At 57.2% G+C, this 140,180-nt stretch overlaps 3 protein-coding genes across 7 annotated transcripts in view; 1 reads left to right on the top strand and 2 right to left on the bottom strand.

Moving 5' to 3' along the window:
• The window catches only part of CDH15 (cadherin 15), a 19,673-nt gene extending 19,608 nt beyond the window's left edge, over window positions 1-65 (top strand). For both annotated transcript variants that reach the window (XM_032853760.1, XM_032853758.1), the window contains one exon: window positions 1-65. This exon is cut by the window's left edge and continues 416 nt beyond it. The gene's annotated coding sequence lies outside the window, so the exon portion shown is untranslated.
• A 364-nt stretch (window positions 66-429) lies between these two features.
• On the bottom strand, window positions 430-4,843 carry SLC22A31 (solute carrier family 22 member 31). Its single transcript, XM_032854596.1, has 9 exons — window positions 4,466-4,843; window positions 3,051-3,154; window positions 2,780-2,934; window positions 2,345-2,513; window positions 2,014-2,159; window positions 1,813-1,927; window positions 1,477-1,691; window positions 1,064-1,175; window positions 430-730 (listed from the first exon to the last, which is right to left on the bottom strand). Exons 1-9 carry the CDS (start codon window positions 4,841-4,843, stop codon window positions 430-432), a joined length of 1,695 nt encoding a protein of 564 aa, XP_032710487.1.
• A 14,528-nt stretch (window positions 4,844-19,371) lies between these two features.
• On the bottom strand, window positions 19,372-131,403 carry ANKRD11 (ankyrin repeat domain 11). Of its 4 annotated transcripts, none has more exons than XM_032853755.1 (13): window positions 131,335-131,403; window positions 51,319-51,462; window positions 45,820-45,958; window positions 36,461-36,631; window positions 36,110-36,313; window positions 34,831-34,973; window positions 32,499-32,646; window positions 25,736-32,199; window positions 24,228-24,326; window positions 23,998-24,141; window positions 22,294-22,386; window positions 22,023-22,097; window positions 19,372-20,342 (listed from the first exon to the last, which is right to left on the bottom strand). In XM_032853755.1, the coding sequence occupies exons 2-13, from the start codon at window positions 51,403-51,405 to the stop codon at window positions 20,157-20,159; spliced, it is 7,953 nt and encodes a 2,650-aa protein (XP_032709646.1). In that variant the 5' UTR covers window positions 51,406-51,462; window positions 131,335-131,403; the 3' UTR covers window positions 19,372-20,156. The 4 variants fall into 4 exon arrangements, with proteins under 4 accessions (XP_032709646.1, XP_032709645.1, XP_032709647.1 ...); XM_032853754.1 differs by having other exon boundaries at window positions 51,319-51,465; window positions 131,335-131,402; XM_032853756.1 differs by lacking the exon at window positions 22,023-22,097 and having other exon boundaries at window positions 25,736-32,196; window positions 51,319-51,465; window positions 131,335-131,402.
• Window positions 131,404-140,180: the final 8,777 nt, after the last annotated feature.

Raw genomic sequence — 140,180 nt, 5'->3', positions numbered from 1 at the left:
CACGGCCCCACAGTCGGGAGCGCCGGATCAGATGGGAAAGGAGGGCCCCTCCCTGGGGAGAACCAGATGACCCTGTTCTCAGTCGCCCCCACTTATGCGGACCTCATCTTCGTGTGAAAGGAAGCAGCCCTCCCTCCCCAGAATTAAAAACGTGCTCTTCTCTCCATCGGGGGCCGTGCAGTGACCCACAGAGTCCAGCCCCCCAGCCCACACCCCCCAACTGTCTGCCACACGGGGCTGTCCCCCAGGGCGTGGGGCTGGCGGGAGTGAGCTGCACGGAGCAGGTGGCCCGGGGCCGCGGGAAGGAGCAGCGAGGACGCCAAGCTCCACGGTGCCGCCTTTATCCTCCACATGGGGGGGGGGGTGCTGAGCAACGGGGGCTCCAGGGGGTGGGGGGCTCCGCCCTGGGTCACGGCCGCCCGAGGGGGCTCAGCTCTCCTGGGCCAGCGGCTGCCCCGCCGGGCAGGGGATGGGCGGCAGCAGCGGCAGGCGGGTCGGGCCCGGGCGGCGGAGGGGGGCGCGGCACAGGCGGTCGGCGTCCCGCAGCGACACGGGCAGCGCGCGGCCGCGGCTCTCGGGCAGCAGCAGCACAAGCAGCAGGGCCAGGACCGCGAAGGAGGCGAACACCACGTGGTGCAGGAAGAAGCCGCGCCGGCCCGGCAGGTCGGCCAGGGGTGCGGCCGCCTGGCCCAGGAAGCCGGCCCCCAGCACGAGGCCCAGCCCGGCCCCCCTGCGGGAGAGAGTGTGCGCATTGGGGGGTGCCCGGGGGACGGGGCAGGGGCACAGTGTGGCGGCCCCGGGAAAACCAGACTCAGAAGTGTTTGTGGAACAGGGTCTCCTCCCCGTCCTGGAACAAGTTTTGTTCTTTTCATCAGGGAAGGAGAACCTGGCTGTTCCCTGGGATTCTGTCCTCTCTGGGGGCTGCCTCAAGTCTGCCCCCCAGCTCCACTCCCTTCTGTGACCAGGGTCCCCTGTGCCCCTGGGGAAGGGCCGGTGTGAAGCCAGGGCAGCGGGCGGGTCGCCGGGCCAGGCTCGGTCTGGGAAGGGAGGGGAGCAGCCGCACCTGATCACCGTGGGGAGGACCTCTGCGGCGAGGAGCGCGCTGACAGCCGACGCGGCCTGGGAGGCCAGGAGGCCCAGGGCAGAGAGGGACAGCAGGGTCCATTCTGGCAGGTCTGGGGAAGAGGAGAAGGCTCCCACATTGCCCACGGGGCCTGGCCTCCAGCCTCACCATGACACGTGCCCTGTGCCTGGTGGCCGGTGTCAGGACTTCCCAGCCGCCCCTACTTGAACCAGACCCGTATATCGAGCCCCTTCCCATGGGATCCTTTGGGTGTTGGTTTGGGTACACGGCGGGGATGTGAGTGGAGTAAACGGCACAGCGTCACCCCAGCACCTGTGCCTCTCTCGTGGGCCCAGGAGAGGGCCGATCCCAGCACCCCACGGCAGTCAGACCCTCAGCCTCTGCACACTCACACTGGGTCCCAGCTAGGAGCAGCAGGGACGCCAAGCCCATGGCCAGGGTGCCCAGCAAGAGGACTGGGCGTCGTCCCCAGCGGTCCCCCGTCAGCAGCAGGAACACGCTGGCTCCTGCTTCCAGGCCAGCGCCCAGGAAGTAGCGCTGGTAGAAGGTGGGCTCCCTCGGGGTCAGGCTGCGCAGGAAGCTGGCTCGGATGCCCCCGCAGATCAGCCTGGGAGGGAGGAAGGAAGGGCGGAGCTAAGGCACGACCGGCCTGGGGACTCTGGTGGCCAAGACCCAGCCTGGGAGGAGGCTCCGGGACTGCTGGCCCGCCCACGCCCTCTCCTCCTCACGAACTGAAGCCCAGGATGAGTCCGTTCCTCCAGGCGACGCAGGTGTGCCGGAGTTCCAGCACGGAGTGGTACCGGGGCTGGGCGCCCCCTGCACCCAGCATATCCAGTTCTGTGCCTCCGGGGACAGGAGGGGGCACACGTGAGAGGCTGACCCTTCTCCTCCCTTCTCCCGCACCTCCCTTCTCCTGGCTGGTGCGTTACCCGTAGCCAGGGAGCTCTCCTCCTCCGAGCTGTCCTCGGGGTCCACGCCCCCGACTTCCGCAAAGTGCCCCAGGATCTTCCCAGCTCGGGCTGGCTGTCCCGTGGCCAGCAGCCAGCGGGGAGACTCCGGGAACAGCGATGGGAACCTGCAGGGTCGGGTGAGGTTGCCCACGGGTCCTCTCTGGAGGGTTGGCCAAGGCCAACGCCCATGCCCAGGACCCAGGGGTCATGCCACGGCTTCCTGGGTCATTGTCCCATTCCCACATGCGTGGAGGGAAACGACACACGTGGTCTCGACCGCCGTTCTGGAACTATCTACCCCCACACTTACCCCCAGAACAGGAGCAAGAGCCCCGTGACCAGGGCGCTCAGCCCCTGCAGAAGGCGCCAGTCCTGCACGAGCAGGGCCAGGCCAGGCAGCAGCAGGGTGCCCAGCACCGAGAAGAGGCCACCCACCACGGAGAATGCCAGGCGGTGAGGGGGGTCACACAGCTCCAGACCTGAGCAGAAACAGCCGGAGACCAAGGCATCCTGGGACGGCTGCTCTGTCCGGGGCTGAGGGGCACCAGTCATGGACTCCTCCAGCCCCCAGCCCTTCCCGCCACCAGCAGAGCTCACAGAACAGACGGCACCTCTCCCGCCTTCACAGGAAGGGCCCTCAGTGCGGGTGTCACAGGGGCCTCCCCAGCCCCCGGACTTGGCCCTGCAGCTGAGTGGCCGGCCTTGCCCGACGGGGTGCCCCCCAGAAGCACCCCACGGTACTCACGAGCCACATACAGGGCCAGGCCAAAGCCCGCCAAGGACCCCCCATGAAGCAGCCTCAGAGCCACCAGCGCAGGAAAGCTGGCAGCCAGGGCCTCACTGGCCCCCAGGCCTGTGGCCAGCACCAGGGAGGCCACAAACACAGCCCGACGTCCATACCTGGGGCGCGACAGGGAACACGCGTGGCTGAGGGTCAAACGGCTTGGGGCCCTAGCTAGACCCTCCAGGGCATGAGGGGAGGACGGCTAGGGTAGAGGAAAAGGCCAGCTCCTCACCGGTCACAGCCTGCACCAAGGAGGACACAGCCCAGCAGCCAACCCAGGCAGTGGCTCATCTGCTCCAGGGGCACCTTCCAGCCGTCCTCACACACGAGGTTCCACTACGGGGAACACCAGTCACCTGTGGGCTGGCCAGGCCCACCCTCCCCCGAACTGGAGCTCCCGGAGGGTCAGGCTGCCAAGGGCTCCAACTCCTCTCTGGAGATGGGGGAAACTGAGGCACAGAGCGGGCGAGTGACTTGCTCAGGGCCACAAAGCACACTCTCCTGACTCTGGTAGTCCTCCGCTGAGATCTCAACAATTCCTGGTCTGAAGCCCCAGAGGGCAAGGACAGGGGTCCTCGGGACACCCACCTGGAGCCCCACGTCTGTTTTTCTCTGGGCGGGTCCCACTCACCTCTCCGCAGCCTCAGGGGACTCTTCACGGGTCCGAGCTTCCCACCGCGGGGCCGCCCGCGCCCTCACTTGCCCCCTGACCTGCTCATCTCAAGAGTGACTCCGGGAACAGGCTGGAGGGCTGGGCTCACACGCTTTTCCTGGCAAGGGCCCTTGACCTAGGTCTCACCCTTCCGCGCCTCTCCTCCCAGGTGTCCGCGCCTGGTCCCCAGACCTAACATACCACTTTGAGTCACACTACATCCGAGTTTCTAGTTTAAAAACCAAACGTTCACGGAAGCTGGTGGGGCGCTGACTGGTCTGTGTCCCAACAGAAGGGCAGGTGCGACGGGAACACAGCGGGCAGAGGAGGAGAAGCCCGGGCGGTTTCAGGACTCCAGGCAGGGATGTGGCAACCCTGTCCCAGTTTCCGCACTGGGGCCAATCCTCCCAGGAACAGAGGGCAGTGGGACAGAGGCCGGGAGGGAAGTCCAGCTGGGCAGGTCCCAGCCCGAGGGACGGAGGCGAGGGAGACGGACCTGGGAGGTCCCAGCCGCCCCCTCCCCATCTCTTCCCAGAGACCCCTGAAGTGGCCTGCCCCCCCCCCCCGGTCCAGCTGGCCCCCGCGGGGGCGGAGTGGGGGAGGCTTGCTGCGCTGCGGGCCGCCGGGACTCAAAGCCTCCTGTCTCGGGGACTCAATTTCGACACCTCCACGGCCCCAAGCCACAGCTCGCTCCGTTCGTTGGCCCCGCAGCGCCACGCACCGCGGACCCCCTGGCCGCTCTGCGCTCCTACCGTCCACCGAACGCCTCTTCCTCCAGGCCGCCCGCCCACACTGGCACGCTTCGGGCAGCAGGTGCCGCCAGTAGGCCTGGCCCCTGCCTTCCGGGGCCCCTGCGGCACCGTCTACCCCAACTAGGAGCCCCGCGAACAGCCCCAGCAGGACGCGGGCAGGAGACAGGGGGACGGAGAAGGTGCGGGCAGGGCGGGGCGGGAAGGGGGGAGGGGGAGGCGGGGCGCCGCGGGCCGGGGGCGCACCTCAGTGACCGGGCTCTGCAGCAGGCCGGCGGCGGGCAGCGCGTAGTGCCAGCCGCGCGTGCAGGGCCGCGTGCCGTTGGGGCGGGCGCGGGCCGCGGGCTCGGGGTAGCGCAGCAGCAGGCAGGGGCTCGGGGCGCGCGCCGGGCCCAGGCGGGGCACGCTGGCGTCCAGCAGCGCGGGCCCGCGGAGGGCGCGCAGCGCGGGGGGCAGCAGCGCGGGGTCCGGCCGGCAGTGGTGCGGAGGCAGCGCGGTGAGCAGCGGCCCCGAGCCCAGCGCCAGCCCCAGCGCCACGCACGGCAGCCACGAGGCGGCGGCCAGCAGGCGCCGGGCCCGGCCGAAGCCCCCGGCCGCGCGCAGAGCCCGCGCCTCCGCCTCCATCAGCGGCTCTGCGCGCGGCCGCGCGGGGCCCCGGGGCCTAGGGAGGAAGGGGCGGGGCCTGGGAGCGGGAACCGGGAGGGGCGCCGCCCCCTCGCCCCCGCCGCGGGGATTGCGGAGGCGCGGCGGCGGCACGTGGAGGCCGGGAGGGGCCATGGGGCGTGGCCGGCGGGGCGTCCTCGCTCGGGGGCGTGGTCGAAGGGCGTGGCCGACGGGGCGCGCGTGCGGGGGCCGGGTCGGGGGCGTGGCCGGCAGGGCGTCCTCGTGCAGGGGCGTGGTCGACAGGAGGGGCGCGCTGCGGGGGCGTGGTCTGAGGCATGGGGGGCGGGGCGTCCGCGTGCGGGGACACAGTCGACGGGGCGTTCGTGCGGGGGCGTGGCCGAAGGGAGGGGCCAGCGGGGGTGTGGCCGGGGGCGTGGCCGGCAGGAGGGGCACTCGGGCCCAGGGGCGTGGTCGGAGGCGTGGCGGCGCGGCGTCCTCGCGCGGGGCGTGGCCGGCGGGGCCGTCGGGGCGCTCAGGAGCACGCGGCGGCCGGACGGTGCTGCTGGCGGGGGCGCCGCTGCCCCCGGAGCTGGAATGTGGCCGCAGCGGTGCGCGGCGCGGGCCCGGCCGGCGTCTTCCTCCGCAGGCCTCAGGTGAGCGGCGCGGGCGGTCGGCGCGGGGCTACGGCTGGGGGACGCGCGGGCTGTTGACGTTCGCGGGACGCCTGGGCTGCGGGGACGCGCTGGGCCCCGCGAGCGGACCGGGCCGAGCGCTCCCCACGGCGGGGTGTGCCCCGGACCCTGCGGGCGCGCGGGAGCGTCCGGGAGCCCGTGGCGTCGCCGCCGTCCCAGGCCCGCAGGTAGCGGCGTCCGGCCCCCGGCGGCTCCCGGCGCGGCCCGTCTCCGAGCGAGCGGCCGGCGGGTCCGCGGAAGAGCCGCTGCGCTCCCTGCGCCGTCCCGGCCGGTCCTGGCCACGGTGCGCGCGGGGCCCCGGCCTGCCCGGCGCGGATGCGCGCGGCCGTCCCGGGCTCGACGTCCCCCCGCAGTCCTGTCGCCAGCCGGGACCGACACCACCGCCGTCCGCTCCGGCCTCCGCCGAGCGCTTCAGGGCGTCGGTGCCGGGACTCGGGGTTGGTCCGGCTCCGGTTCATTGTTGCGGGCGTCTGGCCTCGTTGTTTCGCCCGTGGACACTCGCACGGTCGCGACCAGGGCTTGAAAGCCGCGTCCTCGCCGCTGAGTCGTGCTCGCCGCTGCGGGGACTCCGGTCGCGCGGAGTCCGGGTCGCAGGCCGGCCCGGCGTCTGTTCTCGGGCCGCACGCGCGCTCCGAGACCCGACTTACCAGACAGACGGACATCAAGTCGGCGGAGAGGCCGGCCGCGGGGCTCGACTCGGGACCCCGGGACCTGAGCCGGAGGCAGCCGCTTCCCCGGCCGAGCCCCCGCGCCGCTGCGCCGTAGGCTCTCGAGGGCCGCGGCCGCCCCGCAAGTCCTTCGGCTCCGTCTCTGCCACGGCGGGCCGCGCTCCTGGGGGTCCCTGGCGAGTCCGTGGGAACTTGACGGTCACTTTTTCTGGGTTTGCCCAAGGCGCTGAGGCGTTGGTGGGGCCGGCGTTGAAGCGAAGCGCCGAGGGCGTGTTCGGAAGCGCGCGAATCCCCCAGCCGTGGGCAGAGTCTCTCCGCGGACCGGGGGCTTCCATTTCTCCCCGAAAGTTCTCCGGCTTGGGGGTGCGCGCGCCGGGCACTTCCTGAGCGAATTTATTTCTAACGTATTTTATTCTTTTGATGCTAGTGTGTGTTCAGACTGCTCAGTGCTAGCATGTAGAAATAGCGATTTTTAGGGCACCGACCTTGTATGTTACAGGTTTGCTGAACTTCTCGTTTTCTTAAGGAGGCTCCATGCCAGCGCGGAGCGGAGTGCCGGGCCCGAACTTGGGACCCGAGTTCAAGACCTGAGCCGAAACCAAGAGTCAGATGTTTAACGGAGCTACCCCAGGCCCTCTTGAATGTCGTTAGTATCTCTGATGTTGTGTGTGTTTGTGGAGTTTTTAAGGATTTTCTACATATCATATGTTACCTACAATTACAGATACTTTTATTTCTTTTTCTGCCTAATTGCTCCAGCTGGGACTTCCAGCGGGCTACAACGGAAGTGGTGAAAACGGGCAGCCTTGTCTTGTTCCTGATTTTACAAGGAGAGCTTTCTGTGACACCACGAGGATGATACTAGCTTTGGGTTTTTCCAGTATCATTTTGAGTTATTTTCTTTCCATTTCTAATTTCGATGTTTTTATCATGAAATGAAATGATTTTGAATTTTTCCTTTTCTTCTATTAATGGGGTATATCGCATTAATTGATTTTTGTATGTTGAGCCATCCTTGTATTCCTCGGATAAATCCCACATCATGATGTCTAATTTTTTAAAAATAATTTATTTATTTGACAGCGAGAGAGGGAACACAAGCAGGGGGCGTGGGAGAGGGAGAAGCAGGCTTCCCTCAGAGCAGGGAGCCGGAAGCAGGACCTGATCCCAGGACCCTGGGATCATGACCTGAGCCGAAGGCAGAGTCTTTAACCCGCTGAGCCACCCAGGCGCCCCTAATTATTTTAATATGTTGCTGGATTCTATTCCATAGTATTTTCTTGAGAATATTTGTATCTGTATTCTTAAGATACTGATTTATCATTTTTTCCCCTGGTGATGTCTTTGTCTGACTTTGTTGTCAGGGTTATGGTGGCCTCACAGAATGAGTCCTAGGGTGTCCCTTCCTTTTGTTTGGGAGAGGTTGGGGTGGATTGGTGCTAATTCTTTAACATTTGGTAGGGTTTACCCACAAAGCCATCTGGTCCTGGGCTTTCCTTTTGTGGGATGTTGTTGATTACTCATTTAGTCTCTTATTACAGGGCATGTTTGGATTTTCTGTTGCTTCTTGGGTCAGTTTCAGTAATTTGTGTGTTCCTAGGAATGTGTCCATTTCACAGGATTTCTAATATGGTTGCATTTAATTTTTCATTGTATTTTCTTATCTTTTTGTATTTCTGTAACATCCAGTAATGTTTTCGTATTCACTTTCAATTTTGTTTCTTTAAAGATTTTATGTATTTATTTGACAGAGACAGAGATCGCAAGCAGGCAGAGAGGCAGGCAGAGAGAGAGGAGGAAGCAGGCTCCCCGAGGAGCAGAGAGCCCAATGCGGGGCTCGATCCCAGGACCCTGAGATCCTGACCTGAGCCGAAGGCAGAGGCTTTAACCCACTGAGCCACCCAGGCGCCCCTCACTTCCAATTTTGGTAATTTGAGTCTTGTTTTTTCTCAGCCTATATAAAGAATTATCCAACCAACTTGTTTTGTTGGTTCTCTTTCTATTTTTCATTTTATTTATCTCCAGTGTTAAACTTAAAAATAAAACTAACAGTTACTTTACCAGCAAAAATGGCTTTATTCTGGAATAAAGGCAAATCCGGGAACAAAGCAGAGGCGGCCTTTCCACGGGGGAAAGGAGGGGTTGGAGGGGCTGTTGAGAACTCAGAGTCCGTTGGAGTAAACGGCAGCTGGAAGCGTAGGGCCCCTCATTGGCTGAGCTACTGCTGGACAAGGGGGCGGCCTCCTTTCCTCTGCGGGGTGGTAGAGCGGTGGCCCCGTGCAGGGACGCGTCTCCTCCAGCGCCGGTGGGGCCCGTGCTGGGTGCGACGCGCCCCCTGGAGGTGGGCCGCCCCTCACTGATCCCCTCGTCTCTCTTCTCAGCTCTGCTGGCTTTGGGTTTAGTTTGCTCTTTTTTTCTTGTCCCTGAAGGTGTGAAGTTAGGTTACGGGTCTCTTCTATGCAGGAGGCATTTATAGATCTGAATCTCACCCACAAGGCCTTTGTTGCATCTTGCAACTGTTTTTCTAGTCTTCGAGTATTTTTACAACTTCTCTTGTGGCTTCTTTGGCTCCTGGGTTGTTTCAGAACGCGGTCTTTAACCTGCGTGTGTTTGGAATTTTCCAGGGCTCCGGATCTCCAGCTCCCTTCCATTGCAGGTGGAGAAGACCTGTATTACCCCAGTCTTTTTAAGCTCACGGGGGCTTATGTTCGGTGTGACCGGGGGTCTGTCCCTGAGAAGTTCCATGTGCACTTGAGAAGATGTTGGTTTGGCGGGTGTGGGGGGCATGTCCTGTGGGCTCCTGCCGGCGCCGCCTCCTTCACACATTGCCGTCTGGTTGCTCGGTCCGTATGGAAATGGGGAGCCCCCCTGCCGCCATTGTCGTGGTGCTGTCCGTGTCTCTCCTCCGCTCTGCTGGGTTTGGGGCCATCTGTTTTGGGGGTTCTGCTGTTCAGTGTTTATATGGCTGTAATTTTTCCATTTCCTTGACAGACTGGACTTCCAAGATTAATATAAATGTCTTCCTTAGATTCTTGTGACCATTTTTAAATTATATTCTATTTTGTCCGATGCTTGTAAGACCACCCCGTTCTCTTCTGGATTGACTTCTACCACTTGCTTGTTCTCAGTCTTCGATGTTTGTTGTTGTTGCTCAGCTCCTTCATTACTGTCTTTGTCTGTAGTTGATTTTTAAAATGTACCATCTCGGGGCGCCTGGGGGGCGGGTCACGGTCCCTCCTGAGATCGAGCCCCATGTTGGGCCCCTGCTCAGCGGGAAGTCTGCTTCTCCCTCTGTCTCTGCCCCTCCCCCTTGCTCATACGCACTCTCGCTCTTGCTCTCCCTCAAATAAATAAATAAAACATACTGTCTTAGTTCCCTTTTTCTTTCTCTTTCTGTAAGTTCCTAGTTGTTCATTAGTGGTTACCTCGGGGCTTGCAGTCAACACCTTATGACAGTCCGGGCTGCACTTGGAACACACTGGTATGAACAATACCCACTGTTTCCAGAAGCATCCAAACACTCACCCCACGTGTGTCTGTGTCCTTGCGTTGTTATGGTACAGTGTATGTCTGCATCTTCGGGACCCCCGGACACACATTGTAACGATTTTGTGCATTTGCCTATTAAGTACTATAGGAAAAGAGGAGCTGAAACCCCACAGAATGGGGCACCTGGCTGGCTCAGTCAGTTGACTGACTCTTTTTTTTTTTTTAAGATTTTATTTATTTATTTGACAGAGACATACCGAGAGAGGGAACACAAGCAAGGGGAGTGGGAGAGGGAGAAGCAGGCTTCCTGCAGCCCGATGCAGGGCTGTCCCGGGACCCTGAGATCATGAGCTGAGACAAAGGCAGAGGCTTAACTACTGAGCCACCCAGGCGCCCCAGCATGTCTGACTCTTGATTTGGGCTCAGGTCACGATCTCAGGGTTGTGGGATTGAGCCCTGCATTGGGCAGAGAAGCCTTCTTGGGATCATCTCTCTCTCCCTTTGCCTGCCCCCTCTCTCCATCTCTGAAAAATTAATAAACAGTAATTTCCCTTTATGAATGAGATGCATTTTCCTGTCCTTTGCTTTTTTATAATTGTTTTTTTGATTTTTATTTATTTTACTTGGCAGAAAGAGTGAGTGAGAGAGAGAGAGCACGAGCAGGGGGAGGTACAGAGGGAAAAGCAGGTTCCCCACTGAGCAGGAGCCTAATGTGGGGCTTGATCCCAGGACCCCGGGATCATGACCTAAGCCAAAGGCGGATGCTTCACCAACTGAGCCCCCAGGCGTCCCTGTTTTATAGTTTGTTGAGAAGTAGCTTTTTTGAGTATTATGCTGTGTTAACTCTGGAAATCATATTTACTCATTTTTGAAGGATTGCTCAGTTTTGTTTTGTTTTGCTTTGTTTTAAGAGAGAGATTGACAGCATGTGCAGGGGAAGGAGGGGCAGAGAGGGAGGGAGGGAGAGGATATTGGGCAGGTTCCATGCTCAGTGATGGAGCCTGACCCAGGGCTCAGTCTCATGACCCTGAGATCATGACCTGAGCCAAAATCAAGAGTCAGACATTGACCTGACTGAGCCCCGCGGGAGCCCTAACGGGCTGCTAATCTCGAGGGCTGGGTTTATGCATCTGTGACTGCCAAGTGATTTCTGCCAAGTGTATGTTCCTGGTTTTTGTTTTTTGTTTTAGTTTTAAGATTTTGTTATTTGTCGGCGAGAGAGAGAGAACGCGTGAGCACAAGCAGGGGGAGCAGCAGAGGGGGAAGCAGGCTCCCCGCTGAGCAGAGAGCCCGATGCTGGGCTCGGCCCCGGGCTCCCGGGATCGTGACCTGAGCCAAAGGCGGACGCTTCACCGACCGAGCCCCCCGGGCGCCCAGATATAGCCCTTGTTTTGTGCAGCGCTGCCGTGTCTGTGACTCTGTGGTCAGCCTGACGCGGACCTCCTCGCACGTCACCACCGCCCCCCCCCCCCCGGCCCAGCGTGTGCAGCGGGAACGTGGCACCGACAGAAAACAGACACTAGCTCCTCCGTCCCGGGAGCCCCCTCAGCCCGTGGAGGGTTGAACTGTGACCACTGTCCCTTTTCTGGCCTTTATGTGACCCCAAACGGCGGTGAGCCATCAGACGCAGGACCCGTGCCTGGAGCTCAGGGTCCTCGCCGCGCCCCGTTCTCTCGCAAGCTCCGTGGGGACGAGGGCGCCGCCCGGAGCCGGGGACGCAGCAGGTGCTGTCGTGCGGGGGACGGACGGGGCCTCATCTGTGCCGAGCGCGCGTCTTGACCGTGGGGTCCGGAACAGCTGCTCCGGGCGGCTTCCCAGCTCGGAGTTAGCTGGGAGCTGGGGAAGGGCTCCTGGCACTTCCGAGGAGGTCTCTGCAGTGTCCTCCGTCCGCCCTGGTACCAAACTCTGGTCGCTTGTTTCTGTGCTAAGTGTTCCTGTTGGTTACAGGTTTGTCACTTAGAGCCCGGGCTTCCGGAACCTGATTCTGCTTTGGTTGGCTTTGCTGAATCATTGCCTCACGGGGTGCTGGGCTCTGGGGGTTTTCTCCAGCGTATTTGTGACGTCGCACTGGTGTCACTTGCAGAAGCGCGTTCCCAGGCACTTGGACCGGGTCGCGCTCCCACCGTAAGTGTGCCGGAGCCGCAGCCCGCACACGCTCATCCCGCACACGCTCGTCCGTTCTCGGCGCGGTCGGGGCAGCCGACTTTCAGGCCCGCCGTGTGGGAGGAAGGGGCGGCCTCCCGTCGCTCCGGTTTGCTCCCGCAGGGCAGCGCGCCGTGAGGTGCACTGGGTGTGTCTGCGTCGGTCTCACATGCAGTGGCGCTGGGGACGATGGCAGGGACGTTTCAGCAGGCAGAGATGGTGCCTAGAGACGCAGACCCGCAGGCTTCGTTCCCAGGAATGCGGTGGCTGCGCTGTGCGGGCTGCGTGGGCCAGTCCAGTGCTGGACGGACACGGTGAGGATGGGGCCCTCACCTTCCTCCTGGCCTCAGGGACTAAACACTGTCTTTCACCATTAAGTATGATGTTAGCTGTAGGTTTTTCATGGCTGCTGTTTTTTGGGTGGGGAGAGAGAGGCAGGCTCCCCGCTGAGCAGGGAGCCCGACGTGGGACTCGATTCCAGGACCCTGAGGTCATGACCTGAGCCAAAGGCAGACGCCCAACCCACTGAGCCCCCCAGACGCCCCTAAGTTGCTGCATGTTTGGTATGAAAGTTCTTACTGAAAATTCTTCATTATTCTTTTAACAACCAGAAAATCTTTAGTGATGTCACTTCTCTTATTCCTGATACTGGTAATTTGTGTCCTTACCCTTTTTTTTTTTTCCCTGAATAGTCTGGCTAGGGATGCCTGGGTGCCTCAGTCAGTTAATTGTCTGCTTTTGGCTCGGGTCGTGATCTCAGGGTCCTGGGATTGAGTCCCGCGTCGGGCTCCCTGCTCAGTGGGGAGCCGGCTTCCCCCTCCCTCTCCCTGTGGCTCCCCCTGCTCGTGCTCTATGGTGTGCTCTCTCTCTGGCAAATACATAAAATCTTAAAAAAAAAAAAAAGAGTTGAGTTGTCTGGCTAGAGGGTTTTTTTCTCAGGGTTTTTTTTTTTGTTTTGTTTTTGGTGAGATGTATCCGTTTTATCGCCCTCGTCCAAGGCCAGGCTTTGGGGCTCCCATCTGACTGCTTCCTTGACCCAAGGCCTTTGAAGGAGGGTATTGTCTAGTTCCCAAATATTTGGAGATTTTAAAAGATCTTTCTGTTACTGATTCGTAATTCAATTCCATTGCAGATTAGAATGGATCTTGCGTGACGCGCATCTTCTGAGCTGGTGGCGATGTGTGTCCTGTACCGTGGCCAGTGCTCTCCGTGCTTGAGCGCGGCGCGTCTGGAGCGTCCATCGTGGGGGGTGCTCTGTGCGGTCAGTGAGGCCGGTTTGGTGGACGGTGTTGTTTGAATTTACTATGTCCTTGCTGATTTTCTGCCTACTTATTCTATTGAAGAGAGAAGTGTTCCAAGTTTTTAAAATTATGGATTTCTCTCTTCCTCTTTGCAATTTTATCAGTTTTTGCTTCTTTTTATATTATGTTAACATTAACATAACCTAAAATGTATCATCGTAAACACTCGGAAGGGGTGAGCTCCGTGGTGTGTTGGTGAGCTGTGCCATTCGGTGTGGACTGGGGGCCGGCACTGCAGCCCCTCGCTGTGTTCGGGGTGCCAGGCATGTGTGCAGGTCCTGCTCTGGGTGGCCGAGCTCAGGGGGTGCAGGGCTCTGCAGAGAAAGCCGCTCCTGGTCTCAGAAGGCACCCCTCCCACACGCTCCTCTTGTTAAGCTCAAGTTTTTCCTATTGCGTTACTTCAGCTTATACACGTATATATTACTTATTTATTTGAGAGAGAGAGAGAGCATGAGCAGGGGGCAGGGAGAGGGAGCAGTAGACGCCCCGCCGAGCACGGAGAAAGGCACGGGGCTCGATCTCATGTCCCCGGCATCGTGACCTGTGGCGAAATCAAGAGTCAGACGCTTCAACTGAGCCACCCAGGTGTGTCCCCCAAAATATTTTCTAATTTCCCTTGTAATTTCTTGACTATTGAAGAGTGTGGTGCTTAATTTCCACATATTTTTTAGTTTTCTAGATTCCCCGGTATTGATTTCTGATGTCCTCCCATCGTGGCTGGAGGACATCCGTAGTATTATCTCGGTCTCTGCACTTACCGAGCCTTGATGTGTGGCCGCACGCATTGGTCTTTCCTGGAAGCTACCCCGTGGCCACTTAGATGCACACGCTGCTCGCCGCGGTGTTGCGTGCTGGCCGGAGGCCGAGCGGGCGTGCGGTGTTGCGTCTTTGGTCCCCTTGTCGACCTCCCGCTTGCTTGTTCTGTCCGTCTGCAGAGGGACGCGCCGAGGGCTCCGGGCGCCACTGGGAACCGTCCAGTTCTTTCCGGTCTGCCGGCCGCTGCTCGGTCTCACGCAGGCGGCATATCATTGAATCCGAGTTTTAAAAAACTAAATTCTGCTGGTCTCCCGGTCTCTCCTCTTTTTTTTTTTTTTTAACATTTTATTTATTTATTTGACAGACAGAGACCACAAGCAGGCAGAGAGGCAGGCAGAGAGAGAGGGGGAAGCAGGCTCCCTGCTGAGCAGAGAGCCCGACGCGGGGCTCGATCCGGGGACCCTGGGATCGTGACCTGAGCCGAAGGTAGCGGCTTAACGACTGAGCCCCCCAGGCACCCTGTATTTAAAGTGCTGCTTATTTGACCATATCTTGGAGTTGCTGGAAAGAACAGGTTGATGGGGGATGACAGTACATGTACTAAGTACAAGCACCCGGCTAGGGGGAGTCGGAAGGGGGTGGCAGTGACTCACCACAGCTCCGCTGTACGCCTGCCCTGCGCTGCAGACCGCACACCCGTCCGGTCTTTACACCCCAGGAGCCTCAGCCGTTGTGTAATCACCGCGTCAGCCGTCCTCTCGGCGGGACGGAAGGGTCGCACACAGAAACCGTGTTTATATGATCTTTTGTTTCTGTAGTCACGGGTGAAAAGCAGCGTTTTTACTTCTTCACGTGGATTCAAATTACCATTCAGTGTTTCCTAAGGGAGCCTGAGGGACACTTTTCACGGTTTCTGAAGTGCGGCTGTGCTAGCGGTCAATTCTGGGAACGTCCTAATTTCTCCATCCTTGAGGGCGTCCGCTCTGGTCACCGAAGTCCCGGCGGCCGGTCTCTTCCCGCCGGCACGTGGGACACGGCGGCCACCGCCCTCGGCCCCGGCTCCGCTCACCGTTCAGTCCCGCCGAGGCCCTGCGCCCTCCGCCGAGCTCCGGCTGCCCGCAGGCCCCTCGCTCGCGGGCTCTGAGTCTGTCCTGCAGTTTGAGCTTCATGGATGTACACTCGGATTTCTCAGCAAATGTGGGTAATTCGGGCCATCGTTATTCCAGATACTCTCTGCCCCTTTCTCTCCTGGGCACTCGCACTGCACACGTGGTGGTGCACTTGGTAGCGTCCAGCGGGTCTCTGAAGCGGTTCATTTTCCTTCTTTTCTGCTCGTCACCTCTGGCCGTCTCGTTGCCGCGTCTTCCGGTCAGAACTCAGAATCCGCCGCTGCACCTTCCACGGCGCGATTTCCATTCTCCCTGCAGAGTAATTTCTCCACTTGCTAATATTCTTTATTTGGTGAGACACCATTCTTTTACTGTCCTATTAATTCTTCATAGTTTCTTCTTAAAACATTTTGAGAGAGAGCACGAGAGCACAGGCAGGGGAGTGGGAGGTAGAGGGAGGGGGAGAAGCAGGCTCCCCGCTGAGCAGGGAGCCCAGTGCAGAACTGGATCCCAGGACCCGGGGATCATGACCTGAGCGGAAGGCAGATGCTTCACTGAGCCCCCCAGGCCGTCCCAGACATAGTTGCATCTAGTTCTTTGAACACGATTTATCAAAGTGGACTTTAAGTTGTAGGTTTAACCTCTGGGCTTCCTCAAAAACAGTATTTTTTTTTTTTTCTTGATTTGGGGTCAAACTTTGTTTCTTTGCGTATCTCCTCAGTTTCTGTTCACAAGTAGACTTTTAAAATAATATAATGGTGATTCTGGAAATCAGTTCCCCATTCTCCAGATTTTATTGGTTGGTTGGTTGCAGCTGCTGCTGTATTTAGTGACTTTCCTGAACCAATTCTGCAAAGTCTCAATTCTCTGTTGTGTGTAGGCAGTTGACATCTTTGTGCTGTTAGCTTGCTGCTAAGCCAGTGACTGGACAGATTTCCTTAAAAGCTTTAATCCACTAGGATTTCCACACCCCAGAGGCTCTTCAGTGCTCTGGCCAGTCACAGCTCTGCATTAGCCTTCATTTCCTGTTTCCAAAGGCCTCTACATCAGAGCCTTTATATGTGTACCCATGGACACCTCATTCCCCAGATCTAGTCAGTTTTGTGGCCAGGCTCTTGTTTGCTCTCAGGGGTTTCAATCCCCTCAGGCAGCTGTAATATTAAACAGTTGTCACTGATTGTTTTCAACAAACCCTCTGGGGGTAAAGGTCTTTTCCCAGTGAATGAATTTCAAGTCAGGTCAAGTAAGTCCCAGGAATGGGGCTTTTCTGGGGAAGCTGCCATACAGGTCAAACGGTGACAGTGTCCTGGAGATGGGAGGACACCTGAGGAGACCCTCACTCAGGCTGTTTCCCGTGACGGCTGCTGGGTTGCCGGTCTTCAAGACTAACATGAGAGAGAGAGAGGAATGGAAATATGGAAAGTTAAAATGACACACAACTCACTACAGAGATTCGGCTGTTTTTTTTTCCTGGAATAATCACTCCTTGGATTGTCACAAGACTTGGTTAATTTCCAAAGTTCTGGATAATCTTGACATTGACAGCTCTCCCCCCACCCCATGTTCTTATTGCTGATACAGAGATTTTTGAAGGTTTTTACTTTGCTATTCTGGAATTTCTGCATTTTCCATTAAATGAATCTCCATTTCTCTGAGGCTCTCATCTGTGATAGAAACATTGTCTTTACCAGGACTACTTTGACTTGGTGGTTTTCTGCCTGTTCTAATTTTGGGGGGATTTTGATTGGGAGGTAAATAGCTCAGATTGCCATTTTAACTTGGTATCTGGCATCCTATTTTCTAAAATATGTCCTTGAATATCATCCTGAGTTCCACAGGGAAATGCAGAAAATTCTTTCAATGTTTTTAGATTGTGAAATGTAACAAAAAGGTGCCAAAACCACATTTACGACTTGTTAAGTTATCACAGAGTCGACCACATAGTCAATACCAAGGTCGGGAAACAGAGTATCACCAGAAGCCCCTGGAACGCTCACGTGCTCCCCCAAGTGACTGACCGCTCACATGGCAGTTTTTTTAATTTTACGTAAACCCAGCGGTACCACACAAACCATGCATGTGACAGGACTGTGTTCCTCTCCGTTGTTCTATCTAAGCAGCTCCCCGCGGGCGTGGTTCGCCCCCCACCCGCCCCTGGAACATCCGGCAAGGCTCAGAGGTGCGGCTGTCACAGCTTGGGAGGGCGCTGCTGGCCACAGCGGGTGGAGGCCACGCATGCGGCTGAACACCTGTTGTTCAGGAAAAAGGACGCGGCAGACTGCTCTGACCAAACAGAAGGAGTACGAGGTTGAGAAGCCCTGCTACGTATATGGCAATTATCTTTTATTTTTCCTTTTCCTTATTACAAATAATTCAGGTGCATTGATGTTTGTAAGCGATGTACCCGTAAGCATGGGCTCTCTTGGTTCTGTGCCCGGAAGCGTGGCTGTAGGGTGCAAGCCGCTCACTACCCGCTGGGGGAGGAAGTAGCCCGAAGCCCCAGCCGTGGTGTGTGACGCACACACCCTGAGCTCCCGTGCTGACCCTCAGCTTCTCATCCTGGTTCCCAGAAATGGGAACCTGAGCCCCTTCTTTCCACCGTCCTGGGTGCAAGTCCCCCACATAAAGAAAACATGGGGGCAGTCCCCGTGCCTCTTCCCTCTGTCGGGAGGAGGGACGCTGGCTGTCGGGGCCTGCCTGCCCAGATACCCACGTGCCAGCTTGATTCACGTGAAGGAACCCTCTTTTCCTGCCAAGGCCACCAGCTGTCACACAGCCTCAGGTGTCCGTCCACTCACTATTTGGGGACCAGGCCCCCTCTACAGCCAGCCTGTCCTGCCATCGTACGACGGAACCGGACACCGCGAGGTCGCTGGGTGCGGCCCCCTTCCAAAGGCTCGAGCATCGCGGTACAGCGGGGAGCTCTGAGCCTCCACGGCTCGAGCCTATGGGGCCACCGCCAGCACCACGCAGTTGAGAGGCCTGGGGCCCCGGCCGTCCCCAACCGCCACGCCTGGCCCATGGAGGCAGCTCCCCAGCCCCAGTGCACATGCGCAGCCGGCGAGTCCGGGGAGTCTGGGACCTCTGCCCCCGGGGCTGAAGCTGGTGACGGCAAGACTCTCTGTGCGAGTCAGCGCGGTGTTCGGGGCTTAGAAAAGACACAGGGCTTAAGAGATGGGTTATTGAGGGGCGCCCGGGGGGCTCCGTCGGGGCAGCATCTGCCTTCAGCGCGTGTCGTGATCCCAGGGCCCAGGGATCAAGTCCTGTGTGGGGCTCCCTGCTTCTCCCTCTGCTCTGGCTTCCTCACTCTCAAAAAATCTTAAAAGATGGGTTACAGAGATGACCGCTCCATGATTTGAAAAATAACTAATTTATGCCCAGAGCGCTGGAGCTTTGCTGCCCTCTCCACCCTTCCCCTGCAAGCACCCGGGCAGGCACCAGCCTGGAGGGAATGTGCACCGAGGGGAGGAGAGACCGGGCTCCTCCGGGGTGGGGTGCCGTGTGGACTTGGGAGCCCGGCCCAGCTCCCCGCGGTGCCCCACACTGGAGGAGCCCGAGGACACAGGTCATTGTGCAGTTGCTGCTGCGTGGGGAGGTACAGGACACAGGAGGGTGAGGGGTTCCAGAACGTGAGTGAGGTGGGGGTCAACCCCAAACCCTGATGCTTGGGTCTCTGTCTCCGCACACCTGTCCCCAGTGCCCAGCATGTTTGGGGGTGGGGTGGGGGCGGCAGCGACTGTGTGAGCCAGGATTGGATGAGGCAAAGGCAGTCTCTGGGAAGGAGTCCCTTTGTTCAGAAGGTGGCCCCAGGCCAGCCCCGTCCCACCCCCGTAGGGCCTCCTCTGAGAGGAGCACAGGAGTCGCGCTCTGCTTTGTGAAATGGGGCTCACATCTCCCATTCTGGCCTTCCGAGCTAGTGCTGGCTAGCACTGGGGCTCTCCCAGTGGGGACCCCGCATCAGCAGTGGCCTCGCTGGGAGATCTGCCAGCCCCACGTGGAAACTTGGGGGGGGGGGGGGCGCTCCCGTTCTGGGTGCAGAGGACCAGGCAGGGGTCTCTTCAAGGCCACACAGCCCAGGATCTACTTCCCCAGTCGTGAGTGACCCTCGTTTCCTTCCTACTCCCGCCAGGCCCTGGGGGGCAGCCAGTTAGAGGTATCCTGTTGGGCCTCTCTCTGTCCTCCTGTGCCCCCTGCCCTGGTCTTGGTGCACAGGGACTCACCCAGCTCCCCCCTCCCTGGTGAGCTGTGCTGCTTGGTGGGGCGTGCAGGCAAGGAGGGAAAATCAGTGTTCCAAAATGAAAAGCTACTAATTGGGTAGGACAACAGTTGAAGACGCAGAGCGACCCCTCAGCTCAGTCCTGTGTGACGGCCCCTCCGGGAGAGGGTCCTGTCGTGTACAAAGAGCATTTAATTAATTTATTTATTTCTTTACACGTAACTGAAGTGATGTTACAGTACAGGAGGTATTTACAACTGTGCAGTATGTGTCGCAAAATAAATTATCTAGAAGGCAGCAAAGTACGTTGTGAGTGTGTATAAAACTGTACAGCGCTTCCGGGTACACTTTTTATATGATTATTGGCTCTGTAGTGTTTCAAGTTATGTTCTCAGAAAGAGAAACAAAATGCCCAAGATTAAAGGAAAAAATATACAAACCACGTGGATTTGACTCCCATTAAAAACACAACCCGAGTCCTGGCTCTGCGTCCGTGTCCGGTCCGGGCGGGCGGCGCGGCTGGGCCTTGCCCCCGCACGGCGTCCCAGCCCGGCCGAGGCCCGCGGCGGCAGGACAGCAGCCGGCCCGCGCTCTCCCTGCCCTCCGGCATGGAGGGCGCGGTGTCTGAGGCATGGACGCCTTCATTTTCTTTTAGTTGATCAGAATGGAGCAAGAAATTTTAAAAAATACACTCGGTTCTGCACCACCCGAAATGCCCGTGCAGCCGGCGGGAGGGCAGAGCCCCGGGCCACCGAGTCCGCGTCTGCGTCCCCGAGGTCTCCTCGGCCTCCCGCCGTCTCTGGTTTAAAAGAGCCTCGCTCCGGGGGGCCAAGTGCTGGGTCTCTCCCCGGGCGTCCCCACCTGAGGGACCAGGTCTCCCTCCACTGGCTGGAGGGGGCAGCAGTGCCGGGCAGATGCGTGTGGCCCTCGCCTGTGTCCTGTGCGGCCGTCCCGCGGTGTGTCAGGCTGGCAGAAGCACGAAGTCATCGTTGACGTCGACCATGGGCACGTAGAAGGAGGGCACCTCGTTCACACACAGGGACTTGTGCCCGGCGGGGTCCAGCTCCTGGACCTTCAGCTGCCACTCCATCCTCTGCACGGCGTTGAGGGCCGCGGCTTCGTGCTGCTGCCGCATCAGGAGACACGTCTGCGTGGGGGACACAGCAGGTGAGGGGAGCAGAGGCACGAGCCCGGTACCGCAACCCCCACAACCAGCCGCACAAGCGAGGCCGGCTCCCGGGGCCTAGTCCCCACCGAGGGTCACCTGAGCGCCCCCGGTGCCCGTGCAGCCGGGCGGCACTGCTGACCGCATGGGCATCTGTCCCCGTCCCCGCGGTGCCCCAACCCCTGGTTTCACAGCAGCTTTGAATTAAAAGTGACGGCTGCTGTTTGCTATTTTCATTTTACAATCATTTAGGGCTGGTGATCTCCGTTTCACCTGCAATGCAAATTATGCCTTTCTGGAAAAAAACTTTCTAAGTAGGCTCCGTGCTGGGTGTGGGGCCACGGATGTGGGGCTTGAACTCAAGACCCCAAGATCAGAAGTCGCATGCTCTACCCACCGAGCCAGACCGGCGCCAAAAATCACACCTAGGGTCGGAGGTGTTTCGTAGCGCAGCACCCTAGTATGCGGCCCTAAATGAGGGTGGTGGTCCCGGGCACCGGGACACGGTGTGCTGTGTGCGGCAGACAGGAGGGGAGAGCTGGAAGGGCAACTTTGAGGGGGTCACCGAGGGGGGAACGGGGCAGGAGGTGGCAGGAAGGGACCCGGTGTCAGGCGCGGTGTGTGAGCAGAGGGTGTGTGCGCACACGGGCAGGCCACCGCCTCATGGCCCGACTCGATCCGCAGACGTGCACAGAAGCACAGCAGGTGGGCGTCCGTGTCGGATCTGCCTTAAAATGACGCTGTTTCGAGTGTGCTGCGGGGATCGGGGTGCAAACCCTCCCCCATCCGGAGTCTTCTGGAAGCAAACCACCCTGGGCTGTGGCGTGGCGGCCACGGCTCCAAGCGCACTCGGTGTACTTCCTTCCTTCCTTTTCAAAACACCGTATCTGAGAACACGGCACACGAGCGGGGTGAGGGCAGAGGGCAGAGGGACCCCCAAGGTGACTCCCTGCTGCGGCAGGAGCCCGATGAGGGGCTCCGTCCCGTGACCCCGAGACCACGACCTGAGCTGAAACCAAGAGTCAGACGCTCAACTGACTGAGCCCTCCAGGCGGGCCTCCGTCCTTTCTCTAATCGCCCTTTTCTTACTGGTCTGGGAAGGTCACTGTGCGTGACGGGCGTGAGACTCGTGTGCTGACACGCACTGTCTCCCTGTCACGTAGTCAAGACGACTTTCTCTCGTTACAGGAAAGCCTGCCCTGCGCGGCCCCCGGCCTGGCTGGCGTGACTGTGGAGCTTCCCTAGGACGGGCCCGGGGCCAGGGACGCTGCACGGGCCCCTCCTCTCTGCTCTGGGCGTCCTGTCTGCACCGCGGCAGCACCCCGCGAGGGCCGTGATGTGGGGGGGGTGGGGGGAGCCCGCGGGTAAGGCCGGCATCCGGAAAACACGGTCTTCCTCTCGCCACACGCACCCCCACCCCCAGCCCCGGCGCTCTAGTGACAAGAGCGGGCACGGCCCTCTGGGCCCTGCCTCCCGGAGCTCCCCGGGGTGGCGCTGACCCTTGAGGCAACTGTAACCGGCCTGCGGCTGTGCGGCCGGCGACCCTAGCGCCTGCGGGTGCGGACGTGCTTCTTACTTGCTAATCTGTCTCTATCTCCCACCCATCCTCTGCCTGCTGCACTGGGCACGTCCAGAGCAGTGGTGCTGGGTGTGAGCTGTGACCTTTGAGGAGGGCTCAAGGTGGGGTCCCACAGAGGTCTGACCGCCAGCTGGTGACAGGAGCTGCTCCCCGCACACCTGGACAGGAGGGAAGACACTCTAAGGAGGCAACATGGGGGCGGGGAGACCTCGGCTCCCTCAAAGTCTCCGCTGGGTGCGGAGGGCCTGACACTGCCGCTTCCAGACAGGGGACCCAGCAGCAGCCCCCGCCCCCGCCCCAGACACCTGCCGGGACGCCCAGCCCAGGCGCAGCTCGGGGGCACAGGGCCCTCACCTTCATGCGGTCGTACTTGTCGTCCACGTCCTGCAGCCACGAGATGAACTGGCGGGCGTTGAAGCGGTCACGCACGGACTTGTTCTCGTCGCCCTGAAGAAGAGCGCAGATGTGGACGCCGTGGCGGTCAGAGCCGGGCGGACGCCTCCCGCGCCGTGAGAGCCGCAGCCTCGCCCCGCGGTCCCCAGGCGCCACCGTGTTCCGGGCCGGACCAGCAGGACCCTCCCTGCGCATCCCCCTCCGCCCGACCCCGGGAGGCGGCTGCAAGGGCCCGGCTGTGCGTGTGGGCGCCATGGCCCTTGGGGACCACACGGAGGCGCCCGTCAAGCCAGAAGAGGCCTTTGTTTCCATTTCTTCCGTTGTAACTTTCTGTGAAAAGGACCGTGAGAGGCCGGAGGTGGCTTTGCGCAGCAGACCGTACCAGCTTAACGTCCCTGTCCTCACACACCGCAGCACCTGTGGCCAAGGACAGGCCCACAGCAGGTAAGCCCTGGGCCAGAGGGGCAGCCGAGGGCACTCTCACGGGCGCCCGCGATCCGGCTCTCCTGCGTGGCCGTCAGTCGTACGAGTCTCTCCCCTCGGCCCCACGTGTGGCCCCCGGGGAGCTGGCCGCAGGCCCCACACCGGACACACGGAGGGCGGAGGCTGCAGCTGAGGCCTTCCCTCCCGCTGTGCAGCAGCTCAGCAAGTCCCCAGATGGTGGCTTTTGAGATGCAAAAGGTCCCTGAAGTAGTCCTCTGTTCGTTTTAGGGTTCACAGACCACTGTCCTGCTTCAGACAGCAGGTTAATGGGGAAACTTAATTTTTTTCAATTTTAAGTAGGCTTCGTGCCTAATGTGGGGTTCAGACTCACGACCCTGATGGGACAGGCTGCACAAACCCGGCAAGTTTTTAAGATCGATTCCTAAAGATCGTATGTAAGTGCACGGAAAATCCTTATCAAAAGAAATCCCCGAAACCACTTCTGTCCGCACAGCCAACCTGGAACGCTGCTCGTGAGCCTGGGGCTGCCACGGGAGCTCAGGCTGGCCTGCGGGGCACAGGAGGGTCCCCAGGGGGCAGCAGGCCCACACTCTGGGTGGTTTCCAGAAAGTCACAGTGGTTGTCAGAGAGAGAATCGACTGCGGAGCAAACCCCTGACAGAGTCTGGCCCCAGGCCCAAGTGCAGCAGGGGCCAGAGCAGGGACACCAGAGTCCACGGACAGGCCACCAGTGGGAGGTACCAGTAGCTGAGGCCCCTGAAAGTTACAGGCACTCCAGACATCCCGGGGTGGGGTGAGGGGGCGCGTCCCATGTCCACAGCACGGGAAGGAAGGCAGGGCCAGGGTGCCACCGCGACGGAAGCACAGCCATGGGGGGATGGCTGTGCGCTCGACCCCTCCTGGCCCTTAGCTGTGGCGCCCCAGCTTCTGGCAGGGCCTGCCCTAGGCCAGTCCCTGGCTGCAGCGGCTGGCAAGGGAGGGGGGTGGGGGACACGACTCATCCTGATTACGTTTGTTTTCCAGGACAATTCGAGGGATGACAGACACTCACGGATGCCCAGCGCAGTGACCGGAGGCCCGTGGGGACCCGCCCAGGACGTGCTGCCATCCGCTCGCTCCCGTCCACCTGGGGCCGCCTCCGTCTGTGCAGCGCGGGCGCGTCCACCCGCTGCCTGTGCTGCGGGCCGGCCCGTCTCGGGCAGCGGGCCGCGTGCGCACCCACCTGGCTCTCCAGCGGCATGTTGTAGACCTCCGAGTCCAGCAGCATGGTGCAGGCGCTGAACGGCACCGCTTGGTTCGCGATGGTCCTCGCCGCCCGGCAGTGAACCCGCAGGATCTCCTGCTCGCAGGAGACAATGAGCTTTTCCTGCGGGAGAGGAACGGAGTGAGGCAGGCCTCCGGGGGGCCAGACGCGCCCCAGCCCGAGGCCCCGCGCCCACAGCCCCCTCTTACCCGCTCGATGCTGTGCTGCAGACGCAGCTTTCCCCGCACGGTCTCCTGCTGCTTGAACAGCTCCTTAAGGGGCTCCGCCAGGGAAGGAGGGGGCGCAATCTGCAATCATGGGGGGGCAGGGGTTGGTGGGGCTGTGAGCCCGCCCCAGGAACGCCCGCCCTCCCCGGGTGGCCTGGGTGCCCCGCAGAGCCGTGACGGGAAGGGAACTGACTGTCTCCGGGAAAGGAAGGTGCGAGACCCAGCGGGAGGCCAGCAGAACTTACACAAACCCGTGACCCCAAACTCTCCATGATGTTTCATGGTATTCTATTTTGAAAACTAAAATTTAAACAAAAGAGGCAACGAAGCCGTCTCACTGAACACAGACCTCAAGCCAGATTTTTTTCAGGATCTAACGTCCCAGACGAGACCGAGCAGCTCATCCTCCCCACCCCAGGACCTACAGGGCAAGGCCGCTTCGGTCTCCTGCCCAGGGCAGCCTGAGATCAGGGAGAGCCAGGCTGAGACATCCTGCTGGGCTCAAAGCTAGCTGCCCTCACCCACGGGCCAAGTGCTGCCTTGGGCCACGTGGGGGAGGGGTGGCTCAGACACGGGGCCTTCACTGCCTCGCCCCTGCAGCAGGACGCTCAGAGCCAGAGTCCTCCGTCAGAAAACACCAGAGGTCAGTCCCGGGGGACAGCCAGCTCAGACACCGACTTTCAGAGCACACGCATCCAACGTGACCCCCACCCCCACCACGGGAGAGCGGCCCCCGAGACTGGTGATGTAGGCTGTGTGCCTGGGCCTTCCCTAGGAGGGCCTCATGGTATAAAACAGAAGTTCTGGCTTTTCTTCAAAGTGCGATTGTTTCCCCCCTCCCCAAAAAAGGCAGCAAGTCACCTGCCCGTGGTACAGATAGGCTATACCTGGGGAGCAGGCCAGGCCGGCTGTGAGTGAGCAAAGGAAGGCTGAGGTCTGGCTCTGCTGCGCTGGCAGGAGGCAGAACCCACCAGGGGAAGAGTGTGCACCAGGAGAAGCAGGGAGGAGCTAGATGTGTGCCTAAGGCCCCAGTGTGGACTCAAGGGGGCTGGGAAGGGGTGTCCATGGCAGGGCTGGGAAGGTCACATCTGCACAGACACAGGGTCACTAGGTGCCAACGGGGATGATCGGGTGGCCGAGGGAACGGAGGAGACGAAAGCGACCAGAGGCTCTGGGTGCAGAGCCCACAGGTGGGGCTGGGGGCCTAGGGACAGGCCCTGCGGGCGAAGGAGCCCGTGAGCCCCACGAGGGGTGCAGCTGCAGGCGGTCTCGGGCCAGAGGCTAAGGGGAACGGAGGCTGCAGGTCAGCAATGTGGGGCCACCGGGAAGCAGGAAGCCATGGGCCGCGTGGGTGCGCCTGGCGTGGGCGGGGGGGGGGGGGGGGGGGGAGGACGAAGGGCGCTCCCAGAGCCTGGGGTCCTGGCTGTCCCGAGGCGAAGGGCTGCGCCCCGCCCCCCCTTGGTGGCCGGCCACCGCAAGGCGGTACTCACCACGGGGATGTGCAGCTTGCTCAGCGGCTTGCCGTCCAGCAGGTAGGAGCCCGTGTAGGTGACGTACTCGGCGTAGCACTGCGGGGCCTGGGGGCTGATGTAGCACAGGATCTTGCGCTTCTCCTCGATCTTCTTCCTGATCTGCAGGTACTCGAAGTACGGGTTGGACCGGTCACTGTGGTAGGGCTCGATGGCATCCAGCTTGATGGCGTCCACGATGGCGGCTAGCGTCTGCTGGATCACCTCCCGCGTCTGCCGCGTGGACGTGTGTAGCTGCTGTTGCAGCTGCTGGCTGGAGCGCTGGAAGCGGCGCTTGCGGGGGTGCTGGGCCTGCGGGTCCTCCTCCTCGCAGCAGCGGCCCTTGGCACGGGGCGCGGGCGCCGGCTCCTTCTCCGAGGGCGGCGAGCTCTGCTTGTTCTGGTTGGCCAGCATCTGGGCCCGGTTCCGGGTCATGCGCTGGGGGATCTCCTCCACTTTGGGGGCCTTTGGGGCTTCGGCCGCGGGTTTGGGTTCTGGCTCCGTCGCGTCCAGCTGGACGCCACCCAGAGGTCCATCGAGGCTGGCACCGTCAAGGGGGCCAGCCCCGTCCGCCGCTAGCGCCTGGGCCGAGCCGTCCCCGGGGGCGTCAGGCAGAGTGTGGGACGCGGCCGGTGGATCTGGGCCCTCGGCCTCCCCCTCTCCGCTCCCCAGGGGCTGCTGCTCCTCGGGGGGCGCCGCTGCGGGCCCCAGGCTGGAATCGGAGTCCTCGGGGACCCTCGCCTCTGACTCGGGCCCCCCTTCCACTGCAGCTTCCAACGTGGCATCTGGCTTGGGCTCCTCGGGGGGCTCAGGCTCCGGCTCGGTGGGGAGCCGGGGGTCCCCCTGGTCAGGAGGCAGCACAGGCTGGTCCTCAGCAGCTGCCACAGGGCCATCCCCGCCACTCGGGACCCCAGGGAGCCCCGGGGGGGTCTCTACCGGAGGAGCGAGGGCAGTCTCCTCTATAGGTTCTGTTTCAACATCAGAAACGTCTTTCGCTTGAAGAGGGGGAAGCTCTGGCAGCGAGAAGGGCCCCAGATCGAGGTCCTCCTCCGCGCTGGGGAAGCCGTCAGGCCAGGGCACTGGCTCCACCTGGCCAAGGGCCGACAGATCATGCCCATTTTCCAAGAAGTTACTTTCCATGGGCCCCAGAGCCTCCACCGGAGTCACGGTGGTCAAACACGCCGGCTCTGGGGCCATGTCCGGGGGCGCTTCCGGCAGTGGCTTGCAGTTGGTGAAGAAGGGCTCCAGCCTGGAGGCGGGGGCAAAGGCCGCTGGCTCTTCTGGGGCAGAGATGGCGGCCGGGACCGCCTCTGCTGTGTCACCCTTGGCGCCCTCAAGTCCAGGCTCGGTGGCCGACAGAGGGTACGAGTCAGGGGAGCCCGGGTAAGGGGGTTCTGTGGCCCCAAAGGGCCCCGCAGCAGCAGAGTGGACGGCCTCACTGGGGCAGAAATGCTGCGGGGACTCAGGGAGTTGCTGGGGGGACTTAAGCAGGAGGTCCGGCCCCACAGGCCAGCTGACGGGGTTCTCAGGGGTGCCCCCCATCAGGCTGCAGGAGAGACCCTGCTCCGAGGCCGCTGGGTGCGCCCACTCGACGGGCTCCTCCGTGATGACCGTGCTGAAGGGCCCCTCGTCCAGCGGCTCCAGGTAGCTGGGCTCCGGGGGGATGATGGCAGCAGTGGCCTGCTGGGCCTCAGTGGCGTCCAGAGGGACGCCCAAGTCAGGGGGAAGAGCTCCCTCCATGGATGGGGCCAACAGCTCATCTCGGTGTGCAGGGGGGGACTTTGCTTGTAAACCAGAGAAGGCACCCTCTGGGGAGGGGGTGACGGTGACCACGGCCGCAGGCGGGCAGTGCAGGGCGTCCGCTTTGGGGGAGGGGATGCCATAGTCCGGGGAATAATACCCCGGAGACAAGCAGGCGAACTTCTCGGCAGGACCTGGGGGCCCAGGAGCCTTGTCCTCCAGGTGCTGCCCTGGTGAGTCATACGTGGGCGCGGTGGGGACACTCTGCTGTCGGAACAGCTTGTCCCCGGCGCTGAACTCTTCCTCGGGGGTCCTCCTGATATCGACAGAGACTGAACGATAAAGGCTTGTGCACAATGGCCTCGTAGGCGTCTGGCTCACGGCCTCCGAAATCCCACTCGCGGCCACAGAGAACCTGTCGAAGAAGGAGGGGGAGCAGGCGCTGGCGGACGTGCTGGACACGGGCTGGGGGTCTGCGCAGTCAAAGATGAGGTCAGAGTAGTCATCAGCGCTGCAGGACGGCGTCCTGGGCGTGTGCATGGCCTCCTCGTAGCTGGGGCACGACACCACGGACGCGGGTGTGGGCACCCCGGTGGGCCGGCCCTGGTCAGGCCGGGGAGAAGCGGGCAGGACCTCTTTCATGTGCGGCCCCGCCAACCAGTCCCTCGTGTCCACGGCTGGTCCCGGGTGGGGCTTGTTCTCGGTGGCCGGTGGGGCAGGAGCTGAGTCCTTGGGCTTCCTGTCCCTCAGAGCGGGGTCCGGCGCCAGAGGCTTCTTGGGAAGGGCGTCCAGACTCTTCTTGCGCGCATCCTCCGCGGGCTTTGCCCTCTCCTTGAGCTTCGGGTCCCCAGACCGGTGCCGCATCTTCTCCATCTGCTTCATCCGCTCCTTGTGCCGCTTGTGGCGCTCCTCAACCTCCAGGTCCTTCTGGGACAGCATGCGCTCGAAGCTGGTCATCATCAGGTCACCGTCCCCCAGAAGCTTCTCTCTGGGCCGGGCGTCTCTCCTGCCCGGGTCTCTGGACACTGGCAGCTTCTCGTTTCCATTGCTGACCTTCGCCGGGTCACCCTTCTCCTTCTCGGCGTTTTCCCGGAATTTCTCCTTCAGTTTGGTCTCACTGAGTTTCAGACTCTCCTCCCGGCACTTGTCTCTGAGCGGGTTTGGGGGGTTGTCCTTGTCTCTGGCCACAGGCTTCTGCTCGTCCTTGTGGTGCCGCAGGAGCCCGTCCCCGTGCCTGTCCCGGTGCTTGTCCCTGTCGTCCCTCCACTTCTCCCTGTGCTTCTCCCTCCTCCGCCTCTCCTTGAGGGCGCTGGCGGCGCTGGACCCGTAGGGCTTCAGCTCTTTCTCTACTTTTTTGGAGATTTCTCTCTCAGAATCGTTCTTATCTTTCTTCTCAGCGGAGAAGAGCTCGATGGCTTTATCTAACCCGTCCTCTGCGTCGGCGTCTGAGAAGTCCTTGTCGTACTGGCTGGGGTCCTTCCTGCCGCCAGAGTCCTTGTAATCATCACTCTTTTCTCTCTTTTCGGACTTGTCTTTCTTGACTCTCTCTCGATCGTGGCTTTTCTTGGACGAGGATGAAGAGTGTCTGTGCCTCTCTTTCTCCTTGACCTTCTCCTCTGGGGGCTCCGTGAAGGACACCTCCAGGAGGGCGCTGAGGCCCGGCTCCTGCCCGCGGTCCGTGAAGCTGTCCGAGGACACCTCGCTGGCCTTGTCATTGGAGTCCTCCCTGTAGGCGTGCAGGGCCTCCTCCTCCAGCTTCTCCAGCAGGCTCTTCTCGGCCTCCGCGCTCCTCGACGCTTTCCTGTCTCGGCAGTGCTCCCTGTCCGGCCTCTCCCGGTGCCGGTTCTTGGCCTTGTCCTCAGCAGGCGGCTTCCTCTCCACCTTCTCCGGGGGCTTCTGTTTGTTTTTCTTCTCCTGAGTGGACTCAACGGACGTCCGGTCTTTCCTGTCCTTGTACTTTTCGGCAGAGTCCTTATCCTTCTTGTCTTTGTGCTTCTCAAGAACTTTCTCCTTCTTGTCTTTGCCGCCTTCTGGGACTCCCTTCTCCTTTTTCTTCTCTCGGAGCTCCCGGTCCTTCTGCTTCTCCGAGTGCTGCCGGTCGGCGGAGTGCTTCCGGGGCCGGTCAGTGTCTGGGGCGCCGTCGGCCCGTGGCGCATCCCCGGCCTCCCCGAGTCGGAGCCCGCTGGCCGCGTACGCGTCCTTCTCGTCCTCGCTCTCGTCGGTGAAGATGTCTGCGATGTACCAGCTCTTCTCCTTCCCCTTCTTCTCGTCCTTCTTCTCGGGGAAGTCCTCGGAGAGAAGCCCAGGGAAAGTCTTCTCCCTTTTCTCTTTCACTTGGTCCAGAGACGCTTTCCTCTCCTTGTCCTTGCTGTGTGTATCTTTATGCTTCTCCTTGGTCTCTTTTTTCTCTTTAAAACATTTATCAAATTCCTTGTCCTTCTGACATTTCTCAAGGATAGATTTTTCGCTTTTATCTTTGTCACTGGACTTGTCTTTGTATTTCTCTAATTTCACTTTGTCCTTCTTCTCCTTCTCTCTGGCGGGGTGGAGCCTCTCCCAGGGCTCCAGGCCCTTCCCGAAGTCGCAGTCGGGCCTGTCCTTGAAGCTGGCCTCGCCGCCCAGCTCCTTCAGCTCCTCCCGGTACGCCTCCTCGGGCTTGGCCCTGCTGTCCTTCCGCTCCTTGGTGCTCTCGAGGAGGTCCTTCCTGTCCCGTCCGCCCTCAGCGGACTCCCTCCTCTTCTTGTCAGGGAGGCAGCTGGGGACGCCTTTGTGCTTCTCCATCTGCTCCTTCCTCCTCTCGCAGCTCTTGTCCAGACAGTCCCTGTCCTTCTTCCGGAAGAAAGCGTCTCTGTCGCTCCGCTTGTCCCCATAGTCTCGCTTCTCGCGGCCCTTGTTTTCCCGCTTCTTGTCCTTGCTGTCCTCTTTCACGGTCTCCAGGATCAGTCTGGCCACAGGGTCACTCTTCACATCCCTGTAGTCCGTCACTGGAGAATCCCAGCTGTCGTCCCCTTTGAAATCGAAGGACGAGTCAGACAGCTCAGAAAACCACCTGTCCTGCTGGTCGTCAGAAAGGCTGAACTTGGTGTCTTCGTTCTCCAGAAACTGACTTTTGTTACAGTATTCGTCGAAAGCGGACGAGTCTTCCTTATAAACCTTTTCTTTTTTGAGTTTTTCTTTCTCTTCTTTGAAAGTCTTCTCCTTCTCCTTTGAAAGTCTGTCTTCTTTAAAATCATTCTTCTTCTCTAATTTTGAGGGCCTGTCTTTGGACTTTTTCTTCCTTTCCTCCTTGTACAGCCTCAGCTTTTCCTCCTTAGGAGACTTCTCCTTCACTAACTTCTCCTTTTCAGCTTTACTCAGACGGTCCTTTTCTTCTCGGAAAGACCTGCTCATGTCTTTGATTCTCTTCAGGGACTTTTCATCCTTGGAAACCTTGACCACCTCCTCTTTAAAGAGCCATTCCTTCTCCTCAGACTTCATTTTGCCAAGTCTCTCCTCCTTCTTGAAGTGGTCCCTGTCGTGCTTCAAGGCTTTCAACTTGTTGTCGCCGGAAACGTCGTTGTCCAGAAGTATGGCCTTCTCGGACCTCTGCTTGGAGTCCTCATACTCGTAGGTGAAGCTTTTCAGCTTGAGTTCCTGACTGACCGAGCACAGCCCTTTCTCTTTGTTTTTGTGTTTGTGTTTCGTTTTGTGTTTCTTGACGACCTTCCCCTCCTTGTCCAGCTTGGGGACGGCGCCGTCCGCGCTGACATGGAAGGAATTCTTCTTCTCAGACAGGCTGCCCTGCAGGCCACTCCTCCTCCTGTGCTCCTGCTTCTTCCGCACGGGCTTGAGCGACTCCACGCTGGAGCCCTCAGAGGAGCAGTCAGACTCGCTCGTCAGTCTCGTCCTTGTGGAGTCTGATAAGGAGCTGACCTCCGACCAGGCCGGCGAGGAGACGGTTTTCCAATTGTCCGTCCGCCAGTGCTTGGTGTGAGGGTCCGCGTGGCTGGGGTTATGCTTCTGGGCAGCGGAGCTCCCGTGGGACGAGGTGGAGGAGGCGGACAGAGAGCTGAACAGGGCCGGGTCCTTCAGCACCAGCGGGGACTCCTTGAGGCAGCCGGAGCTCCCCACCGAGTCCCCATCGTCCTCGCCGCTGTCCGAGGACTCGCTGTCTGACTCTGACGAACAAAACTTGTCATTTCTCTTCCCAAATCGCACTTCTTTGCCTTTTGTCTCTTTCTTTCGCTTCTTTTTCACTTTATTTTTTTCCTTCTGCTGCTTGGAATTGGAGGGTTCCCGTGTCTTGTTACCGGGCAGTATCGTGTGTGCCGAGAGTCTCAGCTTCTCTCCTGTCCCCACAGTGACACCGACGTCCTCCTCGTCCGATGTGTCTGACAAGATGCGATGAGCCGCCTTCTTTGGTGCAATTGTGTTATTTTTAGTGTAACTTTTCACTTCCATTTTGGGTATAGAAATAAAACTGTTTGTTTTAGTTTCTTTTCTGTAATCCTTTTTCAGTAAATGTTTGTCATCCACGGGAGGGACTCTGTCCTGCTCGTCATCCTCGTCAAACTCGTACTCGTCCTTGACGGGGGTCACAGTCTTCTGGGGCTCTGGGTTCTTAGCCTTGTGCTTCAGGCCCTTCTCAAACTCAGAGTCCGTGTTATTGCCGTCCACCGAGCTGGAGGGTGCGAACGACGGGGCGTCTTCCTCCTCCGAGCTCTCTGCTGGGAACAGGAGGGAGCGTCAGGGGGAGACTCACAGCAACCACGCAGGACACGTGCGGGGCGGGCGCGGTGCGGATGAGGCCCGGCTGCCCCTGGCGGGGGGAAGGGAGGAGCAGCCCTTCGTCTGAGTAAAATCGGAGGCCGGCCGCAGGCGGGAGGCAACCAGAGAGAGGTCTGTGTGAAGGCCGGGCTGGCACGTTAAGGCGTAAGGCCCACCGTGCCCGCCGCAGCCACGCAGGGAGGCCCGCGCCCCGAGCCCCCACCCTAGCCAGCACACAGCGCGGCGCCCAGCCACTGACCGGTCGAGCTCTCCTCGCTGGAGGTGTAGGTCCCCTTGCCCAACAGGAGATTGACCATGGTCGGGGAGTTGGCCACCTTTAGTGGCGTCTCGCCTTTCCGGTTGCTTTGCTGAGGGTTCCCTCCATACCGTAACAACAGCTTCACCACCTACAAAACAGCGACAGGCACGTGAGGGAGCTTCCTGAGGCACAGGAGGGTGCTACCACGCCCGTCTTTGTAAAACCGTAGCCCATTCCGACAGCCACCTCCACCGCAGCCCCCCGAGGACCAGAAGCCGGAGCCACACGGCACGGCCCGGTGGGCTCTCTGGACCCGAGCCTCTCCCACAGGAAGGAGCCCAGTGGCGTCCCACCCCCTTCCGAGCTCTCCGCCACAGGGAACAGATCCCAGCACCCGCGGGCGGCCTCCTCCCTCTCCACGGAGTCCCCATGTCCCCCAGTCGCCTCACATGCGCACTCCCCTCCCACCACGGATGAGCTGCCATCCGGCAGGGTTCGGTGGACGTGGAAGGGTTCTAGAATTTGGGGGGATGGGGAGGGCGGGGGGCTGACAGAAGAGAGGAAACAAAGACTAAGCTTCTATAAGCAGGTTTATTTTGCGCTTTCGTTTATTTTAGGAAGCAAGATCACCTCCTCCCTGCTCAGTCTCACATGGTCAGGGTGCTCCTGCGCCAGCAGACACGAGCGTGACACTGTGGCGGCTGTCTCTCTACAGAGCTACACGGGACTCAACGGTCTACACCCAGCGGCTGTGCCTCCCGTGTCCAGGCGGCCTGTTCCCTGGACTCAAGTGCAAATCCTGAATCCAGTCCCAGCTCTGGCCAGAGAACGCAGCGTGGGAAGAACCTTTAATGAGGAAAGCCTTGTGCCTCACACACCGGTTCTCGCTTAGGACACCGTGGCCTCCGCTGCCGGGGACCCAGCAGCCTGCTCTGGCAATCACTACACCCTCCAAGTCTGAAACCAACCTCGATGACCCTGCAGGCCCGTGGTGGTGGCCTCTTCCTTTCCATGAGCATCAGGCCCCCTGCAGTGCTGGGACTCTGGTCCCGTGACCCAGCTGTCTGCCCGTGGAGGGCTGCCCCTACTGCTGCAGGCCACCGCATCCCTCGACCCCTTCTGCTAAGACCAACAACACAGGGCAAGCTGCCCTCATGCTCTCCTCCCTCCTGCCTCTGCTGGTAACTCTGAGCCGGGTGGGAAAGGGTTTCTGCTACTCCAAACCTGTAGGCCACAGTGCCCCCATGGATAATCCCAGGCCACCACTTCCTGATCCTTTGCTCAACCCCACCTGTGGGGTCCCCGTCCTGTGTGAGGTCCCAGGACCTGGGCAGGGATCTGTCTGGGGGCCACGACCCTGTATCCCTCCCCACACTTCCGTTTTATTCCGTGGGAGAGTTTCACAGTAATAATTACTGAAGAACAGAGACTCACCGGGCACCCGCCCCCTTTCCTCCCCACTCTGTTGACTACCAGCTCATCGGCAGCCTCCCGTCACCCCTACCCTCGCCCCAGCCCCCAGGCCCCTGCCCTGGCTATTGTGGGTAGATCCCAGGCATTTCATAAGCTTCCTCAATACATTCCTCTAACAGGACCCTTAAAAAAAAAACCCACAATGCCTTTATCTCACCTAAAAAGTGAGCTATGATCCCTACCATCAAGAACATGACCCACGTCTGGATTTCTCCAAGTTGCTGGGGGCGTCTTGTCATTCGGAGCCCCTCCCCCCACCGTGGTAACTTATCACCTTCCAACCACTCGTCACACGCTCGGTGCTGCTAGTCCCCCTGGCATATGCCAGAGCGACCGGGCAGGAAAGCTATGAGGGGGCTGGAGAGGTGCGTTCTGGTCTATGGGCGCTGTTCTCGCCACGGCCGGGGCCTCTTCACGATGGTCTGGCAGTGACCGCAGCAAGAGCCTCGCCATCTCTGTGCGTCTCCTGCTTCAGGCCTGGAGACACCTGTCTCCCCAAGGGGGCCGAGTCCTCTCGGGGAGACTCTGCACCTGGGCGCTCATTGCTCCCACACTGGTTGCAACGGTCCGCCGTTCACTGGCTACACCCCTCAGTGCTGCATCACTGCGAACACCCCAGGGGCAGGGACAGGGACCAGGACGGGGCAGGCAGCAGCCCAGAGCCCCCGCCCCGCGGGCCTGGTCATTGACCTGCTAATGCCCAGCCACACCCATGTGGCCACAGTAAGGCCCCATCCACAGGCAACAAGGGGGGGCAGGGGCTACCCAGGTGCTGACCCAGGACCAGCAGAGTGGGCTGGGGGGCAGGGGTGCGGGATGGTGGAGACCATGGGACAGGGGCGTGCGGGGAGGGGCCCACCTTGTAGTGCCCATTGTTGGCCGCATCGTGCAGGGGCGTGTCGTCATCCAGGCCCTTGGTGTTGACCTCCGCCCCCGCGGCCAGCAGCTGTTTGGCGACGTCGTAGTAGCCGCGGTTACACGCCTCGTGCAGCGCCGTCCAGCCTGGAAACAGACACTTAGGACCTATGTCATTTAATCCTCACGGACACAGCTCCCGTGCCGCGGGCGCACCCTCCAGGGGCCCTGCCGGTGCTGGCACCCCAGACGGGAGGCTGCGGGGCTCAGGAAGCCCTTTACTGGGGCATCTTGTCTGTTGTGTGATGAGGGGCCCGCCGGTCCTGGAGACGACCCCCTTGCAGGGTCTGCCGCGGCAGGGGGCCGGTGAGCACAGCCTCGGCCCGACGCAGCCAGCAACACAGGAAGACGACCCAGGGAAGGCCAAGCAGGCTCGGTGCGGACACGGAGCCTGTTGCCACCGCTGCGGGCTTGGGAGCAGCTTGGGAGCGCGCCCCTGCTGATGCATGCGGCTCAGGCCACGCAGGAAGCTCTCCCCTGGCGGCCGCTCTGGCTGGAGCCTCCAAAGGTCACCAGGAAGCACGGCCTCCAATGGCAGTGTGCAAACACGGACACAAAGTGCAGTACTTTGGGAAATTCTGATCTAGGAAAACTGCTTTTCTAAAAAAGGTGCTAAATTAAGGGTGGGTCAGACCACGATCCACTAAGGCAGCGGGAAAAATCTAGACGGCGTGTCACGAAGACTGCTCAGCTCGCCTACGTCGCTCTGCACGCAGAGCGGACAGGGCTGGGACCTGCGGCCGCCACAGCGAGCACCACGCGGCACCAGGATCCCACGCACACACAGGGGCCACCTGGACGCAGGCACAGGCCCTTCAGGGAAATCAAGTGCAGCTGTCCTCGGCCAGGGGGTGGGGGGCGGGGGGCGGCGCGAAGCCGCATGGCCGACCTCAGGGACAGGGCAGGCTCAGGGAGGGGCAGCTTCTGCCCACCTCTGCCAGAAGCAGACCCCTCGCCCACAGCATGGTGGTAGGGACACACTCCTCAACTCTCATTAAAACCACGAAAACTAAGAAAATGATCTTATTTTGAAATATTCCCCGAAGGATGGGTTCTTCCTTCTCAGAAATGGCAAATTATACTGGCCTGAGAGTGGGACCTCTATCCCCCGCCCCCGCCGACCCCCAGGCCCAGGCTGCACCCTCGGAGACCTGTAGGTTGCTGGCTCGGCCCGAGGGCTCCCTGGAGGTGCGGGCGCAGCCTCCCGTCCTGCGAGTGCTCACCTGCGAAGTCCTTGACGTTGACGTCCGCACCCTCGCCGATGAGCTCCTTGATGCGCCGGGCGTCCCCGCGGATGGCCGCGCGATGCAGCCGCGTCTCTCCACGCTCATTTCGCTTGTTCACTTTGTCTTTGGTTTTTGAGGCAGAGTTAGGCGTCCCCTTCTGACACACGGTCGACTGGGAGGGGTGCTTTGGTGTTGTGTCTACTGCAGGCCAAGGACAGGACGAGCGGGGGCGTCAGCAGGGGGTGGCCCCATCACAGAAGCCGCTAGGACTGGGGCCGTTTCCTCGCGGGAAGGGGGACGCCCCCGCACAGGCGCCCGTCCCCAGGACTACCCCAGCCTGGGGCTCACCTGGGCTGTTGGCGGACTCCTCGGCAGTCATCTGCATGAGGAGAGCCACCTGCTGGCGCTCGGAGAGGGGGTAGCCGGCTCGAATCCCGGACAGCCCCATGCCAAACAGCAGTCCGGCCTTCCGGGTGACGGGCTCCTTCTTGATCCTCTTCCGCTCAGGACCCTGCTTCTCTGGAGGCGGTGGAGACAGGGGAGATTTCATGCCGCCCCGTCCTCAGAACCCGAGCCTCCCCTGGCGCCACGGAGCCCCTGCCTCCCACCGCGCAGCTCACAGGGAACGGGCAAGAGCAGAGGGGCAGCTCCGTGCCGCCCGGCGTCACCTCCGGCGGGAACAGAGACCTTTCGACACCGCGTGATCGGCCGCCAAAGCCTCTCCACCTCGGCCCCCACCGACCGTCCGCTGCGCTCAGGTGCCTCCCCACACAGCCCGCCGCGCGCCAGGCGGTGGGACGGCCCCTCACCGGTGTCCCGGTCCACACAGGACAGGTGTCCGTCCATTAACTACGTGTGCACACTGCGATGCCTCCTTCCCCGTCCCGCCTCCACACAGTGCAGGTATAAACGGCAAACACAGTTCAGAAATACATAAACAGAGCGAGGCCGACTCGTGAGTACTGTACCTTTCTTCTTGCTTCTAGGGACCTCCATTTCAGGCCATGGCCCTTCGAGGAGCGAACCAGCCTTGCAGTACCACGACATGGACTGAGCTGGAGGCATCTAAAGGCATCAACACAGAGCACTAACCAGATACGATGGAACAGCTCGGCCGTTCCGTGTCCGCCTCCTCAGGGCGTGCACATCCTCGGCGGTCTGACCCGCGACAAAGCACCCTGCCGACCCTGAGCACGAGCACGGGGTGCTGCTGCTTCCAGAAGAGGCAGGGGTGGGGGAGAGAACACACACCCCCGAACTCCACGAGCCAGGAGCCAACGCTGCCCCTCCTGCCGGGAATTAGGGATCACCGGAAGCCTCGACCCTCCCCACACTGCCCTGCGTGTGCTGGGGGTGGGGGTGGGGAGCCTTGGCAGGGAACTGGGGTGGTCAGGGGGCGTTCTAGGTCACGGGGTGCAAACTGCAGCCAGGGAAGAAGGGTCACCATGGGAGACTCGGGTCCCTAACACTTCTCTGGGGGGAGGGGGATTTCCTCCTGCTTTCCACTCAGCGCATCGGAGAGCGGGCTGGCTGGCTGGGTCTGTCTTTGGGAGAGACGGGCCAGACAGACTCCCGTCCGCTTGCCCGCCCCACCCCAGGACAGCACCCCCAGCCCCACAGATGCGGCACTGTACGTCTTCCGTAGCTGCTCTTTCCTGAGAAAGCCGTGCTGTGCTGGAGCGTGGCTCCCCGGGCACCACAGGCCACGACCAGCAAGTCAGCTTCCAACCCGCTCACCAGCCATAGTCCAAGAGAGGCAGTAAATTCCAGAACATTCCTCCTTGTGACCACAGACCCCACTCACGCCCACCGTCCCATTCCACCTGCACACCAGCAGAGGCAGGGCGAGCCCCTGCTCACTAGGAGCCCGGCCCCAGGCCCTCCTAGGCTCCCAAGCAGTTACACTGCACTTCCGCAGTGACTCGGGGCCACAGAGCCCAAGTCGGGCACTCGGTTTTAAAGCTCTCTCATGGCTGAGCACGCCGCGGACCACCTCTGGGTGCACCCCACCTCTCTGCCACCTTCTCTGCTTCTCTCTCTGCCACGCGCAGCTCCTTGACATGTTCCCGTGTACAAACACAGACAGAAACAGGACCCTCAACCTAGCACGTCTGCGCCGGCTGGCGGCTCCAGGACGCGTTGTAGGACGGCCCTGCCGATGCAGGGTCTCCAGCGCAGGGCTCTGGGTGCTAGAACGCTCCCACACTCTGCAGTCTGGACCCAGTTTCCACCCAGCCTCCCGGGACCACCAGAGCCTCTCAGGCCCCTGCCAAAGGAGCCCCCCGCTGAGCAGACATAGTTCAGGCTGCTGCTGCCTCCCCCCAGGGGAGTGGACGCAGAAGGCCACAGGCAAGAGGAAGAAGGAATGTGGAGCTCAGAGACACGCGCGGGACTGAGGGTTCCTGGTCACGGGGGCGGTGGACAGAGCCAGAGGCCCAGCCCTGCTCTCTCCTGCAGTGAGCCCAGAGAGGGGCGAGGCAGGGTCTGGCAGATACACGTGATAATACAGGTTTAGCTCCCTTCCAAGCTAGAGAGGCAAGAGACGCACTTCCCTTGAGTGGCAGCTGAAAGCCACTGGCCTTTTGCCCAAAGGGCTTCTGCAGTAACAGACTGTGCCCCACACCGCAGAGCAGGACACGACAGCACCAGGCCCACAAGGTCACGTGTAGCATGTGGAGACACAGCGTGCAGGGGGGCCCTGGGCCCCAGTGGGCCTCCCTGCCTCCATGGCCAGGAGCCCTAGACAACGCTGGAAAATGCTTAGGGACAAGGCAGGCAATGACACCCCCTCCTGGTGGGAGGGGCCTAACAGCCCACGTTCCCACACAACTCTCCCAGAGCGGAAGTGGGACATCGTATGTAACCCCATCTTGCAAAAGGCCCGTGTCTTGCCGGTGACGCGCGGTTCTCCAGCAGCACCTGCCGCCCCGAGCATCCAGAGGGCCGGAGTCCAGCCATGAGTGGCTTCACCTGAGGGAGCCCAGGGAGCCGGCCCAGAGGAAGCAGACTTCTGGCCAGAGGAGCCAAGCAGCACGGGGCCAGTCCTGCCTGCCCCTCTTGACAGCTGCTACACTGCTGTGCCTGTGACGCGGGGTCCACAGGAGGGGGGGGTGGTGCACAACCTGTCTCACTGCCCACCCCCGCCCCCGCGAGGCGGCGCCCCTGCAGAGCAGAGGAGCAGCCATGACCCACAGCGACCTCTCCAAATAAGGCCCTCCAGCATCTGCTCGTTTGTGTTTCTAATGTCCAACTGGAAGCCAAGGAGAATGAAGGCCATCTCCCAGTCGCAGAGCAGACACTGTTTGGCCAAGGTCCACAGCGGGGACGTGCTTCTAGGTGCCGCAAGGGCTCAGCAGAGGCCCAGAGAAGGCAGCCCAGATATCACTCAGGAAGCGAAGGGCCCACCGTCCCAGAGACTGGAGCGGGGCCACATTGTCCTGTGGAGTCGCTCCCTTCCGGTCTGTCCAGTCCGTCTCCCTCATCCCGGCCATGTTCCCGGTGTTCAGACTGTGGCTGGTGGAGGGGCGACGGTTTCACAGAAGCCTGGACAGTCCCCCTGGGCCATCGTCAGGGCAACACGCAGACAGGGCACTGCTGTGCATGTCTACGGTGTGAACTCGTGGTGGTCTGTGGCGCTGGTGCTACACCACGTCACCCTTCTCGGGAGCAGCCCCCGAGCTGACAAATGCAGGGGACCCCACCCTCCGCAGCCGGTCCCAGCAGTGACCCCCTTTCCCAGCGGGCCTTCTGGACACAGCACCACAGCTGCAGGGCTGCAGTGGGGCCTTTCCCAGGGTGGGGTTCTGAGGGACCTTGTTTTCCAGACTCCGCGTCCTGCCACCACGCTTCTCGGATGTCTGGCGACAGGCAGCTTTCCTCCCTGGAACCAGGCAGGAATGCCGCCAGGCCTCTGGCCTCCACGGCCACCTCAGCACCCGCCGTCCCTACCATCCCGTCACCACGCATGCCATGTGTGTACCCACCTGTGTTCTGCCTACAACAAACCGCACCTCCACGCTCGAGGGTTTGCACAAACGCCAAGGGCTCTGCCTTCCCAGGACCACCCGGCTGCCTTCTCGTGACACCCCAAGTCTCTTTCCCGCGTCCTGTCTTTTGCTCTTTCTCTTCTGCAGTCCAGGCAATTTCCATGGTTTTAACTACCAACCCACAAATTCTTCCTCCTGGCCTACGTAATGAGTTACACACATCATCTGTCCACTGGAGCTTTCGTTGGTAATTTTTGTTTCCGTTTACCCCATTTTACCTATTTTAAAGACCCATGTGGTAGTCTCCAGCAGCACCTCGTTCCCTGCCAGTGCTTTCAGCTTCTCCTTTACTGCACCTGCTGGTTCATGCTCTCTATGCAGCACCCACACGCGAAGTCCCTGGGGCTGGCTCCCCTCCTTGTGCTCTGTGGTTCTGACCCGGCACTCGTGCTTGTCTGAACCCTGGGGTCCAGAAACCACATGGAAGCCCATCTCTCCAGAGAGGACTGGCTTTTGCTCTGATCTGGGACTGGATGGAGGGAGAGGTGTCCCCAGCAGCACAGGGCGGCCCACGCCCTGGTCCCAGCCCTGCAGAGGGGAGGCTGGTGTTTGTCTCTGGGGACACCCCTCAAAGCCCCTCGCCCGATCTGGGATGGGGTCTTCTCCCTGCCCGAGGTGTCCCAAGTGTCGCGCTCGTGGACATGTCCACTGTGGCCCCGACAGACCCGCAGTGGTCCAACGCCCACTGTTCCTGACCCCTGAGGACTCAGCGCACTCAGGAACCCCATCTCTGACTTCCGGGCTGTTGTAGCTGACGGCTCTTCCAGGACAGTCCACCAAGCTGCCCAAAAGGGAAATCTGCAAGCCCTACATCCCACCCTAACTCTGCATCAGCACTGCTGGGACCGCACGGCCCACGAGAGCATCTGGGGGCCCGGCTGTAGAATGGCAGCACTAACTGAGACATCAGGCAGTGCTCAGGGACATCTGATGACAGGCAGGGCACCGGGGGCACACCCCCGTCAGGAGCAAGCCTTCCACACCAGACGCGAGGCCCGACACGAAGAGTCCACGAAGAACCACTTCCAGTGGGACAGTCCACATGCCGGAGGCGATCCACACCAGGCCAGGAGCTGCAAGGGGCTTGTTTCTGTCCCAAGTCTCACACTCGGTTCTCCAAGCACAGCAAGACCAGGATCCAAGCTCCCACACAACCTGTGTGGGCCCTGTGACGTTCAGGCTGCACTTGTGACTGGCTCTTCCCTCCTTCAAAAGTCACCACGACTGATCGCGCAGTGAAGACAGAGGACCTTCAGGCGGGGAGCTGGGGTTCCTCTGACATCTGCCTTCTCCTCCCAGGCCGCAGCTGGGTGGCTCTACAGCTGCGTTTTTTCTTCTCTGGGGCGGGCGACCACAGCCCCAATCCCGCAGGTGCTGCTGAGTTCCGTGAGGGCTGCGTGGCCGTGAGGAGGGAGCCAGGGTGTGAGGAAGTGATGCCGGCATGAAAGGCCCACACGACCCAGCTGCCCAACCACTGTCCCCCTTTCATGGCACCAAAGCACAGTGAGAACTTTTAAAAACAGAATGAGGGGCGCCTGGGTGGCTCAGTTGGTTGAGCGGCTGCCTTCAGCTCAGGTCATGGTCCCAGCGTCCTGGGGTCAAGTCCCACATCGGGCTCCTTGCTCAGTGGGAAGCCTGCTTCTCCCTCTCTCTGCCTGCCTGTGCTCACTCTCTCTGACAAATAAATAAATAAAAATCTTAAAAAAAATAAATAAAATGAAATAAACCATATCCCAACCTGCACGGTTGTATGAACACGCCATCAATCCTGCCAGTCCTGGGACCGTCTACACGAACCTCTGACCGCCCCTCACTGCCTGCCTCTGACCCTGGGAGACCAGCAGGTGGAGTGGCCACACTGCCATCCAGGCTCCTCTGGGGGGGCTCTCGAAAAACCACAGCCAGCTTCCCCGAAGGCGGCCCGTGTGCGCTTCCCCATGTCGAGTGTGCTCTGCGCCCTGTCCGTAATCGGTCATGGTCCGGGGAGTCCTCCCTGAGAGTCACAGAACCCAGGGTGGTGCTGAGGGCCCAGGTCACCTATGCTGTGTGGACAGCAGGGGCCCCGAGAACAGCCACAATCCCGCAGATTCCCTCCTACTCCGCACGTGGGGGACACGGGGAATTTAGGTAGAAAGAGACTTCCTTGGCCGGTCCACGCTCCCCTCTGTGTACCGGAAGAAACTGCTCCAGTTTAGGGAGGACAATGACGGAGAAACGGAGTCACTGTGGGTGGCGTGTGCCCTTTCCAGCCAGAGGCTCCCACCGCAGCGGCACTCCCTGGCGGCACGGGCAGTGACCGCAGAATAAGCAAGTGAGTAGAGAAGCCCTTCCCCATCAGGCACATGTCCCTCGGGCGCGCAGCAGCACAGGGGTCCCAGTTCCCTGGAGCCGCGCAGACACGGGCGGCGGAGCCGCAATTTGTCCTCAAACGTGAGACGGCCCGATCCAGTCTTGCAGAACAAGGATGACCGGCATTTCAGCAAGCACACGACTGTCCCCGAACCCCTAAGACGGAGTGGACGAGTGGTTTACACGTCCGCACTGCTAGTAAATACCCAGATGCAGGACGCCAGCCTCTTCCTCTTCAGATAAAACCAAAGTAAGAAAAACCCAGTTTCTCATGACCCCAAAGAAACCTTCAGTAGTGAGACCGGCAGCTGCGAGCTCCTGACGCCTCTGACAGGGCAGCGCTCTGAAGCGGGAGCCCCGTGGCCTTGGGGACAGGCAGCGCCCACCCTGGTGGCTCGGGCAGCGAGAGGCACAGCTCTTGCCAGAGTAAGGGGCGGAGACCGTACCCGAGCGGGAGGCTCACGAAGGAGCCTACCACGGGCAGGTGCGCACGGAAACCACCTAAAAGTTGCCTCACAGACTTGTTCAAGAGTCGAGAGAAAATTTAAACATAAAGAAGTAGAATCTGAAGTGCGGCCGTCACGTCACTCTCCTCCTCACGGGTGGGCAGCGCGGCACGTGCCAGGGACGCCCGTGGCGGGCGTGGGGCCGCGGGGCCTGAGGCCACCTGCCCGGGAGCCGCCTCCCCCAGCAGCCCCGGGAAGAGCCTACCGGGGGCTCGGGGCTCGTTTCTCCCAGACTGACCAGATGCCGCAAGCACACGCCACCCGCCGGCCGCAGCAGGCCGTGCTCGGAGGTGCGCAGGGGCTGGAGCTTCTGGAAGGACGAGCTGTCCAGGACGCCACGCGGGCAGCCAGAGGGACAAACCGCCTGTGGGAGACCGGCGTCCCCGGCCGGGATGCAGACCGGGGCCAGCTCTCACCACAGACCAGCCGTGCTGTTGGCAAGCCGCCGCCAGGCCTGACGAAGCACCGTGGACGGAGGGCACCTCCTGGGGGTCGGGGACAACGTTCTCAGGCAGCTCGGCGGTCCCGGGCAGAGGATCGGCAGCCTCCTCCCACCCGGGGGGCACAGCTGAGGAAAGCCACTACTGGCCACACAGAACCCCGGGTTCTGGAGCCTTGTGCCGCGTTCCCCTCTCCGCGAGCACAGGGCTGCATCTGCCAGCAGAGGGCGCCGGAGGGACGCGGCAGGAGCGGGGGCGGGGGCGGCCGCGCACCCTGGAGTGGGCAGCTCAGGGCCCGCCGCAGAGCCAGCACCCGCACAGGTGTTCTGCTCCCCGACCCCGCAGGCCCAGCCACGGGCCCCAGCAGCCCCCCTCCCGGTGCCGCATGTGACACACGGAGAGTCCTGCACGACACGCCCAGGGGGGAACACACAGCTGTGCTGGAGCAGACCCACGGGTGCACACTCCGCCCCCAAATGCTGGTGACAGCATCAGGGCAAGCACCGTGCACGCGTGCAGACGTCTGCAACAATCCTGGCCTGGAGACTTCGTGCTCAAACCGAACCTCACTTTCTTCCTACCCCACGACACTCCCTCCCTGCGCTCACCCAGACCCACGACTTGCAGGCAAGGGTGCCCCGGACAACCGTGCGGGTCCAGGTGAGCCACCTGGCAGCCCCCAGCTGAAACGCTGGCCATCAAGAGATGGACGCTTTAAGGCCTGCAGGAAACACGAACCCAAGAAGGCAACATGACAACGGACTGCGCATCACAAAGAAATCCCGACCAACCAAAGCAGAGTGGGCCGCTGCCCTGCCCCAGAGTAGGCTCCGCTGGAAGGAGAAGCCCCACCACGGTCTCCTGAACTCACAGCAAGGCTGCTGGGGAATTTACAGGAACGTCCCAGAGGCCGGACAGCAAACTTAGACCCCCGCCATCCAGAGAGCTCGTGACCAAGCCGCGGTACCAGGCCCCTGCAACCAGAACGGCTAGAGGCACAGAAAACAGGAGGGAGGGTTTCCAGGCCAGTCTGATTTCCTGCGGACCTAAAGCCCGACTCCCAGAATCTCTGCGGGGCCCTCCGTTCCGGCAGGAGCCTGGCGTCCACGTGCACCCACAGGCTCCCCTACTTGCTCACCCACCCCTTTCTGTCCCCACTGTGCCAGCACAGCCACAGCAGCCGTGGGCTCGGTCACACCCCTGTCAAGGGTCCCTGGGGGCCATGACACCATCGTATGCTAGCTAGCAGAACCGAACGCGTTTTTCTGGCTTTTAACTAACCAGACGTGTGCGCGCGGAGCCCACAGAGGGCGCTGGGGGAGGGACGTGCGGCCTCAGGAATAAAAGCCACGGCACACGTTTCCGGGCTGTTCCCTCGGCCATTTCTCCTGATTTTCACACATGCTCACCTAGTGTCAGTCCCTGTCACTGTCCTGCTACCTGACACGGACCCTCGTGCGCAGGAAGCCCCCCACCCCCCATCCTGGCAGGGCCTCCGCTCCTTGTCCTACGGCTACAAGCACGGTGTGGCGGGTTCGCCCCAGGTTCCGTGGCTCCCTGGGCATTCTGTGCTCCTCTTGCCCCTGCCCGTGACCCTGGGAGACCAGCAGGCCAGGAAGCGCCCTGGGCACCAGGCTCAAGAAGGAGAGACGGTCTGGGCTGGTAGGAGAAAGGCCGGGTTCCTGCCTAGCCCGAGGAGCTGCTCGACACGGCATCAACTCGAAAGTGCACGTGCCAAGCATCACTAGCCCCTGCACACACGCGCACGCTCACGGCCCTGCTCTGCACCCCCAGACCCCAGCGGCAGAAAACAGCACAGGCCCCCGCTCACTCGGTGAGTTCCCTCTGGCCTTTACTTCGAACACCCGGATTTAACTTGTGTGCTTTTGCAGCCCTAAGGGAAAACATGCTCATCCTGCAGCGCAAGATGTCCAGGGGACTCAACAGAGCACAGGGGGCCTGGGAACCAGGGGAGAGGAGCCCACACTCATGCCTACACCTGGGCACACACCGGGAGCCCCGCTGCGTGTCCTGGGGGCGCGGCCGTCTCAGGGGAGCTCTCTGTGAACCTCTCCTATCAGCACTGGTCACCCTGAATATCAACAACAGAGAAGATGCTCTCAGACCTCACTCCGGACCTGCCAGGCCTCCAGCAGGACTCTCCCAAGAGTCCTGGTGCAAGGCTGACAGGTGCAGAGAGGCTGAGGAGTGGGGCACCTGTCCTGGGGGAACCACCCAGGCAGGGTCCAGGGTCAGGAGATGCCTGAGGGAGGGGCCGTCAAGGACACTTTCTGTGGAAGAGAAAAGTCTGGGAGGTGGCGATGGCCTGGGGTGGTCAGGAGGGAGAAAGGGGGTGGCACCTGTACCTGTGTCCGAGTCCTTCTGCTCTCCATTGGCGCCCACGGTGAAGGGCAGCTTCCGTTTGGTCGCTCGCTCCCTCACCTCCTTCCCTCCATCACCGCGGTCCAGCTTTGGGGTCTTGGTCAGAGAAACTTTATCTTTATCCTAGAAAAGAAAACGGTGCTTTCAGACATCGTTCCCAAACCGAGCTCTCGGAATCCTCACACTTACTGTGATTGCGTTCCACACGCCGGGAAAAGCCCGTGTCTTACTCGGGCAGGGAGAAGCGCCTCCCACCCACCAGGCTCCCACGAGCACACAAGCCCCTCTACTTTTCTCCGGCCCCACATACAGCCCCCCTTCTCATCCCGAAACCCCAGTGTTCCCAGGAGTAACAAGCGAGGAGAGACGCAAGTTGTCTCCAACACGGCGTTCCAGGGAAGGATTAAATAACGAGGAAAACAAGAGCTGGCCTTAAAAAGGGAATGCTGGGGGCGCCTGGGTGGCTCAGTGGGTTAAAGCCTCTGCCTTCGGCTCAGGTCATGATCTCAGGGTCCTGGGATCGAGCCCCGCATCGGGCTCTCTGCTCTGCGGGGAGCCTGCTTCCTCCTCTCTCTCTCTCTGCCTGCCTCTCTGCCTACTTGTGATTTCTGTCAAATAAATAAATAAAATCTTAAAAAAAAAAAAAAAAGGGGGAGTGCTGGCAGGGGGAGGTCTGTTTTCCACCATGACCTCCTCTATGAATGGAAGGAGCTCAATGCCCCTCACGGGCCTGGGCCCCCCCGAGATCTCTCCCTTCTGGGATGGGGCCTCCTCCTTCCCCAAACGACATCATCACATGCCAGTGACACTGTGGGGCTGTTCTGGGGACAGACCCTGCAGGCCCAACCCCTGACGCAGGAGGCTGGGTGGAGCCATCACTCCCTTCCTAGTCTTGTCTCAGGGCTGGTCCCTCCTACAGGGTGAGGATCGAGAGGCCGGAACCCCAGCCCCATCCTGACCAGCATGCTGACCAAGGCGGACTGCGCCCAGCCCTGTGCCTGCCTCGCTGCCACCAAGTGCAGAACGGGAGCAGGTGCCAGAATGAGGGAGGGGCTCAGGGCACATTGAGCAACAGGCCGCTTGCTGACCAGTGCTGTCCACACAAGCAGGGAGGGCCCCTATGGGGATGGACGTGCACAGAGCCTGGGAGGCCAAGGGTGGGGCGGCCCCAGCCTCAAATGATGAAGGACCCAGCGCTGAGCGGAGGCAGGAGCCCCTGGTGTGCTCCACGCCCTGGACCCTGCAGCCCTGGCTGACAACACATCCTGGGTGGGGGCTGCTCAGTGGAGACGGCCCAGTTCTAACCATCCCCCGGCTCCATGCACTGCAAGCTCCCAGCCTCCCTGTCCGCCCGCGCCATAGCACGGGGCTCTGGGCGGCACACAATGAGCCCCACACGGGAGAACACACACAGCCTGCCCCACGGGCAGAAGGGACAGCATCCCCGCCAGGGGCTTGCCGTCTGTGCTCCTCCTCCCGAGAGCTGTCAGCGAACACGCAACAGTCACAGCCACACCCCCGCACACCCCACACCCCCCGCCCAGCAGCCTAGGCCCTCGGGCTGCTCCTGGGAGGAGACACCTGCCAGCACTCACAGAGCACGGCCACAATCCCCATCCTCATGGTCCCAATGGTCTCCCAGCTTCAACAGCCAGCCACGGTATCCGCCAGCTGCGGGAGCGGACAGGAGACACCCTCAAACGACCAGGGAGATTTCCGCCAGAACACGCGGCCAGCTCCAAGGGCACCTGGCGTGAGCCGCGGCAACACTGCTGGAAGACGGAGCCACACAGAGGCTGGCAGCACCCCGGCTCCAGGGACGGCCTCCGGCCGGGACCAGCACCAGGCCACCCCAGCCCTGACAGAAGGACAGAGCCCCGCAGCACAAGCCCAAGCAGCCAGCAACACCTGCCACCGAGCACACTCCCAGCGCCCGGCTACAGGCTTCTGTGAGAGAAGGAACGCGTGTTCAGAAACCAACATGACCCACCACATGAGGAAAATAAAGGCAAGAAAATCACACGATCACCCAATAGTTGCCTAAAACCTGTGACAAAATTCCCTACTGACCCTGACAAGAGCTCTGGGCACACAGGGGCACGAGGCCCCCTCCAGCAGACCAAGAGCCCCCGTGGCTGACAGCTGACGGGGTCCCCAAAGAGCTGCGTCCCCACAGCTATGGGAGAACAAACCGGGTTTTCAAGGGAGCGGAGGATGAGCCCGCCCTTCCCAAAGGCAACAGCCACGTCATCAGCCACGTCATCAACCACGTGCGGGAGACGTTCTGCATCAAGATCGTCCAAATTACACCCAGGAGGGGAGACCAGCGCTCCCACCAGAGCAGCCAAAACCAGAGACTGATGGCGTCGAGCGCGGACGAGAAGGGCACAGAGCAGGCAGAAGCGTGAGCTCTGACACCGGCGCAGCTCGCCACCGGCACTCCGGCTCCCGAGAGTAAACCAGGACCCTCACTACTGCCCACCCGAAGTCCAGCCCCGTCGCCAACGGAAAGTTCCATGCACAGGGTCAGAAAGGTGCCGGGACACCAGCTCGCCGAGCGTCCCCCGGAGCAGACAGGACCGGCGCGCTCAGCCGCAGGGAGACACAGGAACCAGACTGGGCTCGACCCCTCTCCCCCCTTTCCCCAGAGCAGGAACACAGCACTCACCCTAACAGCTTAGGGGTACATACGTGAAAAATAAACCATTCGGATTAGTAAGTGCATCGGAAGTCACTGGTTACAGAAAAGTAGCTGATTTCTAGAGACAACCAGGACATGGCGCTCAAGCATCACTTCAGTTACTATCAAAAGACACCAAACACGCAGGAATGACTCTAGCAGAAGACGTCGACCTGCGGCCCGCACACAATGACGAAACGCTGCTGAGAGAAAACGGAGACGAACAAAAGGAGGAGCGTCCCCGTCCCTGGGTCAGACCCGACCAAACCGCAGACAGGATGGTCTCTGCAGACTCCGCTTCCCGCCCCGGGTCCCATCAAAACGCCCCAGGCCTCCTGTGGAACCCAACCAGCTCGCTTCAGAACCTGCGTGGAAGCTCAAAGGACTGAAATGAGCAGGACCACGTGGAGGGGCCACACACACGTGGACCAGAAAATGGCCACAGTCGCCGAGGCCACCCCAGGCCAAGGGCCAAAGGTTCAGACCAAAGAGCGGAGGCTGCAGCCCCACCTGCCTCGGGACAAAGGCTCGGCGCTGACACGGTGTGTGGTGGGGGGGGGGGGGGACCCTGTTCAGTAAGTGACAGGGACCGTGTGAAGGTCCACGGGGAAGAAAATACACACGGACCCAGCCGTAAAGGGCAAACACTGACGGGAGCCCAGCCCGCAAGCAGCACGCCGCCACCACACCCAAGGGGCCGAAGGTCAGCTGCACCAGCTGTGTGACAAGGACACAGGCCAGCCTCCACACTCTCGGGGACAAACTGCTGGCCCGTCTGCCAGCGGGTGCGTGTCACGCCCCCAGGGGGAGCTGCCCAAACGTCCCTCGGCAGAGGAATGCACACGGTGGGGCGGCCGCCGCCGCACAAAGAGCCTGCAAAGGGGACAGTGATAGTCAACAGGGAGCCCCTGTGGAACCCCAGCAGGGTGGCCCCACTGTGGTGACGACGTCAGGAGGGGCCATAAGGAGGCCTCCCAAGGCGGTGATCGTTCTGCGAACTCTGATCCGGGTGGGGTTTGCCCTAGTGTTAAACAATGAGTTAAAGTCTCTGCCTTCGGCTCAGGTCATGATCTCAAGGTCCTGGGATCGAGCCCCGCGTCGGGCTCTCTGCTCAGCGGGGAGCCTGCTTCCCCCCCTCTCTGCCTGCCTCTCTGCCTGCTTGTGATCTGTCAAATAAATAAATAAAATCTTAAAAAAACAACAACAATGAACTATGAGATAAGACCCATTTCACTGGAGAGTTGACCATCCTGGAGTCTCAGCTCCTCACGTGCCAGCCGTGCAGGGAAAACCCAGACCTGCGACAGAGCCAGGAGGGGGTCGGGGCGGCGCAGCAGCTCGGACGGGGCTCTCGGCAGACCGGGGCTGGGCTGGGGCAAGGCCGTTCACTCGAGGTGGCTGCTGAGCTCTGCTCACTAGCAAAACGGGCCGGGACAGAGGCCCCCAAGACGTCCCTCCTGGGGGGCACAGGCTGAGAGAGAGCTACCTCACTTGAGAAGGAAGCAGAGCAGACGCACACGGCTCCCGCGGCAAACGTGCCCGCACGGCCCACGCTGCCCTCGACAGCCAGTCCCGTGCGGGCACAACCCCGCTCAGAGAGGAGACAGCAGCTCCCAGCCACACGGCGCGGGCCCGAGGTCAGAAGGTGGCCCCTCCAAGGCAGGCGCTGGGCTCTGGGGGCCTTTTCCGCGCAGCTTGCATGGGCGGAGAACTGAGCTGGGAGCACGGTGGTCTGGAGGCCCAGCTGCCTGCCCACTCGAGGGAGCTGGTCTGGAGGCAGAGAAGGCAGCGTGGACAGGGACACATGGGGACTCCAACCCCAGGAAAACCCACACTCGGAGCTGGGCACCATGATGACCAACGACGCTCGGCCGTTTTGTGTGAAAGCGTCCCAAGGTAAGAGTTACTGGGCTGACCCAGGGCACATCTGTCCCCAGCGGCTCCCGCCCCTCGTGGGCACACGAGCACACGGTCATCCCAAGCCACAGCCGGAAGCCCCCCACCCCAGGCCTCCCAGACCCGCAAGCTACTCCCGCACAAGCTCACACCAAAATGCAGCCTCAGCCTGCCCACAGCTCCAAGTGGGGCCTCCTACCTGCTCCCGCACAAGGCACGGGGTGCTGGGGGACAGGGCAAGTGGGACAGAATGCGTGGCCACAGATGCCCACGCACCAGAGCCTCTGCAGCCTACTCACTGTGACGAGCACACACAGGCCGACCTTCACGACCTGCCCCCGTCTCCCCTCAACCTGATGGAGGGCCCGGCTCTACTCACTCATCCCCTCCTACGCCCCAACCGGGGTGTCAGCAGAAAAAGCAGATGCACTGACACGGAGCTTCCGTTCACACAGGTCACAGCATGGGTGGCCTGCCACGCAGGCGTCCCGGGGGACAGGGATACCTCAAGAGTGAAGGGCGGTGCCCCCCCACGCACAGCTCACCTCCCACCACGAGCACGAGGCGCTCCTGTTCTGACCGCAGACGTGCGCACGGCCAGGGACAGCGCACAAGGGCACCCCAGCGTCCTGGTCGGGACGCAGCAAAGACGACCTCACTGAAACCACGACAGACATCTGCGGCCCCAGACCAGAAACGTGGGCCCACACCGACGCTGTCGGCAACCTGCACGTAACCCTAATGACAGCCTCACTCGGGCTCCCGAATAGCGAGCACGTCCTTAAGAAAAAGGTCTTCGGCCCAGACCTGGCCTGGATCACTGTCGCTGCAGACGGACGTCGACAAGGACGGGGACGACCAGAGGCCAGCGGTGGCGAGCCAGTGAGGGAGGGCAGCTGGGCGTTACCTTTCTCCCCGTCTGCTTCTCCACCATGTCGCTGCTGAGGGAGCAGTCTTCGTGCTGCGGTGTCCGTGAACACCCGCCCTTGGGCATCGTTCTCCTTCCTCACCTGGTCTTCATTTATGCGGCCGTCGCCTCGTCATCGACCGTCTGCTTCAAACGAGAGGACACACAGGGTCGGTCAGGACCAATCCACACAAAGCCCAGGCAACCTCAAATTCACGCCCCGGAATGGACCGGGTGCCGCCCTCCGCTCTGACAGGGCTGTGCTGCCCGCGGGACGGTGCCAGGAAGGGTCCTCAGGGTGGAGAGCTTGGCCCTGCGCCTGCAGGTCCCCTCAGCCCGCTCCACGGGCAGGGTCACACCCCAGGGGCAGTACTCACAACCGCCACCCTCTAGGCCATGGCCTTACCCCCACTCACCACCTGCACCCCTGGGAAGCAGCTGCCTCCCCGCACGGCCCCCAGACAGAAGGTCAGGATGAGAACCACGCAGACCCAATTCCCCAACTTCTCCCAAATAAAATGAGGGGGAAGCGGCCACGAGCTGCCCCTGAGGGAGTCCTCCCAGTCCCGCCAGATGTCCAGGCAACTCGGGTGCCGTGATCTGTGCCCACTGAGCCAGACCCTACACAGGGACCTGAGGCCCGGCGGCTGTATTTCCCAGGAAATGCCAGGGCATAGGCTGCCTTATTTCTGTATTTTATGATGTTCTGACGTGTTTAAAAACAAAAACAAAAAAACCTTGCTGCCTGGGGAGAGACGGCCCCTCCCAGAGCCCTTTCTTAGAGACAGCAAACCTTCCCTACACAAAACCGCCAGCCAACCCTTCACCTGACACACACAGGCCAGCCACCAGGCAACCAGAGGCCCTAAGGGCCTACAGCATTATTCCGACCGGCCAGTCCGGAGCTGTCCACCCTCCCGCCGGCCTGCTCTCCCGGCAGAAACCCCGGCAAAGACCGCCTGGCCACGCTGGGGCCTTCCCTGGTGGCCCTGGGTGAGCTCCCTATGAGACCTGAGAGGAGAGTCCACCAGTGGCCACGCTGACCTGACCTGACCTGACCTTGGCCACACGGACCTTCCGGAACGCGGCCTCCCGCTTGCTCCACGGTCTTCCCAAAAGCCACTGTCTTCCCTTTTTATACTTTTTGTGCTTTTAAAAATATTTTACTTATTTACTGAGAGGGAGAAAGCGCGCGAGCGACGTGAAGGGCGGAGGGAGCAGCCGAGCGGGGGCCCGACGTGGGGCTCAGTGCCCGGACCCCGGGGTCAGGACCCGCGAGTCCAAGGCAGACGCTTCACCCACGGAGCCACCAGGTGCCCCCACTTTTAAATGTTCACCCTCAGGGTCAGAAAACATCGTACACAAACCGCCGCACCTCCCGTGACACACCTCTGCGCTTCGCTGTCTGGATAAGAAGTTTCTGGGACTAAGTCACCAAGGGGCCGGCCCCGCATCTGCACGGGGTGCGGCTTCCGAACGGCGACCTTCACGCACCGCGGACACGGAGCTCTCCCCGGTCTCGCCGGCTCCCTGCGCGCCCTGAACCGCCCTTTCCCACGTCCTCCTGAGACCTCGTTCTTCCACGTTAACTGATAAAATCTCACAAAGCACCCTCTTGATACTTAACTGACCTGAGAAGACACCTCGGTTTACTTCAGGAGGAGGGACCAGGCTGACCAACTTGGTTCACTTCCTGACACCTCCCCCGCCCCCTACACAAAGGAGGGGGACCCGGAGGTGCCATCCACACGCTCCCGGGGAGGAAGCTGAAAACACTTCCTGCCTCGGCTTGCCACGTGAACGCGTCCTCCCTCTCCAACTCCCCAGCCCAGAGCACTGAGCCTGCCGGGCTCAGGGGCACGTGCTGCGACTCCTTGGCCATGACTCAGGAGAAGCCCCCGACGGCCTGCTCTCCCGACGGGAAATCAAACAGAGCCATCGTGGCATGTCCAGCCCTCCTGCTCGTGAATGCGAAACGCCCGGGCCAGCACGTGGCCGCACTCCGATCTCCCAGCCCACTCTGTCGTGGCTACGCCAAGAGACAGGCAGAGACGGCCACCGCGTTCCTTCAACAAGGGATTTCACCGCGTGTCCCTGAAATGGCTCTGGGACGTGGTCTCTCCGTTCGAAGTAGAGTTCTGAGACCCCTAAGCTGGAAGGCCTCCCCCTCCTTCCACCTGCCTCCGCGGGAAGGGCCGGAGCTGCAGAGCGGGACGCGGAGAACACAGTCCAGCCCCGCGACAAGGACCCCAGCCTCCACGGTCAGACTCTCTCTCAGAACGGCCAGAGGCGGCACAAGGCACGAGGAAGGAGTGACGTTAATTCTGAGCCTGGTCCCCCGGCATCTTCCATGTCCACGCGCCCTGGGCCCGGGCAGACGCCCAGCATCACGGGGAAGACCTGTGCCCAGCATTCAGAGAGAGCGTCTGGGACGTTCAGGGCGACTCACAGAGAGCCGCCTGGAGGCCTTCCACGACGGCCCTCCAGGGCGCACCCCCAGCTCTGTGAGGACCTTGCAAACCATTAAGTACGACACCGGTGCTGCCTGTGAGTGGTTCTCAGTGTCAGCGTTGAAGTCAAACCACCGAGGCCTTGGGTGCCAGTCTCCGTGCCAAGTCCCTCAGAGCCGGGCCGTGACACACGCCTCTGCCAGCAGACACCTGCCTGTCATGTTCTGTCCGTGTCCAAAATAAAACTGCTATCGTCTCACCAGCAAAACTGGCTTCCTTCTGAATAGCAGAGAACGGTAACCCAGGACTGACAAGCCAGCCCCAGACCACAGGCAATTCCAGGGCACGGAGCGGAGGAGGCTCTTGGAGCAGAAAGCGGGGGGCTGCTGTTAACTAAGTCTACCGGGGTGAACGTGGGAGCCAGAAGCATGGTGGCTTCTCAGTGGCTGGACGGCTGCTGGGGGAGGAGGAAACATTCTTTCCTCCTGCTGGGATAGTAAAACAGTCTCCTCCTCTTAGATCTGCAACGGACAGCCAGTGCTGGGCACAGGAGCTGCCCCGGCTCGCCCTGCCTCTCTGCACCACCGTAAATGAGATTTCCCTTTACTAATTTTCACATTTCATTTTGTGAACAACCAGCTAATTCCACGCGACCTGTCGCAGGGCGAGGGTGGCCCCAAGCCTCACTGCGGTGGTTCGAGGGACATTCTGTGCCAGCCACCGGCCCAGCATGCCATGCCCTGTGCCCACCCGGGAGCCTCAGGGCCCCGCCCCATCCCTCCACCAGGGGCTGGGGACACTACTAGCGATCGGGTTAGGAAGGTCATCCCAAATGTTCCGTTTCCTTTTCCCTAAGACGTTTTCCTTCGGCCCACATGCACGATGACAGCTGAGACCACCGAGGCCACCTCAGTGCCCCCTTGGTTGCAAACACCTCAGTAATTCCCAACCGGTCTGGAGCACGAGGATGACCACGATGGCCATGGTTCCCTCAGGGCCTGGGCCACCCAGCATTCCAGACTCATTTCATCAGGGGCAGTCAGCGAGACAGCTTCACGAAGGCTTTCCGCTCTATGGCTCAGAGTCGCCAATGATGTGTTCCAATTGGTTTTCCTGGCAAGCTGGACGCGTTGGGTCAACCGTCCTATGTCTCGCAAGACCCGCCTGGCAAGCTGCGGGACCAAGGGGACTGATGTCCTCCGTGACAAACTAGCTGAGGACGGGTCTCAAATGCACCTTCATCTTCCATCTACCTGGTCTCCCCAACCCCTCACAGGCTGTCCAGTCTAGAGCTGCACGGCATCCCCCCCACCCCTCCGCATCCAGCCAGCCTCTCTCTCTCGGCTCAGAGAAATGGTCATGCCGGCAAAGGGAAGGACGTGGGTGCAGAGAAAAGTCCCAGAAGCTCTCGTCACCACCCATGACTGGCACGAGGCTGGGCAGAACTACGGGTCAGGGGCCAGGCTCACCCCTTCTTCCAGGGGTCCTCTAGGAGGGCAGAGGCTGCCAGGGTACCACAGGCTCCCTGCTCACTGCTGGGCACTCACTTTTCAACCCACGAAGAGGCTGGGACCCCCCCCAACAGAGGCATCACAGTGGAGACCATCTCTGTGGCTGGGGCGGGGGTCCTCTCTTCTAACAAGTTCCAAGGCCACCTCAACCTGGGCTCTGGGGCTGTCTGACCAAACAACCAAGCCTCAGGCCCCAGAGGCAAGCTGGCCATCCCTGCTCAGGCACACCGTCACTGTGATCTGAGTCCCCTCACTCCCGGTGTCATAAAACGCCCTCCCTAAACACAGGGGCGCTCTAGTCCACGTCCAAAATAAGCACACTCCGGGGTACACGCAGACCCGTCCTCGGCACCAAAGTGGCAGGGCGTGGGGATGTCGGCAGGGCCGCGTGAATTCGGATGAAGGGAGCGAGGCTGGTCCAAGGCCGCCCAACCGCTGACCAGTCCCTGCACAGGATGGGCTCCTGGATGCAGGCCCTCTCCCGCACCTCCAAACCGAAAGGCAGCAGCTCCAGCTTCGCAAGCTGCTGGGAGGCACAGAGACCACTCAGGAGAGCAGGCAGGAACGCGTGGAGTTGGACGAGTCCCCTGACAAGAGCCCCCGGCCCCGCCTGACACCAAAGTCCAACGCCTCGACGGCTGGCTCTGGGAGTCTGTCACTGATCTGGCAGCCACGTGTCAGAGCCCGGCCTCCTGGTCTGGACAGGAAGCAGCTGCTGTCCGCCCGGGGCCACGCACGGCTGGGGAAGGTCATGCAGCTCTGCACCTGTCCTCATCACAGGGGCCCACAGCCCACGGGGAGCACCACGTGCTGTCTGACGGGCAGGGTCTCTCTCCTGCTCGCCCTGGGACCCTGTGCTGTGGGCGCCGACAGAGTCCGTTCAGAGGGGCGGGCAGGACAGCCACCACAGGAGCTCCCTCTCCAAACAAGGACGATGACCATGTCCCTCCCAAAGGCGCCTCGAGCAGTGTTCATGCTGAGCACAGCCACCGGAGTCCACAAGCACACACGGCTTACCCTAAGCCGACCCCAAACACCATACCCACACCGTCTTTTCTCTGCCAAACACAGAATCATACTGCAAGTCTCGCCACGGGTAGGAAACACAGGCTCCCTCCAGGACCGAACCTGATACAAGAGGGGAACCAATCCTACTGTAACACCGACAGTCGAGCAAAATCCTGGGGCTCAGCCTTATCCCTCCTTCTCAAGGGCTAAGCTAACAGCAAGAAACTGTGGGAGACCAGAAGGCATGTGTAGTGGCTGCATGTGGGTCAGAGCTGGAGATCGGCGTGGACAAAGCCACAGCCCGTGCAAGTTCACACAAGCCCTGGGGGGCCCATGTCCAGAGGACCAGGAGGGCTCGGCCCAGTCAGGCCAGGAGAGCAGCTCTTGTGGGGAAGGCGCAGTGGCCCCGAACTCAGGGTCACCAGCCCAGGCTGCTCCACGCAGGCAACACACACCAGCAATCAAGGAAGGCCCACCAGCACCCAGGACACTGTGTCCAACTCAGCAGCAAGCCCAGGAAGGAGAGAGGAAGCCTGAAAAGATGACCCCGTGACCAAACTCACACACGGGAGGGAGTCCTGAGAGCTCCCAGCACATTAAGAACCCCTCCCTGGGGCTCCTGGGTGGCTCAGTCGTTAAGCATCTGCCTTCGGTTCAGGTCATGATCCCAGGGGCCTGGGATCATACTCCGCATGGGGCTCTCCGTTAGGCAGGGAGCCTGCTTCTCCCTCTCCCACTCCCCCTGCTTGTGTGCCCTCCCTCTCTCACTGGGTCTCCGTCAAATAAATAAATAAAATCTTAAAAAAAAAAATGCTCTTTAACCAACTCAGAGACACATCGCAAAACAAAGAGAAACAAGGACTTAGAGGCAATCCTCATTTTAGGAGTACAGAAAAATTCATGGAGAGAGAATAAAAGAGTTAAAACTCTCAAAATGAGAGAAAAGGCTAAGAACTGGAGAACCAATACAAAAAGCTCATGTCCTGCAAAGGCAAAGGCACTACCAAAGGGGTAACAGAAGCAAACAGCCTGGGACACAACTCTTCCCACAGGAGGACTGTGACTGCCGGCAAACCGCCAGCGCCCATGCGACCTCCCATCACCACACCTCCAGAGGCGCACCTGAGGGGACAGGAGCGTGGGGCAGCGCTCAGGACAGCGCCACAGTCCTCGGCAAAGGAGTGGGCGGGACTCGGAGAGCGGTGCCCTGCATTCTCAGAGGGCCAGACAGCACTGGGGCGCAGGTCCAGAAACTCAAAACACCGAATTCAGCCACAATGCCAGCCAGGGCAAGGGCACAGTGAAGACCGCCTCAAGCCCGCAGAAAAGCCAAGCTACCACCTCCTCCTTCCGCAGAGGAGGGCGGGAGCTTACAGGAGTCACAAAATACAGCCCAAAGCCAAAACCAGCCCTCTTCCCACTTCGGTAACAACTGAGAGAGAAGAAGGAGTTTCTGATTTTATTTTATTGTTTTTTAAAAATTTTATTTTTAAGTAATTTCTACACCCAATGTGGGGCTTGAACTCACAGGATCAACTCAGAGTTGGCTGCTCTGGACCAAGCCCACAAGGCACCCTGGGTCTCGTATTTTATACCTTTGGGGGACAAAGCAATTCAAGACTAGCATTTGTGACATATGAAAGTCGCATGGAATGAAAATCTCCATGTCCACAAATAAAGTTTAACCAGACACGGCCACGTGTTTGCTACTGGCCCCCCACCACGGTGCAGTGGCTGTGCTGTCTGCAGGCTCTGAGGGAGCCCAAACCCCTTCTGGGGGCTTGCGAGGCCAAGACTGTTTTCATGACAACCTGCCCTTCCTATGGGACCGGTGAGGGACATACCCATACTCACACAACCCCAGAGACACGACCCTGCAGCACCCGCCAACTGTCCTGGAGCCAGAAGCAACAATTCGGAATCTTACTAAATTGCAAACCTTGAGGCCCCGTCCTTCTGTACTCTGACAAGACTCAAGGGTGTGTGGCAGGCAGTGAGAACTCCCAGGAAAGCCTCTGGGCCTGGCCGGCTGACCCGGCTGCATTTTCACAGAACACAGGTTCAACCTGAAAGACTCGCAGACAAACCGGTATTATTACTCAAACCGTTATTATTACTAAGAACTGGGTATCCAGTTCTCTTCTCAAAAATCAACGAACTGGAAAATCAACAGTAGCTGTGGTCAGTAACAAAATTTGAGCTCCCAAGTGCAACCTGAGCTCAGGAAAACTTGCATCCATGTCCATGAGCTCAACAGCACCCCAGCACCTGAAGACATTGTAACGGGGCTGCCGGTAACTTCAAAAGGCAGGCACATCAAGTGGGCTCCACCGCGGGGCTTACACAACCCCGTGAGCTGATGTCAAGAGTCTGATGCTTAACCAAAGAAGGCTCCCATGCCCCTCAAAAATTAGAAATTCTTCATATAAACATGTTAGTATTAGGAGGATCTGCATGAATCAACATTTTCCAAACAACCAATACAGGACACCCGCCAGGGAAGACCCACTAAGGGACAGGACATAGCCACTGACCCGCAGTGCCAATGCTGTAGTGGCTTTCCAGATCCCCTGAGAAGGTACCCAAACATGTCTCTTTTCACACCACATGCCTGTGAGAGGCTGGACTACTTCTGCACCTAAAAAAAACAAAAAACAAACACACCCAAAAACCAGCAGCAGAAAGCCAGATGGAGTGCAGACATGGAGTGGTACCCAGCTTGCAAACCGAGAAAACAGTGCCACTTCTCACTACGTTTGATTTCTTTTGTAAAATAGTTACTCTCCAGTAAAAACTTATATGTATATGTACTACTTCACTATTCTTTACAAGTTTTTTAAGTACTCTCTACCCCCAATGGTGGGGCTCAAACTCACAACCCCAAGATCAAGAGTCACATTTGCTCCAACTGAGCCCGCCAGGCGCCCTGTACTACTTTATCTTCTAAAGTGAATTAAATATCAAACTATTTTCTCAGTTCCACCTTCAAAGGCAACATGTGAGTATACGAACATGAGAGCTGCAGCCCACAGAACGGAAACCACGTGGGGGCCTTACTAACCCTTCAGTGTTGTAAGAGTCGGCCCAGCCAGCTTGGGGGCCCCATGGAAGCACAAGGGCACAGAGAACCCTGCAGGGAGAGGACCTGCTGCAGAGGAAGGACACCCAAACCAGGAGAGACCGACAAGAATCCAGAGACCAGCGTCTGAGCAGAAGGCCAAACTGTCCTAAGGAAAAGAAGTGGAAAGATGTCTAAAAACAGAAAGAACGCATGCAAATAAATAAGCTTAAAAGGAAAGAACCTCAGATTACATAAACAGATATTAATAAGCAAAATTAAATAAAGTCAAGGTCCAATAGCTGAAGAAACAGTGTTCGACCAGCAGAGCCCACGGCGCACACGGACCAGGAGCTTGGAGCTGCCGCAGGGCAGGGCAAGGCTGACAGCTCAGTCCCACGGTGGTGAGGGGACACCTGGACATCTGTATGGACAAATGTGACAACTTCCAAACTTACACAGAAGTCAATTCTGGACAGATAACAGATAACAGATCTCAAGCGCAAGAGGCCCAACCACACTGGACAATAGCACAGAAAAACACCATCACACCTCCGTCAGGGTGAAGAAAGACCTTTTAACCAGAAACATTAACCATAAAGGTAACATCTGAAAATTCTGACACATTGAAAGTAACAAGTTTGTCTATTTTTTAAAGACTTTATTTATTTATTTGACAGACAGAGATCACAAGTAGGCAGAGAGGCAGGCGGAGAGAGAGGGGGAAGCAGGTTCCCCGCTGAGCAGAGAGCCCGATGTGGGGCTCGATCCCAGGACCCTGAGATCATGACCTGAGCGGAGGGCAGAGGCTTAACCCACTGAGCCACCCAGGTGCTCCTTGTCTATTTTTTTTTTTTTTTTTTACCTGAGAGAAAGAGAGAGCCAGGCAGAGGTAGAGAGAGAGCACAAGGGGGAGCAGCAGGGAGAGGGACAAGCAGACTCCCTGCTGAGCAGGGAGCCCAACGCAGGGTTCAATCCCAGCATGTGGGATCATGACACTTAACCGACTGAGCCACCCAGGTATTCCAAGATTTGTCTATTAAAGGTCCCCTTCCCACAAGGAAAAGAGGGTATTTTCTATGCATGTAACAGACAAAAGCTTTTGGTTTTTTTTTTTTAAGATTTTATTGTATTATTTATTTGACAGAGAGAGATCACAAGCAGGCAGAGAGGCAGGCAGAGAGAGAGGGGGAAGCAGGCTCCCCGCTGAGCAGAGAGCCCGATGTGGGGAGCTCGATCCCAGGACCCTGAGATCACGACCCGAGCCAAAGGCAGAGGCTTTGACCCACTGAGCCACCCAGGCGCCCCGACAAAAGCTTTTAACCAGAATATATAAAAAGCTCCTACAAATCATTAAGAAAAAGACAAAATATCCAAAACAAAAAATGGACACAAGACTTAAGGCACCTCACGGAAGAGAAAATGTAAAAGGCCAGTAAGTAGGTAACTTACCAACTGCTGTAACCATCCAAACACTGTAAACAAAATCAAAATACGGTATCCAGCACCGACGAAGACAGAGCAGAGGGAAGGAGTCCATTCGGACGGGAGTGTGGGCCGCGCACATCCCGCACACACGCACGAGCACGCGCCCCACAGCCGCGTGTCTGAGGCCGCGCTGGCACGGCGCAGCGCACGCCAGGGACGACGCAGACATGACCTGAACGACGTTGAGAAAAACACTCTCTGTCCCCAAAGGCAGACCGCCGCTCTGGGGCTCCGAGCGCGCTCAGAAGCGAGCTGTGGTCGCCGGCGGAGCCCGGGGCCGAAGGCTGGACTCAGGGGCGAAGTGAAGCGCGGACGTTTGTGCTTGGTGGGCGAACTGTACCGGGCCGCCGGGCGGACCCCGTCAGTGGAGCGTCTGCTTTGGGCTCAGGTCATGACCCCAGGGTCCTGCGACGGAGCCCCACATCAGGCCGCCCGCTAGGGTGGAGCGTGCCTCTCCCGCTCCCGCTCCCTCTACCCCCACCCCCACTCATGCTGGCCGGCATGCAGGTGCATGCGATCGCTTGCTCGCTCGCTCTCAAATAAATAAATAATGATCTTTGTTTTCCAAAAAGTGAGTTGTCCATTTTTACTCTGTGGACAGGGCGCATCATGTTACATTTCACAATAAATAAAGTCCAAGAGGCCGGTATGTTTAAAACGTGGTATGAATAAGGCCCTGGGGCAGGCATTATCGACTGGGCACCGGACGGCATTCCAGACCGGCCTCCCTTCACATGACCCAGGTCCCCAGGAAGGGACAGTGTAGTTACACAGACCTTAGAGGGCAGCATCTCCAAGCTTCCCTAACCTATGCACAAAGTCCAGCCCAAGACACTAATGACAGAACAGAAGGGAAAGCGAAATCTCGAGACCTGAATTCAAGGCAAACACACAGCTCTCCGCTAAGGGGTGAAGAGGGACGAGAAAACAGCAGGAAGCACACCGTCCTCTGTAGAGGGGCGAGGGCAGAGACTGACGTGACAAGAGGACAGCCATGTGGGCTGCTCAACCGCGCGACAGGCGGGAACGGCAGACTGGAGGACGGGAGAGGCCAGAGCGTCGTGTGGGCTGATCTGCGTGGAGGTGACCAGTGAGGGAACAAACAGCAGCAAACACATCGGAAAGAGGGCCAGACACTCTCGTGCATTCCCACTGGGAAGGCACAAGGTGGCCCCGGAGGACGGGACTGGGCTCACCTTGCAGAGTCAAGCATGTGTCGCCCTACAAGCCCCATGGCTGGAGCTGTCCTGAAATGCAGCACCGCCCAGAGACACAAACCTACATGCCAGGAGGCTGCTTGAAGCATGTGGCAGATCTACACCACGGAGCAGGACAAAGTGGGGGCAAGGGTTCTATCGCTCTGGGCCGGGCTCCCCAGTAGCGCCAGCTGTAGACGCAGGTGTGCTCGCGGTAATGAACACAGAACACACGAGGCCGGTTCGACCCTGAAAACCAGCACACAGTAACAGGCTAAAGGAGAGAATCGCAAATCAAACTGAAACAGAAAAAGTACTTCACAAAACTCGGTACTCCTGAGGACAACGTGCAGCACGACAGCAGCACAGGGGAGCAGCCCGACGAGGTCACACACATCCACAGGAGCGCGGTGAACGTCGTTCCTAACTGAGGAAAACTGAACGCTTTCTCCCCAGGATCAGGAACGAGGCCAGGACGTCCCCTCCCTCCGCCGCTTCGCGACAGCACAGCTAAGCACTGGCCTGCGCAGTAAGGCAAGAAAAATTAAAAGCATACAAATTGGAAAAGGAAGAAATAAAACACTCTTTTTGATGATAACATGACTGTCTATCTAGAAAACAGCAAGGAGGGGCGCCTGGGTGGCTCAGTGGGTTAAGCCTCTGCCTTCAGCTCAGGTCATGGTCTCAGGGTCCTGGGATCCAGCCCCGCATCGGGCTCTCTGCTCAGCAGGAAGCCTGTTCCTCCTCTCTTTCTCCGCCTGCCTCTCTGCCTACTAGTGATCTCGGTCTGTCAAATAAATAAATAAAATCTTTAAAAGAAAAAAAAAAAGAAAACAGCAAGGAATCTGTAAAAACTCCTAGAAATAATGAGTTCAGGAAGGCTGCAGAATTCCAGATCAACACACGGACCCTCCAACAACAGGGGTCTGAAGTGCACAGGCCCATTTACATGCAGAGTTTGGGGATGAATACAGCGCAGTCTTGCAAATGTATTTTCTCTTCCTTATGATTTTCTTAGTAACATTTTCTTTTCTCCAGCTTACCTTATGGTAAGAATATGTAGTATGTGAGGGGCGCCTGCGTGGCTCAGTCAGTTAAGCATCTGCCTTCAGCTCAGGTCCTAGGATCTGGCTGTGTGTGGGGCTCCCTGCTCAACGGGAAGCCTGCTTCTCCCTCTGACCCTCCCCCAGCTTGTGCTCTCTCTTCCTCTCCCTTGCTCCCTCTCTCAAATCTTAAAACAAAAAACCAAAACAAAACAAAAAACCAAAATAAAACAAACCACATACACATATGCACATACACAAAATATGTGTAACATTCAACCTATGTGTTAATCAAATGTTTATGTTACTGGTATGGCTTCTGGTCAACAGCAGAGTTCTGAAGGACTCAAAATTATACCCAGATTTTCCAATGTGTGGGGGCTGGTGCACCTCACGCTCCCGTCGTTCAAAGGCCAACTGCATTTCTACGAACTGGCGATGACTACGTGGAAACATGATACAGTCTACAAAAGCCCGAAATAAAAATGAAAAACTCAGGTATAAATCTAAAACAGAAAAACTATGAAAACCTATGAAAATCTTTAGGGCAGATAAGTAACAGGAGAAAATCTTTAGGGCGAGGCAAAAGTTTTTATTTTTACTTCCTTTAAGAATTTATCTGTAAGTGGGACGCCTGGGTGGCTCAGTTGGTTAAGCGGCTGCCTTCGGCTCAGGTCATGATCCCAGCGTCCTGGGATCGAGTCCCACATCGGGCTCCTTGCTCGGCAGGGAGCCTGCTTCTCCCTCTGCCTCTGTCTGCCTGTGCTCGCTCGCTCTCTCTCTCCCTCTGTCTCTGACATAAAAAAAAAAAAAAAAAAAAGAATTTATCTGTAAGTAATCTCTACATCCACTGTGGGGCTCGAACCTACAACGTCAAGATCAGGAGTCACAAGCTCCACTGACTGAGCCAGAGAGGCACCCCCAGGGACAGAGTTTTACACAGGACCTCAGCAGCACCTGCGATATACGGGAAGTGATACAGGGCATCGCCACGAGATTACAGCCTTTGCCTGGGAAGACCCAGGTCCCAAGGGAGAAGACGCCTGCGAAGCATCAGACAGGGGCTCCCTTACTAGTAAAGCACAGTCCGAACAGCAAACATCCAACAGTCCCATCAGAGAACGGCCACAGGACAGGAGCACTGAACCGTGGCTCTGGGGCCGCAGCAGGTGCGGACAGAGATCACCCAGCAGGGCGTTTCTGGAACACACGTTGTCCAGAGAGTGACGCAACGCCCACCATCTCCCGAAGGAAGTGGTTCGGTAACCATGTTTCTGGGGGTGTGCGGAGGGCATGTGTGCACAGCAGAGACACAGACTGTTCTTCTCTCGAAAGGAAGCTGTCAGGACATTTCAGACACACTGGCCGAGCTGGTTAAGGACCCTGGGTTTGTGGTCAGATGCGTCGACGCTTCTCCGTCTATAAACTAAGGAAAGAAAACCTTCTCCTATTAAGAGGTTAGAGCAGCATCTGCGGCGGGTTTGGGGCTTCATCGATGCTCCTTAACCACCCGTCATCGGGCGGGAGGCACCAGGAGGTGTGTTCCCAGGGGCAGAAGCGTGGAGGCTGGGGAAGCTGGACTCCACCCGCCTCTGATCCTACACACTCCCCTGGTGTCTCCCCTCGTCCTCATGTCACTGCCCTGAAGCATCAAGTCCCACCTGCTCGGAGGCGGGCCAGGAGCCACAAGTGCTGCAGGCTGATGCCACGGCCCCCCTGGTCAGGTGCTCAGCAGGCTGTGGGGTCCTCGGAGACGCGACCAGGGTGGGCAGCTGGGACCTGGCCTGGGAGTATGGAGCGGTGGGCACAACCGCAATGATGAGTGTGCAGAGGCCTCCAAAGCCACACCACGCCCACAACAACTGTGCAAACCCTGCCAAGAGCCCAGATGTTCCCCACTAGAGAATGGATGGACCACGGTGGCGCCAAGATGTGGATAAAGCCCCTGGAGCCTGCGAGTTGGCAGGGGACAACTGCCTTCACCCGGGTGGTCATGAAGGCGCAAATAAGAAGGGGCCCTTCCTCATGCACACAGAAAGTGGGTGCCGCCTCCCATATCACTGCTGGCCTGCGAGGTCTCTGCCCCCCTCAGTTCTGGTGAGCCTGGCTCGCCAGCGAGGCCCTGCACCCGGCACCCAGTGTCCCAGCCCCCGGTACCCCACCTGCCACATCACTCCGTGAGGCAGAACAGTAGGTGACACCGCCACAGGATGCAGCCCTGCCCAAGAGCCCCCTGGCCCTCCACGCTGGCCCATGTCCCCCCTTCTCGCACGTGTTTTCTCTCATGCCAGCGAAGGGTGTTTCCGAGTCTCCCCAGGCCTCGCTCCAGAGGCTGGAGGTGAAGACAGCACACGTAGAGGTATTGTTGGGACAAAGCTGTGGGGCAGGCTTCAGTCTGCCCGGATTTTTTTTTAAAGACTTTATCTATTTGACAGAGAGACAGCGAGAGAGGAAACACAAGCAGGGGGAGTGAGGGAGGGAGAAGCAGGCTTCCCGCCGAGCAGGGAGCCCCACGCAGGGCCCAGACCCTGGGAGCACAACCCGAGCTGAAGGCTGATGCTTGACGACGGAGCACCTCAGGCCGGTCTTTGATACGAAGGACGGCTGACATCACAGCAGACCACCACCACACACGCCCTGAAGACCGGACCGCCAGGCCTGCATGGAAAGTGCTAGCGCCGCCCACACTCCCTCGTACTTCCCTGTAGGGTTCGGGCAATAACCGCTGTTCTCTCCCGAACGGGCTGCAGACTGGAGGCGCCGCAGAGAAAGGGGAGCGAAGCCGCCTGCCGGAGCAGGTCCTCCTGGGGGCGTGGCTGACGGGTCCCGGCACTCGGCCGCCCGGGGGGTTCTTGCACGTCCCCGGCTCTGCCAGGACAAGCTGACTCTGGGCGACAAGCCAAGAGAGAGAGGACAGCGCATTTCGCAGGCGTGCGCCATTCCAGAGAGAAAGGGGCCCTTCCCACCAGCAGGAGGGGCAAACGGCAGAGCCTCCGGGAGGAAGACAGCCTGCACTTACGGCAGCGTCCCGGGGACGGCCCAGCGGGACACGCACCCGCACAGCGTCCCGCCCATCACACGCAGAGCGTGAGCGGACGAGTGCAGCAACGGAGGTGCCGTGTGTGCCCCCTCCCTGGCTTGGCCTCGGCTGGGTGCGCACACACGGGCAGCTCTGAGCGTGGGTGCCTTCCGGAACCCCGGGAGTCCGAGCGTCCTGTCTCCCAGCCCTGCGCCCCCATCCCACGTGGTGTCCACGTTCCTACCCCAGCCCTGCGGCAGAGAGGAACAGGCAGTCGGGTTACACATCCACGGGACACCGCCGAGGGTCTGCAGAAAGGGTGCCACATGCATGGCCTCACCAGGAGCACACAGGGGTGCACCCCCACCTGTGCCAAAATTACTCGCACAACGACAAGATGGTTAACCCCAGCCCACAGGGCGCACACCACCGTGCTGGTGCTCATGGCTGCCTGATCATGTATGTCTCTTCCCATCTGAGCACCTATGCCCCCCGGGAACCCTCCACTCTGCGCCACCCCATGTGCCTTCACTCTCTGGACCCCCTCAGGAGAGCCACAAACACACTCAGAGCCGCGCTGGCAGAGCGGGGGAGAGGACAGTCCTGCCGACCCAAGCTCGCTGTTACACAGAAGACGCACGAAATGCAGCCATCAGGCGTCCCCCCTCACTCCACCACAGGACACACGTGTGGACCACACCCCACTGCACACCTGTTCCCTGGGGGCCTTCATGTCCATCTGTCCATGCCAAACACCACAGAAGCTATTCACCCTGTCCACGTGGTGTGACCCTCTCTCGGTGCCACAGGGCAATGTTCCCCGGGACACACCCAAACCGGGACAGCTGTCCGCCCCGAGGGAACAGAGCAGTGCAGACTCCCGGCAAACCAGAGCGCCCGTCTGAAGAGGACCTGTCTGTGTCAGAAACACCGCACTCACGACGCACTCTACTTTTCTAAAACAGAAGGCCTTTTGCAAAAAAAAAAAAAAAAAGGCTACCTTTACCACCCCCCAACCCTAAATCATCTTTGCTTTCCTACATTAGATGACTGGCCGGGCTGAGTAACAATCTTCCTCCTTTAACTACAAGGTCTGCCAAGGGGAGGCCTGCAGCACGAGCCTAATTAATGACAACGACGTCTCCCAGAAAGAAACCTGGAACCGTGAAGCCACCTCCTTTCCCCTCCAAGCCCACCCATCTGTCTCATCAGCCTTGGGGATGTCAAAACCAGGCGGCCCCGCAATGCCCGCCAGCCCCAGGGTTTCAGCTCCGTGCGCCCAGGAGGACGCTCCAGGGGCAGTCTCCCAACACCAGAAGCGCACGGTTCCACCGAGGAACACAGTCTGCAGACCTGCCGTACTTCCCACCCAGTTCTCACGGTGAGAAGAGGGCGCAACCCGGTCTGCCTTCGTGGAACCAGGTAGCTGCGAACACCGTGACGCCTCCACACGTGCCTGGCGCCAGCTCCCTGGGACAGGGCTGGGCAGGAACATGGCCCCACACTCGGGGCGCACAGACACGGGCAGGCTGGAGGGCCACAGACGCTGCCTCCCGTGTGCCAGCGCGGCTGCTGGGGTGGCCAAGGCCCGCTTCGTCCCACACTCCCTCGGGAACACGGCTCGGAGGCTCCCGGGCTCTCCCCGCCTTCCCTGGAGGCCGCTGGCATACCCAGCCCAGGATGACCCCACAGAAACCCCACTGGCTCCCGGGCTCCTGCCCGGGACCCAGCTCCTCCCCAGCCTGGGACTGCCGACCTCTGCAAAACCAAGTAAAAAGCTTCAGGGTGCGGGGCCCTAGGCTGGCTCAGTGGCTAAGGCACCCAACTCTTGATCTCAGGGTCGCGTGTTCAGGCCCCACGTTGGGCAGAGAGCCTACCTGAAAAGTAAGTATTTTTAAAAAATTTATGGGTGAGACAGTGAAGTGCCCAGAAAAAGTAAGTTTTTTGTTTTGTTTTCTTAAGACTGCATCAGCGGAGAGAGTATGTTTAAAACACATCTACCCAAAAGTCCTACTCTCTGTAAATGGGAGCAGAGCAGCTACATGCTGAACAGCCCACCAGCGGCCAACACCAATGTCCACGCCCGTCAGCGGGCGACAACTTGATGTGAGGTGAAACACGCCCACGGGGATGAGCCCGAGAGATGTGCTGAGGGAAGGAACCCAGACACACATGACAGACACCCCGGTGCTCCCTTCAGTGTCACTCTGTTGACATGAAGGCCCTGATCAGGCGACACCCGGCCCCACGGAGGGGCACTGGCTGCAAAGGGGCTCAGGGTGCTCACAGGGCGCTGGGCCTGGTCTGACCCTTACAGGTGCACACACACACTCAAACTATACACCTCAAACCTGTGTCTCTTATTCATGCCCAGATGTAAAAGGAGAAAAAAAAATTGACATTCACCTCCAGAAAGCATCACTAGGGTGATGAGTTGTAGCACCCACCCCAAAAAACATGTCCACACAGAACCTATAATGGGCCTATGTATGTGGAACTAAATTAAGGATCTCAAGACGTGCCTTACTGGATTGTGTGCACAGACCCTAAACCCAAAAACTAGTGTCCCCAGAACAGAAGGGAGAAGGGAACTAGGAAAGGTGGCCATGAGAAGACAGGGGTGCTGGGGAGGCCGGGGAGGGCTCCGCCTGGGACCGATTTCGGGGGTGCGGCCCTGCCAGGACGACCTTCCAGACACCGGCCCCCATAGCTGCATGAGCCCACTGAGTGTCTGCCGTCTAAGCAACCCTAGAGAATGAACACAACATTGACGTGAGACAGAGAAACTCAGATGCTCCTAGGACCACCCGTGTGCTCCCTGAAGCCACAAGAAACCGCCCACCATCACCCACCCCCGCGCGCCGTGTCCGCAGGCCCCAGCAGCACGCAGCTCACACCGCAGGCTGGCAGGGACAGCATGAGGCTTCCCGTCCCGCTCAGTGGGACCCCTCGGACCACCAGGATTATCTCCACCTGGTGGAGGGGCCTCAGGACTGGTCACAGGCCGCTTCACTTAACCACGTCCACGCACTCTGAATGTGACTGCTCCGTTGCCTGGGAACGTTCGCCACAGAAAGCAGGACTTGTCTGTTACAGACTGAAAACTGTCTGTTTTGTCCAAGGCATGAGGCTGGTGAGCACTCGCTGTCCCTCACTGGAAAAGGCCAGCCAGGAGGGGACCTGGTCTGGGCTCGTGCAGCCAGGCTCACCCGCAATGACGCTCACACTCCTGGTCTAGACCATCTTCCCTGGCGGAGTGGGCCAGCCCGAGAGCTAGGGACAGGGACATCTGTGAAGGGCTGTACAAGTCCCTAGAGGACAGCTGTGACACTGCCTCTTAGGGAGCAAAGCCTGGAAAACTCACAACCTGGCCACTGAAGGACAAGACTGCCAGCCCCTGGGCTGGGCAAAGGCGCCTCCCAGGACACTCTGAAGGGCAGGACACGCGGGAGTGCGGGACAGACACCCATTTCCGCGCAAGTGCTCGAAGGCCCTGGGAAAGAAAGGCAAAGAAGAGAGGTTGATGGAGAAGACCGGCTACAAAGTAGTACGTTCACAGTTTTGGTAAAAATGTAATATAATATAATATAGAAGATAACTTCTCAGGCACCTGGGTGGCTCAGGGGGTTAAGCCTCTGCCCTCGTCTCAGGTCGTGATCTTGGGGTCCTGGGATCGAGCCCCGCATCGGGCTCTCTGCTCAGCGGGGAGCCTGCTTCCCCCTCTCTCTGCCTGCCTCTCTGCCTACTTGTGATCTCTGTCTGTCAAATAAATAAATAAAAATCCTTAAAAAAAAAAAAAGGAATAATAATAAGAAAAAGATAACTTCTCCATGAGACGAGACCCCAGAAGCTACTAACACTGGCCGTCCAGGTAGCAGGGACACATTCTGCAGAAAGTGTTCCCTGTTTGTGTTTCTGCTTTTCCACCCTGCCTGCTGCTGCTTCTAGAATCTGACTACAGGAAAAGACAGACTGAACTTCAATGTCCATTAACAATAGCTTATTCAAGGATCATTTTACATTTTACTAATCATTTCACCTATGTGATCTGGACAAAGACCTCTGAGTTTTGTCACTGCGGATCCCTTCCACAGATGAAAAGCAGGAAATCCACACAGCGGGAAAGGAGAGGAGGCAAGACCACGGCCACGCAGACACGCTCCAGGGCCACCGGGCTGAGCCCAACAGTCCACAAGAATAAAAGGGAAAGTTTTGCTATTAGATATTAATTAGACTATTAGATAAAAACCACATGATCAAAAAGCCTTGGACACAACCAAAAGAACACAATGTGTCTGAGAGGGCTTTAAGGCTTACACACACCAATTCAAGAAAAAAGCCACGAGGAAAGTGAAAATAGCAACGCAGCGCACGGGGCGGGCCGCGGAACCGGGCACGGCCGGGTCACACCGCAGCCCGAGTCCCCAGCACCGGGCGTGACCTGCACGTGTCCAGTGTAGAAGGCAAAACAGCTCTTTCTCAAATGATCCCAGGAACTCAGATTCCCTAAATCTGTTCAAAAGATGTTATTATATTTTAGGAATTCCTCCTAAGAGTATTTTCAAACCTCATCACTTTACAGTAAGGTAACAAGGGCTACGATTTCCACTGAAATGTCCCAAGCATCCGGAAGAGCATGAGAAATAACGCAACAAACACCCATGTGTCCACCGTCTGCTCATTCTGCATTGTTGGCTTTGAATTTTTTTAATACAAACATGCCACGCGCACACTGAAGCCCCTTCCGTAACCCCTGGTGCCCTCAACCCTCGTCCTCCCGCCGGTCGGGCGCGGGTGCTCATCGCCCGCTCACGTCCATGTGAACCAACACACACGGGACACCGTGTTTCCACAGCGAGCGCAGCGCGGACCCTCCCACCCCAGGCCCGGCCAGGTTACGCCTGGGCCATCCGGTTTGCTCTGGCGAGACGCGCACCTCCACTCCCACCCGAGCAGCCGCCTCCTCCCAGAGACACCCGCCCGCCCGCTCACCCTGCCGTGAACACTCCTCCACACACTTTACACACCTAAGAATGCCCTTGAATGTTTACAGCCAGAAATGGAACTGCAAGAAACGAATGGAAAATGCCTTCAAAAGTGTGAGGAAACGACAGAGTCATTCACAAACCTACCCTCTTTTGCTTGTAAAATTATCAAGAATCTGGGTTGGGAAAGAGGAAAGTGGACTCTGCGCGTAGGAGACCCTTGAGGAACAAGGCCGTCAATAATCAACTTTCACTTAAAGAGAAACTGTCAAGTCAACTGGGAACGCGAGGCTCTCCCTGGGGAGGCATCTCAGACACAGCACAGCGACTGCGGAGTCCAGAGAGCTCCGAAACCCCAGAAGGCACGTGAGCAACGTGCGACACATGCTCCTTCCTCAAGAAGGACCCAGAGCATCTGCCCAACTCCTAGAGTCCACGACCCTGTAAGGCCCGGACCGTTGGGTTTTTCTTCCTCAAAGCGGACAGCAACGTGGCAGGTATTAGCAGCCAAACGAAGCAGCAGAAGGACAGTCTACTTCCCAAATCCAACTTCCAAGTGACCAAAAATTTAGCAACTTACACAGAGGAACGTACTTACATTACAAGTAACTTCAGATTTCTTTAATCCAAAACAAATCACAAACCCTAACCCAAGTCATAAGACTAATGCTGTTTATATGCTGTGTTTTCTAAATTTGTGACTTCCCCTGAGAAATGTCTAAAGCCAAGTTCACAGTCCTGTTTCATGGGGAACGAGGGGAAGACCAACCACAGACCGGAAGGTCAGCTGCACCGACTAGATTAGAGATGAGGGGCAAGACCCGAAAACAAGGCTGTCCTGTTTCTCTGCACAGTGAATCCATCTCAGGGCTGCGTGTGTAGGTCACTAGGTAAGCAACTGGGCAATCAAAGCACAAGGGGACAGACAACCTAAACTGGACAGGGCAGCCGGCAAACTCCCCAAGCACACCAACAGTGCCCTTGTGCACACGGACCCCACCACGTGTCCCCACCTTCCAGAAAGACTGTGTGGGTGCGACTGAGGCGCGTCACCTTAGCAACAGCTCCAAACATATGTGCTCCCGCACCAGCTGATTTCTGAAAGCTGGAAATAGAGGACAATGGCATAAAAATTCCACATTAAGGCAAGGACCATCCACCCCTGCCCTCTCAACCCTTCCCAAACCTTGAATCCCACGGATAACACTGCGTAATTCCGCACATGCCAAGGTGCTTTTAGTCCCCGAGTATGTGGAACACTGAATAATTATGTACACACAGAGGGGAAAGTAAAGCCCTTAGACTAATGATCTCTGCGCAAACCACACGGACATGAAGTGCGGCCACAAGACAGCTATCTGTGGCCCAGGACTCGGGGCCCAGAGCAGCCCCAGCCCCAGCAGGGATTCCTGGGCCTGGCTGAACCCAGGTCTCCTCCAGGCTCTCCTCCCCCACAGCCTACCCGCCCCCCAAAGTTCCTGCGACAAACCAGGAAGTCACGGCAGAACAGGAGAAAGGGGTGGCAAGCCTACAGCTGAGGGAAATCAGCCCGGGAGAGGCTCCTGGGTTAGGGTTCAGAGCCCATTTCCATCTCAGTTTGGAAAACACAGTCCATTTCATCTTGGGGGAAGCAAGCATAGAATTTCCTGGAGATTTTAAGATCTTGGAATTCAACCATTCCGTCTAGGATAAACCCGGAGTGTAAACAGGTGTGCCCGGGACCAGGCCTGTGGATGGAGAGCCAGGAGCCACACACACAGAGTGAGTGTGTGTGTCCAGCCAGGGCTGCACAGAGAAAACAGCTTAGTTTCGTGTCCACTTCGTTCAGGTCACTGACACCTGTCCCATCTCTTTCCGTCTCTCTCCGGCTGGTGACGTGCTCAAGAATACTATGCTTTCTCCTTCTTCCCTTTCTACTGCGTTTTTAAAGCATCGGACAGAAAACTAGAAAACAAATCCTTATACACAGACTGACATTTTTCAGAGAAAAAAACCAAACTAGGTATTTCAGGCTGCAAAAAGCCCCTGGGAGCTGTACAGATCCCCTTCTCAGCACAGCCACCACCGAAACTAGACGCTCAGCATTCCACGGAAACACACAACCGCGCGTTAAAAACAAGACATTGAAATGTTCTCAGGGACATTTTTACAGAATAATCAAACTTTTATTGACTGAGAACTGAAAACAACCGTCTTCCTGCAGAGGTCAACCCCCAGATGGCAAAGGGGTGAAGGAAAGCAGTGACGGCAGAGCAGGCCTCTGTCACACGTCCTGAAAGAGGCGCCACTTACGTGCTTTAGAATCCTGAACTCGGGGTGCACGCCCAGGGCGAAATCAGGTGCTCCCATGTGCCGGCAGCTCTAAGCACATTTTGCTGAGGCGAAATCCCCGTTCCCCACAGAAAGAAACCGCACGGGTGAGTTCCAACATGTTGTCTTCCAGGTCCGGCTCGCAAACTGCACCTGCGACAAATTCTTTCCAAGTAAAAAGAACTCAGACCTGTCTTTTTAGGGGACCGTCGCTGTGTGTGGAGGGGATGATGGGCGAAGGGGGACCCTGACCCTGAGGGGTGCAGGCAACCCAGCAGCCTGGCCGGGGCGGCCCGCCGCCGGAGCACGGGCGGCTTCAGGACTCGGTGAGAGCACACGGCGCAGCCAGGAGTACAAAGCCGGCCGGCGGCTGCGGGGCGAGGAGCCCCTTCTACCCTGTAGGAGAACCTCCGCAGGACACCTGACAGGAGATCTTAGTTCCCAGAGAGTCACCGCCCCTCCTCGTCAAGGCAGTGCCCCAAGTTCTGAGAAAGAGTCCGAGTGGCGAGCACGGCAGTCCCACGGCCCCTCCGCCACCTTCCCCGCGAGTTCTCTGTGCCGCGTGCTGTGCTTTGGCTGGCGACACGGGCCTGTGTTCCACGCTCCAGAACGGGGGGCAGACGGGTGCCACAGGGGCGGCTCGAGGCCGCAGCTGCAACCACCAAACAAGGTCCTGCTCACTGGCCCAAAGGGCGAGCAAGCCCCAGACTCTGGGCTGGGAGGAGCCACTGGCCTCAGGGGGCCGGGAGCACAGGACGGTGCTGGGGACATGCCGGCAGCTAGTAATTAAGGACTGTGTCCCACCCTCCAGTCAGTGTCTAGGATCTAACGATCCATTTCAAATTACATCTGCACAGCACTTTCCCTTCCCCCTTATTTCCTTCCGAGCCCCTGAGTGGTTTTAGCTGGACAGATGGTGTCATTTCCACTTTACAAACAAGGCAGAGCTGAGCTCACCCGAGACACACCCTCACCGGGAGGGCCCGACAGGCCGTGGCTGGGCTGTGGGTCAGCGAGCTCCTTGCACAGGACTGACGGATCGGATCCTCCTGGGGTAAGAACAAGTCCATGCTTCACAATTACCCACCAACTGAGGAACCTAGTCTGGATAAAAGCTGCCTCCGTGCTGAGGAAAACCCCATGTGTTTCCCGGAGAACAGGCCTACGGAGGCTCCACGAGACCTAAGAGTAAGCAAGGCCAGGAGAGTTCGCAGGTGTGGCCCCATGGACACACAGAGTTCCCAAGTGTCAGCATTAAAACTAAGGACAGGGAGGATGAGTGGAGGAGCACCGCCCCGCGTTAGTAACCCATGAAAACGACAGTAACCCAACAGGTGGGAAGTATGAACGACTGAAGATTTCCGTCGTCATCTCCAAGGAAACACCAAACTGCATTTTCACCAGCTCCACCCCAAGGTTTCTCACGGACACCACCACTAAAAAGTGGCAGCAGGAACAAGCGGAAGTCACAGGAAAAGACGCCACCGTGGCGTGCACACAGCATCATCAAAGCCAGTGGGCGAGGAGCGCACAGAGGCTGGCCTGGGCGTCCGCCCCTAAAGCCCGGCTTGAAGCGGACACAGTATCGGCACCTGGGAGCACCCACCGGGGGACAGGAGAAGCTGGTGCCACAGACTTCCAAGGTGACCATGAAAAGAAAGTGCAGAATGCCCAATGTGCATTAGAACAAATGAACAGAAAGGACAGGAGAGCAGAGACACCGGCGGAAACGAGCGGGAAGCCCGATGCAGTCACCACCGAGCGCGGAAGCGAGACAGCGGAGAGGGGCCCAAGACGAAGTCTGACTGCGACGGGGAGTGGAGGCGGAGTGCGGAACCTACAACATGCACATCTGCAAAGGCTCCGGGACACCCGGGGACTCTGTCGGGGAAGTGTCTGTCTCGGGTCCAGGTCATGATCTCAGGGTCCTGGGATGGAGTGCCCTGGGGGGCTCCCTGCTCAGTCGGGGTCTGCTTCGCCCACTCCCCCTCCCCCTGCTCGTGACCTCTCTCTTGTGCGTGACAAATAAATTAATAAAACTATCTGGCAAGATTCCAAGAGGAGAGGAAAGATAAAGCAGGTAAACGCTGAGCACAAGGGCAGAGGCTGCGGCCTTAGCACCGGATCCAGGCTTGAGGTCCAAGCACAACTCACCAGACAAAGTCACTCGCTGAACACAGCAGGCGGCTGCCTTCACGGGAGCGGTGGTTCCCAAGACTGACACACTCGAAACCCAGCCTCACCATAAGGAGCCAACAGTGACGGCAGGAAAAGGGAGATGCCGCTAAGAAGGGAGCAGACTTTAAAGCAGCAGCAGTGTTTGAGGAGACAGCTCCCACCCGAAGTCAGAACACAGAAGAACGGTGCACAGCCGCAGGCCGGCAAGCCCCCCGACGGGCACACAGCACATCCCAGCCGCCAGCACACAACACCCGTTCCCTTCAAGGACACAACAGACGGTCTTGAGCAGGGACCGCACACAGGCCTCCAGAGCACATCGACAAAGTCCGACCATCAAGAACCGTACTTCCGAGTACAAGAGCCAAGGTCAAAGAGCGGCAACTGAGAATCTTCAAATCAGGGAAGGGCACAACGCTATGCAGTGACCTGGGAAATCCAGGTAAAGTGGTTCTCAGGGGTAAACACACTTACTTCCAGAGGCATCCAAAAAGAGGTGGTAAAGAATCAGAATATACCCAGGGTGCTGGGGGGCTCAGTCAGTTGAGCGTCTGCCTTCGGCTCAGGTCACCATCCCAGAGTCTGGGGACAGAGTCCCGCCTCCGGCTCCCTGCTCAGTGCGGAGCCTGCTTCTCCCCTGCCTCTGCCTGCCGCTCCCCCCACCTGTGCACTCTCTCTCTCCCTCTCTCTCTCGAATGAATAAAAAAGTCTTAAAAAATATATATATAGACCCCAAAACACAGATAGAAAATGTGACAAGGGACACAAAACAAAGGAACCCCGAAAAAGGCAAATACGTAAGAGAAGCTGAACGAAGTGGAGGCGGATTTCCATCTAATGACCCCCCATGGACAAGCCAAACGGTGCGACAGGACAGGAGGGCACACGGTGAGTCAGAAAGGGAGGCTTTCTGATCAGGGAGAGCAGAGTGTGCTGGGTTAAAGCGGCCTGCGGGAGGTGACCGGGGCCACATGCCAGCCAGACCACAGAACCCCGCTCCGTGCCGGACCGTCAGAAGTGAGGGCAGCTTACTGAAACAAAGAGGTGACATTCAGAGAACAAGAAAAGTGACAGGATTTCATAAAATTAGTTAAGTATTTCTTACACATTAGCATGAATCGGGAGTCTACCAGAGACGCGTACGAAATCAGGGGTATCTAGTAAGGGCGGGCCCACAGAGCTGCGGAGGCAGTCGGCGCAGGGCTCACCTCCCAGCCTCTCGGCGGGCAGGACGAGGGAAGCAGCTGCCCACAGTCCCCTGGCTGATGGGCCTCACGCCCATCAGTGGCGGTGGGCTGGGCGGGAGCACAGCACCACGTGCCTTCCTAGCAACAGCTCGTCTAGCACATGAAGGACCGGACACCGCAGCCTGACCCAGGCGACATATCCCACCATCTCACACAGATGTGCACATGTATGTATGTATGTACACACATGTCAAAACACCAGAAAAAGCTTTCCATAGGCAATGAAAACACAATGTGTTAGGTTTTATCACTGGTGGTGTTATTCCTAATTTTCCAAAATGTGGAAGACTGCTTTAGCAATAAAGGTTATTTTGAAAAAGAGAACAAGATGGGTGGCCACGAGCAAGCCCTCCTGGGAAGTGAGGGCTCAGTCTCCCGCCGGCGAGGACGTGCAGTCAGACACAGCTGTCTCAGCCGCCCCAAGCTCCCTCCTGTGGGCAGAGCATTTTCATCATGAATGGGTATGAAATTTTGTCAAGTGCAGTTGGGGGGGGGGGGATCTTTTGAGATGATTTCATGGTCATTCTCTTTTATCATGTCAATACAGTATACTAGGTCGACTTTGCAATGTTAAACCAAATCTGAGTTCTGAGACCAACCCACTAGCTTGTGACGAAGGACGACGCCTGCATAATGGTAAACGCCAGGGCCACAGAGTAAGGTGTTCACAGCTCCACCGTAGGGGTGCGGGACCCCACTCTGCCTCCCTCCTCTTGCCTCTTGCCTCTGGTTCTGGGATGAGGTGGGGGTGCACCCACGGAGGAGCCTATGTATTCCTGGCGTGACTGATTCTTTAATGGACAGTGTAAGTCAACAGTGGGGCTATGTGGGACTGAGGTTCCTTTGCGCTAAGAACTGTAATTAAATATTCAATTTCTTTAATAGATACAGGGCCACTCAGGTGATCCATCTCTTCGTGAGTAAGCTTAAGTAATTTGTGTCTTTTAAAAATTTCATTCATTTCATCTAAATTGTCATACTGACATAAAATTAATAAAATTCCTTTATCCTGTTAATTCATAGCAACATTCTCTCTCTTGTGCTTCAGAATGAAAAATTTGTGCCTTCTTTTCCTCATTTGTTTGGCTAAGGGCCTGTCAGTTTTATTTATCTTGTCAAAGAACCAACTTTGGAGTTCATTAGTTTTTCTCTATTGCTTCTTTAAAAACTATCATTCTGATAGATGAAGAAAGCAGAAGACATTCTATTCTCATTCACATAAAAAACAGAGCAAACTAAGACAGCAAGACGCTACCAGCCTAATAAAGGGAAGCTGCTGGAACTCAGGAGGTGAAAAACCTTCCCGTCAGACTGAAAGAGGCAAGAACACCCACTCTTCACACTTCCGGACAGCAATGTGGGACCTGGATGGAGCACTGACACCAAGAACGAAATGGGGGGGGGACACGGAATGGAATAAGATGAGTGTCTTAATGCACATTTGGCATAAACATCTATGAGAAGCAGTCTATGAAACCTGTTTTTTTTTCTTTTTAAAGTACAGAGAGTTTATTAGCAAAGATGTAAGACATGTCCCTGTGTTAAAATATCAGTTACATTTCTATGCATTACCAAGAAACAAGAGGACACTAAAATTTAAGAAACGGTACAGAGTATTGCATAATTACGTTTAATCACTACATTGTACATGTGAAACATAACACTGTAATTTAAAAAATGAGTAATAAAGGGGCGCCTGGGTGGCTCAGTGGGTTAAGCCTCTGCCTTCGGCTCAGGTCATGATCCCAGGGTCCTGGGATCGAGCTCCGAGTCGGGCTCTCTGCTCAGCGGGGAGCCTGCTTTCTCTCTCCCACTCCCCCTGCTTGTGTTCCTGCTCTCGCTCTTTCTCTGCCAAATAAATAAAATCGTTAAAAAAAAAAAAAAAAAAAAGATGTTAGTTCTTGGGGCGCCCAGGTGGCTCAAGTCAGTGAAGCGTCTGCCTTTGGCTCAGGGTACAATTCTGGTATTCTGGGATCGAGTCCCACACAGGGCTCTCTGCCCTGTGGGAAGCCCGCTTCTCCCTCTCCCTGGACCTTACCCCCCCACCCCCCACTTGTGCTCTCTGGCTCTACTGCTCTGTCAAATATAAATAAATCAATTAAAAAAAAAAAGATGTCAGCTCTGTCCCAACTGATCTACAGATTCAACACAATCCCAATCAAAATCTCAGCAGACTCTTTTTTGCCCTAAGGATGGCCTGACTCTGAAATACATACAAGGAAATGGAAAAGATGAACGTGGGAAGGCATACGCTACATTTCAAGACTCTTTATAAAGCTACAGTAATGGAGACAGTGTGACAATGACATGCAGACCAATGCAACAGAACAGAGTCCAGAAACAGTTTCCAACGGAAGGAAAACACCTGGGTGGGAAACAACCCTGCGGCCAGCAGGTGCCGCTGGGACGAATGAAAGTCCCTCTGTAGGGAAGGGGGAGGGGGCGTTAACCTCCCTGTACACAGAATGAGCTCCAAATGATTACAGAACTGAATGCAAAAGCCAGAACTGCATCACTTAGAGAAGAAAACACAGAGAAAAATGTTTTGACGCTAAGTCAGACAAAGATTTCTTACAACACAGAAAGCATGAAGTAGCCCCCCCACCCCCCAAAAGTTAGCCTGGACTTCATGAAGAACTCCTGCCCTTCCAAAGACAACTCTTAAGGAAATGAAAAGCCACAGACTGGGAGAAAACATTTGCACAAGAGAAACCTGGTAATGGACTTTTGTTTAAAACATACAAAGAACTCTCAGGAACAGTTTTTTTAAATAGACAAAAATAAGTAAATATGCAAGAATAAATAGTTCCCCAAACAACAGTTCCCCAAAACCATGGAAAAATAATCGACGCCATTCGTAATGATTTCCATTTCCACAGTGGGGTGCCAACAGGTCCACCGGAACTGGCAAGTTAGAAAGACGAACGGTACCCAGGGGTGGTGAGTAAGGAGAGCAACTGTGCTCTCACCCATCTCGGTGGGAACGTCAAACTGTATGCTCACTCTGGAAAAGTCCAGCAGGTTCCTAAACAATTAAACGTCACCCGGTCATATGACCCAGAAATCCCAGTCCTGAGCATTTACCAAAGAGAAAGTAAAACAGAGAGTCGCACGGCATCTGGTACGTGACTGCACGACAGCTAACACCTGGGAACTGTGCAAATGTCCCTCAGCGGCTGATCAGACAAGCACAGGATGGACGTCTACAATGGAAGAAACCACTCGTATTGGACTCTAGAAGAAGAAAACACAGTGACCGAAGTCCATCGGTGGTGTCCTGGGTCCAGGGACAAAGGAGGAAACGGAAACTTCCCAGGACAACGGAGACGTCCTATGTCACACCTGTAGCAACTGAAACATGATTCACTTGTGTTAAAACTTACCACATTACCCACTTACAACTGCTGGATTTCACTATTTAAATTATGTCCCAGTAACACTCTCAGAGAGAGAGAGTGGGGAAGCTAGAGAGACCACCCGTATGACCATCTCTGTGAGAGGACTTCTGCTATAAAGGCGAGCAAAGAAACGGGGTGGCAGCTGGCATTAAACCCGGGATTGGCTTTTTTTGTAAAGGCAGGACAGAAGAGCGAGTCTGCGTGCCGATGAAGTCACTCACCCTCACCGCGCCCAAAGCAAGTCTGGAGGACATGTGGACAACTCCTGGGAGCAAGGACTCAAGGGACCTGGGAATGGAGGTGTCCAATGCCCTGTCCGGGGTAACAGCTGCAGCAGGCGTGGGCAAAGGGCAGCTCCAGTGCTGGGCACACCAGGACACGCACACAGGTCCTCCAGAAGACTCAAGCACAGGTCCCCTGGCTGCTCTGGGTGGGTGGGAGGCTGACCACTGCAGGGCACCGCCCAGCCCTCAGCCTGGACCAAGCTGAGCAGCCAGGCCTCATCCCTTACCAGGATCACACCCTACTTTCAAATGCTGCGTCTGATATCATCTCTTTAATGTGTTTTTACGTTCAATCACAGACACATGGGTTCTTTGTTTTTGCCATCCCACGGGCACATGCGCACAGGTTTCTCTGGGTACCACATGGTCCAGGATTCCAGAATATGAAAGGTCCAGAACAGGCAAATCCGCAGGGACAGAAAGGAGGTCAGTGGTCTGCTCCAGGGTGGGGAGAGGAGGAGCAGTGAAGAGCAGTGAGGACCACAGGGCCCATGTTTCTTTCTTTTTTTTTTTTTTTAATGTTTCTAAACACATTTCCTTTATTAAATTATTGAATGAATAAAGTATAGTTTTACGAGCTATTCCCATAATGGGTGATTTGTAACTTTTTCCTTTTTTTTTTTTTTTTAAGATTTTATTTATTTATTTGACAGATGGAGAGCACAAGCAGGCAGAGAGTCAGAGAGAGAGAGGGGAAAGCAGGCTCCCCGCTGAGCAGAGAGCCCGATGCGGGGCTCGATCCCAGGACCCTGAGATCATGACCTGAGCTGAAGGCAGAGGCTTTAACCCACTGAGCCACCCAGGTGCCTCAGGGCCCATGTTTCTTTCTGAAGTGATGAAAGCCTCCTGAAGCGGAGTGTGGTGTTGGCCGCGTGTTTCCGTGAACACAATGAAGACTACTGAAACCAAACAAACTGTGTAGTATGCAGAGGGCACCTCAAGAGAGCTATTATCTTGTGGAAAAAGCTTGAAACAAGGTGTCCTAGAGATGCACTGTGCCTCATAATGGGGGAGCAGGTGCCACACCTGAGGCCAGGGTCCAGGCTGGGGTCAAGGCCAGGGTCCAGGCCAGGTGTCCATGCCAGGGTCCAGGCAGGGTCAAGGCCAGGGTCCTGGCGAGGTGTCCAAGCCAGGGTCCAGGCCAAGTGTCCAGGCCCAGAGAAGGCCTTTCCCACTGCTTGCTGGTAGGGAGCACCCCCGGTGTGGCCCCGGACAAACGTGCTCTTTCTGTGCTGTTCCCTGAGCAGGAGGACACCTCTTGGGCCCAGATGGGCACATCCAGGAAGGTTCTGAATGGCTATCAGGGCCACCATCAAAGACCAAGCCAGTGGCAGCCTCTCCATCAGTCACTCCCAGCCCTCAGCAAAGAAGCATTCGGTGCTGGCCCTTGTCCACAACTGACCCAGTATGACAGTAAAAGCCCCATCAATGCGGCTTCCACCTGCTTCTGGGAGTGTCTGCAGCCCAGCCTTGTGCATGCCACTGTTCCAATGGGCACGGGGGCCTCCGTCATGGCCTCCTGCACTCACCGTTTCTTCCACTCAAAGGCATGTATGAGCAAACGGGACTGCTACACCAACATTAACTTTAAAGTCACACATTGAGGGCGTCTGGGTGGCTCAGTGGTTTAAACCCTCTGCCTTCGGCTCAGGTCATAATCCCAGGGTCCTGGGATCGAGCCCCACATCGGGCTCTCTGCTCCTCAGGGAGCCTGCTTCCCCCTCTCTCTCTGCCTGTCTCTCTGCCTACTTGTGATCTCTGTCAAATAAATAAATAAAATCTTAAAAAAAAAAAAAAGTCACACATTGAGGGCACCTGGGTGGCTCAGTGGTTTAAACCCTCTGCCTTTGGCTCAGGTCATGATCCCAAGGTCCTGGGATCAAGTCCCGTATCAGGCTCTCTGCTTGGCAGGGAGCCTGCTTCCTCCTCTCTCTCTCTCTCTGCCTGCCTCTCTGCCTGCTTGTGATCTCTATCAAATAAATAAATAAAAATCTTTAATAAATAAATAAGTTGCACATTGAGGAAAAGGATACGGAATAAATCTTAAACACCTGAATATAGACCTACAGAGTCTACTTAATTCACTCTAACACTAATGTAGGATTCCAACAGCAGAAAAGTGAACAGGGAGCTTCTACCTGTCTCTCATCTCAAAGAAAAGCCGTCGGCAAGCGTTAGCACAAATGAACCCTGTCCCAGGCAAGTGAAATACGGTCAAACGTTGCTGTAATGTCACGTTGCTGCTAACCAGACGTGCAGACACAAGGCTATGCCCAGCAGCACGAACACCGAACACAACCCAGGCTCTGCAGCAGAGCATGGGCCATGCAGGCCAGGAAGGCCGCAGGCTGTGGGGCAGGGAAGGCCTCCGCTGGCCAAGTGCCCTGGGACTGTAATGATGGACAGGGAGCCCCGAGTCCACACAGCTCTGCCCCTGCCCTGCTGTCCGTGCCGCCCAGTGACGTCACACCTGAGCTCAGTCACGTCCTCTGAGACGTGCATCTTCACAAAGTAAGTTCACACGTGACAAATGCCGCATCCAGGAAACAAGCCATCCCTGGGGAAGCCCAAGATCTCACCCTAGAACCTGAAAAGCCTCCTTTTCCTCCCCCCATTGCCATTCTCCATTCCAAAAAGGAAGCTCTGAGACAAGCAACGGTCCGCCTGTGGGATCCGACGGAGCAGCTTGCTGTAATGCCGGCCGGTCGCCTGCACTGCGCACTGCACCACCAACAGCTCCTCCCCGATGGGGCTCCTCCATGGACACGCCACGAGCAGCATGTGCCGAGGACAACGTGGCAAGCACCACTCTGCGTGTGCTTCAGGAAAGAAAAGCCCCGAAGGCGGATGGGGGACCCAAGACAGACCCGCGGCGCCCCAGGAGGGGTACACGGGAACGCGCTCAAGGCTCAGCAGAATCTAGGTAGAGAAACTATGGGGACAAGAGGTTTTTACCGAAAAGCAGCAGAACACAGTGTCCACGCTGCCCAGTCTTCCCACATGGAGCACGCCGGCTGCAGGCCTGAGGAGAGGCGGGGCAGCGGACCCTCCAGCGGCAGGCAGAACCTCGGGGAGGCCCACAGACACGGGAGCCGCCAGAGCGGCCACCGCCACATACGGAAGGAACTTCGCATCCGCCAGGCTGCGGTGCCTACAAGACTGAACCGAGGGTGACAACGATTCTGTAACACATTTCAAATGATCACCCGGGGCGGGCTCGCCTCAGTGCCAAATCTGTGCAGCACTTTCTGAAACCTGCCTTTCCTGGCTGTGACAACGAGCACCCCAACCACCTCAGAACCACACCTGCCAATCCCACGGGTCCTATCGAGGTATTTTTAAAAACAAAGGTTTTATCGCATTAACTAACAAAATAGAAAAGTTACTTTGTGTTTTTGTTGCTGTTTTTTTTAATTTCACAGAGAGAGAGAGACATCACAAGCAGGCTCCCCGCTGAGCAGGGAGCCCGATGCGGGGCTCGAGCCCAGGACCCTGGGATCACGACCTGAGCCGAAGGCAGAGGCTTAACCCACTGAGCCAGGCAGACGCCCCGTTACTTTGTATTTTTAAAAAACATTTTATTTATTTGAGAGGCAGACAGACAGTGAGCGCTCAAGGGCAGAGGAAGAGGGACAAGCAGAGCCCTCGCTGAGTGCGGAGCCTAACCCGGGCTCCACCTCACAACCCAAGACCATAACCTGAGCCCAAACCAAGAGTCAGGCGCTCACCGGACTAAGCCACCGCGCGCCCCAAAGACTCTTCGTCTTTACTAAGTCCTGGCGTAAGCAGATGCGCAGGGAAGGCGGTCGCACATTTACAGGGTGCTCGTGCTCCCCTCAGCCGGACACCAAGTCCTCCTGTGGAACTTGACATGGAATCGAGAAGGGAGCCCATGACCCCCGTGAAAAGGAAACAACCCCAGGTGGGGACACCGGGCTCAGGACTGTACGTGACTCCCTCCCAAAAGCATGAGACATGGAACCTCGAAGAAAACCAAGGGCCTCCGCAGTCGCGGCAGGGGTCCCCGGGGAGCGGCGCCCGGCCCGGGAGAGGCAGCACGTACAGGGCGAGGCGGGCGGCGGGGAGCCTGGCCCGGGAGGGTCGTGCGCGTGTGCCCAGCCACCTCTCGTCACCCTCGCGTCACGGCAGAAAGAGAGCAGACAGCCGGCATGGTGGCCCGCACGCCTCACCACAAAGGCCAGTGTTTCAGTCTCGAAGTCATGCTCCTTACCCTCCTACAAACATGTTTACAGGTTGCAAACAACGGACAGTCTGTTCCGGGTTTTAAAGTAATTATTTATTACTGATTCTCAGCAGTCCAGACGTGACCTGTTTTGTCAAGGGAGTAAGGCCCCGGGAGGGGCGGCCCTGACAAACCTGCCAAGGGCAGCAGTGGGTGACTGGGTGACTGTCTCCAAGTATACCCAGGATAGCTTCCAGTTGAGAGGCCGGTGGGCAGAGGGAGCCCCATGCTCGCAGGGAAGAGAGAAACCATGTGTCCCAACCACCTGGCACCGCAGGGGGACTGAGCCGGCGAGGCTGCGGAGAAAAGGAGCCCCTGCGTGGCGTCGGCGGGAACCCACCACAGCGCAGTGGCCCGGGAAGCCAATCCGGAATGACACCAGTGGGTCCAGCAAGCCTACGTCCAGGTCAACGCCCAAAGGAACGAAAGCAGGGCCCCAAAGAGATGTCTGCATGGCCACATTCACCTCCGTGTCACGCACGACAGCCAGGACACGAAGAAACCCAACCACGCTCGGACAGACAAATGCACACAGAAAACGTGGTGTTTACACACAAGGAAGTATTCCCCAGCCTTACAAAGAAAGGAAATCCCGACACCCAACTCAGATAACCCTCAAGGATACCGTGCTCAGTGTGTGACTGCGCTCCTGTGAGACCCCTCGAGGAATCAGACTCACAGAGACGCTGGAGAGATGGGCTGCCCACGAGCCTTCCGACACAGACCCTCCCTGCCGCCCCCGGCCTCCTCGCAGCCTGATCTAAGCAGCCACAGGAGCACACGAAGGCCTTCTGCACCCATGCCAGGGCACTGTGGCCCCAGGCTCTCACAAGGCGACCCTGGCAGGAAGCCAGGAAGGGGCTGTACCCAGCACAGAGCAAACCAGGAGAGCCCCACCTGGCCACTGCAGTTGGCGCCTCTGAACGCGGCTCTGGAGGGCCCCAGGCAACTCTAAAGGGCAGAGCTGTTTCTGCGTGTGATGGTCTTGTCCGTGGCGGTCTCGTGGGAGCACCTCTGTTGGCTGGTGTGGGGATCAGGGAGGTCAGCGTCTGGACTGGGGGCAGCAGGCAAGCAGGACAGAGGGCGCGGCAGAGATCGAGGCGGATGGGGACACGGGGCTGGGACACTAGGGGCCCGAGCGCAGGCTGCTCCATTCACGGGCACCTTTCCTTTCTTTTTCTCTTCTTTTCTTTTTGTAAACAACACTGGGGTCAAAGGAACGAAACGTACTAAGTCCCTCAAAACACCAAACTGGTGCAACTCCTGCGCTCCCTTTCTGAAACCCATCTTTAAAAACACGGGGCCTCTGGGGTCTCCAGGACACACCTCGCCAGGCTCTACATGCCCTCCCCAAGCACCGCCAGGAACATCCATGCGGACAGGTCCCAGGAACACCGACTCCCTCCCTGGTTTTAACAATGGAGAAACTGAGGCACCAGACGTCATGGGTCGAAGGTGCGACCACTCTAAAGACCAGGGCAGCAGTGTGCACCCCCCACCCCCAGCAGCACAGACAGGGAGTGGCTGTGCCCGCCCTGCCCTGTGCAGCCCGTCACCATGTGCACAGCCCCAGCAGCATTTCCAAGGCACACACCAGAGTTCACACGTTATCAGTGTGTGCACTTAGCAACAGTGCAAAGAGCAAAGCAAACAAGTGCCTTTGCTACTGGGACCTGCTGAGCACAGCCACCTCCGTAGGACCGTCCCCTCCACGGTCATGTGGGCCTTACTGGGAGGGTCTGTTTCAAATGGGCTCTGAAAAATAAAGAACTCACACAAAATCAAAACTTGTGAGCTTCCTGAGACTGCCATCTGACCAACGGGAAATCTATACATACATTCTCCAAAGCAAAGAGCCAGAAGATTCCAGAAGTTTCCGTGCTGGGAGGCCAGCCCCAGGGACTTGGGAGGCGGCTCTGCCAACACCGCACGCTCGTCCGGCACGCATCCTGGAAAAACGTGTCCGGGGCATTAGCTTCCAAGCCAGTAAAGGAAGAGCGAGCAGACCCTAGGCAAGGGACCAGAGCATCCTCCCCCACACCGCAGCGTGGCTTCGATGGCTCTGACACGCGCTGCCTCCCACAGCTACCACAACGAGGGTTCAGGAGCGCCCGTGCGCATACTGCCCGGGGCCACGATGGCGCCTGTGGCAGATACGAGAAGGCCAGGAGCCAGCCGTGGGGTGTCATTCTCCTCATGCCAGTGAGCTCCGCACAGCTCACTTCAAGATTCAGTTGCAGCTTTCGTGTGCAGGTTTCTGGCTGGATTCTGGAACGCTGTTCAGAGCCATTTTAATGTCTGTTAGCAAGGATGCCTCGTTCGGTAAAGATCCAGACGCCATCCACTCCATCTCAAGCACGACGCAGGAGACTGTGGCTGCAGCCCCGCCCCCTCGGCCTGCGGGAATCCCACGGACAGTAGTGACGTCACTCTTCAGTGTGCAAGCACCATCGGAGCCGTCACCAATCAGCCCACGAAGGAGAAAGGGCATCGACAACCACAAGACCCAAGTCTGTCACAGGGAGGCCACGTTACCGGCGGCTACTGAGCAAAGCTGGCCTGTGCTGCAGAACTGGGAGCTCCGAGACCGTCACACGTCACCGCCAATGTCCTCGTCGAACTGACAACGGCGAGGCCAGACAATTGCCGTGGCCCGCCACACTCCACCGGGGCCCCCACAGAACAAGTGCCGGGTGCACACGGTGCAAGAACCCGTTTCTTTTTGGTGGAGACCACGCAAGGGTCCCATGGCAGCTGTTCTCCGCACACCCCTTCCGCTGGAGCACCGAGGGAGAGGCGGACGCCCGGGCCCCAGCAAAGACCCCTGCGCTGCTCGTGCCGCTCCGCCCCTGTCCGGCCAGCCCGGCCGCTCTGGCCCGCGCTCTGAGCCTTGGCTGCCGGCACCGGCTCCGGCCGCCCCCGCCCCACCGCCTCTCCGCACTGAACCGCGGCTGGGATCGGAGCTAAGAGGCACCTTCAGCCTCTGCCCAGCGGCAGCGTTGAGATGTCCAAGCTGCTCTGCACGGACGCAGAAAGGGAGAGAGGCCAGCACTCACCAGACTCCTACGGAAAAGCCCCGCACCTGAGGACACACGTGCCACGGATGCCAGAATCGGCATCAGGATTCAACCAGGTGGGAGCGCAGCTGGGAAGAGCGGCAGTTCTCGTGATGGACTTGGGAAGGGCTGTGGACCTTACATTTTCAAACACTTTTAAAAATTCAAGGCCCACAGATCTATTCTGAGAGCTGCGTTAGGCAGGGACGTTGTCTTCAGGAGCCACCGTCCCCTCTGAACACACTGGCAACGTGGCAGGAACGTCGGCAAGTGGCGCGTTCAGAATCGCTCCCCTCAAGCTGCAATCAACGGCACAGTCTAGACTCTTGCCACCAACACTCGGTGGCCTCGTGCTCACGCAGGGGTGGGGGTGGCGCAGAGACCTGGCAGACACCGGCGTCCACCACAGCCTCCTACTCGGCCCACGAGAAGGACCTCCGCAGTGGAACACCTCGGCCGCTCCGGGCCTGAGCGCTCAGCGGCAGAGGGAAGCATGACCCGAGGGGCCTCCCCGCAAAGCCACGTCTCACGTGGGTGGCAGCCTCCTTGCACCCCCCCATGCAGGAGGTGCCTCCAAGTCTTCTCTCTGCCTGCCCTGCTTCAGCCTCCAGCGTCCCTGGGAAGACCCCTCTGTCCCAACCCTCAGCTGCCCCTTCGGGCCTTGGGTTTCGTCCACAAAGTCTGAAAGCTTGCTCCTGACACAGCTGGGAAGCCGCTCAGCCTTCCAAGTCACTACTTCAGCCCTCTCCACGGGAACCCCCAGAATCCAGGAAGCCCACCCAGGCAGCAGGGAACAGCGTGACACGGGGACGTGGGTCCCAGCACAGGGGCCACAGGGAGGGGTGGGGACGTGGGCCCCGGCACGGGGGCACAGGGAGAGGTTGGGGGAAAGCACAGAAGCACCAGCCACAGCAAAATCCCCAGGGCAGTGAGCTGCCACCGAGCCCCACCCAGCACGTTGTCCCAGGCCGCTCAGACACTGGGGCTTCCCTCATCTTGTCTGTGCCACACAGGTGCACCCTGAAAGCACCAACGCGCGTGCTCCTCTGTGGTTCGGGTAAACCGTGCAATGGTCCGCACGGCGTCAGCCAGGAAACACCCCCAGGAAGGCTCAGCCATCAGCACTGAGGACAACGTCGTAAGAATCAACCCGCAAGGCTCCGTGAGAGAATCAAGTGCAATAACACTGGGGGGGGGGGGGGACAGACACGCCGACACGCCGCACACACTCCAGAGAAGTGAGTCACATCCCAGCGGGAGAGCACACCCACTGCATTTATTAAAAACACACAACACTTCCAAGCTGAAAAATTCTGGTCAGAAATATGGAGAATTTTCATGCCAGTGTTTTTAGTTCATTCTATAACCCAAAGCATTCTCGAAATTCACGCTCTGACTGAATGACACAATTATGCTGTTTATGCTTAAATGCCAGGCAAGGGCTAAGATTTGGTCACACAAAGTTTTAAAATCTCTGAAGTTAGCAACTTAGTTCACAATTCTCTCTCTAGAATTTAGGAAAATGAACCCAAATTTTCTTCTCATTCTATTAAGTTCAGATGCAACCTCTGTACCAAAACCAGCTCACCGCTTAACACGGCACACTCACTGGACACACTCGTCTCACACGCACAGTGCAGACTGGGTAACGAGCCACAAGACTCCCAGCTCTCCCACCACGGAGGGAGACTCCTTCCCTGGCACCCCGTGAGGGCTTCGTGCCCACAGGGAAGCCTGGGCCAACCCGCCAGCGGCCTGACACCTCACGAACGACCCCAACACGGCCAGAGGGAAACATCCAAGGGACAGGAACACTGAGAGAAACACAGAATCACTGTAGTTTTTTTGTTTTTGTTTTTAAGATTTTATTTATTTATTTGACAGATCACAAGCAGGCAGAGAGGCAGGCAGAGAGAGAGGAGGAAGCAGGCTCCCCGCTGAGCAGAGAGCCCGATGCGGGGCTCGATCCCAGGACCCCGGGATCATGACCTGAGCCGAAGGCAGAGGCTTAACCCACGGAGCCCCCCAGGCGCCCCATCATTGTAGTTTTAAGACACAAGGGTCTCTGTGGTTGTGCAGCAATTAACAACTGATACACCCCTCGTTCAGGACACGGCCTGTTTTGAACACTGGGAGATGCTTCCTAACACACATTTAGTCCTGAACACAGCACTGTCTTTAGGCCTGTGTTTCTTCCAAATATCCCCCTTCCCCCATTTTGCCCCTAAAACAGCCCTGAGTACAGTCAGACCCTAACGCGCCTCGTGTTCCCTGTGAGGCTGCAGAGTCCCCACACGGCACAGGCCCGACCAGGCTCCTTGAAGTGAGCCCCAGCCCCCGCCTCATCATACTGCTTCTCTGCTGCACTCAAAATGCTGGGCGTGGGCATGGCCCCCAGGAAAGATCCAAATGCTGAACACTTGTGAAATCCTTTAGTATGAACCAAAGTGGAAAATACCATGTTAGTTTTCAAATTTTACCACAGAAATGACATTCCAAGATTCATTCCCAAACTTTTTGGAGGATGCTGGGAAACCTCTTCCATTTTTTCTTTTCTTTAAGATTTTATTTATTTATTTGACAGAGGGAGCACCAAGAGAGCACAAGCAGGGGGAGCTGCAGGGGGAGAGGGAGAAGCAGGGAGCCCAATGCCGGACTTGATCATGACCTGAGCCAAAGGCAGACCCCTAGCCAACCGAGCCACCCAGGCGCCCCAGGAAACCTCTCTCAATAAGCAACAAGTCTGGAAGTCAAAATAATCGAGATTTAATTAAAGTGACACAAATCTCCTTTCCACTATCCGCCCTTCCCGATTCTGGACACTGCAGTCCTTTCTAGGAGATGAGTTAATTCTTTTTTTAACAGCCCCACTGGGGTTGACAACTTTGTTGGCGGACTGAATTCTTGAAGTACCTGAAAGCTCTCACGGAAAGGGGACTTCCAGAGCAGACAACTGACTTCTGGAGAAAAGATCTGTAGAAAAGATCAGGAGCGCCTGGGGGCCTCAGTCCGCTGAGCGTCCGACTCTTGGTTTCAACTTAGGTCCCGATCTCAGGGTGGTGCGATCGAGCCCCGTGTCGGTCCCTGTCTCTGCTGAGCATGGAGTCTGCTTGAGATTTTCTCTCTCTCTCTCTCTGCCCCTCCCACTCACTCACTCTCTAGCTCTCAAATAAAGCTTTTAAAAAAATGGAACTTCAGAAACCTCAGAGTCTGGTAATAACACATTCTTGTGAGTCTGGTGATGTGCCAAATAATTAAATAGGAACACAAAATGTAACATACACGTGTGCTACACATATTCTCCAGTATCACTTGCTTAACGACATTTCCACTTAAATTTAGTAGATTCAACAAAGACCCGTGTTGAATCCTGATGACAGAGCCATAAAACTAAATTACTTAGAGAAAATGCAGAACAAAGATATGCAACCACTCTCTGACTGAGAACATCCCGGAGTGGCCCTCGGGGTTGGGGGCTGAGCCTCACGGGCAGTTCCCAGCTGTGCTGACGGACACTGTGCAGTACAGCAGCTATCGGGCTTTCTGAAACTTGCTTTCAAACGCAACCAACAGAGCCGCCTGGGGGCTCAGTCACTGAGCATCTGCCTTCGGCTCAGTTCATGACCCCGGTGTCCAGGGATCGAGCCCCACATGGGGCTCCCTGCTCAGCGGGAAGCCTGCTTCTCCCTCTCCCACTCCCCCTGCTTGTGTGCCCTCTCTGACTGGGTCTCTGTCAAATAAATACATAACATCTTTTTAAATATATTTTATTTATTTATTTGACAGAGACAGACACAGTGAGAGAGGGCACACAAGCAGGGGGAGTGGGAGGGGGGGAGCAGGCTCCCCGCTGAGCAGGGAGCCCGATACGGAGCTCGATCCCACAACCCTGGGATCATGACCTGAACCAAAGTCAGATGCTTAAGAGTTAAGCCACCCAGGTACCCCCAATACATCAAATCTTTAAAACAAACACACACACACAAAGGCAACCACCACCCACCCCAACACCCACGAGCACCCAACAGCAGAGAAGCAGGTGTGCTCGCTGGAGGAAGGGTGGCGCTCAGGGCCGTTCCCAACAGAAGCCGCCTTCCATGACAACTGGCTTCAGCCTGCCTTCGGCCGGCGACCGCAGCCTCCCAGCGCCGCACAGGTGTCACATGCTGCTGGAACACACTCCGGTCACAGGGTATCCGTGCACCGACCCGGACAGCACCCAAGACATCAGTCTCACAGAGCAGCTCCCCGGAGCTGGCTGTGTGGGGCACATAGGGCCCAGGCTCCAGGAGGAAGGCCCCGGGAAAGGACCGTGCAGCAAAGCCATCTGCAGGTTCTGCTACTACGAACAGCTCCTGACAACCCTCGGAGCCCCCACCAGCATTCTGGTCAGACAGACACAGTCTGCGGCGTGCCCACAGCTGGCAGGCGGCCCTACCAGGGCACAACCCTGCCCCTCCCCGTGGTCCTCCTCCGCCTCTCTCAGTCCCTCCCCCGAGACTCCCTGGGAGCCCACTGCCTCTCCGTGCCGCTTGAGGAGAAGGAGCAGGGACCGTGGAACGGCGCAGGCCGCGACTCACACCTCGCTGTCATCCCCTAAGCCAACTCTGAATGCCCAGGCGTGTGGGCCCGACATTCTCATGGGGCAGAGTCGTCCTCACGGGCAACAGCTCTGTTCCCTGCCGACACCACCAGCTTGACGCGCCGGCCAGGCAGTGCCAGACACCCCCTCTCCTGTGGAGCCAGCCGGGACTGCTCACAGCCAAACCTGAGACCGCTCCAGAACCACCCACGGGACCCAGATGTGGCTTCAGCTTTCCAACAATCCCAGTCAACGCGCAGAGGCCCATGGTGCCCCTCAGCACCCCCTTCCTCTGACCCAGCCTCTCCCTAGCCTGACTTGTCCACCTGCTTCTAGGGGCCACAGAAGGCAAACACTGCAGTGTCTTCACGACGCTGGGACAGGCTCCACGCCGCTCATCCCATTACATCCGGGGACCCCTCGTGTGCACGCTGCCCCCTCCCACGGCACCCACGCTGGCCAGGCCCTGTCCTGACACGGGCAGGCGCTCCGTGCAGAGGCTCCGAGGTAAGCGCTTGGGAAAGGGGTTCGTGCTTACAAATGCCTCCTAGAAACACATGCTGTATTTTGGGTTAAAACCAGTTACATTTGAGGAAAACGACATTAAAACAGTAACTCAAGGGGTCCCTGGGTGGTGCAGCTGGTGAGGCATCTGACTCTTGGTCTCAGCTCAGGTCGAGGTCACAGGGTCCTGAGGCTGAGCCCCACGTCCCTCATCCTGAGTCCCGGGTCCTTTGGCTACGTGCTCAGCGGGGAGCCTGCTTTTCTCCCCTTCTTCCGCCGTCCCAACCGCTTGTGCTCACGTGCACACGCACTCTGAAATGACCCCTAAAGAAACAAACAGTAACTCAAAGCTTAATGTCCCTTTTACACCCTTTTGGTTTCATTAAATACGGAAGCCAGCAGACGGACCATGTGTGTCTCACCACCATGCCTCCTCAGGCTCCAACGGTAGGTTCCTGATTTCAGTGTCTGCTCAGGAAGAAACTGTACCTCTGTTCATCCGGTCTCTGGCTGGTTCACACACGGTACGTTCTCGATCCAACCGGCTTCCAACCACTTTGTCCAAACCCATCTTTTCAAGGCTTTTCCGCGCAGGACCTTCTCTGGCCCAATTATTAACTTCTTGCTCTCAAGGAAAACACAGGACAATCAAAGATCACAGAGCAAGGGGGTGGAAGGCAGGAGCAGGAGGCCCTCCTGTTTCCCTGAGGAAGGCGGACAGCTGTCTGCTGGCAGGGTGTCGGTCCAGATGTGGACATCAGACTGGAGAGGAAGAGGGAGCCCATTTGTCTCCCCACAAGCTACAAGGGGCCCTGGCAACAGGTTCTAGAACACGCATAGCACCCCGACCAGAAGAGATTCTTCCAGAAGACACATGAGGCCAGAATCCCAACAGAGAGCAGAGCAGCAATCCCACTCCTGGCGGAGAGAAGCGCAAACGTGTCCACGCACGTGCAGCCGGCACTGTTCACAACCACCAAGGGAGCCAGCAACGCAGACGTCCGTCCGCGGATGAATGGAGACAGACGGTGGCACTTCCACGCAGCCCAGCAGGACTCAGCTGTGGAAGGAGGGACGTACCAACACCCGTCACCACACGGACGAACCTTGGAAACAGGAAGCTCGGTGGAAGACAGCAAACACAGAAGGCCCCATACGGTGTGCTCTGCTTCCGTGAGACGTCCGGAAGGGGCAGAGCCACAGACACAGGCGGCAGGCTCGTGGCTGCAGGTCACACAGAACCACAGGGCGATCGTGGCAGGGAGGAGCCAGGCTCAAGCCAGGAAGCCCCACAGTGGGCGGCACAGGCAGCCCCAGAAGCCGCTTGGGGCCAATGGGTGTGAAGATCGGACGGCCGCTTCCACCTTGACACCCCATCCCAGCTGTAGTAACGCTCAGCGTTTTACAAAATGTTACCACTGGAAATGCGAGGCAAACTGTGTGTGACTTTACAATGACCTCGAGAAAACCAAGAGACCAAAAAACAAAAGGCAGGGGAGCTAGGCCATGTCCACCCCAAGCCCCAGGTGAGTGCTTGTTCCAGACAGGGCCCCGTCCGCAGGACCACGACGCAAACCTCTTCTAGATTCCAGTGCAGGAAGAGGCAGCAGGGAAAGATGGGGCCGTCTCCATCAGGGGTGTGGACAGGGCTGGGTGGTGGGCGCCGTCCTCAGCACAGCCAGCTTCTCCTGGATTGCAAGGCCCCCTGGGTCCACCATGGCGGTCACGGCTCTTCTACTCAGGGCTCAACACCCTCAGGCTGAGGGGCCCCCGGGTGTGGAGGCAGCCACATAGCCCTGAGGAAGTGTGACCTAGGTGTGGGGCCCCCGGGGAGAAGTTCCCACCAGGGGCTACAGGCCACAATCAGCGGCTCCCGTGCCCTCCCCACCGAGGGAGCAGTGGCCTGCTGGCACCTCTCCAGGACCAGCCTTGTCACTCCCCTGGAGCCCAGCAACATCCTCGGCCCAGTATGGACTGTGTACGCAGGGACCCCCAGAAGCCTCCCGCGCAGTCGTGTCAGGCAAAATGGTAAAAGGCTCCTACATTTCAACTCAACTCACACCAAGGTCAGCGTCTGCCCTGAGCACAGCTCCTACTGCCTCCTACTAAGAAAACCGAGTCCACTGATGCCCATAGGTCACCCAGCTGTGGGGCCCCCCCGGCCCTCGCTCACCTGACCTCACTCCTGCCCCTGCAAGATCCAAATGAGGAGACAGGCTGAACCAAGGGCACCTGCCATCTTGAGTCAGACTTCCATGACTCTGGTCAAGGCCCTGCTGAGCACAGCCCGCCCGGACACGGTCCTGCTTCGGCCGCAGACCTGCGCGCACCCTCGGGAGGACCAGGTAAGGACCCTCCCTGCGCTGCCAACTGGCCCTGAGGCCCTGAGGCTGCTCAGCCCGACTCCCAGCTCCAGTCTCCCTACTGGAGAAAATACATTTGGCAATGGCCCTACGGGTCGCCGATCTTGTGACCAGTAAGACTTACTGAGAACTAAAATCTGCTACAGAAGAACAGAGCACGCGTGCCTGTGCTCCCACCAGGAGGGAGACCAGGACTTCCATTTCCCCAAAACTCCGTCCCAAGTACTCACAAAAGGAACACTCACGAAGAGGGTAGCATGACACGGGACACCTGACTGAGCCAGTCCTAAGAAACAGACTAACAGTCCATGTCCCCGTCTGGAGGAGCTTTCCTCCGGCCCAGCCCACCCTCGCAACAGACATGGGACACTGTTGTTCCCAGCCCCAGCAGCAGAGCTCCTCTGGGGTGGCGGGGGGGCGCCCTGGACACAAAAGGGGCTCTACAAGGGGACCAGGCCGACGCACAGGGCCAGCGCCACACGAGCACCCCCCAAACCACAATGTGGAAGGGGGAGGGCGGGGCTGCGGGGCGCCTGGCCCGCGTATCCTCACCCTCACACACCCAGCTCTCCCACAGAAACCAGAGAACCAGCTCCAGCGGCAGGCGCACTGGCCAGGGAAGGCAGCACACGGACAGCCAGGACACGAAGCCATCAGAACGCGCGTCTCCTGCATTCTGGCCCGCGACACACCACCAAAGGCTGGTTCATTGAGAACCACTGTTCACTGACTTGAGAGAGCGAGCAAGACAGAGCCCACGCAGAGCGCGCACGTGGGGGGGGGGGGCGTGGGAGGCTGGGGAAGAGGCAGGATCCCAGGCAGGCCCCACACCCAGTGCAGAGACCTATGTGGGGCTCAATCCCACGACCCCAAGATCACAACCCAAGCCAAAATCAGGAGTCAGAAGCTCAAGTAACTGAGCCGCCGAGGCAGAAACCCTCCTGAGGCTGGAGCCGGACGGCAGGGGCTCCAGAACACGCCGCAGGAGCCACGGTCTGCACTGAGCCCAAGGGCCTCCCCACTGATTCCTGCTTCAAAGCAAAACATCGCAACGGCCAAAGACCTGACTCTCACGTAAAAGGTTCTGAACAGGCAATGCTGCGAAATGTTCCCAGGAAAATTTACACCTCAGGAGGAAAAGAACAAGTAGGCACATACCGAGACGTACTACAGGATGCTCCAGGCCTACGGAAAAGCCACACCGCGCTGTCCTCTGTGGAGGGTGAGGGAACCGCCCAGAACCACACAGTACCACCCCCATCTTTCCTCCGTTAGGAGGGTGGGGGGAGCCACCCGCAGGAAGCCCAGCAACAGGCCCGCGGAGGCCGAGCCCCTGCCCGGGAGCAAGGCGGTTGGCGGTCTCCCAGGGACAGGCATGAGCACCAGCTGCCTGAACCAGGCACCCCCCGAAAAACACAGGCTAAGATTTTTTCTACAGTATTCAACTGTCAGAGACACTGCCGAGCGTGTGCAAGTACAATGATGTGATGCCTGAGATTTACTTGGAAATATTAAAAGTAAACATTTTTAAAGGAAACAAAGACACAAAAAAGCAGGGGAAGGGAACAGATACAACCAGCCTGGCAAAATTAGTTAGTGACTGCTGAAACCGGGCACTTGGGTACTATTCTCTGCGATTCTCTGAACGGTTTAGTGGAAAGTGAAACTCAACAACTTCAACTCTGACGTGAAGTCGGAGAGCTGCACGGTCTCCCCAGCAATACACCGTGCACGGGTCCCTCCAAGTGTTCCCGCACGACCAATTCCACGGCACCTGTCCCTGGGGGGCCACTGTGCGCACGTACGTGCTGGAGGGAAGCCAGACAAACCACAGTCGGTGTCCCCACTACAAAACACGAACACTCGGGTCGTCGATGTCCGGTCCTCCCCCACTGTTACTACCATGAAGAGCTCTCCCACTGTTGTAGATCACTGGACAGAAAGGAGACAGAGCCGCTAGCCAGGGACCCTGGGGGAGCAACGGGGTAACGAAAAGGCCTTCAACGGTCATCCAGTCAAACCCAAAAAAGCTAACTCACTTTCCCAAGATCCTAAACCAAGCTAATGGTTGAACTTGAACCAAAAAGCCCTATTTCCAAAATGCTACCGAAGGCAGTGGTATAGCTCTGGGTAAGAGGCAGTATCTGCCCGACCGATACTGGACCGTGACCTCAGGGCACCCCCGGCTAAGGGCTGCCAACCACGCTGGGACAGAAAGCATCTGCTGGAGCCCACTCTGGTCCCTAGAGATGCAGGCACATCAGGGACCCTTGTACCTACCAGTGAGCACCATGAACGTGGCTGGAGCAGCTCCCCTTCCTCCCCACACTGTGCCCCCACCCCCCGTAGGCCCCCAGTGCTTGATTTGGGCCCCAGCCTCAGGGGCTCCAGGGCAAAGGTGCGGAAGGCAGCGGAGGGCTCCCTGTAAGTCCTTCCTTGTGACCAGGAGGAAGACAGTCTTCAGGCACCAGAGAAGTCCACACACTTTGTTTCCGGAAGCAGGGGAGACCAACCTCATCACTTCCTGAACCACGGGAGAAGTGCTGTTCTAGAAGGTACGCTTGTACAGATGAGATGCTAAATGCAGCTCCCAACAGGCCCAGAAGCCAGCTACCCCGCAAAGAAAATAACTAGCACGTGACCGACACCAACATCTGAAGCTCACGTTCCGGGAGGCCCCACACAGCAAATCGCAACACTGTCCTCTCACTGACACACTTACCGGGGACCGCTGGAGGGCTCCAACAACACAGCCTTGAAGTGACCTACCCTCGTACCTTCCACACTTACGAGATGGGTGTGATCAGCATAACCACTTACGGTTAGGACTGTTGATTCTACTTGTTTCAGAAAACGAAGCCCCTCAGACACAGAACTGACAGCCTAAGTCTCAGCAGGTGGGACCCACTGTTCAGGTCAGGGTCCTGGGCCCCAGCCCGAGTGACCATCTAGACCAGTCGGCTTCTGGAGGCGAGCCTTAGGGCTGTCTGGACTCTATTAAGAACCAGGAGCAGCTCTCCCCCCAACACGGAAGGACACCCAGCCCCCACCCCGGCCAAACCAAACCGGACCGTCCCGTGGAGAAGTGGTCAGGTCTGCCTCTGAGTCGGGGGTCCCAGGCGCCCTTCACCACCTGCCGAGCCTCAGCCCCTCTCGCTTCCCCCACCAAAGCAACGCACACCCCACGCCCCCAGCTCTGATCTCTGCCTGGCGGAGTCTCCCTAATGCTCATGCCCCGAGGTCCAAGCTCAGTTCAAGTCTTTTTTTTTCTTTTAAAGATTTTATTTATCTCTTTGACAGAGAGATGCAGCGAGAGGGGGAACACAAGCAGGGGGAGTGGGAGAGGGAGAAGCAGACTCCGGTGAGCAGGGAGCCCGATGTGAGGCTCCATCCCAGGACCGCGGGATCATGACCTGAGCTGGAGGCAGACGCTCACGGACGGAGCCCCCCGGGAGCCCCTCAAGTCTTGCTTTGATCTGGAAAAGTTCCCGAATGCTGCCTCTGCCCATGCCTTCCCTCCCCAAACCTCACCTCCTCTCTGCCAATCTCTTTCTTCTGAACCCCGATGAGCCAGGGATGCTACTGGACTCTTCGTTCAGACGCCTGTGGGGCTGGCATCTGGGATGACCTGGGAGAACCGGAGATCTACAGACAATGAAGGCAGCACTAAGACTCGGTAAGTAGAAAAACCCGGCCTCCAGGCAGGGAAAACAATCCCTAGGTGCTCTAGGACAAACTCAGACTGATACACGACTGTGCTTGCCTGCGCCTGGACAAAGCTGGGGGGGGGGGGGGGGGGCTCAATGTTGCAAAAGACAAAACTTTTAAATAATTATTTTCCTGGTAATTTCCTTCACCTTCTCCCCTCCCCCTTATCCTTTAAATATGTCCCTTATGCATAAAAGCTCTTTTTAAAAACTTTGCTACAGGCTTGCAAATCCATAGTCTTTTTTAGTTTTTTAAGAGAGGGAGGGGAGAAGCGGAGAAAGGGAGAGAACCTCCAGCAGACCCCACATCCGGCGCGGAGCCCAACTTGGGGCTGGATCCCATGACCCTAAGATCATGACCTGAGCCAAAATCAAGAGTCTGCCACTTAGCCAATGGAGCCTCCCAGGCACCCACCAAATGTACAGCGTTTTAATAGAAATCAACCAGATCTTGTGCTTACTGGTCCTAGCTATTCTCTTCAGCAAGAGTCCTGCAAGAGGGCAGGGCTCAGCAACTCCCGGCCATCTGTCTCTGCAAACACACCGCTCCTGGAACGCAACCATGGTCTCCTGCTTCCATGCCCTCTTGGCTAGCCAGGCCTAGCAGCTGACTAGCCAGCCCTGCTCTGAGCCGCCTTCCCCAGCGAGGTGCCTTGGAGGCCAGAGAGACAGCCTGAGGCAGCGCGTGTGGTGGGCAGGTGCCTCCCTACGCTCCTGGGCCTTCTGGGCCTTGCCACCTCTGCAGCCTCTCCTGGGAAACTGTCACTCAGGTCATTTCCGTTCAGTGAGAGGAGCCCCTCAACACACCCTTGATTAAAGGAAGCACTTCAGCACCTCTGTCCAAGTCAGGTTTGGAAAAGACAAGCGTCCAAACACCCAGGTTCAAAAACCATGGGATTACTCTGTCCATACTCCTGTATAAACAATGACTGGACAGACACGGGGGTGTACCGTCCCAGTGAGCAATGCTTCGTCCCCTTTCTTGATCCTGACACTGAAGCTTCATCACCATGACAATTTCCACAGAATGTAACAAAATGTAGAGCTTAAAAAGACAGTAAACCAAACTTATGTGTTATTAGGGTACAGATAATTCAGGTGGAAAACAACAGTAATAGCATTATAAAGCATGATTAACTAGCATGGTGTGTTCTCAAGGATTTAAGACACAAGTGGACAAAAAGATCTTGAATATTAACAGCCCAAGAAACACACACCTAAATGTGTCCATAAGCCCGAGGATGAATCTGGTGATACACAAAGTCAGAATGTAGCAGCAGCTAGAAGACTGGGGGGGTGGGGGGGTAGTGCCAGCACGGCCTGTGGTCCGAGTCTCCATGTGGAAAGACTGCCGGGCCCTGACCTGCAGGCATCCCGCTGTGGTCAGGAGGGACTTCTGGGACAACCACACCCAGGAGAGCAGAGCAGAGCAGACCCAGTCAGAGTGGAGGACTAAGAAGACACTCCTGGGCACTGTGCTTCTCTTGTGTGCATGTTTCTGCGGGGGGTGTGGGACTGGGGAGGGATTTTGTCAAGGTGAAAGTCCTTCTGGGCCCTTGTCGTTGCACAGGGTATGGACGGCACATGGGAGTCTGAGGTCTCGGGATCCAGGCCACAGCCAAGTTCAGGAATGCGTCTGGACAGACAGCTCTGCTACTGCCCGAGAGCGGCCGACCAAGAGTCACCTGGGCCCCCTAACGTTCTTTAAAAAGCTGGCCCTAAAATGTGCGAAGCTGGGACACGCCTGCACAGCCTTTGGGCCTGGTTCCTGGATGGTGCGGACGGCCCCGCGCCGGCCTCAAACCAACCACGAAGCAGTCTGAGGAGCCGTCTGCCGGCAGGGCGCAGAGGAGGCTGACACACGCCTCGGCAAACGAGGCACACTTGGGCTTTTTCCTCATTTTAACAGTCTAACAATTTCTGAGATAGACTGTCTACTACCAGTTTCCAAGGAGAATGAAAAATCTGTAAGATCATTTAAAAAGAAAAAAAAGCAGCAGCATAAACACCACCGGGTTCTCACCGTGCCCCGGAGCCTGGACGCGCTAAGCGCCCGCAGAGGCACAGCCCGCAGGAAGGGTCCGCACGTGCAGATGTTGACTGGACGTCCAGACGCCGCTCCTGCTGCGCAGGGGCACCCGCATGCTCCCGAGGGCCACCCCTGCGTCGTCTCGGCTCTCGTGGACGCCAGCCCCGCAGACGCCAGATGCGCGCCTGCTTGCCAGGAAAGGCCTGGCACTGAGCTCGGGGAGGGAGGGCAGACGGCACATCACCACCATGTATGCCCTAACTACTTCTGGTAACTTCCTAAAAAACAGAATTTTCACCTAAAATTTCTGAAAATACAAAAAAAAAAAAAATTTAGAAACCAACCTGCTGCAGGACCTTTCCCATTTCACAGTCTCCAATCCTCATTTCTTAAACACACACACCTTCATCCTTATTCACCAAACACTCTATTTTCTGCGTCTCTGAGCTGCTCAAGCTCTGATTCAGGTCCAAACATAAGTGGGTATATATCAAACGCCTCCCTTCTACCAAGAAAGCCACCGTGAAAGATGTTATTTCTGGCATCCCGGTTGCAAAGTGACGATGCGTTTCTGACTCCTTTTGTCCTGAGCTGCGGACGAGCAGGAGCTCCAGGCATCTGCGGGGCAAGCTCCTCTGGGAGCACAGGCGGCCACACCGGTGTCCTGCAGGCCCGCACTGAGGACACCACCCAACCCAGGGAGGTGCCCTGGGCAGCGAAGAGGGAACATTTTTGCTGTAAGGCCACATAAGGTTTTCTTTAAAAACAAAAATCAACAGGACATAGGTTCATTTGCAGAAAACCTACAGAAAAGTGTGGGGCCACTTGACTGAGCTGCTGAACTGACGGCCACAGGCCCTCCCACCTTCCTGAGGGGAAGCAGGACAGGAGGGGGAGGGGGGGAGGAGGGGGGGAGGAGGGGGGGGAGGAGGAGGGGGAGGAGGGTGGAGAGAGCTGGTGGCAAATAGGCAAATCCGTCCTCACCCAAGTGAGAGGCACCAGCACGGCTCGATTCTGGCCTCGAAATGACGAGACGCACACCCAGCAAGGCACTCCTGAGGTCGGGGACGCAGCGACAACTGAAGACCATGAGGAGCACGGACAGACTTGCTCCGCGGCAGGGGCCCCAGGGAACCGCTCGCACAGACGCCCCAGCCAGGGGCTTCCAGGCCCAGCGCCCAAGCCCTGAGTGGACTCCTCCTCATCCGTCCGAGAAGGGACCGCAGGGCGGGCGTCAGAGAGGGGCCAGCGAGAGGGGAGACCAGCTGCCAGCACCGGCGCACGGTCTGAAGGGGCGAGAGCGTCCCAGTGTGAACACCCCAACCTCAGGCCGCCACAAACAGCTGTGTTACAGGAATGCTGGTTTACGCAAGGCCGCGCGGTTTTCTAGCCACGTGAACAAGGGACTCGCACAGCAGAACGCGCTTTCCGACACCAAGAGGAAGATGGACTTAATCCTGTACGGTACAGAGGTCAAAAGGAAAGAGATGGTCACCGTGAAGCTCCAGGTTCCGGGAGACTGTGGAACCCGCCACACACAGCACCTCCCTCCGTGCAGGCGCAGGGTCACCTTCGTCTCCAATGAGGGACAGCATGCAGGGGCCACGCAGGCCGTCCACGGGGACTGCTACACGGGGAGAAGCTCGGGGACAGCTGGGGGGACAGCACAGCCCCACATCAGCTCCATGTCCAAGTGCCTTCCCCTTGGCAGCTGGTTCCAGGTGAACATGTGTCCCCGACTGGCCCACGAAGCAGAGCCTCAGGATTCTTCTGGAAGAAACCGCTAGAGGCAGAGGAGAAAGCTCCCTGCACCCAGACTCACTTCCCTGAACCGCTGCGTCCCGTGAACCAGCATGGAGCCAGCACTCCCACGAGCAGCCCTAAGGACAGTGCACACAGCTCTGTCACGGCCGCAGCCATCTGTCCAAAGCCAGACAGAAGCCCCACTGACAGGCTTGCTAGGGGACACAGTCCACTGAACCCACCTTTCACATTCTCATCTCAAGACACGGGGGCCCCTCAGCAACTCTGATTCAGGCTGAAGGGGATCTGGATGTGTGCGTGGGTGTGAGGGTGTGGGGGTGTGGGTGCGTGGAAGGGTGGGGGGTGGAGGTGTGTGCGTGGGTGGGGTGTGTGGATGGGCAGGTGTGGGGGTGTAGGGGGTGGGGGTGTGGGGGCGTGTGGGGGTGTTCACCAAACTGACTGCATCATCAAGTGTTCAGTGAGCACTCTCAGCCCCACGAACAGATGTGCCGGGGCAGGAGAAAGCAGAGGAGACCTCTGAGAGCCGTGTGTCACTCACATGGTGACCACAGTGCAGCCATTCAGGCTCTCTGGGTCGTGGCCTGGCTGTGGCACTTGGGGCACCTCAGTCACTGCAAGGGTACATTCTCTGGGGCACTCCCTGAGGCCTGGGACAGGTGACCATGTGTGTGACCACCTCCTCCCTCCTTCCCCTGGAGTGCTCAAAGCCACCAGAAACATTAAAGGCTAGTGGCCACGGCAGGCGACGCCCCAAAGAGAACGAAAGGATCAGTCACTGCAGCCTCTGCTTCACCTCAAGTCCTCCCCTTACAGCCCAACCAAGAAGGACGATCAGCGAAGCCGGGCATTTAGTCCTAACCATGCCACAGGCACACCTCTTGCTTGTCCGGACTTTCAACGTTCACGCCCCTGCCAGGTACTAGAAGTCACCGGGGGCCACCCGATGTGAAGTGCTGAGCAGGGCCCGGCGCGTCCTCCCCAGCCCCCAGCACTGCGGCCCGGATGCTCGGCTCAAGGTCTGGACAAAGGAAGAGGGAATGAAGTACGGTCTGTCTTCGTACGCAACTGTGTGATGTGGGCACAGCAGCGCGCCTGCACCACAAGCAGACGGTATGGACACTCGAACGGGAGGCCCCAGCATCCACGTCTCCCAGTGAGACACGGCTGTGCTTTGTTCTGTTTGGTTTTGAAGAAGGCTCATGCCCGACATGCGGCCCGACACCACCCTGACCTGAGACCAGGACCTGAGCTGAGATCAAGAGGCAGACGCTTAACCGAGACCCAGCCACCCAGGCTCCCTGGTGTGCATTTCTTTAGCCAAAAATGACATCACACTGAACCCGCTGCTTAGGGGCTTGGGTTTCTAAACCAAGGCTCCCGACCTCTCCACTTAAGATCACGAGCATTATGCAGGAGCAGACTTTCTCTGCACCAACACGGGAACTCACGGCCCAGATCTGCTATGACTGGCTCCACAGCCACGGTCCTGACCTTGCTCCACCGCTCGGGGGAACAGAGGAGCCAGAATGGAATGCTTCGTCTGTCCCAAGGGGCCACAGAATGTGCACCTCCCGCCTTGCAGAGCAGAGCACAGGCTACCCTCAGTCACTCGCTCTCCAGTGGCCTGACCCACACAGTTAACACAGAGCCACGACCTTGGAAAAGGCTCAGACAGTGGCATTCAGTTACGATGTCGCACTGGACAGCTCCCAGTGGGACCAACAGGGAAGTCACAAGCCCTCTCCCAGAGCGGGCCAGCCCCTGTGGCTCTGGTTTTCTTATCTTCAGGCAGCTGCTAAAACACTGTGGCCAGCAGCCTCTTGCCCCTGGAAATTTGGGCCTGTGACATGAGGCACAAGAGATGCTGTGGTGCTGATTAAGGTCAGAGGTAGGGTATGGGGACCAAGGTCATCTGGAATATAAACAGGGAGGAACCACAAAAGGAAATGATTATTCTGTGGTTAAAAGTTGCACGGTAGGAGAAATCTACCAGGAGTGACAGGACTCAAAAGTTCCCAAGGAAATCCAAAAGCTTCCTCCTGGCTGCCACTAGCGGGGGGTGGGGGAGGTGCACCTAGCCCCTGGGGGGGTACCAGCGATCCCTGCATACACACGGACGCCTCTGTGCGATGACATGGCAAGGAACGGACCCTGGAAGAAGGCTGCACCAGGAACAAGCGGAGCCTGGCAGCCAGAGTCAAGTCGAGCCCCACGGATGTCCAGTGCACAGTCAGACGAAAGCCAGGACTCTGCGCCAGGTTACCACGGCACCGAACGGGCACATGTGCGGATCCCACCGACCTCAAAGACCTGGAGAGCCTGGCCCCATCCTACCCCATCCCCACCTTCCCGTCCCCATCAGCGTCCACGGACTCCAGGCAGAGAGATGACCACACTTCACGCCCACCCGCACCACCCAGGAACTTCCTGGGCTTCGTATCTGCCAACCTCAGGCCCCCTGAAGGAGGCGCAACGGTGAAACCAACTGGCAAGTAAGAGTCCACACGGCTCCCCGCCCGCCCAAGTGAGGGAGTCCGGCCAGCAGGCTTGTCTCACACCCTGCCCTCGAGCCCTGAGGCCTGGAGCACACAGGGACGGGACTGACTGGACTGCTCCAGCCAAGCCCAGAGAGACCCGGCTGCCAGGTGGATGGAGCTGCCCATGCACGGCCTTCCGGAGCTCCGGGATGGGCGGATGATCAAGTGGCAGCAGAAGTCTACGCACACCGCAGGGCACCGGGGGTCCGTCAGCTGAGCGTCCCACTTCTGGGTTTGGGTCAGGTCAGGATCTCAGGGTCGTGAGAGATCAGCTCTGCGCTCTGCCCTCCCCCACCCCCTCTCTCAAATAAAATAAAATCCTTTAACAAAAAAGACACGAAGTCGTCCACGCACACAGTTGGTGAGGAAGCTAACCCTGTGTGGGACACCCCCGCCCTCTGGTGCGGGCAGCCGCCTGCACCCAACCGCTCCTGAGCCAGCGGACAAACGTGTGAAGCTGTCGTCCACGCACCAAACCCAGCAGAGACCGGAACACAACACCTGGTCGCCACCCGCAGGGAAACCTCGACGACAAGAGGCGAACTCCGGAGACAGGAGCAGGACAAGGAGGAGGCTGCCTCGGACCAGAGCAGGTACAAGGGACTGGCACAGATCCGGGTCGGGGAGGACACAAGCACGCACTGGGGAAGGGGGCGGAACAGGTCTCACCAGCACGCATCACAAGAAATCCGCAGTGACTCCCTGGGACGACGGGTGCGCGGTAAACCCGCTGGGGCATCATCTCACAACACACACAGCCAATCGCTGTGCCACGCACCCTAACCGTACGCAGCGTTGTATGTGACTATCTCAGTAAAACCGGGGGAAACACCATCAGCTTTAAAACTGGAAAGGGAGAGAAATGATGTTTTGCTGCCTCTCGCTGCAAGCAGATGGCCTCCGGCCTCACACTCACGCTAACAGAAACCATGCCTCCCAGTCGGCAGCCAGAAGCTCAGACGTCCGTGAGCGAGGGGCTCACCAGCCTGTGTGGGCGTGGGTGTGTGTGGGAACCCAGGAAGAGGTGGCTTTTCACACTCGGGCCTGTGTGAGAGAAGGGGGAGATTCCAGGTCACAGTCACGCTCAAAAACGAACTCGAGATCGTCTTTCCCTGAGGTCTTCACAAAACAATAAAACCCCCACCTGCCTGCGTCCTCAACGGGCAGGAAAGGTGTTCAAGTTCAGGGAAGGACGTGCCCACGAGAGCCTCGGCTACGAGAACAACGCCCGCCCGCCCGCCCGCCCGCAGCACGTCAGACGGAGGGTGGCTGTTCCCGCAGGCCACCAGCAAGACAAGAATGAAAACAGAGAGGGCAAGTCGACGTGTCAAAGCTATTTACAACTCTGCCTTCAGAAGTGCCACTCGCGGGTGCCCAGGTGGCGCAGTCGGTCCGTCGAGCGTCTGACTCTTGGTTTCGGCTCAGGCTGCGATCTCCGTCCGAGACCCAGACCGGCATGCGTTCCTCGCCCAGCAGGGGTCTGCCGGGATTCTCTGCCTCTCCCCTGCCTCCCCTTGCCTCGCACACGCTCACTCTCCCAAATCAATAAATACATCAATCTTTTTTAAAAACTTTTAAAAAAGAAATGCAATTTATCCCCAAGTATTAAACAAAACAGATGTTTTACGGTATTTATAAATTTGCATTCTCTTCCTTATTCTCTAATCAGACCATGGAGCTTTTTGAGAAAACAGACTAAATGTTTTGTCGACCTCCTCACAAACGAACCCTTTCTGATACTGTTCTGCGGTAGCTTTCTGCAAACAGACTTCAAGAGAAAGCACCAAATCTCCATGGCTAGGGACAGATCCCAGTGGTTCACAGAGAGACTGCACGAGCGGACACCTTGCTCACAGACCAGGACAGACGACGTTCTGACCCGCCGCATGGGCACGGCCAACAGACGGCCGTCACACCCTTGAAGATCCTGGCCTCTGGCTGTGAAGAGACCAGCTGCCCAACCAACCTGCCCCACCAGAGCCCAGAACACTGGGGAAAGCCCTTTCTGCCTTTCTGCAAGGCAACAAGCCACCACGGCGGGCCGCCCTTCGCAGGGGCGGAGGGGGTGGGGGGCACAAGAAGAACCCAGAGGACCCACGAGTCCCCGCGGCTGGGCCGAGAACGGCTCTTTGCGGCCTCCTCAGTCCCACCAAGTGAGAAGGGAGAAGCCAGGGGTCCCACTCCCAACAAATGTGATCAAAGAACCAGTTTGCCTTCTTCACGCAACGGTTTGCAAAGACTTCGGAATCGCAGATTCATTGTGTGACAGTCCGTCAGCCACGGCCTCTGAAGAAAACAAGCCCACCCAGCACTGTTCCTCATATTCTGGTAACAGAAAGCCCGGTGCTGGCAGTGATACGACCGAGTGGAGAACCTGCTGCTGGGTGACATGGGGACGAGGCGCCCTGAGGGGAGCAAGAGACTGGTGCCTCAGCCAGACACGAATGTGAGGCTGCTGCCACCACCTGCCTTCCAGGACACCCTCTCTCCATCCAGGCCCCCAAAGGGGGCTTGTGCAGGAAGGACTACCGCCCAGACGCATCACAGGGAGACTGGGGACGGTGAGCTGTCTCCAACACGGGTGCCACTCAGTCACTCTCCTTACTGCCCAGGCCGTGAGCTACCCCAGCATCCCAGAACCTCTACAACAGACTGTGGAGAGTCCAACTTTCATATTCTGGCTAATCCCATTAAAGGAGAGAAGGAAATCTCAGCCCTCTCAGCTGGCTTTGAAAAGGCAAGGAACACAATCTCAGCCAAGCTGTGGAAGTAACAGGCTTCGTCACACTGACCAAAGCCAGAAGGGGTGCCAGGCCTTCCTCACTACTCCTCAGATTTACATGTTTTACGTAAAGTACTGATTAAAACATACTGGACTTTAGATGAACAATTTATCTTTTAATGTGAGCCAAAAGGTAACAGAATCCACAGTGGAAAAATGAATTCATGTAGAGAATCACACTTTCAAAAGCTCGGTGACTAACAGCAACAAGGCATTCACCTTTCTGTCTGCTCACAGCAGCACATCTAGGCTTTCAAAGGCAGGACGCAGTCCCGGGGAACCTGCCCACGCTCCCCCTTACTGCCCTATGGACGAGCACCCGTCCCTCAGAGCCGACAGCCACTGGCGACACGACCACTCACCAGGGCCTCGGCATCCTCAGCTCCGATGGCCGAGAAGAGAGAAGCCAGCACGCGCCGGGGCAGAGACGGCCTTTTGTTCCCTAGAAGGATCGCCGCAGCTCTGCTCACACCTGCCAGGGAACAGTGTTTCTCCAAGAAGCCCGCAGGACACAGTGACAGAGGCGCAAGTTCTGACCTGGTACGCAGTTACCTCTCACCTTCTGGTAGGTGCAAAGAGCAGACTCTTTCACAAGTTACAGACATCGTTATTTAAGAAAATATGGCCTGCACGAGCACAGCTTACAGCACGCCAAGACAAAAACCACAGCGTCATTTTCAGGCAGTAACAAGGACTTCTTTTCAACAGTGTGTTCATCGAACAGAAAGCCAAGGACCGCAGCCCATCGCTGGCCCCCCACACAGCGGGCGCAATGTGGGAGACAGGAGCAGGGGGGACAGGCCATGGCGGCCGGCAACGGGCAAGGGAGGCAGGGATGCCTGACCAAGGAACGGCGCCGGGCAGGAAGGGCACCCAAGATTTCTGGGACACGACACCAACTTAAAGAAAGAACACAGCGAGTCGGCGGACTGATGCGGGTGGGATGTAAACATGGGGGCAGAAGGGGCAGAGGCTCCGCCAGCAGAAGGGAAGGCGAGCAGGAAGGACAGGGACAGGCAGGAGGGGCAGGCGGGGCTCTCCCGTTCAGGCCACACACTTGTGAGTCTGAGGCACTTCCGGTGAGACTGCCCCGGCTGGTGGACCAGGGTCAGAAACACTCACATACTGAGCTGTTGCTTTCCCCAATTTTTTTATTTTGAAATGATTTCCACTGATAAAAAGAAGTGCAGAGCCCCGCACAGCCTTCAGGAGGCCTCCCCTAACGGTAAAACCAGACATCATCACAGTGACGCGGTCAAACCCCGAAGACCCACAGGCACCGTGCCGGCCGGCCTCCCACCTGACCCTTCTGCTCTGGCCCAGGCCCGGAACTGCACCTAGGGCCACGCTCCCTTGTCTTCCTTGTTACGTTTAAGGATATAAAATGAAACAATACTATTCAAAATGACATGAAACAGAGCGGAAGCAGTTTCTGCTTTGCATGCAGGTCTGTCAAACACCCACAGAATTTATTAAAAACAAACAAAAAACCTCATGAGGATTAAAAACCCAGAACTCTGCGTGTGTGCGCGCGCGCATGTGTGTGTGTGTGTGTCTCTCTCTCTCAACGGGGTTATTTAGACCAGAGAAGACACAGTTTGAAGGAAAATTATCCAGAGGCGTGCAGAAGTCCCCTTGGCTCTTCAGCAAGCAGAAAACCACCCAGGGGCAGGCCAGGAAGCACAGATGAGAGGCAGGGCTGGGCTCAAAGGCCAGAGCGCGGCACAGGTAGGGGCAGGGGGGACACCAGCCCCAAATTGGGCAAGGCCCTGGCCTGCCTCACAAGTCCTAAAAGCAGGACCTGAGAGGAGCACCTTGTTTCCAAGACTAACCGGGCCCCCAGAACAAAGCCCAGGAGGGTTTACAGATGTACAAGATTACGCGGTACCCACCGGGGCAAAGCCCGAGTCTGGCATCCGGACACACGCAGACACGGAAGCTGGAGTGACCGAGCAAAGACTAAGCGCACGTGAGTCCACCCTGACAGCAACAGAAGAAACAACAGAGCGGGCGGAAAACACCAAGCCTCCCCACAAGGAGACGCTGCCCCCCCCCGCTCGTGCGCTGGGCTCCGGGCCCGCTCTGAAGGACAAGAGGGGGGCTGTGAGGGCACCACGCAGGAAGCCGGCAGGCGTTCCCACGACCAGGCGGTCGAGGCTCACCCCCACGGGCCACGGTGACAGCGCGCACCCCAGAGCGGATGTGAGGAGGAGACACACTCTCTCCAGAGTCATGTCTCCCCCAAAGCCAAAGACCCAGTCTATGAAGAAAAAACCACACAAACCCCAAGAGGACACCCTACAGAACACGGGCTGGAGCTCTCGCAGACTCTCGCGGTCCCGAGGACCAGGAAGACCGAGAAGCTGTCCCTGAATAGGAGACCCGGGAGACAGGACGAGTGACCGCACTGGGCGCAGTCCCGGGACAGAGAAGGGGCTGACGGAGAACAGAGGCAGCCGGAGCGGCCCACAGGTGCGTGAACAGCAAGGCCCCACCGCTGCCGCCGCCCCACGGCGTGGGCCACAGGAACAAGACACGTCAGCACCGAGAGGAGTCGGAGAGAGGCAAAGGAGCTCTCCTTTGTCTTTCTAACTTCTCTGAAAATTTGAAAAGTTATCCAAAATAAGAAACATACAGAAAAAAAAACACCCCCGGGCATGCAATTAAGAAAACAGAGCACATAATAAGAAAAACCAGTCAAGTGGAACCGACGCAGAGTTGACACAGATGGCAAAACGAGCAGACGCAGCCATCAGTTGGTTAGTGCATGGGCGCTCGAGACACGCTAGGAAGGAGCCTCCCGTGAGGACCGGGAGAGGAGAGACAGCAGGCGGCACTGCCAGCAGCAGAGGTGCGCAGCAGAGACAACTGGGGACACTGAGCACAGACCAGAGGGGACACGGAGAGTGAGCGAGGTCAGGCCAGCAAGCAGGCAGCCAAGAGCACTGCTGGCCCCTCAGGGCTGAGGCCACAAAGATACCCAAAGCAAGGGGCCACCAAGAGTTCACACTCTGATGGAAGAACTGCAAACTCGAGAGCCAAGGCCCTCAATGGACCCCAAGGAAAGAAACGTGAAGGACAGGACACCAGGGACCCCCCAGAAAGAGGAGCGGGACCAGCAGAGAGGGGAGACGGGCGGCTGTGCACGGACACAGGCCAGGCAGCATCTGTCAAGAACTGCGAGAAAAAGGTCCCTCGTCCTCCCACTCAACAGCCACGGAAAGTCATGCAGAAACAGAGGAGCCGCTGGAAGTCTGTCCACCCGAGGGAGACGACTCTGGATGCAAACAGGAGTCCTCACCCCAAGTGAAGAATGCCGGAAATGGCAAGGACACAGCAGATACTTCTGTTCTAACAACTGGGAAAATGTACGACAACAGCATGAAGGCTGGGGCACGAGACATGGGAGGATGCCATTCAAGGCTCTGATGCTATGAAAGTCGGACCGGACAGTACATTTGAGCCCAATCACATCAATAATCACGCTAGGCGTCAACAAGTTATCTAAACACCCATTAAAAGAGAGAGATTATCAGTTGGGTGCACTCCTTACCAACTGCTTTTACATCTGAAAATTTTTAAAATCAAATTTTTTTTTACATGGATCGTGGGGCGCCTGGTGGCTCAGTCGGTTAAGCATCCACCTTCGGCTCAGGTCCTGATCCCGGGATCCTAGGATCGAGCCCCACGTTGGCCTCCCTGCTCAGCAGGGAGTCTGCTTCTCCCTCGGCCCCCACCCCTCACCCCCAGATCATAAGCTCTCCCGCTCTCTCAAGTAACTAACTAAAACCTTGAAAAGAAAAAAAAATTTTGGAGGACAGGAGTAGCCTCCATTTACTTTCTTTTTTTAAGATTATTTATTTATGAGAGAGAGCGTGTGCGCACACAGGGAGAACAAGAGGGAGAAGCAGGCTCCCCACCGAGCAGGGAGCTTGATGCGGGGCTCGATCTCAGGACCCTCGGACCATGACCTGAGCCGAAGGCAGAGGCTTAACCAAATGAGCCCTCAGATGCCCTCCCCCATTTTTTTCAAAATTCTTAAAATAAGAAGGAAAGGCATGTGAAATCTGGCTTAAAAAGATGGTACTTGTTAGGTTCAAAAAAGAAGCAGCAAATATAGCCAAAGTGCCCTTCTTCAGAGGCCGTCACCAGTTGAAACAAAACCAATCTAGAAATTTTGCATCTCCCCTCGATGTCTTTGCTGGACAGGCTATGCCAACTTCTCTCACGAGTGCCGGCCTGAAAGACAAAGTGTAGGTGACCCGAAGCCGACCGAGTCCACCAGCGGCCAAGAGTGCCGGGACTCTCGGGTGGACGGAGCTAGAGGGTATGACGCCAAGGTGGAAGAAGTCGGTCAGGAAAGACGAACACCGTGTGATCTCACTCACAGGTGGAATTTAAGACACAAAACAAATGAACAAAGTGGGTAACCAGGAAACAGACCCTCAACTGCAGAGAACCCCCCGATGGCGACCAGAGGGGAGGTGGGGGGATGAGGGCGTGCACTCGTCGTGATGGGCACTGAGTAATGTACAGAACTGACCCACTATGCTCTACACCTGAGATTAATGTAACACTGTACGTTCGCTGTGCTGGCGTTAAATACATGGGGGAAATCTGTCTAAATAATGAAAAAAAAACAGGAAAAGACTGTCAACTGGATTTTTTTTTATTTATTTATTTTAGAACAAGGGAGGGGGGCGGACAGAGGAAGAGGAAGAGAAGCGGACCCCCTGCTGTGCGGAGAGCCCAACGCACGGCTCAGTCCCGTGACCCTGAGATCACAACCTGAGCCAAAACCAAGAGTCAGACACTTAACCTACTGAGCCCCCCAGGAGCCCCAGCTGGATTTCTTTCAAAGGCAATAACCAACTCCTGTAAGGCTGCCTGTAAGAAACCCCCCTTAAATATGAACACAAACAGTTTAACCGTAAAAAGACGGGAGAGGATGTGCGCTAACAGTGGTCAGAAGAGAGCGCAGCCGTTGTGGAATCAGACAAACCGGCCTGCCGAGCCCCGACCACCATCAGAGGTAAGCGCGTTTCATGATGATGAAGAGACAGATTCAGCCTCTAATAACTGAGCTTCAAAATCAACGGAGTAAACACTGACTGGACTGCAGGGAGGAATCCAGAAAACCACAATCATCAGAGATTTCAAGACCCTTTTCTGAAGAACTGCTAGGACAAATACAGAGAGAGTCAGCAAGGAACATGACTGCCCACCTCAGAAGGGTAGTAAGACTCATGACCTGGTCAGTGGGCTTTAAACTGGAACCCCCTCTTTTGCATGTTTTATTGCATTTTATACAACAGGTGGAAAAGGGAATGAAGAAAAACATTTGTTTCTTTTCTGAGAACTTCAGGATGGGCCTCTCGGTCTGTTTTCTAAACAAAAGGAAAGCAGTGAGGAGGCCCAAGCTGAGGTTCTCAGGGCAGAGCACGGCCCCTAGTTCAGGAACTCTCCCTGAGCATCTGCCTTGCAGGCTACCTGGACCGGTCGGACCATAGACCCTCGCTGCATCTGAGTCCTGGTGGACAGGCTCTCAGAGGTGACCCAGCACCACCAGCGAGCTCATCAACAGCCTCAGGTCTGGGGCCTGCACTGGCTAACGCCAAGCTTCTGGACCAGAACCCTCCCGCCAAAGGCTGCGTTTTTCTGAACACTAAGTCTGGGGGGTAAGGGAAGATCTACCAGAAACAGCTTTTAACCAATTCCATTATCTAAGCAAGAAAACACTCGAGAGTGACCCCGTCACCACTGGTGACCTTTCTTAGCATCTGAAATAAATGAGTGACCATCCATCACGCCATTTTGCAAAGGCACTTTGATGCCCATTTACTCCTTCCTCCCCCACCCCAGAACTGATAGAGCTTAAACCTGGTAAGCAAGATGCTTCAGTAATAACTGCTGGACAATAATTTCAAAGCAGCCACACCCAGGAGAACCTCCCCAGCTACCCTACACCTGCTCCAGCTCCGGGCCCTCCTTGTCCACTCCACCGACACGGAAGTCCACCGGGGAGCAGGACTGGGGGAAAGAGGAGTCAGAATGTAGCTTCATCCGTACAGGCCTGGAAAAACTAAAACACTAAAACACCGTGTGTTCACGGTGACACATAACCATGTCAGCTGAATGAGCAAAGGTACGTCCGCAGAGGTCTGCAGCAGCCTGGGACAGAGCTGTGTGCCCAGGGCAGGGTTTCACTCAGCTCTGCTCCAGCACCCCCAGGGGAGCCCAGAAGGGTCCTGCACTCGTCGTGCCCACTGGTTCTGATGGTGTGGGCAGCGTCCCGAATGCCCCCAGAACGAAGTCCACTTCCCAGGAGGGGAGCCGCGTGGCTGATAGAGAACGAACAAAAGCAAGTGCTAAATAGGGTTTCAGACGAAAGCCTCACCACAAACATCTGGAAATTCAGCTTGACTTCCAGCATTCTTCTACGCAGGCTTTAGTCTAAAACATGACCGTCACTGCTTCTTGAGACCACTTTAAAGCCCTAAAATTGCACAGGAAAGATTAACATGAAGGTTACATGACTTACACTTATTATGAGGTTTAAACAAGTAACAATGTAGAGATTAGAACACCTGCATCTCATTTCCCAAAACCGGAAAATGACCTAGAACACCTACACATTATCCACTCAAAGAATCTACTATGGCAGGAGAAATGACTTCAATACATCCTTTAATTCCTTTCAGAAAAAAATCAACTCTGCCTGCTGAAGATGACGATGTTATGTTCGGGTGCTTTTGCTGGTCTGTCCTGCTCATAAATAAATCTTCCTTCTTTTTTCTGCCTCTTCTCCACGCATGTGTGTGTCCGCACACACTCACACGCAAGCACACGCACACACACGCACACATGTGGGGGACTCCGGGCTCAACTTCCTGTCCTAAATGGTCTCCCAAACCCTGACACCCCTTACAATGGTCCCTTTCCCGACGGGCTCCTCAAATCCATCATGCCCAAAACACAGCTTCTCCAAGCAGCCCCTTCTTTCTGGCTCCTGTCTCTGTGGGGACGCCGCTGTCCTGCTACTGACCCTGCCTCCAGGACCCGGCTGCTCGGCTTCCCAAGCCCACATTAGGTGGGGCGTTCCCTCAGGCCCCCAGTCCCGGAGCTGCCAGGGAGACAGCGCCTCGTGCCTGCCTCCCTGGGACTCCAGGCCCACCATGCCCTTCTAGCACACGTCTCTGTTCACCACCTCTCAGGATGCCCCGGATCGGACGTCCGGCAAACACTCGAGGGAAGCCATCACTCTCTACCCGCGAGCCCGGCCAGGCCCAGCAGGTGCTAACCACATACTCGACAGAAGAAGTATATCCCACAGGGAGAATTACCACTTTCATCTGCAGGAAAAAACTGGTGCCAAAAAGAAGAGTCACCAAGAGGTAACAGGGACTGATGGGATTCTGAGGCTGCAAACGAGGAAAGCTCAAGACCGGAACTGGGTCGTGATGGTCGGATCTGATGACGCAGCCACGCCCGGACCCCATGGGATGCTCCTCCAGGCCCTTCCCGAGACACCGGGCGGCGGAGCCTCAGCAGCCTTGCGCACAGTCCAGCACAGAGCAGAGCAGCTCAAGGTCCTTGTCGGCACCCCGCCATGTGGCCCTGTGCCAGGACCACAACCCCAACTGGGCTTTTAGGTCCCGGGAAAGAGAAGGCCTCGACCCCACCAAGCCCACCTTGTTGCTCCCAACAACCAACAGTCATCCTCACACGAGAAAGCTGCCTCTGACAGGTAAGAGTGTTTTTCGTCCTCTTTCAATAAAACCTGAAAAAGATCATTTCCTGTATGGGAATTATATTTTAAAAATCTCTACAGGATTTTACAGCACAGTTCATAATTACTGGCCTAAAGAACTAAAAACAAGAGGTTGCTAGGGCCAGGGCACCTGGTGGGCTCAGTCAGTGAAGCTTCTGCCTTCGGCTCGGGCCTCGGATGCAGTCGCACCCGGCTCCCTGCTCAGCGAGGAGTCTGCTTCTCTCTCTCCTCCTGGCTCAGCTCGCTCGCTCTCTCTCAAATAAATAAATCTAAAAATCTTTAAAGAAAAAAAAGAGAGAGAGATGCCTGGGGTCCCCAGGGTGGCTCAGTCAGTAAGCATGTGACTCTCGGTTTCGGCTCATGATCTCAGAGGGTGAGCCTGAGGGCCACCATCGGGCTCCACGCTCAGCACAGAGTCTGCTGGGGTTTCTCTCTCCCTCTTACCTTCCCCGCTGGTCTCGTGTGTACACACCCTCACTCTCTCAGTTGCTCTCAAAAAAATAATCTTAAACGACAAGAACAAAACCCACAAACAAACCAGGAGGTTGCTGAGGTGCTGACAAAGGTGTGGGGTCCACATTCCCAATTAAAGCAAGTCAGCCGCGGATGGAAGTCTGTCTCACGGTCTCACTGCAGCCAATGCAGAGACGGCAAGTCTTAGAGCGACTACTGGAAGCTGAGTATACGGAACCTCGTAACTTCAAGAAGTTCTCCTAACTAGAAAATACGTAACGACATATTTTAAGTCACTGCGATTCATAGCATCTTTAAAGATCCACAAGATTTCGAAAAACAAAGACCAATTTTTAAATCCAGTGACCAGGCTGACTAAAAGAGAAGATTAAATAAAGTGAACAGAGAATAAGCAACACAACTTAAAGAATCTGAGAGAGTCCATGTATGACAGGAGGCGCAGGTCCAGCCTGCCACCACAGCGCTCACCCCCCGTCTGCTCCGCAACAGAAGGCAGAGTCACAGGAAGGGAAAACCCAGCGGAGGGTACACGCTTAACCCACAAGCACAGACCCAAGGACAGACGCACCATCTCATTCAGAGGGGACAGAGCTGTGCATTTCCACGAGAGCTTCAGGAGAGCTTCACGACGCAGGAGCCCCTGAATCAGGAGCCCCTGAAAATGCACACTGCTGTGTGTACTGTGGGGAGATGACGGACAGGATCAGATTCTCCTGAGGCCCTGAAATTATCAGTTGTGGATCAACACTTGGGCTGACTTGGTTTGCCTGGCTACATTTTTTCACACAGACCGAACAGCTTCCTACCGCCGTTTCCAAAATGGGGTCCAAAGCCTTGGAGATCCCCGCAACTCTCTCAAAATTTTTCCCACTGTAACACTGCCTTTCCAGCTGGGGCAGTATCTGCTCTGATGGTGCAAAAGTGATGGTCTGACTTCGCTGAAGAACCTCCATGGTAAAGCAGTAATGATTAATCTCATTACATCCCGAGTCTCCATGCTCGGCTCTGTCACATCCTATGTTACAAAATGAGAAACGGGCAGGAAGCACCTCTTCTGGGCACCAAAGAGCTGTCTCGGGTATAAGCACTGCTGTGGGGACATGGCTGCTACGTGAGCCAGTGACTGACACACAGACGGTCGCTATTCCGCTGGAGGACCCCACAGCACATCTCTGGAAAATAACACTACAGGACTGCCATTGTCAGCAAAACACCTAAACCAATTTATTGCCAATGCAAAGCTTCTTACTTTGGTCAAGTATCAGAATCCTGGCAAGCTCCCCACCATGAGCAGAGAGCTACTGAGAGCTGAAGGGTCTCCTGATGAGGGGTGGCTGCAGAAGCGAGAGTGACCTTTAGACACAGCAAGATGCAGGAAGACCGCACGTGCATGAGCTAAGTAACTCACCAAATCACCAACCCACCGCGCTATGGAACCAAACAAAGTGACGACCGGGGAGTTGAACGAGCCCTCCCACCCCACAGGAGCTCCGCACTGCGGCCGACCTCACCATCCGCACGCGTGTCCTGTAAAGAAAATCTCCAAAGTCAAGTCAAAAACGATTCAAGTGGGGCGCCTGGGTGGCTCAGTCAGTGAAGCCTCTGCCTTCAGCTCAGGTCATGATCCCAGAGTCCGGGGATCCAGTCCCGCGTCGGGCTCCCTGCTCAGCGGAGTCTGCTCGTCCTCTGCTTGTCACTCTGCCTACTTGTGCTCTCTCTCTCTCTGTCACATAAATAAATAAAATCTTTAAGAAACAAAGCAAAACAAAAAACTATTCAAGTACTCATCCCTACCCCCAACTACACATCTTTGTTCGCTTTAACCAAAGCAATATGACAATCACCAGTGTTTTGTTCTGGAAAATACAGTTGTTTTTAGTAAAAATGTGTTATACAATGGGGTTTTTTTAAAAGATTTTATTTATTTGACAGACAGAGATCACAAGTAGGCAGAGAGGCCGGCAGAGAGAGAGGAGGAAGCAGGCTCCCCGCTGAGCAGAGAGCCCGATGCGGGGCTCGGTCCTAGGACCCTGGGATCATGACCTGAGCCAAAGGCAGAGACTCTAACCCACTGAGGCTCCCAGGCGCCCCTATACAATGGGTTTAAGTAGCATTAGTAAGTAAACGTTTTATTGACATACTTCTACAGACACAAGTTGTTTGGACTCTGCATTTACAGTATAAAGAGTTTCTGAGATGACCAGCACGAGGACAGGGCCCAGGAACCAAGGAAGTGAGGGGTGTGTGGCCCCCCAGGTCCCGTGTCAATCACGCGCCCCACCACGACCTCACCCATGCAGGACAAGACCGTTGCTCTGCCTGCACCACTGTGAACCATCAAGTGGATCCGAAGACAGAAAAGGCCTACGCAGACAAAATCCTAGTGTCTCAGAGAAACATCAGCTTCCTGACTCCCCTAGGGGTGGCTCTGGATGGCACTGTTGGGCCCTGGGACCACAGAACTGTGCCCAACCCCACGGGTGGACCTTCCTGCAGACCTTGCTCCTTCTACAGAAATAGAAAACGGGGTCCCCTCTGCTGAGGCATGTGGAGACCAGCAGAACCACCCCCCACGTTGGCTACGGTCAGGGACACAACAAACCCATTTGCCTCTGGCTGAGGCATGTGTGTGACTTTGTCCTTTTTGTGTGGCAAGAATAAAACACTATTTTAAATTTTACAGCATCCTTTTATAAACCCCAACAAGTATCACCCCCTGAATATCAAGACAAAAGGATCTAGAATAATGTAATGCAGGTGTCCCCTAATTTACAGAAGAGGGAATGAAGGTCTGCATCCTGGGGGGAGGGGTTGTCCCTGCAGCACTGGCAGGTTCCGAGTCACCCCAAGCACCCGCGGTCCTTCTTCCTGGGACACACACTCTGCCAAGTAGGATTCGGCATCAGAGGGCCTGAGCAGTAATCCTGTTGTTAAATCAATAGAGCTTACGTTCAAAAATAATGAGAAAGGACCACAGGACACACTATGTTTTGAGGAAATAAATAAAATTGTTTCTGAGAACCTGGTGACATCCTGAAGTGGCTGAAGACCCCAGTGAATGCTCCAAACCCAGGTGAAGAAGCATGAGTCTCGGGGCACCTGGGGGGGGGCTCAGTGGGTTAAGCCTCTGCCTTCGGCTCAGGTCATGATCCCAGGGTCCTGGGATCAAGCCCCGCATTGGGCCCTTTGCTCAGCAGGGAGCCTGCTTCCCCCCTCTCTCTCCACCTGCTTCTCTGCCTACTTGTGATCTCTGTCAAATAAATAAATAAAGTCTTTAAAAAAAAAAAAAAGTCAAGAATCTAGTCTCTGACAAACACTGAGCGGCGTGAACTCAGACACACTGGCTGGACACACTCAAGTGTGCTTCCCAAGGGGTCCTGCCAAGGGCCACGCAGACTCTCGGACAGGAGGTGCACCCTCAGAGGCCCCCGACAGACGACAGCCTGGGGCTGTCCTTCTCCCGGGCTGGTTTCAGCATGAGAGGGACAATTTCCTGAGGTGGACGCCTCTTAAAACCACTGGGCAGACGCCTGGGAGGGACATGCCGAGGAATGCAGAGGCAGGAGAGAGCTCATCCCCTGCTCACCCCAAATCCCTTCCCTGCCCCCCAGTCCCTGTCCACTCCCAAGCCCCAGAAACAACCCCAAGTTGCTTTTCATTTGTTTTCAACACGCACCGCTTTGGAGCAAACAGATTTGGCAAACGTGAAGGCCTCAAGCACTCGTGCAGGAAGACGACCTGGACTCTGTGCACATGGCGACCTGGGGGTGCCCAGAGCAGAGATGCCGCGTCCTCCCGCTCTCCCACCTGGTGGTGTAAAGTCAGCAGCACACCACGTCTGCCCTGAGCTGTGTCTCTGATGGGGCACTGCCTAGGGCATGCAGACGACGTGGCCGCGAGTGACCTGAGCAGCGTGTCCACGTCCGCACGCGTAGCAGTACCATGAGCTACACAACGTGAAGTGTTCCTCCGCGTCCCCAGGGATACGCTGTCCCGAAAGCCCCCACTGACTCCGCGTCCCCAGAGCCTGAGGGCCCCGCTCAGACCAGTCCCAGAGAGGCTCTCCAACAACCACTGTGTGGCCTGTCACTCGCTGGTGTCAGGCTGGCCCCACAAGAACACAGGGTCATCTGTCCCAACCAGTCTAAGACCATGTCGACCGTGGCCTTGTTTTCTGGAAGGTCTGTGCTGTGAGGGAAGACATCCCGGGAGAAGACAGGACCCCGCTGTTTCACATCACGCCGAGGCTCAACGTAACCAATTTCGAGCAGGATTAAGCAGCTGGTGGTGGTGGTGGTGGCTTAAAAAGTACTTCCCCATCAAAATGATGTGGTTTGTCCAAAGTATTTCCTGTCCTACTAAGAGATGAATTCATCTCCTTATTGTTGTCTTGATGACACCACGTAGTAAAAGCTGCCCAGCTACTGTTCAATGAAATCTCGGAGATCAGAAAACAAACACTCCTGGGGCCCCTGGGTGGCTCAGTGGGTTAAGCCTCTGCCTTCGGCTCAGGTCATGGTCTCAGGGTCCTGGGATCGAGCCCCACATCGGGCTCTCTGCTCGGGGGGAGCCTGCTTCCTCCTCTCTCTCTGCCTGCCTCTCTGCGTGCTTGCGATCTTTGTCAAATAAATAAATAAAATCTTAAAAAAAAAAAAAAAAAAGAAAACAAACACTCCTTCCCCAAACAGCAGTGCGGAGGGCAGGTGCACACACAGTGACAGCCTGCAAAGCGGGTGGGGGTGCAGGCCGTGGGCCACCAAGGAGCACAGCTGTGCAAGGACGCGGCTCTGGAGACAGAGCCTCACAGGATCCAAGTGAGGAGCAACTCCGGGAGGGGGGCGGTGGGGGGGTGCGGAGGCCCTGAGAACGGAAACCCTCTGGCAGGCCAGCGGTCAGCACACTGCCGTGGGCAGGGGCGCTGCCGCCGACCTGGGGGCAAACACCTCTGCGCCTCTGAGAACCCGCACACCTGAGACACCTGCGGCCTGCAGAAGGGGGCTGCAGGCACGGAGCCCAAGGCAGGAGCACGCTGCCTGCCCTGAGACCGACGACGTACGGGCCCGGGACACCACCCCACCCCCCGCCACCAGAAGAGCCACAGCTGCTCTGGCCGCTAGTAACCCTCAGGCACAAAGCATTCATTTAAAGGGTCTGAGGCAAACGGGAAGCCACACTCAGTCCTGAGGTAGGGCCGGCTCTGCCCCCCAGAGAGGACACAGCCGCTGTCGCTGTCCTGAACCCCGAGCGGGAAATGTGCTGAGCGTCACCGGGTCCGCACCCCATGGCAGCAGGCAGGCTGTTCCTGCGGACGCAGAGGCTGTGCTCCCCTCCCCCGACCCCAGAGGGTAGCTCCGAGCGCCCACGGCGCCACGGGGGTCTCGGCGGAGACCCTGTGTTTAGCCTGTTCGTGCGTGTCATACACTGCTGAGCTCCAGTGGGCACTGAGCTCCTCAGCAAGCAGCGCCACCAGAAGCGCGGTGGGGGTCTGCAACACACCGGCAGTCAGACTTCCCAAGAGCATCGAATGCTTCCTTCTCTCCACAAGCCACGCGGTCATGGTCAAGAGCAGGCCCAAGGCCAGGACCACAGGCTCCCCTGCACGCCACCCACCCGACAGCCTGGTGACACCCGGCCAAAGCGGGAGGGAAGACTTAAACCTCTCTCCTTCCGTGTGTCCTCACGGAGCTCCCTCTCTCTTTCAAGATTTTAAGGGGCGCCTGGGTGGTGCCGTCACTGAAGCGTCTGACGACAGATTTCGGCTCAGGTCCCCGAAGACCGAGCACACACGCTGGGCCCCTCGTGCAGTGTGCGGTCGGCCGGACTCCCTCACCCTCCGCAACCCCCCCCAGCTAGCCACGCACCTGCACACTCTCTCGCTGAAAAAACATTTTTTTTAATCACACTATTCACTGTAATAAATTATTTTTTAAAAAAGATTTTAAAGTATTCTGTACACCTGACATGGGCTCCAACTCACAACCCCAAGATCATGCGTTGCGTGAGTTGCACGCTCTACCAACTGAGCCAGCCAGGCACCAGCCCCCAAGGTTATTTCTAAATGAATCCCAGAACAGCTTTTCCCCCAGAATCCATGTCCTCAAATAATGTTCACTAGCTTGTGATAGATGCCCTAGTCAGGTCATAAAGAGGAGAGAAAATGAAGTCGTCTACAGTGCGTGTCTGCACAACAGCTACAGGGCCTACCTCGGCAGGGACTAGCCCAGCGCGCGTGACAATGGTTGGCGCAAGGTGCGTACTTCCGGTTCCCGATCAGGAAATGTGCTACAGGAATTCCAAAGTGTCCTCAGAACCCGCCCAGACCCCCGGGCACGTGGGGCTTGGAGCCCTCTCAGGTTCCTCCAGCTCTCCCCTCTGTCCTGGACACATTACAGTGAGTCTCAGCTCGTCTCCAGCAAACCTTCAGCCAGGAAATCACGGCGGTCCTAAACCCAGGTGTGCACTTTGTTCTTTCCATTTCTTAGTTACACACACATAGAAAGGGGTTCGTGCTTTGAGTCGGAGGCCCTTCAAGACCCAGTTACTCTGGACGGGAATGCATGCAGGATGGCCTCCCGGCGGACACATTTTACAGCCACACTCTGACCAGCGCACAGAACTGTCCCCAGCCTCACAGAAAGACAGAGACCACCTCCCCAGCACTCCCCAAGATGGAGAGAAGGAACCCAGTTACAAACCACCCAAACCACCCAAAGAACTTCCAAGCAGTCCTGGAGGAGAAACAGAAGGCTGTGAGGGGTGAAGACACCAACATGAGCCATGGAAGAAGGACAGCTGTGGTGAGAAAGACAGATACCGCCCTGGTGCTCAGGACCTCAGGGGACAGAGAGGACAAGGACCTCAGGGCAGGAGAGCAGACACAGAGTTGGCCAGATGCAGCACGTGCCTGCATCAAACGATCAGGACAGGGGCCCTGGGTGGCTCAGTGGGTTAAGCCTCTGCCTTCGGCTCAGGTCATGATCTCAGGGTCCTGGGATCGAGCCCCACATCGGGCTCTCTGCTCAGCAGGGAGCCTGCTTCCTCCTCTCTGCCTGCCTCTCTGCCTGCTTGTGATCTCTGTCAAATAAGTAAATAAAATCTTTACACAAAACAAACAAAAAAACGATCAGGACAAAGATTCCCTCTAAGCAGATAGGCCTCAGTGTCCCCCCTGAGCTCACCAAGCACAACCGACAAGCCGTGCTCCCTCCCCGGGCTGCCCCACTGCCCAGAAAAAGATGCTCCTGAGAGGCAGCAGCAGAGCGCATGGAGAGGAGAGGTGAGGGACCATGACGTGAGGGTGACAGACAGGCCAGGCCACCACATCAGCAGCCGGGGGGGGGGGGGGTGCAGCAGAGCAGAGATGACAGTGACGGTCTGAGCACAGCAGGACTGACCACAGCAACGCGCCTCTCCCTGCACCAACCCCACCTCACCAGTGCCAGGACCACCAGCACCACAGACAAAACGGCAAAGAAATTAACTTCCTTGTTCATACAACAAACTCCATCTTCCATTTAACTTAAAAAAAAAAAAAAAAAAAGACCAGACGGATCAACCACTAGGTCAGGACCAGGCCGTCATTGCCAATGTGGGGGGATGGCAGCTGTCTGTCCGCAGCTACAGACACAACACGGCAGTGCCGCTGCCCCAAGTCCACCCCGACACCCACGCCAGGAACCGCGGCCACAGCTGGCACGGCTGCGAGGGCGCGGCTCTGTTTCTACAGCACCGGGTGCTCACCGACAGCCGGCGGGCCACCTGGGACGGGGCTCCCAGCCGGGAAACCGCGTGCTGGCGACAGCTGTCCACAGCAGCAGGCTCCCGGAACAAGGCCACGGCCCTCGGGATGTCGCTGCGTTCTGTCAGTGACACAAGCCACTGCCAGCAGCAAGCCTTCCGAGGTCACTTGTCTCAGACTGCCGTACAAACAGAGACACAGGGGAAAGGTGTGGGGAAGTGCCCACCATGTCAGCAAGTGCCCTGACGAGGCGGAGGAAGCCAGAGCCCGCAGCTACTTCCCTGCACATGACAGGGAGAAGGCAGCCTTTAAAAATGGGCCTCGGGGCGCCTGGGTGGCTCAGTGGGTTAAGCCTCTGCCTTCGGCTCAGGTCATGATCTCAGGGTCCTGGGATGAGCCCCGCATCAGCTCTGCTCAGCGGGGAGCCTGCTTCCTCCTCTCTCTCTCTGTCTGCTTCTCTGCCTACTTGTGATCTCTCTCTGTCAAATAAATAAAATCTTTAAAAATAAATAAATAAATAAATAAATAAATAAAAATAAAAAATAAAAACGGGCCTCACCCTGGACCCAGGTTTCGCTGATCCTTTCCCAGGGCCTCACTCTAGACCCCGCCCATTTTAAGCACGTCGCGTCTGCCCAGGAGCAAAGCCTTGGGGGGCAATAGGTGCTGCGGTATAAAGACCGCACCCTCTATCACACACACTCAGACCTTAGAGATGAGCCGATGTGCCTGGGGCAAAATCCGTGCCTGGGGCGAAATCGTAGGACGAATCGCAGCGAGGCCCTGCACAGCCCACTCCCGTCACCTGGCCTCCCACCAGCCTCCTTCCGTCCTCCCTGAAGTCAAGGCTAACGCGACTACCTCTTGTGTTTCTGTAAGGACCCCGGGACTCCAACACTCCCTCTGCCACCCATCAGCTAGGGAACCTTGTAAACTCTACTACTACACATCTTTGAGACCTAGAATCTTAGACCTGTTTTCTTGGGTTTTGTGGGGCTATAGAGAACATCCTGTGAAGGTACGCGCCACTCACAGGCCTCAAGAGTTACTGGAAGGTGCGCGTCAGCAGGCACTCTGCAGTGTGGTCTGTCGTCAGGGTAGGGGACACAGAAGCCCCACCCCAGCCTCCGGTAAGGCCATTCCAAGAAAAGACCCCAAGTGAAGAATGCCAGAGAGCCCCAAACACGGCTGTCTGTTTCTTGGGATTTTTTTGGTGAGGTTTCCGTTCAAGGAGGTTCTGTGAGCCTGTACGCCTAACCATAGTTTTTCATATAAAAACCACCGAAAAGAGTCTCAGGCCACACCACCCCAGGCTCAAGTGCAAACCTTTGTCTGCCCCGCCCCCTCACCCGTCTGTCTCTGCAGGACTCCAGCCCAGAGACTGGCTCTGCAATCTGGCTGGTCAGCCGCCACACTGCGGTCCCCAGGCACAAACACGCCCAGAGAGAGACGCACCTGCATACCCTGTATGGGGCCACCCTGTCTCCACTCCCTCTCCATGAGCTGCGGCCAGCATTCCCACGGATCCCCTGTAAGTCACGAGACCCACCACACACAAAGGCCAAAAAAACATGGGGACGGACAGTGTGGGGGGAGGCGAGCTAGACAGTAAAACTTCTCGAAGGAACAAAAATTGGTTTTTATGTTAATGGAAGTTTTAATTATAACACTGAGGTTTAAAATATGGTATTAGCAGGCCAAAATACCCTAGAGCTCTAATCAAATCTGGTCACAACGAAATGGCAGCTCAATTCTCAACTTCCATCGAACCCTAAGCATCTTCTGCTGTCCTGCTGCGGGGCTGAGGTGGACATGAACTAGTGCACCAGGGAACCAGACTCTGGTGAGCTCACGGATCTCCAGGCAGCATCCCGTCAGCCCTGAGGACATGTTCAGATCTCTGGTTCCCACTGGCAACAAGTGGACAGGAGTAAGCGGTAAAGAGGCTGGCCGTACGCAGGAGACGAAGAGTGTGGACAGAGAGGAGAACGCAGGGAAAGCAGTGGCGGGAGTGACCCAAGCCAGGCCCGCGGCGCAGGCGCGGGGGGCCGGCCCCACTCGTGCTGCTGCCACCGAGCACGCACCCCACGGAGGCCCAGAGCCGCAGGAGAGCCACGTCTCCACTCGCTGCTCTGGTTCTGCCCTTCGCGACCAAAAATACTCAGGGCCCAAACCACTGCTGCTCTCGCCTTCACACACGAACACCCTCAGAGGTGGACAAGAACCCCCGGGTTTATTTTTTTCCAAAAAACAAATCATCCATTCACAAAAGGTCAACAAAGTCAAAAGCTGTAAAAGGAATGTGTCGTTTCACTTCCCAAGAACGCTTTGCTCAATTCCTTTCCTTCTTTATCCCTTTTCCTGTTTCTTCCCAAGCATAATGCCCTCTGAGCCTATAGGCGCATGGACCCAGGCCCAAGGTGGGGACTTCAGAGCTTAGAGGAGGGGGCACAGAGCTACGAAGGAGAACACGGAGAGGCCGGCATCAGGAAAACAAACACACGTTGTGTGCACAGTCACTCGTGTTTGCAAGCAGAGCCCGACACACTGGGTCACAAGAGAGCAAAGTCCGGGCAGCACCCACCGCCAGAGCCAACACGTCCTGCTCTCCACACTCGGTCTCCTGAGCGCGAGACGCCGCGGACGGGGGACTCCACGCTGCATGGCAGCCGCAGCTCTGCACACATCCAGGCCCATGCAGCCCAGACCCTGCCCTCCCGCACCGCAGGCACTTGCTGGTCCGATCGTGGGCCCAGCGGCAGGACCAGGGTTCTGCTCTGCCTTCTTTTCAAACCTGCTAGCCTGGCCAGCACTTTGTTCCATCTCTGGATCCCTCATGCTGCAGGGGGACCCCGGTGGCAACAGAGAGAGAGCACAGACGGACTCAGCTGAACCAAACACTACAATCTTGAACTCAGAATACCGCACACTTCAAATCCCGCCACTACCCTTTATTTGACACAAAGGATATCCCAAATTCCTTCTCCCCAGAGGGGAGACCGAGGGCAGTGACCATCAAGTCGCCTATTCCAGAGTGGAGAACAGACTAAGTTCTCCTCAGGCCCAGCAAGCCGGCATATCCCCCGACACGCCCCCTCCCGCCTCCCTCCTCTCTCCAAGACCCAAGCGAGGTGCACACAGACTTCCTGTAGCAGACCACCCCTAGCTGCACGGAGCCCTCAGCCCTGCGTCACAGGAGCCCTTCCGTTCCGCAAGGCAAAGCAGGAAGGGAAGGCAAATGTTCAGAAAAAGGTTCAGCTCACTTTTAACAGAGCTTAGAGCACCTACTCTACGGCTGACCCCGGCACATCTCTCCATCCTCAAATACTAAGCGAAGAGGAGATCCCTTTAGCCAGCTTTAAAACTTGATGGTATTAAAAAAACAAACATTGGGGTATCTGGGTGGCTCAGTGGGTTAAAGCCTCTGCCTTCGGCTCGGGTCATGATCTCAGGGTCCTGGGATCGAGCCCCGCGTCGGGCTCTCTGCTCAGCAGGGAGCTGCTTCCTCCTCTCTCTCTGTCTGCCTCTCTGCCTGCTTGTGATCTCTGTCAAATAAATAAAAATCAAAAATCTTAAAAAAAAAATAATAATAATAATAAATTAAAAAATAAATAAAAATAAAAAAACAAACATTGGGGCGCCTGGGTGGCTCAGTGGGTTAAGCCACTGCCTTCGGCTCGGGTCATGATCTCAGGGTCCTGGGATCGAGCCCCGCGTCGGGCTCTCTGCTCAGCAGGGAGCTGCTTCCTCCTCTCTCTCTGCCTGCCTCTCTGCCTACTTGTGATCTCTCTCTCTCTCTCTGTCAAATAAAATATTTTAAAAACAAAACAAAACAAAACAACAACAACAAAAATTGGCTCCATGAGAATCCCAAGTAAAAAAGAAGGAAAATAATAGCAATTGACAGCCAATAAATAAGGTAACACGAACCACCCACAAAGACTTCCCAGGGCCCAAGCAGGTATCTCTACATGCCTGCCTTCCCAGTGGGCTTGGGGTCACAGAGCTCAGAGGCCCATTCCAGCTTGAAACACTCAGGCGGAAATGAACCCAACCGCCAGAATTCCCAGCTGGGGTGTGGGCTCAGGCCTTCCCCTTCTGCTCTGACCTGCCTACTTTCCAAACCCTCCCCCTGGCCCGGGGAATATGACTGTCCCAGCATTCCAAGTACCCTGGGATAAGAGGACCAAAGTTCTACCCATCAGCAAGCACTGTGGTGGGGGAGACCAAGAGCTTCTGGGGAAAGCTGTCTGAGCACACTATTTTGTCATTAATCAAAAGACATGCACTTAATGAAATCTCATTTTAATGAGATCTAATATTCTATACTTTTTAACGTAGTTTAAGGGAGGCTAGCCAAAGGATATTCCCTAGAACTCTAAATATACAATAAAAACTTATCCTCAAAAATTCAGTAAATGGGGAGGCCTGGGTGGCTCAGTGGGTTAAGCCTCTGCCTCCGGCTCAGGTCATGATTCCAGGGTCCTGGGATCGAGCCCCGCATCAGGCTCTCTGCTCAGTGGGGAGGCTGCTTCCCCCTCTCTCTCTGCCTGCCTCTCTGCCTACTTGTGATCTCTGTCTGCCAAATAAATAAATAAAAATCTTTTTAAAAAGGTGGGGGGAGGATTCAAAAAGCTGTTTGCCTACATGCAGACTGTAAGGATTTTTTTTTTTAATTCAGTAAATGATACTGGCACAATTAGCGTATTTCTTGGGTAAGGAAGCCAAGTGTGCTTTGTTATCTATTTTTAAACCCTAACAAGGCCTCTTTGTTAGAAAGGCAAACGCATGAGCACCAGGACCTACAAGCTCCTTAGGGCCACACACCCACACCAGCACTGCCCACAGGTCGTGGCGGCAGCAGCAGCAGGTGGAACCCAGCTGGCAGCCACGTGTGCTGTGACCATAACCTGCTCCCCACGGGCAGTGAGCACGGGGCTGGGGGCTGGGTCAGGGAGAACCACAGCTACTACCAGACGAGCTCGGAGAGCCTGTCTCTCTGCTTCAATACGAGATGGCAAAACTCTCAGGGATCGGGGGGCACCCCACAACCTGAGCCTCAAGGTGTGCCAGCACATCAACAGTGGCTTCTGTTGTTGGCAAGACTTCCAGCCCCTGTGCTCTTGGGGGTGCGGGCCAAGGGCCAGCCATGCAGCCCTCTCTACAGCGAGCACCACCTGCGCAGGCTACCCTGCTCAGCTTCACATCCAGGGACCCCAAGACTATGCTCTGCCAGTTCAATGTTTTTATCAAGTCAAAAGGCAATCACCTACTTTAAATAGAGGTGTTCAACTAAAAGTATAAACCATTAAAACCTACACCTCCGCTCATATAAACACCACCTCTATCATTACAACATGCTACTTTCAGAAGCTATCTTGTTTTTAGAAACATAATTCAGGGACGCCCGGGTGGCTCAAGTCGGCTGAGCATCTGCCTTCAGCCCAGGTCATGATCCCAGAGTCCTGGGATCAAGCCCCGCATCGGGCTCCTTGCTTGGCGGGGAGCCTGCTTCTCCCTCTGCCTCAGCACTCTCTCTCTCTCTCAAATAAACAAAATCCTTAAAATAAATAAATAAAAGTAAAAATCTGCCTTTTGGCTCCAGGAGCAGGCCTGGAGGGCAGACCTCAGCAAGCTAGCCGCTCATGGTAATGTCCCCTGCTCCACTAACACACTTGAGCCACTGGCCCGAGGAGACCTCACATTCATGAGAACCCTGATCTTTATTCAATCTAAACACTGTCAATTTTTTAGAAGACTATTACAACCAGTACTGCCTGAGTATTTACAGTTCACAAAACTGGTAAGTGGCACGAGACACCTTGGGACAGTGCTTCCTACGTTAGAAACGCTTCTAAAGATGACGCACCTGTTGCTCTCAATCCACCAGACTGACTGGGCCAACCCAAGAATTTGCCTGCAAAGAGTCACTAGTAACTTGTTTGCTTTTAATCAGAAAATACATTATTCTGAATCACCAAATACTTAACTAACCTAGACAGCATGTTTTCCTCATTGTAAGTGAAGACCGATATTACTTTCCACAAAAACGCAGAGCTCAGCCTCCTGGTGGAAATGGGTTTGGTTCTCCCTCTGACCCCACCACGTCCTTCTCTCCTGGGCCTAGTCTCCCCACGGCTGCCCCACTGCCTATGACAACCAGGTCGAATGCACCCAAACACCCTGGAAAACCACCCCGGACAGCACACCTAGGTGCTACAAAGTCCACCACTACCCCACCTGACCACCAACACCCGCCCTGGCCACACTGGCTTCTTTCTAACCGCTAACCACCCTGCAGATTAAGAGAAGACAATGCGAGGCCGACTGTCAGAGACATCTAAGATTCCTGTTCTGTCAAACCTTATCGCATTCCCAAGGAAATACTTCAGGTCAAGTCACAGACACCACCAAGAACGTTCCAAGTGGCCTGATTCTGTGATGGTGGAGATAAAGGACAGGTTCTGTTAGGTTAAGGACACTCAACCAAGGAAGCGGCAGGAAAGGTTTCTTTCCAATCTGCTAGGAACAACAAAATAGAGTGGATAATACATCTTTGGACAATCTGCTTTGAAACCACTCATGCCTGGCCAAGTATGAAACACTGAAACAAATCAGAGGAGTTTTTCTATCGTCATCAATGGACTTATCAGAGGAAATAAACTGCAGCCAGTGCAACACATCTCCCAAGGAGGGGACTCTGTTGTGGAGCAACAGATGCCCGTGCTGAGATCTGAGTCCAGGGTCCTTAAGGAAGCAGCTGCCCCTCCTCTCAAAAACTTTGCCAGTAATTCCCAAGAGGAAGCACACGGTCAATTCCTTACCCACCGGCCACATGAGCTGACCTCCAACTCCTAGGACTCCCACACGTACCTGTCCAGGCACACAGGACAGCAGACCAGGGCACAGCCAGGCTGCCACTGCTTCCCCCAGAGGAGGAGAGCAGCTCTTCTCCATGTGCACCAGCACAAGACAAAGTGGTCAGTACTGGGCTGCAGTGGTCTCCAGACCCCTCGGTGACAGAGCCGATCAGATCAAGAGGTTGGACAGAAACAGACTTCCTTTGCAGCCTGGGACCCTGGGGAGCTCCCTCCCAGCCCACGGCTCACCACCACGGATCTGACACGTGCGCCGCAGCCAGGGGTGCCCAGAACAGCATCCGCAGGGCTGGGCCAGCACCATCAAGCCCACGAGAGCCAACGTGGAGATCTAGCCTTATCTCCTGGCCCCTCTCCACAAAGCAGTGAGAATAACGGAGTGACGGACGGCCGCAGTGCCGCGCAGTACTTACCGATTCCATAGCTGAAAGCCGAGGCTGGCGAGGCGGCTACGGCGTCCGGCACGGGCGTCCCAGGGCAGTGCTGTGCGCGTTCTGAAACGAGAGAGCACAGGCAGCTCACACACCGGCCCCTCGCCACTCTGCCCGGTCTCAGTCTCTCCGTCTGAGTCTGGATCAACCGTCTCTTCCTTCACTTCACTTAACTCCACACCACAAAGAAGTTTTTAAGATCTGTGTTTAGCTGACTTGGGTTATAAAGGGAGCTCACACCTGGTGATTTGCTTTAGGGCATTATCCTAATGGGAATTTCTGTTCTCAGGATCTTCCCTGGAAAGCGGCGCCCGAAAGGCCGTCAAGGAAAGAACACTTGGGGGGCCTATTGGTCTCCCTGGAGATGAGGCTTCAGGACTGGGGCCTTGAGGGGTCATTTACAGACTTTCCTTCTCAGTGGCCTCCTCTATGGATGCCCCGTCATGCTGCAAAGGGAATGTAAACTGTCCCCAGTGACTTTCCTCTCCTGGCCCCTCACGGCACACACCGCCCCCCTCCGACCCCCAACCCATGCTCGGCCTCCACTGGAGGCTCCCACCTTAGCAAATAAATCAAGTGAGCACCGTGGCCTCGCCAGTAAGAAAAGGGAAGACTACAGTGCAGTGTCATGAAGAAAACAGACTAACACTGTATGAGCTCCTAGGAGAGCTCAGAGATCTTCAAGAATAAAACAAGCCAGGAACAACAAGAAAAAAAGACCATTTCTTCACAACCCTTTTCCCTCAACCCCATCAAAATATCAGACTCTCGGGGCACCTGGGTGGCTCAGTGGGTTAAGCCGCTGCCTTCGGCTTAGGTCATGATCTCAGGGTCCTGGGATCGAGCCCCGCATCGGGCTCTCTGCTCAGCGGGGAGCCTGCTTCCCTCTCTCTCTCTCTCTCTGCCTGCCTCTCTGCCTACTTGTGATCTCTGTCTGTCAAATAAATAAATAAAATCTTAAAAAAAAAAAATCAGACTCTCTGCCATCTGCAAACACATCACAAGGATGGAGTAAGTAAGGCAGTCACCTCCATGGGCAGGAGGCAAGGACAAGGCTGTCAGACACGCTGTCCACAGAAGGCAGGACTCCCCAGGTCTGTGCTCAGACTGCCGACCAGCTAATGCGGTCTCCTGACCTACACTTACAGGTAGGTGGGTGGTTGCAAAGACAGAGCAAGGTTCTCCTGTCCCTATACTCCTATACAGGGTTCTCCAGAGCTAGGACTCAAGGGCTATTAAACACGACACAGAAAAGCAGCTTCCAACATGCAGTATTCGGTTTTACTGAAAAGCAACAAGTATGTGTTTAAGCTTTTCAATTTCTTTTTTTTTTTTTTTAAGATTTTATTTATCTGTCAGAGAGAGAAAGAGCACAACGCACAAGCAGGGTGAGGCACAGAGGGGGAAGCAGGCTCCCCGCAGAGCAGAGAGCCCGATGTGGGGCTCGATCCCAGGACCCTGAGACCATGACTCGAGCTGAAGGCAGAGGCTTAACCAGCTGAGCCCACCCAGGCGTCCCTGCTTTTCTATTTTCTTATGAAGATGGTAAAAGAACAATACAGAATTCATGATGAATGTCTATGCTAGGAATCCAGCAAATAGTAATTTCTACCACTATAACTCTGAGGAAAACTTGAGGTTTTCTTAATCCAAGGTTTCTCAAACCCAGCAGCACTGACACAGGGGTGGCTCATCCTCTGTGTCCTGGGCACTGGAGGAGGACACTGGGCCTTCCAGGTGCCGGCAGCACCCTCTCCCCAGGCTGGGACAAGCAGAAGGGCTCCAGACACCGTCAGAGTCCCCTGAAGGGCACAATCCCCCGGGCAGAGGGCCAGTGCTGTAAATCCAACTGCCATCTGACAAATGCAGAAGCCAAAGCAGACTGAGTTGTCTATGGTCATGCAGGAAATTAAAGGCAAACTGGAAGGAGAGCCCAGGTTTCCCAAATCCTGGGATAAAGGTCTTTTCATTCTAAGGGAAAATATTTTAGTAGTTAACCCCATTATTTCTGGAAGGCATCACGAATTAAGAGCCTCCAGAATATTTACGCCTTTTGGCAGAGTAACCTCCCTTCTGGGGCGTACACAGTGAAGAAATGTTCTAAGAGATGAAGAAGGCTTCACATGGCACCCACGTTCCCATTGCAACTCCCACCGAGGCAGGAGTGAAGCTCCGTTTCTGGACAGACGTGCCGGACACACCTTCTACGGCAGGACTACAGCTACAGTGGTTCAAGGAGCATGTTCCCAGCCCAGAAATAGAGATCGGTGGGGACAGGATAAGCCGGTGTCCAACACAGCCCAGGGGGGTGGAGAGAGCATAGGAAGCATGCAGCAGACGGGGCACCTGCCCACCCGCGTCTGAGGGCCAGGCCAGCCCGACACATAGACGCCCCAAGAATCCAGGCAGAGCAATGGCCAGCCCGACACATAGACGCCCCAAGAATCCAGGCAGAGCAAAGGCAGATGAGACTGGCAATACGGACAAGACAATAAGCACAAGTGCTGAGGAAGTCTGATTCGTACAATCTGTGTAAGAAAAACGACACAGTTTTTTTAAGAAAAATTAGGAAATACTTTTACCATTAATTGTGGTTATCTCTGAATAGTATAACGGTGCAAGATCTTAAATTTTTTCTAGGCTTTCCTATCTCAGTAATTCTTATAAGGAGCTGGGCACTACATTAGGAGTAGAGAAAAAGCTTTTTAGAAAGCTACCGAAAAAGAATGAAATCTCACAGAGCACCTGGGCGGCTCAGTCAGTTAAGCCGTCGGCACAGGTCACGGTCCTGGGGTCGAGCCCTGCACCTGAGCAGGACGTCTGCTTCTCCCTCTGACCCTTCCTCTGCTCATGCAACCTCCTGCTGTCTCATTCTCTCGAATAAATGAAACCTTCCACAAAAACAATAAAAGTGAGGTCCTGCCATTTGCAACGATGTGGATGGAACCAGAGGGTCTTATGCTAGCAGAACGTGTCGGAGAACGACCACCACCAACTTCAGGGGTAGGTGTGGAAGTGCGGAAACAGCACATTCAGCGGGGAAGAAAGCAGAGAGGGAGACAAGGCAAGGATCAGAGTCTAAGCGATAAAAGAACGCGCTGCTGGTGACCAGAGGGAAGGCGGGGGGGGGGGGGGGGACGGGCGACACACAGGGTGTGGGGGGTGAGGGCGCGCACTGGCTGAGGAGAACCACTGGCGCACGGCGTCATCGCAGCTCTCGCTGGATCCGCACCGGACACCAGCGGGGCACGGGGGTGGGGTCACTGGAATTTAAATGTAAATTAATAAACAGCATTTAACACCCCCCCCAGCAACAACCCCCCCCCCATGTCCCCATGACTCCGCCCCTCGGGCTCCGGCATGGCAGCAGCCGGCCGGCGCCCCCTGCTCCAGCGCCGGAGGCAGGCAGGCCCTCTGCGGAGGCCCAGGGACGGTGTCACACAGCCCGGCACAGAGGTCAAACCTGTAAAGAGCCTGGACGGACTTCATTACTGTTTTGGGGAAAAACAGCCCAAAATTACATAATGTTTTCACCACAGAGTCTCCTCTTTCTCTCCTCCAAGGCAACCCCAAGATTTGGAAGATGTTACTTCTACAACTGTATTTAATTCCCTCAATTTTTATTAATCAAAGACCTATAGTTGCTAACCATAGTTTCTGATCAGTGTTAAAATGATCGATTTTTTTTTTAAACTATGTTGATAAAATCCAACCAATACAAAAGCAATCATGACATTGCCTTCCTTCAAATTTCCATTCCACTCTGGACTGAAAACACTGCAGACCGTCCAAGCCTCCGTTCCTCCCCTCCCTTTACTGCCTTCCAACACCCGAAGTGCCCAGGGACCCGCGTCAGCACAGGCCTCCGCCCGCAGGATGAAACGCTGTCAGCCAGCCAGCGCAGGCCCGGCGCTCTCAGGAGAAATCAGGCTGAACGGGAGAGAGTCCACACTCAGACCAGGGCAGAGTCCTGGGTGCTGGGTGCCCCCGGCCCCCGAGAGCTACAAGACTGGGGCGGGGAGCGGGGGGCCTGTGTCTCCTCCCTGCCTGCTCTTGCAGAGGTCAGCGGCAGTGCTCCGCATGCCCCCGACCCGCGAAGGGCTGTGAGCAGAGGAGGCCGGGGCAGCACTGCGGCTTTCCTGGTAAGCACTTCCCACGTCGGCTCAAACACATCCACAGACATGGCAAGAGACCATGTCTGGGTACAGACAGGCGGCACCTTCCAGGGACCAGACCAAGCTGTCTGGGACCATCATCCCTGCGGGTCAGACACAGCCCACCAGTGCTCCACCAACTGCTGACAGCAGCTTCATTCGTTCTAACTGCCAAACTGTGGACTCTGCACAGGTGTCCTTCCACGGGTGAAGGGCCAGCATGTGGCCCCCAGACCCCGCAGACACCACAGAAGGGTGTGAAGCGAGGAGAAGGGCAGAGCCACGGACGCAACAACGGCCTGGGTAGACTGCTGGGTGATGGCGGAGCAGAGAAACACGGCCCGAAGGTCACGTCCATACGGCTCCAGGCAGAGGACATTCCCCGGGGACAACGAGCGGTTGGCAGGGTTGGGACCAAGGGTGAGGAGACGAGCCAGGAGGTGGCAGGTGTGGTTACCCAGGGGGAGCAGGAGGGACCCTTGTGCCCATGTGCCCCACACACAAGGAAACTGGGGCATCTCAGACCTGTGGGCCGTGTCCCTGTCGAGATCCTGGCTGTGATGCTGTATTCTAGTTCTGAAAATGTTACCAGTGAAGGGAACCTGGGTGGCTCAGTTGGTTAAGCAACTACCTTCAGCTCAGGTCATGATCCTGGAGTCCTGGGATCGAGTCCTGCATCGGGCTCCCTGCCTGGTGGGGAACCTGCTCTCCCCCTGACCCTCTCCCATCTCATGCGCTCTCATTCTCTCTCAAATAAATAAATAAAATTTTTTTAAAAAGAAAAGAAAATGTTACCAGTGAAGAAACGGAGCAAAGTGACAAGGGAACCCTCTACATTATTTCTTACAGCGTGTGAATGTACAATGATCTCAATTTTTTAAAGAGCCTAATACTGGCAATTCCGTGCGGTCTGACCTAGTATTAACTCACTTAGTGCTCACAACAGCTCCCTAAGGTAAGGGTCCTTCTTATCCCCACGCTAGAGATGAGAGGTCTGAGCCCCCGCGAGGAGCCCACGTGAAGCCGGGGGGCCGGCTCTCCCACCCAGGCCGGCCAGCTCCACAGCCGGTCCCATGAAGCCGGACGCGGGAGCAGGAAGGCACATGGAGTTCTCCTCACAGGTGGGAAGACCTTCTTAGAGTGGTCGTGCTTGGGTGGCTCAGTCGGTTAAGCAGCTGACTTCAACTCAGGTCATGATCTTGGGGTCCCGGGAGCAGGTCCCCATACCGGACTGTGCGCTCAGCAGGAAGCCTGCCCCTCCCTCTGCCCTCCACGTGCTCACTCGCTCTCTCCCTCTCAAGTACGCAAAGCCTTGACCAAGAAAAAATTTTCTTAAAATGCAGCCTTCGAGAACTCAAGTGGGACAGTGAGCCCTCAGACCTGGCCTCGCCTACTTTAAAGTTCACCTCCATGGCGGACAGAACAAAGGGAATTCTGCCTGGCCACAAGCTACCGGCATCGCTGCCCTGATGGTGCCCGGCGCGGCATGCGTCCCAGGCCTCCCTCTGCCGTGGGGCCAGGAGCCACCCGCCATCTGACATCGGGGCTACAGCCTGGCCTTGACCGCCTCCCCGGGATCAAGCGGGGGACACTGAGGGCTTTTTCTGTTTCTAACGGACGCTCTTTGTCACTGCTTCCTGGGATGGACTGGCAGAGCGAGCCCGCTCAAGGGACGGAGGCGCTGAGCAGACAGCAGACACAGGCGAGCTTGGCCAAGACACCACCAGGAGAAGCAATGCGCCGCTCAGCTTCTGTCCTCCGCTCAGGTGCGTCCCTTCCTCTGAAGAACAAGGCAAGCCAGGAACAGAAAGACCAATGCTCCAAGGCAACTCTCTTCACACCCCTTACCAGAAGAAAGCTCAAGAGGAGTCCGTGCAGAATGAGAACAGACAGGTGGTCTGGCACACGTGCCCCCCTCTGGACACCTGGGCAGCAGGAGCCAACACCACATCCCAACTCACCAAGGTCCAGGGAGGACAGTCTCACGTTCAAACTGCCAAAGCCAAGCAGGTGACCGAAATGAGTTTTTTAAATAAACAGATGCGTAGCCATAAAGGAACTTAGAAAAGGGAAACTCTGTAGACCAGAAACTGGGAAATTCTCGAAAATCAGGAGGATAAAAGCGTGAAATCAAACTCGAGAAAGTGACCAGGAGCACACTGGGAGAACAGGCCCTGAAACCACAGGAAGCTATCTCTTCCGCGGCAGGAGCAATACTCTCTTTCTCTTTTTTTAAGGTTTTATTTATCTGAGAAAGAGCAAATGAGCGAGGAGGGGGGAGGGAAAGAGGGAGAAGGAGACTCCCCACTCAGCAGGGAGCCCGATGCGGGGCTCGATCCCAGGACCCTGGGGTTACGACTTGAGCCAAAGTCAGATGCTTAACCGAGTGAGCCACACAGTGGTTCCACAGTAAGTCCACAGGCTCCCCAGCGCCCTGACTCCCGACCCACCCTCAGGGCAATGCACACATACACTGAAATCATGACTGACAAGGACAGAAAACAACTTTCCTGAGTGTCTAAGTCAGGAAACAGCACCAGTATCCCCAGCTCTTAGCAAACTCCTAGAACTCCAAAGCAGCATCACACCCTAAGGGGCGAAACTCAAAAGACACATGCATATGCTGTTATTGCCCGTGCACTGCTGACCTCTCCATGTCACGACGGGGTCGTGGGCACTGGAAATACAAAAATAACAGAAACCAGGGCGGCAACTGCGCCACTTGATTGGTGGGAAGCTCCAACAAACGATCACTTACTCACCTGCGTCCTCTCAGAACACTTACCTGCTCTGCTCCTCCAACATCAACAATCTGAGGACAGACTACGGGACACTGGGGACCAGACCGCCTTCTATTGCCCAGGAACTCAGTACCAGACGGAGCTCCCTTCACTCCATGCAAGTGCTCTCTAGTCCCATCCCAGGACAGCAAGACTTGCAGTGACAGAGCTTAACAGAAGCGATGAAGCCATCACACCAGGGACACAGACAGGAAACCCAAAGCCACCCTCCACCAAACACAGCAAAAGCTTGAACTTTTAAACAGGACTGTTCAGCTACAAAACTCACCTCGAAAAAGGAATATAAAACCCAAAAATATATAAAACACCGTGAGAGCAAATAAACGACACAATGCGGCAAGGCTGCAGGGTAGAAGGCCGGCGGACAGAATCGGCTGTATTTCCTCCACGCGCCAGCAAGGGACAATCCAACAAGGAAAATTAAGAAAGCAACGCCGTTTACAACAGCATCAAAAAGAATTAAATATTCAGGGACAGATATAACCAAAGAGGTGGAAGACTTGCGCACGGACAAGTACAACACACGGCTGACAGAAACTGAAGACGACCTATGCAAGTGGTAAAACTCCCACGTTCGTGACTCCCGGCCTCCACATGGTTAAGACGGCACTGGCCGGAGAGATCCACAGACTCTGATGGAATTACAAATGCTTTCCTGCCAACATCCTATCTAGTGCAACTCACAGAACTACAGAAGTTTTCCAGGGTTTTTTTTTTTCTTAAAAGGGTGATTTTCTGGGACACCTAGGTGGCTCAGTCGGTTAAGTGTCTGCCTTCAACGCAGGTCATGATCCCAGGGCCCTGGGACTGAGCCCCGCATCGGGCCTCTGGATAACCAGATAACCAGAAGGTTCTCCCTCTGCCGCGCCCCCTGCCTGTGTGCTCGCTCGCTCTCTCTGACGAATAAGTAAAATCTTTAAACCAACAACAACAAGGGGAATAAGACTTGAGAATCCATAAACCAAGTTAGTTCTAAAAGTTGAAGATTCCTCAGTGCGACATAACATTGTTTCCTTTAAGAACACACCCTGGCTCTGTCGGTTAAGCGGCTTCAGCTCGGGTCATGATCCCGGGGTCACGGCACTGAGCCCCACATCAGGCTTCCTGCTCAGCGGAGAGCCTGCTTCTCCCTCTACCTACTTGTGCTATCTCTGTAACAAATAAATAAAACCTTAAAAAAAAAAAAAAAAAAGAACACGCGGGTGTCGGGCGCCCGGCGGGACCACCGTGGAGCCCTGTGGAGCACGTGGCTCTCACTCTGGGAGTTCTCAGCTCCAGCACCACGCTGGTGTAGAGATTACTTAGTAACAAAATCTTAAAAAATAACACACGGTTTTCCCTAAACGTACTCTTCTCCCTGAGAATCGGAGCCCAAGGCAATACTTTGTAGTTTAACCTCTAAGACGCAAAGAACAACGTAAAGGGCGGGTGGGGGGTGAGGGAGGACCTGCGCAGCGCGGACCACCCTGAAGCAGAAGCAGCCAGTTCTCAGCAGAGCGACGAGGCTGCAGCCCCAGCCCACCCTGCCCCGTGGGGTTGCCCACTCGCCTGAAGCGGTATTTTGCCAGCCCCGGAATGAAAACAACATCACCAGAACCAATGAAACGCTTTCCTAAGACACACAAAAGGAACTTACTCTTTGTCTGGCACCTTTCCCGATCTCCGTCTGGAAGGCATGTGAGTCTGTGCTGACGGTCCCCTCCACTGCCACCTTCTCCGCAGTCACACATGGGGCCCCCGAGCCTGCCGGGAGCAGGTGGGGAAGGGAGGAGGAACGAGAAGCCGCCGGCCACCACGTCCCCCAATCCGCGCCCAAGGCTCTCGGCAAAGCCTCCGGCCAGCAGAGCTCACACCCAGCTCTGTCGCCGGCGCT

This window comes from Lontra canadensis, unplaced genomic scaffold, assembly GCF_010015895.1.
Source record: "Lontra canadensis isolate GAN:19392208 unplaced genomic scaffold, GSC_riverotter_1.0 scaffold8, whole genome shotgun sequence".
In the NCBI taxonomy this organism is placed as follows: domain Eukaryota; kingdom Metazoa; phylum Chordata; class Mammalia; order Carnivora; family Mustelidae; genus Lontra; species Lontra canadensis.
The sequence above is the reverse complement of the archived record's forward strand: the minus strand, read 5'-3'. Positions and strand labels throughout refer to the sequence as shown.

Coding starts and splice junctions, on each gene's coding strand:
- SLC22A31 (XM_032854596.1), bottom strand. CDS start 4,843: ATGGAGGCGGAGGCGCGGGCTCTGCGCGCGGCCGGGGGCTTCGGCCGG. Junction 1,176..1,476: donor GCTCCTAGCTGGGACCCAGT/GTGAGTGTGCAG, acceptor CCTCTTCCCCAG/ACCTGCCAGAATGGACCCTG. Junction 731..1,063: donor GTCCTCCCCACGGTGATCAG/GTGCGGCTGCTC, acceptor TCTCTCCCGCAG/GGGGGCCGGGCTGGGCCTCG.
- ANKRD11 (XM_032853755.1), bottom strand. CDS start 51,405: ATGCCCAAGGGCGGGTGTTCACGGACACCGCAGCACGAAGACTGCTCC. Junction 32,200..32,498: donor CAGCGAGGAGAGCTCGACCG/GTCAGTGGCTGG, acceptor TCCTGTTCCCAG/CAGAGAGCTCGGAGGAGGAA. Junction 24,142..24,227: donor TGCAGCACAGCATCGAGCGG/GTAAGAGGGGGC, acceptor CCTCTCCCGCAG/GAAAAGCTCATTGTCTCCTG.